This window comes from Neoarius graeffei, chromosome 15 (genome assembly GCF_027579695.1).
Source record: "Neoarius graeffei isolate fNeoGra1 chromosome 15, fNeoGra1.pri, whole genome shotgun sequence".
Classification (NCBI taxonomy): Eukaryota; Metazoa; Chordata; class Actinopteri; order Siluriformes; family Ariidae; genus Neoarius; species Neoarius graeffei.
The window spans coordinates 3,124,542-3,267,873 of NC_083583.1; the positions used below are offsets into that span (position 1 = coordinate 3,124,542).

Consider the following 143,332-nt stretch of genomic DNA (forward strand, 5'->3'; position numbering starts at 1 on the left):
TCAACAAATTGAAATAAGGAATGTAAGGTGTGATAAACTAGTTTGTGTCTCTCACACACACCGTGTACTGCTATAGTTTATCATGCAAAACGGCAATGTGCTGGATCAAGTGCTATTCTATGGGCTGCACATGTGCTGGACTGCTGTCAGGTTTGAGTCTCTCCATCTTCTCATTCATATGTCATCATATTAATGTTTTTTTCATTACTATTATTTTAAATTCTCCTGCTTTTATTTTAATCTCCTACTTTAACAATACATCATCGTGAATTTGACAGCAAAAAAGTTTGTTTAAAAATGTTTGTGTTGGGAAAACCCCATCTCAGACACTTCTACTCAAGAACAATCTGATAACCTCAGTGGAATGCACTACACACATGATGTAGAACTCAGAATATCCACTTAAAGGGGCCACCTCAACCTTCCCAGAAGCCTCTGTGTCAAGTAGCAAGTCACCATTTTCACATCCCTAGATATTCCACGGTTCAAGAAACAATCTGCAACAATCTGGTGACATTGTAAGTCACAGATAATAAATGTGAAGTTGAAGAGATTTTGTCAAAGTAGTTATATTTTAAATTATCTTGACTGATTCATTCTGTTTTTGTTGGGTGGCACGGTGGTGTCGTGGTTCGCGCTGTCTTCTCACAGCAAGAAGGTTCTGGGTTTGAGCCCAGCAGCCAACAGGGGCCTTTCTGTGTGGAGTTTGCATGTTCTTCCCGTGTCCGTGTGGGTTTCCTACGGGTGCGCCGGTTTCCCCCACAGTTCAAAGACATGCGGTTAGGTTAACATGGAGCAGCCATGGCCTGAAGGTTGGGCTGAAGTGCCCTTGAGCATGGCACCTAACCCACAACTGCTCCCTGGGTGCTGTAGTATAGCTGCCCACTGTTGTGTGTGTGTGTGTGTGTGTGTGTGTGTGTGTGTGTGTGTGTGTGTGTTGACTGCTTACATATGTGTGTGTTCACTGCTTCAGATGGGTTAAATGCAGAGGAGGAATTTCACACTGTGCTTGAGTGTACGCGTGACAAATAAAGGCTTCTTGGCTTGGTTACTTCTTGGCTTTGGTTATTCCACTGTAATGAACCAGAACCGGACTCGGCCGTCTCAAGGACGTCCATGAAGGAAAATAAATATCCGGTGTATTCTATTCAAAACTTAAACATCTGACACGCAGATGAAGAAGTTGGATGGAGATGTATTTCGAAGAGCTCACTAACAGTGAACTTGCTGAGGTTTTATTGAGGTTTTGCTGCACAGAAAGCTATCAGAGTAGTGGTTACATGATTTCAAAACAAAAACAACAAACTGGATTCTGGGGTGAGTTGGCTCCTTGAAGCAGCTACGTAACCTGACTCTGAACACCAGGAACTTTCCCACATAAATACTGACTTGTATCACTGACTCTGAATACTGAAAGCAGTGGTGTGTGTGTGTGTGTGTGTGTGTGTGTGTAAGAGAGAGATTATTATGTGTATTATGATTGTATGTTTTGTGTGTGTATTAGGATTATCCATGAAGATGGTTTCAGTGGAGACGATGTAAAGCAGTTTAAACCCATCATCTACAGCAACACCATTCAGAGTCTGTTCTCCATTTTAAAAGCTATGGAGAACCTCGGAGTGGAGTATGAAGAACAGGACAGGGCTGTGAGACACACACCACACCACACCACACCACACACACGGATCTATGGGAGCATGAACAAACCTTTTTCCTCAGACATTCTCTCTCTCTCTCTCTCTCTCTCTCTCTCAAGCTGAATTTTAAAATTAAACACATTCTCTCCTAGTGCATAATTAAACACTTTTAATATCTAGTGTTCTATATAAATGAACTTGTTCCGAAGAGGGTGAATAAAAGTCGTCTGTGTGGCACTTATTATCCAAACCTATTAATAAACTTTTCAGCTGGACTCCAGCGACATCTAGTGGATGGAATAAATATTAGCTCAGCTAATGAACAGTGATTCATGTCACACCATCATTTTAACTTAAGTATAAAAAAATTCTATAACAGTGTTTAAAACAGCACCTCATATTCATCTCAGTATGTTTAATGGTTTAACACTGGATATCACTTTATTTTTTAATACTTTATACTACTGTATGCTGAGAGATTATTGGTTCATAAGGAAACGTGTGTATGTTAACATGCTTTTTATTTTACTGAACACACAATTTATGTAGCTTAACTCTTCAAACTGGGCTATAGGTAAATTGATACTGACCTGTTCCAATATTTAAATTTTAATATTACATTTTATTTATGACTGAGGTTATAATTAAACATTTGATCTTGCATTACACAAAGGCTATTTATTGATATCAAATTCTTAATTTATTTTAAGAAGGACTTTTAATGATGTAGAATTTGTATTAGGAAATCTGTAATTTAAATAATTGTGTGTGTGTGTGTGTGTCTTTAGGCCGATGGGAAGTTGGTCTGTGACATAATCACCCGTATGGAAGACACTGAGCCGTACACACCTGAGCTTCTGGCAGCTATGAAGCATTTGTGGAAAGATGGAGGAGTTCAGGCCTGCTTCAGTCGATCACGAGAATATCAGCTGAATGACTCTGCTCAATAGTAAGACACACACACACGTTGCACTTAAACTGTACTGATCACACATCTCATCTCGTTATCTCTAGCCGCTTTATCCTTCTACAGGGTCGCAGGCGAGCTGGAGCCTATCCCAGCTGACTACGGGTGAAAGGCGGGGTTCACCCTGGACAAGTCGCCAGGTCATCACAGGGCTGACACATAGACACAGACAACCATTCACACTCACATTCACACCTACGCTCAATTTAGAGTCACCAGTTAACCTAACCTGCATGTCTTTGGACTGTGGGGGAAACCGGAGCACCCGGAGGAAACCCACGCAGACACGGGGAGAACATGCAAACTCCACACAGAAGGGCCCTCGCCGGCCACGGGGCTCGAACCCAGGACCTTCTTGCTGTGAGGCGACAGCGCTAACCACTACACCACCGTGCCGCCCCTCTGATCACACTTATTACATTAAAGTATTTAAGCAGCATAATATTCATCACTCATTCTGGAGAAGAACCTCTCGACTTAAAGGTGCATTAGGGAGGGTTAGTTGGGTTCAGTGTTTGAATGAATGCCGCCCATATTCATGAAGCTCCACCCCCAGGGTCTAAAGTGTCTATAATGGGTTTTCTCAGCATCTTATTACACCTTCAAGTCCATAAGCTATATGAGTATTTATTTGAGGAAAGTTCCTGGTATTTACAGTCAGGTTACACAGCTGCTTTAGTGGAGTTTGAGCTCCTTAAAATCACCTGTGTGTAGGTCACACCACTGAGGTTGCCAGATTTATCTTGCATAGAAGTGTCTGAGACCGGGGATTTTCAGCAGCATCTAGACGAGCACTTTTAAACACAAACATTCTCCTTTAAACCTGAAAAAATGCAGACTGAAGGAGGAAAGAGTTTTTCTTTGCTGTCAAATGCAATACAGTGCAATATAAAAGCAAAAGACAAATTAAAAATGAAAAATAAAAAGACTAATAGGATATGAGTTAGAAGATGGTGAGTGTTTTAATAAATCTAACAGGGGTCGAGAATATCACCAATATATCATTGCATAAATTAAGCTTGTCAGGGGTGTAGCTTGGGGGGGGGGGGGGGGTGTCCTGGGGTGCCCGTGACCCGTCTAGTTTTTTTTTTTTTTTTTTTAACTAGATTGTCACCTCAGCCTCATTAGGGTTTCTATAACCTTGTATGGACTTTGTGTGGTTTGGGTGCGAAAACCCAGTTCTGCGCAAGCGCAACACGATCGCACTAGAAAGCATGGTCAAGCTGCCAGTGTAGCTGCAGTCTTTTTAATTGCGAATTATGAGTATTTCCTCTTGTGTTAATTATTTGCCATGCCAAAACAAGCAAAACTTTTCTTCTCCTTTCGATGTGAAGAGAGGTAAGCAATTTATTATATATATTTTCTTCCATCAAAGTTGCATTTTGTGGCTTCGAAGCTAAGTTTCAGTGTGCCGCTTCTAGAACACATCAAGAAAACGTGGAAGAATACACTATGGCAGAGCGATCGACATTGACAAGATCGTTGACCTCTTTGCCATTCGTCATCCACGATGCCTTTTACTTAGCAACATTTTGGCCGATGAGCAGTAAGACAACAAGAATAGAGAGATCTGCATTGGTTGATGAGGGTAAGATGTCGAGCCGCTATCCATACACTGCCGGATAAAGCTGATTTGGCCTAATCATTGTCCGACATTTCAACAGCTCACAACATGAGATGAAAGAATGATGCAAAGACTGCGTTATTTTCTCAAATGTATTAAATGTATTTTTTCATTTACAAACCTGCGGGTCTGTACTCAGGCTGCCAGTCAGTGTGTGAAACCCCCACCACCACCACCTTTGAAAAATCGTAGCTACACCCCTGCTTGTTGTAATCACTGGTTTAAAGGGGACGGGTTATGAAAATCTGCGCTGCATGTTTCAGAAAATGTGATTCAACAGGACTTTCTGTGTCACAAGTGGAGCTCATTAGAATATTGCCGCCCCCCCATCTGAGTATCTCCACCCACAGTATGAGACATGGTATGCCTTTGTAAATGAATATTCATGAGGAAAGTGTTATCTGATTGGGTGGCAGAAGAGAGGGGTGGAGTGAGCAGTGGCTCATTATCATTTAAAAGGAACAGGTGCTCAAATCGTGGGATGTGAGCAGGGCTGTTTAAACAGGGTGAGCTGTGGGGCTTCATCCTTGTGTTATTTTGACCAAAACATGTCTCAGACATTTCATTAAGACCTCAGGAAACTGTCTCAACTTGGGGGAAAGGGGTACAATACATCACCTTTAATATAATAACTTCCACCCGATGTCCTTTGCGTGGAGAAAAAACCAAACACGTTTTCATGGACTTTTAAAGGACAACATTATGAATTAATTTATATTGTTCTGTTTATGTATTTAACACGGGCGATTGCTCTAAGACAACGAGGGAGGCTCAGCCTCCTCTAAAAATGACGAACATCGTGTAGGATGAATTGCGCTAGGCTTATGTTATAGCCGACCTTATAACATTGCTATTTCAGATCCAGAATCATAGAAATATATGTGCTCAACCCACTACAGTGCGAAATCATTCTGTTATAACTTTCCCCAGTTCACCTCATGTGTGTGCGAGTTTTTCCCCCTCGTGACAGCGCGATGCAGCCCAGCCTCAGTGCACTTCAATGGCATTTGGGAGCTCTGCGCTTTTCAGTCTCAAAATGCAAGACGATTATTGGACAAATACTGCGAAAACGCCCGCCCACGGACTCCCAGCCTCAGTGGACTTCAATGGCATTTGGGAGCTCTGCGCTTTCAATATCAAAATGCAAGATGGTTATTGGACAAATACTGCGAAAATGCCCGCCTACGGACTCCCAGCCTCACATGGGAGGGACATGGCAGTTTCCGCGAGGAGACTGGTGATTGTTGAAAGCGGCCGGATATTTTCTTTGATTGACAGCTCGTTTCAACTATAGACAGGCAGCGGTGAATTTCAGTTCAGTCCCATGCGGATTCGCAAGTGCTGTGGTGTATTGTAAGAGATCAGCTTACATTTCGATTTCATTCATTACATACGGTTTCTACCAGCTTTTTTAGTTTGTATATATTTTCATTGTAAATAAAGTGTAAATATAGTGTTGTCAAGTTTGCTATCTTAGTTCCAGAAATGTCATTTATTTGAGTGACTGAACTTGAACTTGAGGGGGCTAGTCAGCTAGCAAGAAAGCTGCGCACGGATGCCAAGCATTGTTGATTTAATTTTGGCGAAGCCATTTGCCAGTCTTCCTTTCGAGGAAAAAATTAAAATTAAAGAGCAGGGTAGACCAACGCCTCAAACTGACTTGGTGAAAAAGGTAGGGAATAATACTCGTTCCTTTCAGCTCTCCTGGTACGAGAAAGTGAATTGGCTAACAGCAAGTGACCCACATCAACAACAGTAAATAGGCTACTTTAGTAATATGTCATGGATGGACCAAAAATATAGAATCTATTTAAAATGTTTATGCTGAGTATATAATATTGGAATATTTCTCTGGATATGAATTAAACACAGCTACAATTTGGAAAACATTTTTAAACAAAAACGCAGCCGAGAACATTTCACACTACAGACCTGGATTAAAAGTGAAGGGTTATCAAAATTGTCAATAAAACATTTCTCAGTCAAAATAAGTAAAATATAGGGAAAGTGTCATTGAATGAAATGTTTGGCACCCAGCTCTATGTTTGGCTCCCCAAGGTCAGTGCTTGTGCCTATTCCAGAACACTCTGCTGTTACTGCTGAGGTTCCTGACAAAGAGCTGCTTTCAATAATGATCAATTTTTAAACAACATGCCACAATTTTAAAATATAAAATGTTTAAAACACCACCATCATGTATATTGGACAGTAGGCTAATGGGCCAAAAGAACCTGTTATTTCACAGTTTGTGACCCTGCCAACAATCAGCCAGATCAGAGGCAAGAGTATGGGCAAAATTGATGTGTTTTTTCTTTTTTCTTTTAAAATCTGGAAATATCGTAACCGACCAGCCTCCCCTGTTTGAAAGACTACCAGCTGCCACTGGTATTTAATATTGGCCCAAAATATTGTTTTTGCACAAGTTCAGCATGATGTCAGACAGTGGAGCAGGACTTAATACTGCTCCTCACTCAAGCTGATATCATGTAAGAAAAAATTTAAGTTCAAGGTTCAATTTGTGTGTTCCTGAGACATGCCCATGTTTTAGACAAACTCCGCCCCCTTGTGCATATCTCACACGCTTCTGAATAGCGTTTAAGCCAGTAGTTGCATCTGAGGTCTGAATACTGATGTGTGTAATTATGAAATCCCCACTTTGTGTGTGTGTGTGTGTGTGTGTGTGTCTAAAACCCAACTCTGAATACGACCCTGAGTGTGTATCTGCTGTACTTTAAAGCTGTTTGTCTTGTAGTTACCTGGACAGTTTGGACCGAATCGGATCACCTGATTATCTGCCCAGTGAGCAGGACATTCTGAGGTCGCGGGTTAAAACCACTGGTATTGTGGAGACACACTTCAGCTTCAAGAACCTGACCTTCAGGTGATGATTTTTTTTTTTTCTTTAGAACCTATACTGTTCAGCAGATAGAGCATTACTCTACACTCTGAACAGCCTGTAGGGGGCGCCTTAGCTCAGATTTTACTCCGTGTCTTCAATTATTATGCAATAAAAATTAATTTTCTTCCAGGTTTCTCATTTTATTATTATTTTTTAAAACCAAGTCTCAAATTTGTAATATTTCCTGCTAACTTAGGAAATTTACATTTGCCTTAATAATTCTCACAAATTTTGCACAGAATCACTCTGAAAACAAACAAACAAACAAACAAACAAAAAAGATACTCACCTACTACTATGGATGATATTGCTCCATTCAAAATCAAAAGAGTCAATGATAAGCATAAAGCACCATGGAAGCAGTACCCGGCTGTTAAACTGCTAAAGAGAGAATGTAGAAAGACTGAAAGAAAATGGCGCAAATCTAAACTTCACATCCATTATCAAATCCATAAAGAGATGCTTTGTAATTATAATTATGAAATTCGTAAAGTAAGACAGTCTTTCTTCTCCAACATCATCAACAGGAATATGAACAATGCCCATGTGCTATTTTCAACAGTAGAGAAGCTAACTAATCCCCCACCACAATTAGCACCTGAACTTCTCTCAGTTAATAAATGCAATGAGTTTGCATCCTTTTTCAAAGGTAAAATCGATAAAATACGGCAGAATATTGCTCATAATATATCTCAGTTGCAAAAAATTGAAAAACTGCAATCACCAGTGACACAGACAGATAACTTCAACACAATGTCAGAATTTTGTTTAATTGATTGAGACTCTTGAAAAAACTGTACAAAATCTCAGTTCCTCAACATCTGAACTGGACATTCTGCCCACCAACTTTTTTTAAGTCTGTTCTTCATCTTATAATTACAGATGTGCTTCAAATTATAAATACGTCCCTGGAGACTGGCATTGTTCCTGTGTCCCTAAAAAAAGCCGTTGTAAAGCCCCTACTTAAAAGAAATAATCTGGATCCTGGTGCACTGAGGTCCTGGTGTTACTGGACCTCAGTGCAGCTTTTGATACTGTTGATCACAACATACTGCTATATCGACTTGAACACTGGGTTGGGTTGACTGGTAAAGTTATCAATTGGTTAAAATCATACTTAAAAGATAGAAGCTTCTTTGTTACCATGGGAAATTGTTCCTCAACGTCAATGTCCTTGACCTGTGGTGTCCCCCAGGGGTCGATTCTTGGACCATTACTTTTCAACCTTTATATGCTCCCACTTGGGCAAATTATCAATAACAATTCAATTTTGTATCACTGCTATGCAGATGACACCCAAATTTATTTTGCTCTATCACCTAATGATTATGCCCCCCTTGAATGTCTCTACCAGTGTATCGATCAAATCAACAACTGGATGTCACAAAATTTTCTTCAGCTGAACACAGATAAAACAGAAGTAATTCTATTTGGAAAAAAAGATGAAAGACTCAGGATTACCACTATTCTTGACACAAAGGGGATTAAAACTAAAGAAATGGTTAAAAATCTTGGTGTTTTCATTGACAGCGAGCTAAACTTTGACAAGCACATGAAAGCACTCACTAAAACGGCATTTTATCACCTAAAAAACATTTCCAAACTAAGAGGACTTATGTCAAAAAATGATGTGGAAAAACTTATACATGCCTTCATCTCTAGTAGGGTTGATTACTGCAATGGCCTTTTCACAGGCCTGCCAAAAAAGACCATCAAACGACTTCAGCTGGTTCAAAATGCAGCGACTAGGGTTCTCACACGAACAAAAAGAACAGAGCACATTACTCCAATTCTAAGGTCCCTTCACTGGCTTCCAGTAAGCTACAGAATTGACTTTAAAACATTGCTGCTGGTGTACAAATCTCTAAATGGTACAGGGCCCAATTACCTCTCTGATATGTTGCAGCGGCCTAACCCAATCAGATCTACCAGATCGCAGCAGAAAAATTTACTGTTAAAACCTGTTGTTAAAACAAAGTGTGGTGAAGCAGCTTTTAGCTACTATGCAGTACAGCTATGGAACCAACTGCCAGAGGACATCAAAAATGCTCCTGCTGTTGGCAGCTTCAAATCTAGACTAAAGACCAAGCTGTTCTCAGATGCTTTCTGTTAAATAATTAATATTGTCTTCTTTACATTTTTTATAATTTTTACTTTCACTGCATGTTTCAAAATTTACTTTAACTTTATTCTATTTTATTCTGCTGGTTTCTTTTTTTTTCTTTTTCCCCTCCTATTTGAACTACTACTTCATTTTATTATTTTATTTCTACTATTGTTTAATTCTTATTATTTTCTTTTAATTCTTTTAATTAATTGTTTAATTCTTTTAATATTATATATTAGAATAAAAATAAAATTATTTTATGTAATTTTATTCTCTATTGTTTACTGTTTTGTTTTTACTTCTGTAAAGCACATTGAACTGCCATTGTGTATGAAATGTGCTATATAAATAAACTTGCCTTGCCTTACTTTTTCGAATTTGGCAATTTGGTGAAATTTGGCAGTTGTGCTCTCTTACTGTGGTGTCCTTCACAAATGAGTCGACTCCTTTGAACTGGTTCTTTTAGATAAAGGTAAATGGAAATGAACCTTTAATTTCTGAAACTGAACCATTCCTATACGAACATTCACAGTGCTGCTGATTTTAAATTTATTAAATAGATTTTTTTTCAATGCTATGTTATTTTAATAATTAGAAGATGGAGTAATATTTCATGAAACAGTTACAGCCATAATTATTCAAAGAACAACCACCTTAGGTCAAAATATTGCAAACTTTATCCAGTTCAGTGATTTTAAAATATGTAATGAATCATTTGGAAATCGAAAAAGAGTCGACTCTTATTCGTGAACAGTCAAATGATTTGACTCACTGAAAAGAGGCAGAATTCCCATCACTTTATAATGGATGATGGAGAAACTGTACCGTTTAATGGACTGAATGGTGTGTGTATGTGTGTGTGTGTGTTCTGTCCTCTCCAGGCTGTTCGACGTAGGAGGTCAGAGATCAGAGAGGAAAAAATGGATCCACTGCTTTGAAGGTGTGACGGCTATAATCTTCTGTGTAGCAATGAGTGCCTACGACCAAATGCTACATGAAGATGAGACGACGGTAAAGAACTAAACACACACACACAGAGAAATGGTGCTGATATAGTAAACTAATAAGCGATGGCATGGTGTGATGAAGCAGAGTTACTACCACCAACCTGAACTTGATTATTTTCCTGTAACAGCACATCCTGAAGTGTTTTATTCCTCTTATACCACAATTATTCACCAATTACAATTTTTTATTTATTAAAGCATGGCTTTTTATATTTTTTTTTATCCGTTTACAATTACCTGTAATGTTGCGGAACCAGTCCTCACGTTATAGCAGCTATAAACAGTTGTTCCCTTACAAGCCTATTTATTTATTTATTTTATTTTTTGGTCAGTAAGACACAAAAACACAGCTTGTTACACGTTACCAAGAAACCGCAAAGAAGCGTAAACTTCTCCTCTGTTCTGAAGATGCCGAAAAACTTAACATCTGACTGTTACGAAGCCCCGACACTGGAGACTCCTTCCCTAAATATTAAATCTCAACATTTCATTTATCAGTTACACCGTTGTGTTTTTCTTTTTAATCTGTTTATCATCAGTGGAGCGTCTGATGTACATCGCTCAGATAAGAGAAACTTTATTCATCCCTCGATGGGGAAATTTACATCTTACAGCAGCTCACAAATAGAAAAAGTATCAGGAATAAACAATAACAATAAATAGAGTGCAAAAAAAGTATTTGAAAAAAGAAAACCTATAGGAAGATATATGTATTTATGTATAACAATTAAAAAAAAAGTGAAAACATGGGCTATGTACGTAATATACACAACCAAATGGAGAAGAATGGAGCTTAAATAAGAATAGTACTTCAACTGAAATAGAAATAGAATATTGCCCCAGGTAGTGAATGTTATTACACAGCATAACATAAATAATGAGGATGGAATATATGTATAAAGTAACCAAAAAAATGGCAAAAAAACACCGGCTATGAACATAATTGTACTCGACAATATAATAGTGAGACTTCGTAATGCTTGCAAATGAAAAGGATAGATGCATGTCCCTGTGAATGAGCTGTTACTATAGAAACGGTGATGTATTAGAACGAGTGCATTAATGTATATAAACATGTGGTTTCTCCTTCCTGTAGAATCGTATGCACGAGTCCCTCATGCTCTTTGACTCCATCTGTAATAATAAGTTCTTTGTCGACACGTCCATCATCCTCTTCCTCAACAAGAAGGATCTTTTTGAGGTGAAGATAAAGAAATCTCCACTGACAATGTGCTTCCCGGAGTATACAGGTGTGTGTGTGTGTGTGTGTGTGTGTGTGTGTGTGTGTGTGTGAGAAGGTGTATTAAAAATTTATAACCCTTTGACACTGAGTCCTGTACATATGAGTACGGATAGTGTGTGTTTGGTGTTCCTTTACTTCAGTGATCAGCTTTGTGATTTCTCTCGCAGGTCCGAACACATATGAAGATGCGTCTGCGTATATTCAGGTTCAATTTGAGGGTAAAAATCGTTCTCCTAATAAGGAAGTTTACTGCCACCAGACGTGTGCGACTGACACAGGAAATATTCAGGTGGTGTTTGACGCTGTCACTGACATCATCATCGCTAACAACCTGCGTGGCTGTGGCCTGTACTGAGCTGTAACGAGCTTATTGTTGTCAGTCATTGGTTCTCGTCATGGTAACGAGCGGCTGAACTGAAACTCCGCCCCTTTGACCAACATTTTCTCATTCTGTTTTTGTAGTTTGTCTGATTTTCTTTATAATCCTGAGTTAAAATGTGTGTGTGTGTGTGTGAGAGAGAGAGATTAGCGTGTTGCTAAGTCTTTAAAATTTGTAGGATGCAGAGCGCAGAAAAAAGTGAAATGAGCCTAAATACAACCCAGAACTCTTCTCAGGATCGTAGAGAGATCAGTTTCTGCTCTAAACTGTTTTCTATTTATTTATTTATTTATTTATTAATAAGTATCTATCTGGTAATGAAATATTGTTTGGAGTTTTAATGTAATTTTCAAAACGAAGCAGCTCTCAGGCCAAAGTTGTGAGAAATGAACGAGCGTTCGACAGAACTCTCGCTCTCAAAGCACAAGTAGTTCAGATGAATTTGTTGGATAACGCTTTACATGAAGGTTCGCTTAACTGACATCGTTTAATGCATTAATTAACGTAAACAAACCCTGAACTTTAGCATTAATGCACCATCCAAAGGAAACTAATTAACACTTAACCCGAACATCTGCATTAACAAACATTTCATTTCATCAGCGAATAAATGTCATCCTTGATCTAATATTTCCACCTGGAGATCAGTGTTGAAGTTCTCAACATGTAACACCATGCTTTCATTTAATTTGTGTTAATTGCATAAATGTTAATCAATGCAGGTGTATTTCATTAACATTTAAACAAACGTCAATTAAAACGTATTAAATTAGGAGTAAAATCATGTTACATGTCATCATGTCAGAAAAGTTTCACCTTCACCTCTGACTGTTAAAGTGCTGAGACTGGAGACTCCTTCCAGAAACGTTACATCATAAATGTCTCTAACATATCGTTTACACACAATAATGTATTAGAACAAGCGCATTCATCTAAACCTGTGATGTGCAGCTGCACTACTCTCAGAGCTGCTGTAATGGAGAATTAATCAACACCTTCCCTTCTGACCAATCAGTCCAGAACTCGACAGTGCCGTGGCATAATTGATGTTTATGCAGAACATAATTCTTGTTCAGGGAAGCTTCATGTAAAATGTTACCATTTGTTGAATTTTTTTGTAAATTATATTTATTGAGTTGTGTATAAAATATGAAGGCTTGTGTGTACAGATTTTGTATCTCCTGCACATACTTGTTAGATCTATAAACGGAGCAAACCAATTCGGTGCACTGACGGTTATATAATACGATTTAAAGGGGAAATGTAGCACATATAAAAGAGAAGCACAGTCATAAATCATATTTAGTGAAATTAATAACCAAACAAACTACTAAACTCACTTTCTTCATCTGTGTGTGCATGCATGTGTGTGAACACAGGAGATTAATCCTTTCTTTCCTCTCACTGAACCCTCATTTCTTTCCTGTCCTCTTTAGTTTTTTTTTTCTTTTTAAACTTTAAAATCTCAGCCTTTCCCTGTATCATTGTACTGATGGTTTAATTTGGTCACCTGATGAAATGTTTTCAATAAAATCACAGTTCGGAACCATTTTATAGTTTCTTTTTTTTAAATCTCAATTTTAATGTGTTTCAAGAATGAAGCACAGCCTAGAACTATGGCCACTACAGACTACAACACCCAGCCATGCCACACATTGTCATGTTCACCTGATTACTGATGCAACACACACTCTGTCTAAAGAAACTAAACATTAATTCAGTTCAAAGTAACACTCAGTGTGCATTTTCCTGAACTTACTACCCCCCCCTATTTATTTTTATTTATTGCTACTTCAATTTTGATCTTGTTCTAGTTCCTGGTTTTTGGCTCAGCCTTTTGGCTGAAGCCTATAGAGGTACCTGTCTGTATATGTATGTTTAACTGAGCTTGAGCATGTTTAAGAATGGAATTGGTGTGCCAGCCTCAGGTAACAATTCTGCAGTTGTGGTGTGGTGCCACTGCGTACTGACTATGTAAGTGCCACATTACATACCCTCAGTTTACAATGTAATCCTCTGTGGCTGAGTGGTTTAGCATGCTGTCTAGCAAAGGAACAGATTTCGCAATGTTGGTTTGAATCCTGGCATTGACAAAAAAGGCTGAGTACAGGTCTTGAGTGGTGTTTTGGAATTTGCCCTGATATTGCCATTTGCTGATTGCCTGACCTTTGCCTGTTTCCAACTACAAATTTCTCTTGTTTTGGACTTTAAAAAGCTCAACTGCATTTGCATCCATCTACAGCCTGTTTTGTAACTGGTTACTTTGCCGTCTCACATGGATACAGTAGGGGACGCTCATGGGACAACAGCAGCAACAAGAACAACATCTGAGTGAGTTGGACAAGTCAAATCAACTCACCAGTGCAGTTTCCCAAGCATTCCTATCACACCATGCACCATCCCAATCTGGACAAGTTTGCAGAGAAAACCTCTCAATGTAAGAGGTTCCTGCTACAATCTTCCCTGGACTTCACAGATCAGCAAAAGAGTGCTCAATTCCTGAACTTAGTCACCAATAAAGCACTCGGATAGACTATGGCCTTTATAGGAACAAGATTTGTTGAAATGTTTTGCAGGGTGTTTGATCATGCTCCCAAAGGAAAGGAATGGGAGAGCAGCTGCTTGCTGTTTAAACAGGGATGGAGGCATGAAGTGGATTATGGTCTTCAGTTTTGCACACTCGCTGCTGGGAGTGGTGGGAATGAACTGGCTCTCAAGGATGCCTTTTGTCAGGGACTGAATACGGAAGTGCTGACAGAATTGGCATGTTGGGATGATCAAGTGACCCTTTATTCATTCCTAGACCTTGCAATCTGTCTGGATAACCATGCTGGGCATCAAGCATCAGGCAATAGCCCAGGACAAATTAACCTTTGCTGAAAGTGAGAAGCAAAGGAGGAACTGAGTTTTTACAGTGGTATCCCCAGTCACTTTGTGGCACAATGTGCAAGTCGTGGAAAAGCTCCAACTTCTAACCTGGTTGAGAGAACCAGCACCTCCCCAAGCAAGACAGCAAGTCTCATCTCATTATCTGTAGCCGCTTTATCCTGTTCTACAGGGTCGCAGGCAAGCTGGAGCCTATCCCAGCTGACTACGGGCGAAAGGCGGGGTACACCCTGGACAAGTCGCCAGGTCATCACAGGGCTGACACATAGACACAGACAACCATTCACACTCACATTCACACCTACGGTCAATTTAGAGTCATCAGTTAACCTAACCTGCATGTCTTTGGACTGTGGGGGAAACCGGAGCACCCGGAGGAAACCCACGCGGACACGGGGAGAACATGCAAACTCCGCACAGAAAGGCCCTCGCCGGCCATGGGGCTCGAACCCAGGATCTTCTTGCAGACAGCAAGTCTATCCGAGATTTTATCTCGACAGTCCTTTTTGCTGAAAGTTCAAATAAAGTACTCAGGTTTTGATTCTGTTCTCTCAGCTGCCCTGGTCAACTCCGGAGCAGCTGGAAACTTCACTGACCATAACCCTGTCATGAAACTTCACTTCCCCACACAACTACTACGATGCCCATTCAGTATCAATGCTATCAACGGAAGACCAAGCGGAGACAGCGGTCAGTCTGTGCAACAAAACCCCACCCGCTCCAAGTTGGCGCCCTACACCAGGAATCTCCATCCTTGTCACTGTCACTGGTAAACAGTTGATAATTCTTGGACTCTCTTGAAAGTATCTCCATGACCTTCAAATTTCTTGGCAAGGCAAGGAAATCACCAAATGGTCTGAACGATGTTTTCACTATTGTCTACACCTTCCACAACTCCATTGCATCCACAACCAGAGATAGTCATAAAGTGGCTGCCACGACCTAGATCCCTGAAGTCCATCACAATCTTCTGGAGGTTTTTAGCAAAACCAAGACCAGCAGCCTACTACCCCACAGACCTTATGACTGTGTCATCGATCTTCTTCCTGGTACCACACCCCCAAGCAATTGGATCTCCCCACTGTCCCTGACTGAACAACAAGCCGTCACTGACTATGTCCAGGAAGCACTCCAGCAGGGGTATATCTGCCCATCAAACTCCTCCACTTCAGCAGTCATCATCTTTGTGGAGATCAAAGAAGGGCTCCACCCCTTCAGTAACTATTGAGGTTTGAATCAAATCACAGTAAGTATCTTATTCTCTTCCATTGGTTCCCTGAATGCTGTAACAACTCCGCTCAGACAAGGTATTCACAAAACTAAATCTATGCAATGCCTACAATCTTGTACACATCAGATAGGGTGATGAGGGAAAGATGGTCTTTAGCACTACATCTGGCCACTATAAGTACTGCATCATGCCATATGGGTTCTCTTGCGCCCCCTGGGTATTTCAGTGTCTCATTAATGATGTGCTGTGTAGCCCTGGTCACTGCATCCTAGTCATTAAATTAGTTGACCATAGGTTATTTGCAAAATAAATAAATTCATACAGTTCACGACACATGGATAAATAGGATTTATGACAAAATATATTAAATATAGCTATAAATCCAAAAAGAAATAAACACACACAGGTTTATTCATATGCACTTCATTTTATCTCAAAGTGACGAATGTGCTCTTCTTTCATGGGATAAAGACATGGGTGACATGTGGAGTTCACATGCGCAAAGACATGGGTGACATGTGGCGTTCACATGCTCAAGCTGAGCCAATCAGACGTCGCCGATGACTTTATGCTGTTAGTTTTCCTCTCTGGAGGCGGCTGCTTGCCGATATTCATGGCAGATTCTGCTCACTGAGCACTTGAAACTTTGACATTTTACCTTCCTCTTGCTGTCATTGTAAGAGTCAACAGCATAAAAATTGTTTTGCTGCTGGCTGAGCGAGGATTTTGTTTTTTTGTGTGTTTTTTTTTGCGATGGAAACTAGAAGAAATGTAAGTAAATTGCTGGCTATGCTGCTAGTTAGTGTGCTTGTCAAAGGCAAGTACACTATTATTGTTGTTCTTAAGTTTACTTATTCTGCCTTATTCCGACATGTTTTTTGGATCCACTACTCCTCCTAGGGCGTTCGAGATCGAGACACCGTTCCAACTCTGAGACGTCTGGCCCGAAGTGGTGTAGTGTGCTTGTATGCAGCTTTTGGATCACCGCGCCCGTTCTCTTGTTCTTGTCGTTTTTCTTTTGGTTTTTTTCCCATAGAGAATGAATAGGGCTCATGAATCAAATCGTCCTATTCGGACACGCTCCATCGCAGATGCACCAAACCTCATGTGATCCTTCAGGCCAACTCCCCCGACACATACATGCAATCGGTTCTGACCCACACTCATATTTTTCCTTTCTTTTTGCTCATCCCTTTTTCCTCCATAGGCTTGCATTGATTTCTGGCCCCATTGAAAATGAATGGTGTTTCAGGAAAAAAACTTTCACTCTCCATCAATTTTTTTTAACCAAGTGACCAAACCTCAAGAAACTTCACTTGATGCCTCAGGCCAAGTCCCCGCACAGATCCATCCCCTCATCGGAGACCTGCACTCGTCTTAGTTTTCACGCATCTCTTTTTACCTCCATAGGCTTCAATTGATTTTTGGCCCCATTCTAATGAATGGAGTTTTGCTCAGTAACACTTCACCACACATCCACCAAACTTCATACGGCACCTCAGGCCAAATCACCATCACACACATGATATCGGTTCTGACCCGCACTCGGCTTTCTCTCGCCTTTCATCCGTCCAGTTTTTCTCCATTTTGCCGCTAATAAATGGAAGCTTGACTGAGTCATTCCTCCCTTCCCCCATAGGTGATGATGCATTTGGCAAGGATCTGCTCATCTGAGACTTTGACAGCAAATCAACTCCAACTCAATGGCCACTTTATTAGGAATACTTACACACGATAGCAATTAGCATATAAGCATTCACGTGTTACCATGCTAGCTGTTAGCATGTTGCCCATTACGATATGTCTGTTGTTAGCATGTTCACCATTAGCATGTTATCATGAGAGCTGTTAACATGTTAGGCTTAGCATGGTAGCATGCAGAGTTCGCATGTTTGCTGTTAGCGAGTTCGCCTGAGCATGTTAGCATGCTAACTGTTAGCATGTTAGCTGTTATCATGTCACCCTCAGCGTGTTAGCATGCTAAAAGTTAATATACTAGCCATTAGCATGTTAGCTGTTAGCATGATAGCTGTCAGCATATTAGCCTTAAAGTGTTAGAATTTTAACAAAGAGCATGTTAATCATTAGCATGTTAGAATGCTAGCTGTTAGCATGTTATCTATTAGCATATTATCTATTAGCATGTTAGCATTAACATGTTAACATGCTAGCTGTTAGCATGTTAGTATGCTGTTAGCATGTTAGTATGTTTGCTGTTAGCATGCTAGTTGTTAGCATGTTATCTATTAGCATGTTATCTATTAGCATGTTAGCATTAACATGTTAACATGCTAGCTGTTAGCATGTTAGTATGCTGTTAGCATGCTAGTATGCTGTTAGCATGTTAGTATGCTTGCTGTTAGCATGTTAGTTGTTAGCATGCTGGTATTAGCATGTTGGCATGCTAGCTTTTAGCATGATAGCATGATAGCTGTTCTGCTACAGCTCAGCAAGCACACTTTTTGCATTTTCTCTGCGGAAATGCAGTCTAGTTTAAACTGTTAGAATACGAACGATGGAAAGTTCCATTTACGAAATTGCACGTTGCTGAACTCCCATGTCCCCTGTGTTTTTGAAAGCGGTTGGAAACTGGATTGGCGTGAGCTGTGATCATAGTGCCACTGTATGTGTGTACAGGATTTTGATCTCTGGCCGGGTTTTTTTGGTGTGTCTCTTCTTTTTTATGGTTTTCTTTCTTCTGTGAAACCTGGGAGCGGTGCATGGACTCTTCTGCTGTGATCACTTCCGTACTGTAGAGGTGGAGGTAGCTTCCAGCAGTTGTGGCGAGCCAACGAAATTGGAGATAAGAACTGTGATTTTGTTATCCACCCGGTTGATCTATATATTTCATTTCTGGCTTGATATTGTGACATTTCATGCACTGAAGGACATTCTAATTTTATTATTATTGTTGTTGTTGTTGTTTGTTTATGCGTTAATACAATACACATAAAACTTACCTGTGAGTTGTGTGCATTTTTGCTCTTCTATGCAACGCAATTTCCGATACCCCTTTCTCCAGTAGCGAGCCTAATCTTTTGATGTGCTGGTCCAAAAGGTAAACATATAGTGGTATAGGCATCTGTAACCTCCAGCGGTTACTCTTAATAGTGTGAGCTGAAGTAGGTTACAGCTGCATGAGCTGTTGGGCAAAATTGTCATAACCTTCTTCATTGATGATTATCTTGATTGATTCACATTCCCATGCCAACCATGTTACTCACGTCAGGCAAATTTTGTCCCGACTCCTTGATGAAAGTCAGCTTTATATGAAAGGTGAGAAGTGAGCTTAATGTTTCCTCTGTTTCATTTCTGGGGTACATCATCAGTTAGGAGGACATGGCTACGGACGCGGCCAAGGTGGCTGCCGTAAACTGAGTGGACCACTCCAAAAACCGTTAAGGAATTTTTAGCACTTTTTCATTAACTTTGTGGATTCACTACCCTTCTCACGACCCTCCTAAAAAGGGCCCCAAACAGGCTGGGAATGAAACCACTGATGATGTTTAGGCCAAGCTCAAGGCAGCATGCACCAAAGATCCCATTCTCATGCACCTGGAGCCATCCAAGAGATTGAAGCCTCAGGGTCGGGTGTAGGAGCTGTATTGGCACAATGCTTCAGGGAGAGGTCCAAACTCCACCCGGTAGCGTTCTTCTCCAATAAATTTTCACCTGCAGGGCAGAATTATGACATTGAGAAATGTGAGCAGGAACGCTTGGTCTGGAAGAGTGGTACTGCTTATCCCTTCATGACCTTTACTGACCACAAAAAGCTAGAGTACTTAAGTACAGCCAAGTGTTTAAACCTGATAACGTAGAAGTCATAAAATAGACATCTAGAGTAACATTTGTAATAAAATATAAGGTACCTAAGACTTTTGCACAGTCCTGTACAAAGTCATTAATAGAGTCATTGGATTTGACCTGCACACCTGTGAAGTCTGAATACACCCCTGAATCAAATATCCTCAAAGTATCAATGGGCTTTATTTAACAATCTTGCAATAAAATTTGCATAAATTGTGTAAATGAAACTTTCTGGAACCAACACAGCTCATTTGCATGTAGCAACGCCCACAAAACTCCACAAAAGTTAAAGTACATAGCCAGCTGGGAGCATGAAATGAATGATAAGGGTAAAGGCTGAAAAACAGAAGTGGAAGTTATTTTGACTTCTCTGCCAATAAAAATATGTATGTATGTATTATTATGATTATTATTATTATTATAAAATGAGCACTAAATCTTGTGTAAGAGTGGTTAGCATGTCCACCTCTCAATCGGGAGATCATGAGTTTTACTCGCAGTAGGGTCATACCAAAGACCATCATAAAAATGGTACCTACTACTGTCTGGCAAGACACACTGCAATCCAGATGTGAGTGGGGAGTCAAACTCTTGAGGTTACCAGAGGACCCACCCACTGTAACCCCCAGCTGTATAGGCGAGAGGCTGAAGGCTACGGAAACTGAGATTGGCACCACCCAATACGTCTTAACAGCCTGGTTAGTACTGGAGCAGGAGACTGCCTGGGAGGACCAGGGCATGGCACGGGAAGGACTTTAGACTTTAGAATTCTGGCCTAAGCTGAGACGACTGCTTACGGCTCTGTGCAGATGGACTGAGCCACCTGTTCATATCCAGCTTGATAAATGAGGCTTGTTGATCCCTCATTGTATCACTCAGTGTGTTTGAGGGGCCTTCTATGTATTCTTTTTTTTTTAAAACCAAACATGCTGAAAGAAAAAAAAAGTAAATTCCATTTCATCCTTGTCCAGTGAGCATAACATCCCACAGAAACAAGTAAGTTTAGTTAACTCGGGAGGTGGTTGCGATGGTATACCAGCTGGTTGTCATGAAGCTGAGAGATGGTTCCCATGACTTTCCAGGGGGATGTTTTGGTGTATAAACACTGGTCTAATTTTGGTCAAATCTCCAGCTGTTCCAGTTTTTGTACAATTGCAACTTTGGTCATGATTGTGTTTTTATGCACTCCCCCCCCCCATATCCATTATATGACTCATCTCATTATCTCTAGCCGCTTTATCCTTCTACAGGGTCGCAGGCAAGCTGGATCCTATCCCAGCTGACTACGGGCGAAAGGCGGGGTTCACCCTGGACAAGTCGCCAGGTCATCACAGGGCTGACACATAGACACAGACAACCATTCACACTCACATTCACACCTACGCTCAATTTAGAGTCACCAGTTAACCTAACCTGCATGTCTTTGGACTGTGGGGGAAACCGGAGCACCCAGAGGAAACCCACGCAGGCACGGGGAGAACATGCAAACTCCACACAGAAAGGCCCTCGCCAGCCACGGGGCTCGAACCCGGACCTTCTTATTGTGAGGCGACAGCGCTAACCACTACACCACCGTGCCGCCCATTATATGACTTGTGCAGGTTAATGATCACCTCAATCACAGAGTTCTCCACAAGAGGGCCTTCTCTGATGAGAGAAAACTCAGTTATACGGTTCCATTGGACCAGACATAAAAAGGTTAGGGTTATTTTTCATATTCATTTTTTAAAAATCTAAAACACTCAGTAAAGTAGATTCTCTTAAAAGATTTTTCAGGAACGTGCGCTGCTTTATTGTTCAGTAAAAATAATTAGTAATTTATCTACAATTCCAAAAAATATTTGCTCTTAAACCTGTGAGTGGATTTAGATTTAGATTTAAAGTGAAAATCCCCCTGAACGTTGACAGTAGATCTGAACATGTCCATGATCCCGGGTCTGTGGAAGTGGATTAGTGTGGAGCTGTAGTGGTAATGTGAGGCAGGAACGTTATCCGGTGAGCTGGAACGTGTGAGAATGTGTGAGTCAGCAGAACCGTGCAGTTATATCAGGCACAGGCCGAGTCAGGAGGCGGCTAATTTCAGCCTTCTGCAAAGGACTCTCCACTTTCTAACCTTCACGCTGTGGTGATTGTGTTCAGTTCCTTATTGTTTCAGATCCCAGTCCTGTATGATGTTAGTGTTGGTTTTTAGAAGAATGTTACAGACTTGTTCAGTTTTTATACTGAAGTTGAAACAATTATGTAAATTATATTTAAAGCAAGAACAGCTGAAACTTTCCATCTTCAGGATCAGTCCAGAGTTTAACACGGAGATTAAAGTGTCACTGATGCATTGATTTGGATAATCATTGAATTTACAGCAGCAGGAGATTCCATAGTTAAAGACTGATATTTGCAAAACAATTAACATTTCCCCTTCATTTTAACTTTATTACATAAAATTCTGAAAATAATTAAAGCTTCTAATTAATTTAATTGCATAATTAAAGTAGCTTTTATACCCCTCCCCTTGTATTCAATTTTTTTGGTTCACCTTCAAAAGAATGGATTTCATTTCAACATTCTGGAATGAGAAAATTAAATAAGAAATTGCTCTAAGTGAAATTAGTTATTTTTTTATTATGGAGTAAAAAAAAAAATATATATATAATAGATCTAAATGTAGAAGGCTGATCTGATTCACACTCCCCAGCCACTTTAATAGGAACATGTTGTTGATTCTAAGATCCCTGTTCTTGGCTGCAGGAGTGGAGCCCAGTGTGTTCTTCTGCTGTTGCATGCTGAGATGCTTTTCTGCTCACCACGGTTGTAAAGAGTGATTATATGAGTTACTATATCCTTCCTGACAGTTTGTTTAATAATCTGATGAATTGTGTGTTGGTGTGGATGGATGTGTGCTGGGTTTGTAGTAATGTTGTAGAAAACTACAGTTAAGCCAGTATCTCACTGGTCTGCGACAGCCTGCGACTAGTTGGAGACACAACAATTGCAATAAAATATGCAAATTATCGACAATTTTCACTTGGAATCACACTGAATTGATATTCGCACCCCAATTGTTGTGTCTCCAACTAGTCGCAGGCTGTCGCAGCCCGGCTTTCCCTCGGCATTCAGGGAAGTAGAGGAAGACTCACAGAAACTGACTTGAGAAGGGTTCGCGACGGCTTTGCGACACCAGCGATGCATTTGCGGCTATTTTGAGAGAAATTTTGTCGCACAAATTTTTTGAACATGTTCAAAATTTCAGGGACGAAGGAGCGATACTTTGCAACTCATGCGAGGAAATTGAGAAGCCCCACGAATGTTTCAAGACACTTTTGAAACTCTCTCGCAAATGATGTTCGTAATTTGTCGCAAGCTGTCGCAGCCCAGTGAGATACTACCCTTACACCCAAGTTTTAACCTCTTGGCAGAGGCAACAGGTTTTGAGCTAAAATGCACCCTGATACTTGGCAGAAGAACATATAGACAAAACAAATTGAGGTCTTTAATTAACCCATTTGAACATAACGTTGTGAAAAGTAAATGTATGAATTTATTTTATTTTATTTTTTGTCTAATTATTGTGTTATTGTTATTCCCAGTGTGTTTATAGTATCTTAATATGACTAACATTAATAAATCTTCCTTTCATCATTACGGCCTTGGCTATATTTGAAAATCAGCAGATGTGCATTATTTTTGTGATCGTTTTAAACATGGGCGGCACGGTGGTGTAGTGGTTAGCGCTGTCGCCTCACAGCAAGAAGGCCCAGCTTCGAGCCCCGTGGCCGACGAGGGCCTTTCTGTGTGGAGTTTGCATGTTCTCCCCGTGTCTGCGTGGGTTTCCTCTGGGTGCTCCGGTTTCCCCCACAGTCCAAAGACATGCAGGTTAGGTTAACTGGTGACTCTAAATTGACCGTAGGTGTGAATGTGAGTGTGAATGGTTGTCTGTGTCTATGTGTCAGCCCTGTGATGACCTGGCGACTTGTCCAGGGTGAACCCCGCCTTTCGCCCGTAGTCAGCTGGGATTTTAAACATATTAACATTATTCAGTAGATGAGATACATGTATGAGATTGTGCTGGTGTTAATTTATTATTGTGTTGACGTGAGTCTGTGGATTTGAGTGAAAGCTGAATGTCACTTGATGTCATTTATAAAGCCAAAGTGACAGAAGGGCTTTTCTAGGATTAGCAGGACTCCATGTTAGAGTTTGGAGAAGTGTGTGTGTGTGTGTGTGTGTGTGTGTGTGTGTGTGTGTGTTTTTGCACTGGGATGAAGTGCAGTAACTTGGTGACTGTGTTTACATTATTCGCACAATTCCAAAATCATGACACAGAACTCAAAACACAAAAATATGAGATATGAGCGAGGGTCAAAATCAGGAAATACAGAAACAGGAAATAAGTCATGAGAAATAAAACCTGGGTCGGACTTAATGAGGCGAGAGTGCAGGAATATTCTTCCATCGCAACGAGGGACAGAAACAAGAGGATGTAAATAATGTCTTTAGTCAAGGCTTAACACAGAACAGGTGAACACATCAGGATCATCAGCCAGTCAAAGGACGGGGCAAAGACAGAAACAAAAGGATGGGAAGTGAACTCAAAACAAAATCATTATTCAAATCAAATGATATCAAATAAAAAATATTAATCATTAATAATCTACTTTTTGGGTTGTTGTTTAACTGCTGATTAAAGCTACATCATGGATGTTGATGCACAGTTCAGAAATATTGACACAGATCTGAATATTTAAAGTCAAGTTTATTTGTATAGCGCTTTTAACAATAAACATTGGCGCAAAGCAGCTTTACAGAATTTGAACGACTTAAAATCCTTAACGATTTTAAGTTAAGGGACAGAAACAAGAGGACTTAAAATGACTTAAAACCCTAATCTATCCCCAATGATGAAGCCTGTGGCGACGGTGGCAAGGAAAAACTCCCTCAGACGGCATGAGGAAGAAACCTCGAGAGGAACCAGACTCAAAAGGGAACCCATCCTCATTTGGGCAACAACAGACAGCCTGACTATAACATTAACAGTCCTAACATAAAGTCAGCTTCATTGATGCTATAAACCCCCCACCCACAGAAACCCGAGCGCAAAACTGTTCACGACAACCATAGTCCCAAAGTCAGCAAGTCAACTGCAGTCCCCAGCCACAAAAGCACCATTGCAAGAGTCCAGAGGGTCCTCCAGGCTTGACCCCCAACTGTCCACATGGGGCCGCCCTCTACAGGAGCAATGCGATGAGACTCCTACCAGACACAGGGCACCAGGATGGATCAGGCAGGTCCGAGGAGCAGAAGAGGTTCAGCATCTCGATCCCAGGACCGACATGTAACTCAGAGGGACAGATGGGGGGGGGGGAGAGAGAGAGAGAGAAAACACAGGTTGTTAGGTATGCCCAATGTCACCTGAATAAGTAGGAACAGTATACATATTGCACTGAGTACAAGCAGGGACTCCGGCAACTAACTATGACAGCATAACTAAAAGGGGAGAGCCAGAAGGTAACACAGGCATGAGGGGCCCCGGGACATAAAGCAGCCAGCCACTACACCGTCAACAAACTCGAGTGAGCAAGCGAGTGGGGACTGACAGCATTCATACATCCCAGTTTACCAAAACACTCTGTCTGAGGACCCTCCAGATCTACACCTTTACCTCATAAACACCATTAACAAAAGGCTTGACTAAACAGATATGTTTTCAGCCGAGACTTAAACGCTGAGACTGTGTCTGATTCCCAAACACTACTTGGAAGGCTGTTCCATAACAGTGGGGCTTTGTAAGAAAAGGCTCTGCCCCCTGATGTAGCCTTCACTATCTGAGGTACCAGCAGATAGCCTGCACCTTTTGATCTAAGTATGTGTGGCGGGTCATAGAGGAGCAGAAGTTCACTCAGGTACTGTGGTGCGAGACCATTCAGTGCTTTAAAGGTCAATAGTAGTATTTTATAATCAATACGAAATTTGATTGGGAGCCAATGCAGTGTGGATAAGACAGGCGTGAAGGGGTCATATTTTCTAGTTCTAGTAAGGACTCATGCTGCTGCATTTTGAATTAACTGGAGCTTGTTTATGCACTTATTGGAACATCCAGACAGTAAGGCATTACAATAATCCAACCTGGAGGTAACGAAAGCATGAACTAGTTTTTCCGAGTCATGCAATGACATTAAATTTCTTATCTTAGCAATATTTCTGAGATGAAAGAAAACTATCCGGGTAATGGTATCAATGTGAGTTTTGAATGAAAGACTGGGGTCAATAATCACTCCGAGGTCTTTTACTGCTGCACGTGAAGAAACAGAAAGGCCATCCAGAGTTACTGTGGAATCAGAAAACTTACTTCTAGCTGCATGTGGTCCGAGTACAAGTACTTCAGTCTCGTCAGAGTTAAGCAGAAGGAAGTTAATAAGCATCCAGTGTCTAATGTCCTTCACACATTCCTCAATTCTATTAAGCTGGTGTCTCTCATCAGGTTTTGCAGAAACATACAACTGTGTATCATCAGCATAACAGTGGAAACTAATACAATGTTTACGAATAATATCACCCAGAGGTAACAGATATAAAGAAAAAAGCAGTGGACCCAAGATAGAACCTTGTGGAACACCAAACTTTACCTCAGTACATCTAGAAATATCACCATTTATATCAACATACTGATAGCGATCAGTTAAATAAGAGCTGAGCCAGGAGAGGGCCGTTCCCTTAACTCCCACAACATTTTCTAGTCTATCCAGAAGAATGGAATGATCAATGGTATCAAATGCTGCACTGAGGTCAAGCAACACAAGCAGCGAGACACAGCCCTGATCAGACGCCAACAGTAGGTCGTTTACTACTTTAACCAGAGCTGTCTCTGTGCTATGATGAGGTCTAAATCCTGACTGATACATTTCATGGATGTTATTCCTATGTAAATATGAGCATAACTGCTGTGCCACAGCTTTTTCAAGGATCTTGGAGATAAAGGGAAGGTTTGATTTTGGCTGATAATTGGACAGCTGACAGGGATCAAGGTTAGGTTTTTTAATCAGGGGTTTGATAACTGCTAGTTTAAAGGATTTGGGTACATAGCCGATCCTAAGAGAAGAATTTATTATTTTTAGAAGCGGTTCAATTACTTCAGGTATTATCTGTTTGAATAGACGTGTAGGTAAGGGATCTAGTACGCAAGTTGAGGATTTTGATGCCGAGATTAATGAAAGTAATTCAGTTTCTTTTAGGGAAGTAAAACATTCTAATTGCTGATCTGATACTGTTATATTGTTAACTACAGGGTCACTTTCATTGTCTGACCTTAAATTATTAGTTTGAATTTTTTGTCGGATATTCTCAATTTTGTCATTAAAAAAATTCATGAAGTCGTTGCTACTACATACTGCAGGTGTGCATGTGTCTATAGTGGACTTATTCCTGGTTAATTTTGCTACAGTATTAAATAGGAATCTAGGATTATTTTTGTTATCTTCTATTAGGGAGGAGAGATATGTTGATCTCGCAGCACTAAGAGCTTTTCTATACTTCAGGAAGCTCTCCTTCCACACTAATTTGAACACTATCAATTTTGTTTGACGCCATTTACGTTCCAGTTTTCGAGTGGTCTGTTTTAAAGTGTGAGTGTCATCATATACCAGGGTGCTAATTTTTTGTCTCTGACCATTTTCCTTTTAAGAGGAGCTACATTATCTAAAGTATGGTGGAATGTTGACTCTAAGCATTCAGTTGCCTGATCAAGTTCTGCAGGGGCTGACAGTGACCCAATCAAAGTTGATAACTCTGGGAGATCATTTATAAAGCTCTGTGCAGTAGTTGACGTGAATGTACGTTTAATACAGTAGCATGGTGAGGTGCATATATTATTACTCAGACATATCTTGAATGAGATGAGATAATGATCTGAGATAACTTCAGACTGTGGAAGTGTGACTATATTGTCTACGTTTAATCTGAATGTTAGTATTAGATCGAGGGTGTGACCACCATTATAGGTCGGTCCTATGACATTCTGATTAATCCCTACTGAATCTAAAATGGACACAAACGCTGTTTTTAAAGGGTCTTCTGGGTTATCGAAGTGAATATTAAAATCTCCAACAACTAAAGCTTTGTCTCAGGAAATAACCAGATCTGAGATAAAATCTGCAAATTCAGAAAGAAACTCAGAATATGGCCCCGGGGGCCTGTAAATAATAAGCAATGGAATTAACTGGGTAGACTTATTTTTCGAGGCTACATACATTATATGAGTATGAAGAACTTCAAATGTATTAAATTTATAACCAGGTTTGTGTGTTACACCTAGGTAATCATTATAAATAATTGCAACGCCTCCTCCTCTGCCCATTAGACGAGGCTGGTGTATATAACTGTATCCAGGTTAATATTTTTGTCTTGTCTGTTTATATACACTCACCAGCCACTTTATTAAGAACACCCATCCACCTGCTATTTTGTTTGATTCAGTTCTCTAATCAGCTGATCCCTTGACAGCAGCACAGTGCATCAAATCCAGAGCTTCAGTTAATGTTCACAATGTTCAAACATCATCGTGGGAAAAATTGTGATCTCAAAGTGAAGTGTGACTTTCTCTCACTGTGGTATGAGTGTTGGTTTGGTCCAGATGGACTGGTTTGAGTATTTCAGAAACTGCTGATCTCCTGGGGTTTTCACACACAACAGTCTCTAGAGTTTACACAGAATGGTGCGGAAAACAAAAAACACTGAGTGAGTGAGTGACAGTTCTGTGGGTGGGGGACTCCCTAAAGTGAATGACGCATGAAATGGAATGACGAATGACAGCTAGTGATTTGAACAATAAATGGTCCCTTGTCATTCAGATTCTTATAAATGGAATAACGATTGAAATGTAGGTGGAATGACATGCTTTCAGCTCATGAAATGGAATGACATTGTTTCTAAGTGGAATGACATACTTTTAGGTTATGTTATCAGTGATATCACCTTTTACAAATGGAATGACAGTGGTTTTAGGTGGAATGACATACTTTGAGGCAATGTTATCAGTGATATCACCTATAACCTAACCCTAACCCTAGAAACAATGTCATTCCATTTGTTAATTTGATATCACTGATAACATTGCCTCAAAGTATGTCATTCCACCTAGAAACCTTATCATTCCATTTGTAAAAGGTGATATCACTGACAACATTAGCTCAAAGTAAGTCAATACATATAGAAACCCTGTCATTCCATTTGTAAAAGCTGATATCCCACCAAGCACCCACTTATCTTATCCTAGGGAGGTCTAAAACTAAAGATTTCAATCGTTATTCCATTTGTAAGAATCTGAATGACAAGGGACCATTTATTGTTCAAATTTACTACCTGTCATTCGTCATTCCATTTCATGCGTCATTCACTTTAGGGAGTCCTGTGTGTGTGTGTGTGGGGGGGAACAAACGCCTTGTTGATAAGAGAGGGTCAGAGGGAAATGGACAGATTGGTTCAAGCTTTCTTTTTTTCCAGGAAGGATATAGTAACTCATATCATCACTCTTTACAACCGTGGTGACCAGAAAAGCATCTCAGCATGCAACAGCAGAAGAACACATTGGGCTCCACTCCTGCAGCCAAGAACAGGGATCTTAGACTCAACAACAGGTTCCTATTAAAGTGGCCGGTGAGTGTGTGTTAGACCTGATCCATGTCTGATTGCCATGTTTACATTATTCAGTGGCTAAAATGACAAAATAATGAAAACAGTAACAATCGCATCGGTTGTACAAAAGGAGTGACTTTTTTTCACTTTGACTTTTTGTGATCTTTAACCTGTTTGTATTTTGTCTGTACAGTTTTAAATTTTACATTGACATAAGTTTTATGGGTTCTGCTCGACATACTGAAGCCACTTTATGTCATCTGTTCTCCTCGGACTCGCGTGTGTGTCGTTTAAGTGCCAAAGGATGTGTTAGGGTTTTGCTGGGATTCGAACCTGGTTCGTTGGTGTGATGATCCAGCAAACCCCCACTAGGCCACCAGGGGAATGACTCAAATGCAGAGGCGTGAGGCAGAAGTAGAAAAGGTAACAAAAGGTTTATTTATACTATGTACACTATATACAATCCAGGGCAAAAAAAAAAAAACAAAAACAAAGAGTATAATTCAAAAAGAAAAAGGCAAAAATGCAAAAGCTCAGAAGATCCACAAAACACAGTACAAAGGAAACTGGAGATAAACATAACAGCACAAAGACTCCGTGACAAGAGGACTGAACTCAGGGGTATAAATACACAAACTAATTAAGGACACAGGTGAAGATAATTAGGACTAACAGGCAATTAACAAAAACACAAAACACAGGAACAGTGGCGGCCTCTAGAGGCCAAAATAAACAAGACACGAAAAGGAAATAACAGCGGCCTCTAGAGGCCAAAACAGTCCAAGTCCTAACAGGATGATTTTTTAAAAAACCTCATTTATGACAAGAACTAACAGGAGAATCAGATGTAAGAGTTCAGATGTGACTCAACTGACCAGACATCAGATACGTTCTGTATTTCAAGATTCCTTTATTGTGACTGCACCGTACAGTACAGTGAAATTGAAGCACGCAATCCAGTCGGTGTATTCATACAAACAGTATTAAGGGGAAAGAAAGGAAAAAAGTCAGATCTGTACAAGATAAACATTCAAGTAAAAAGATAAACAAATCTATACAAGATAGATAAGTCAATTAAAAAAAAAGTTTCTACGTATCTAGATTGTGACCCATGATACAGCGGGTATCATGAGTAATGAGTACACAGTAATGAGTGAATGTATTGCACATTTGCCCATGTTGACAGAGTGCAGTTGAACAGGAGCAATATAAATAAAGGTGATCGAGAGAATAAGGTGCATGTGGTTGTAAGAACATTTACTATCTAGGTAAGAGGTAGGCATGTAGAGGTGAAGACAGTTTGTGTTACAGTTCAGTCCTGTTTCTGTCCGTACCGCTGGCATCTGTGTAGCTGACTGGCTTTGTTCAGTTCACGTATGACACTCAGGTAATGGCTGTTCTTTAGTCTATTTGTCCGTGATGCAATGGACCTGAACAGTCTACCAGAGGGCAGTGGTTCAAGAAGGTGGTGTCCAGGGTGGGAAGGGTCTTTTAAGATGTTGGTGGCTCTGCTGAGGCAACAGGTGGCGTAGAGTTGCTCTAGAGAGGGCAGTGGGCAGCCAATGATCTTCTGTGCAGAGTCGATGACTCTTTGAAGGGCTTTCTTGTCTGCCACAGAGCTTCTGGTGTACCACATAGTGATGCAGTATGTCAGCACACTCTCAATCGAGCAACAGTAGAAGGTCACTAGCAGCTGCTCATGGAGGTTGTTGTTCTTGAGGATCCTCAGGAAGTACAGTCGCTGCTGTGCCTTTTTCACTGCCACTGTGGAGTTTGTGGTTCAGGTGAGGTCCTTTGCAATGTGTATGCCCAGGACCTTGAAAGTGGGAACTCTTGTTTAGAAGAATGTTTAGAAGAATGTTTAGATTAGAGAGGTTTATTGTTGTTCTTGTCAGATACAGTGTCTTGCAAAAGTATGCATCCCCCTTGGTGTTTGTCCTGTTTTGTCACATTACAAGCAGGAATTAAAATGGATTTTTGGAGGGTTAGCACCATTTGAATAACACAACATGCCTACCACTTTAAAGGTGTACATTGTTTTGTTTTTTATTGTGGCACAAACACTAATTAAGATGAAAAAACAGAACTCTGGAGTGTGCAAAGGTATTCCCCCCCCCCCCCCCCAAAAAAAAGGCAATACTTTGTAGAGCCACCTTTTGATGCAATTCCAGCTGCAAGTCTCTTGGGGTATGTCTCTATTAGCTTAGCACATCTAGCCACTGGGATTTTTGCCCATTCCTCAAAGCAAAACTGCTCTAACTCCTTCAAGTTAGACAGGTTGTGTTGGTGGACAGCAATCTTCAAGTTATGCCACAGAGTCTCAATTGGATTGAGGTCTGGGCTTTGGCTTGGCCATTCAAAGATATTTAAATGTTTCCCTTTAAACCACTCCAGTGTAGCTTTAGCGGTATGTTTAGGGTCATTGTCCTGCTGGAACATGAACCTTCATCCCAGTCTCAAACCTCTGACCGACTCAAACAGGTTTTCCTCCAGAATTGCCCTGTATTTAGTGCCATCCATCTTTCCTTCAGTCCTGACCAGCTTTCCTGTCCCTGCAGATGAAAAACATCCCCACAGCATGATGCTGCCACCACCATGCTTCACTGTAGGAATGGTGTTCTCAGGGTGTTGGGTTTGCATCACACATGGCATTTCCCATGATGGCCAAAAGATCAGTTTTAGTCTCATTTGACCAGAGAATCTTCTTCCATGTGTTTGGGGAGTCTGCCACATGCTGTTGGGCAAACTCCAAATGTGTTTCCTTTAAGCAATGGCTTTTTTCTGGCCACTCTTCCATAAAGCCCCGCCCTGTGGAGTGTACGGCTTAAAGTGGTCCTATGGACAGATACTCCCATCTCCACTGTGGATCTTTGCAGCTCCTTCAGTGTTATCTTTGGCGTCTTTGTTGCATCTCTGATTAATGCCCTCCTTGCCTGGTCTGTGAGTTTTGGTGGGCGGGGCCTTCTCTTGTCAGGTTTGTAGTGGTGCCATATTCTTTCCATTTTGCTATAATGGATTTAATGGAGCTCCGTGGGATATTCAAAGTTTGGGATTTTTTTTTATAACCCAACCCTGATCTATACTTCTCCACAACTTTGTCTTTGACCTGTTTGGAGGCTCCTTGGTTTTCATGTTGCTTGCTTAGTCGTGTTGCAGAGTCAGGGTCCTTCCAGAACAGGGTGAGTTATACAGACATCATGTGACAGATCATGTGACACTTTGACTGCACACAGGTGGATCTTAATCAACTAATTATGTGACTTATGAAGTGAATTGGTTGGAGCAGCTCTTATTTAGGGGTTTCATATGAAACGGGGTGAATACTTATGCACACTCCAGATTTCTGTTTTTTCAACTTAATTATTGTTTGTGTCACAATAAAACAACAATGTGCACCTTTAAAGTGGTCGGCATGTTGTGTAAATCAAATGGTGCTAACCCAAACAGGACAAGCACCAAGGGGGATGAATACTTTTGCAAGGCACTGTAGAAGTATCCAACAAAATGAAGTGGCCTTCTCCAAGGACTTGGTGTGGCATTACAGATAGACACACAGAGTGTACTAGTACACACTCAGAAACAATAAATACAATGCAAGACATTGAATATAATCCAGAACTCAGTGGTGTAGTGTGTGTTGAACATGGTGTTATCATGACTAACAGCACAGACGTCCGAGTTCTAGAAATAAAGTGACTGATAAAGATGTTTTATTGCTCTAATAATCATGAATTAAAGTTATTCTATTCATTCAGAGCGATGTGAAGAATATTGTAATGTACGTATAATCATGTAACTGCTACAAGCAATAAGCAAAACAATAACTACAAGAATAACTTCAACTTTAAAATCTGGCTGAGAGGCAAAAGAGGGAAAGAAGTGAAATGCATGAAGGCCGTGGCTTAGTTCATGATCTGGCTCTGAAACGACTGGAGCAGAGGGGCAGGTGGTCGGGGTTAAGAGGGTTCGAGTAAAAATAACTCCCTTGGGTAACATAAGAACTCACGATTGAACACGAAAAAAAAGAGCAAAGAAGAAGAGGCACGAAATTAAAGCCAGTTTCTTTCATCCTCCTTCAGTCCAAACACTTTTCTCTCTGTTCGACAACATTTTTAGTGATGATAAATTTTTTAGGAATAAATTTAATGAAACTGATCATGTCCTCCTCATTAAATGTAAAGATAAACCTGTAAGTGAAATTACATTACAGCATTTTATTGTTGGCTTTATTTTGTTTAGAAATTGGATCCTAATTGTATAAATCTTGACGGCAGTGTGATAATCCTGAGTAACGTTCAGTGTTTTAGAGAAGGACAGCTGCAGAGATTGAATTTCTGGCTGTGTTTCTGCACGTTAGCTTTAATTAAAGTCTGCTGTAAACTCACTGTCATGGCGACTGACTGCTTCTGTGCAGATTTGTTGTGTGTTTGGGGTTCGGGTCTCAGACGAATGACGTACAACGACACGTCGTGCACAATTTACATCTTAACAGCGTCACAGTCAGTGAAGTCTGGACAACGTCGAGATGTTTACATCTTTCATTTTAATCATCTGCTTTTTTCAGTCTTCAGTGTATGGTAGAATGTAGAAGGTGTGATTTAAATCAGGAATCGAATTCAGGAAAAAGTTAACAAGACAAAAGTACAGGTGATGAGAGTTTGTAATGAAGGACAGAAATGAGAAGATGTAAATCAACAAAATAATCAAAGAACATGAGGATATTCAACCAATTACAGCAAAGGGGTGGAGACAGGATAAAAACTAACACATCAATACAAAATGGAAATCTTTACATAATCGTTATAACGTATTACATCATTAATCAATCATTTAATTAATCATTAATAACTTGCCTTTCTGTGGAACTGGTTTAGCTGTTAATTAAAGTAACAAAAGGGAAATATTATCCAACATCCATTCACATTATTATTATTATTATTATTATTATTATTTACACTTACAGTAAAACATTAAATTACAGGTATTTAGCAGACACTTATCCAGAGTGATGTACAACACACCTGGAGCAGCCTGGGGAGCAGGTGGGGGTTCGGTGCCTTGCTCAAGGGTACTTCAGCCATTCCTGCTGGTCCAGGGAATCAAACCAGCAACCTTTTGGTCCTAAAGCTGCTTCTCTAACCATTAAGCCATAACTTCACCATTGCTTAAGGATGTAAAATAATAAACATGGCATTTGTTGCTTATGTTTTGATCTTATTGAGGAGCAAAATTTTATGGCTTGATATTTTAAAATTGTAGAATTGTGATCATTCCAAAGTCTTGAGCTGTATTTTCCTGTGAACCCTAACTTCACACATTTTTAGACACTTCACGTTACTAGTAGTTTTTATTTTCTTGAGTTTACATGCACCATTTTATACGGTACAGAGTTCCCTGTTTGATCCTGAGCTCAGGTTCCTGTCTGTATGGAGTTTCGTATGTTCTCCTGATGTCCATGTGGCTTTTCTCTGTGTTGTCCGGTTTCCTCCCACATTGTAGAGACATGCCGGGAGGTCTTCTTCTTCTTGTATGTCAGCCGTAGTTGATTGTTTACTGTAGAGTAGCCAGTTAACCTAACCACATGTCTTTGGACTTTGGAGGACCTGGAGGACACCCACACAGACACTGCGAGAACATGCAAACTCCACACAGAAAGGCCTCCGTCATCTATGAGGTTTGAACCCGTAACCTTTTTGCTGTGAGACGACAGTGCTAACCACTACACCACCATGCCAGGAGGTGGATTGATGACACTAAATTGCCCCCTGTAGGTGTGAATGAGTGTGTGAATGTGTGTCTAATCCAAGGTGTATTCCCACTTTGTGTCCAATCTTCCTGGAACAGACTCCGGATCTGCAGTGATCAGGATAAAGCACTGACTCAAGATGAATTCATGAACATGTTGACATGCAACATGATGTGTTTCTTATGTATGATCACATTTTACTCACATAGTGACATGAAAAACATGTGATCACCTGTGAAATGTAAAGCAGAAGTGGTGGCTCTGTGTTCAAGACTGATCAGAATGTTGTGATTTCAAATCCCAGCTCCATCGAACTGAAACCTTTCGGTGCTTGAGCAGGAGTGTTGATCGTTAACAGTTTGGACTGGATAAAGGTATGAGTGAAATGTGGATAATATACATACAGTACCAGTCAAATTTTGTACACCCCTACTCTACTCATTCATAGGTTTTTCTGTTTTTTGACTATTTTCTACATTATAGAACAAAACTGAAGACACTGAAAACATGAAATAACATATGGAATTATGTGGTAAATAAAAATGTTTGATAGTTTAGATTCTTCAGCGTATCCAGAATTTCCCTTGATGATGCTTTGCACCCTGTTGGCATTATCTTAACCAGCTTCATGCGGGGCAGCACGGTGGTGTAGTGGTTAGCGCTGTCGCCTCACAGCAAGAAGGTCCGGGTTCGAGCCCCGTGGCCGGCGAGGACCTTTCTGTGCGGAGTTTGCATGTTCTCCCCGTGTCCGCGTGGGTTTCCTCCGGGTGCTCCGGTTTCCCCCACAGTCCAAAGACATGCAGGTTAGGTTAACTGGTGACTCTAAATTGAGCGTAGGTGTGAATGTGAGTGTGAATGGTTGTCTGTGTCTATGTGTCAGCCCTGTGATGACCTGGCGACTTGTCCAGGGTGAACCCCGCCTTTCGCCCGTAGTCAGCTGGGATAGGCTCCAGCTTGCCTGCGACCCTGTAGAACAGGATAAAGCGGCTACAGATAATGAGATGAGATGAGCTTCATGCGGTAGTCACCTGGAGCACTTTTCAATTAACAGGTGTGCCTCGTTAGAAAGTTAATTAGTGGACGAGTTTCTTGCCTTCTTAATGTGTTTGAAATCATCAAACAGTAAATAGTAAATGATAAAAATACAAATAATAAAATAGCCCTATTCAGCACCACCACTGTAGTAATCCATACAGTATTGTTTCAAGAACTGAACAACTAAGGAAAGAGAAATGACATCCATCATTACTTTAAGACATGAACTGACTTTTAATGAATAAAAATAAAGAAATAACATCAGATTGAATTAGAAGGAGTGTCCAAACTTTTGGTGCTGTATAAAAGGCAAGGAACGTGCTGCTGTGAATGCAGCTCCTCATTTCCTTTAAACTTTGATTATTTGCTTCCTTTTTTCCCACAAGGTGATTGAGAGATGTTTTATGGTTTTATATCTTGGTTAAGACCAAATGTCTCCATAAGGACAGGAATATCTCAAAGCTTTCATTTGGTAAGTCCTCATGATGAAATTTTTTTTTAATTTATTTTAAACAAAGATGCAGCTTTTATTTAAAGAACTAAAAGAGCTGAAAGTTTTCCTTTCAGTTCCTGAGTTTAGACATAGTGCTGATCAGTAATTAGCTGTGTTAATAATTATATCATATCAATGGAAAGTCCTCAGAAGGATACCAAGACAAACATGTGTGTGTTTTTATGGATAGAAAGTAGGAGCAAGATGTCTTGGGCCTGAGGGAATGTCCTGGGCGGTGAGTCCCAAATTTAGCCATATGGACGGTCAAATATCTGCACAGCGAATTGCAGATGAGCTCCTTAAAAAAAGGAGCGAGGCTCGGCATCAGCCAGTGGGCGTGGCGCTCAGGGGAGGTATCAGGTGTCCTTCAGAACTCGTAAGGCCAAAGCACATATTTGTCAGCTGCCTGAGACCCCGAGCTCGCACTCCAGGTCAGAGTTCAGTTCGGTGCAGACGCTCTTCACCTCCTCTCCAGTTTTCTTCTTTCTGTCAACCACCAGGACAATAAGCAGCCATGGATGCCATCAAGAAGAAGATGCAGATGCTGAAGCTCGACAAGGAGAATGCCTTGGACAGAGCAGAGCAGTCTGAGGGAGACAAGAAGGTAGCGGAGGACAAAACCAAGGAGGTCGGTTTCCATTCGGGCATTAAAATGTGGGGGTGGGGGGGGAGCTTTAGAAGTGTTTCATTGACGTGTGATTGATTAGAGATGAAGTTAATGATGGTGAATTTTTGTTTCCTAGCAAACAGAACTACATTTAGGTATGATTTCTTTTAAATAAACCATAGAATGTTTTGGGTTTTATGTAGAGATTAAAAGAAAGGCCAGTAGCGCCATGTGAGAATGATGGAACCATGAAGAATCCTTCAAAAAAGACAAGCCAAAGTGACAATTTATTACAAAATCATTAATCATTAGTTACTCATTAATAAGTTACTTGTTTTGGGGAAATGTTGTTCAGTTGATAATTAAAGCTATAAAAAAGCTAAAAACTGAAATATGACTCATTAACATTATTCCAAAGTGTCGAGATGAAAAGAAAAGCCTGTAAAGCAACATTAGAAAACTAGAACCATGAAGAAAAATTCTACAAGTTTTCTACGATGCTTCCTTTCATAGTCACTAGAATCTCTGAAGAACTGAACAATGTTCTCAGGAAAGAAAAAGGTTCTAAATCGTCCTGTTCCTCGTAGAACCCTTAATTGTTTATCTCTGACCTGGAAAAGTGAATAGAGTTTACCTTTAAATACAATCTAATTATAAATCTTCTGTAAATGTGACTTCACCCAGGTGAGAGATGTGTATTAAAGGTGCACAACGTAAAGGTACTGTACTCACCCCACCCCACCCCTCCGAAAGAGAACCTTAGTACCTTTTTTCCCTGATAGTGCACCTTTAATAAACCTGATAAAGCATTTGATATGATAACATTCGCTTCACACAGACTCTGAGAGATTTTCTAACCACTTTGTGTTTGTATTCTTGGATTCTAATTTCTCTAATTTCTTCCCTTTTCCTTTTCCTTCCTCTCTGTTTCTCTCTCTCCTGCAGCTGGATGATGATCTGGTTGCCATGCAGAAGAAACTCAAAGCTACTGAGGACGAGCTGGACAAGTACTGCGAATCCGTGAAGGATGCTCAGGAGAAACTGGAGCTGGCCGAGAAGAAAGCCGGTGATGTGAGTCATACCGCTGCGTGTGATGCTCTATTTAGGGCTGAGAAAAAGAAAAAGTGTGTATTTTCAGTGCATGCACACACAAATCTAATGCACAGGACTGAAATGTGTCTGAAACTCTGGTTTATACTTCTGAAAAATCCTGACAGGATTATGATGACTGAATTATTCCTCTCAGTGTGTAATGTAGCCCAAGCCAAATTTCACAGCGACATTAAATAGGTTTCTATATAAATAACATGCTTCAGCTCAAAGTACAGGTCAGTAAAGGTTAAATTTAGAGCAGAGCTTTATAAGGTCACAGCAGGTACGAGCCCCTAAAAGCCATGAGGTTGAAATAGGCCTGTGTGTGTCGGCCACGTATTGCGTTTCACCGATCTTCCCCTGGATAGAAATCAGAATCAGAAACACTTTTATTGCCAGGTATGTGGACACACACGAGGAATTTGACTCCGGTTTCACTTAGCTCTCATAGTACAAAACAGATAAAAAGCGTATACACAAAACAAACAAACACACAAAAATGGTGCAATAGGTGCATAGTGCAAAGTAAACCAGGTAAGTCAAGTATGAAATAGATAAATAACTATAAAGTATACAGTGTGCACAGAATGACGGTATGAGTGTGCAGATATTTTACAAGTGATATTACTGATATATGAATCTGGATTTTAGCTGTTCATCACAGAAAGGATTTTCCCTTTTGGTGCAATATGGTGCATAGTGCAAAGATGAAATAGTAAATATAAATAAGTATAAATATAATATAAGTAACAGTGAGCACAGAATGACAGTATGAGTGTGCAGATATTATGCAAGTGATATTACTGATATATGAATCTGGATTTTAGCTGTTCATCACAGCAGTGGCGATCCTAGAGTGATTTACTCCCCGGGCGAAACCCCCTGCTGGCCCCCCCCGGCCCAACCCGACAACCACCTCCCACCCACCACCTAAGAAAACACTAACTTCGTCCAGAACACACACGACCCCATACACAAACTCACAACAGCTATTTTCAAGAACAAATTTCCAGTTTTAATGACTAGTGCAATAAAAAATATAAAGATAAACAATAAAAGATAAACAATAAACAAAAAGACTCAATGACTTCGCATTACAGCTATCCACAGCTATTTAAGAAAGCACAACTGCACTACAGCACCACCCGATGGTCAAAATATTGCACAAGTCAGTCAGTTTTACCAACAGACTGCACAATGAATTATCATAGAGTACCATTCACCATTATTATTAACAAGAAGACTTAAACCTCCATTAAAGTCGCACCATATAAATAACAAAAGAAGCTAAACAGTTAAACAATCACAATTACAGAATAACATGAAGTGACAAAAGATCTAAAAATACTATACATTAAAGTGGCAAAAATGGTAAAACACAATCATGTATCATAAATAAATGAACTAACGACAGAGAAGAGGTAAATCCTATACATATTACTGTACACATAAGAAGAAATAACAAACAATATTGTGTATCATAAATAACAAGAAGTAACAAATGAAGAAGTTAACACTCTTTAAAGTGGCAAAAATGGCAAACCACTATAATTTGTCATAAATAACAAGACGTGCAAAAGAAGTAAGAGGAAAACAGTCTATATACATTTAAGTGGCAATTATATTCAGGATGCAAAAGTGAAAGCACAACCTAAAAGTTGGCTTTTCTGGCCTTCCTGGATGCAAATTCTTCCACAATGTCTTCATATGAGATTTGTTCCCCTAAGGCGTGGTTTATGCTGATCACAGCAAGGCCACTGAACCGTTCCTGTGACATTGTTGACCTTAGGTAAGTCTTGATCAGTTTTAGCTTCGAGAAGCTCCTCTCTGCCTGAGCCACAGTGACAGGCAGAGTGGCAGCAATTCTGAGTCCAGTCCAGAAATTGGGGTAGATCTCTGATAGCTCCGCGACGTACAACACACGACGAGAAATGTTTAAACGACCATGTAAAGCTGTTAACATTCTGTTGGCTAATACAGAGCCCAACGTTAACCCAAGGCAATGACAGCAATAACTTTAAACGTTTTGTTGCAAAGCCTAATCGTTATGCTGAAATTAATTTCATGTTGGGGGGCAGGCCAGGCCAGGTCGTCCGACTTAGCAAGCATCAATAATATAAGGCTAATTAGGGCACTAATTCATGTCACTCACTGAAATTGATTCATAAAGCATACCTTTTTCTTTTGCTCGTTTCTCCTCCTCTTCTTTCCTTTTCTTCCGGAATTGGGCACCTGATGGCTTTGACCTTTTCCTATCCATTAGATCTATCTCCGAGTACGACTCCGTTTATTTGTCATTCGACCTCCTCCTGAATGATTCCCCCTTCCCCCAACACAAACTCACCGTCAGTGTGTAGTGGTGAGCACCTAACACGAGAGGTGAGACTGAACCATTTCAACTTGACCAACTGACCACCACGACCACAATAATCTTGGGAATTCGTTCGGTTCATACACACAATCAAACGTACAGCCATTTTGAAGTTGTTTGGATTGTTCTGCTTTTCTGTTCTCTCCTCTTTCTCGCGCGCACACGCACACACAAAAGCGTTTGCTCAATGTAATGGAATGTGGTCTGCACATTTGAGAGGCGTCTTGAGTTTGTGTCCTATGCATTGCGGCACCATATTTGGTTTGTTATTTAAATTATATGGGGTTTTGTGCCCACAGCAAACGTGATGCATGATGGCTTTTGCTGCATGTTACACTTGTGTGTGTGTAACACTGCTGCAAACCCTTAATTACAATTGAGCTACAAGAACTGACCAACTTCAGGTATTGACGCCTCTTGTTATGATGACATCACCTGCGCAACTTTGGTATTGGGCTTCCCCATCCAAAATGTTCACACACACACACACACACACACACACACACACACACACACACACCCCGCCCGTCTTGTTTTTTTTTCAGGGGTTTTTTTTGGGGACCTTTTTTTGGGGGGGGGGACCGTTTTTTTTTCCGCACCCGCGCTCGTGCTGCCCCCCCCCCGCGATGCCGCCCCGGGTGGCTGCCCGGTCGGACCGCCCCCAGGACCGCCCCTGCATCACAGAGACAGCCTGAGGGAAGAAACTATCCTTGTGTCTGGTTGTTTTTGCGTACAGTGATCTATATCGCCTCCCTGAGGGGAGAAGATTAAACAGATTGTGACCAGGGTGTGATGGGTCCGCAGAGATGTTACCTGCCCGTTTCCTGACTCTGGACAAGTATAAGTCTTGGATGGAGGGAAGGTTGACACCAATAATTTTCTCTGCAGACCTTATTGTCCGTTGCAGTCTGTTCTTCTCCTGTTTGGTGACCGATCCAAACCAAACAGTGATGGAAGAGCAAAGAACAGACTGAATGATGGCAGAGTAGAATTGTGTCAGCAGCTCCTTAGGCAGGTTGAGCTTCCTGAGCTGGCGCAGAAAGTACAACCTCTGCTGAGCCTTTTTAATGATAGTGACTGTGTTGGTTTCCCACTTCAAGTCCCGGGAGATTGTGGAACCCAGAAACCTGAAGCTTTCAACAGCAGTCACAGTGTTGTTGGTGATGGTGATGGGCAGCAGAGTGGGGGGGATCCTCCTAAAGTTCACTGTCATCTCCACAGTTTTGAGCGTGTTCAGCTCCAGATTGTTCTGACCGCACCAACAGACCAGCTGTTCAACCTCCCGTCTATATTCAGACTCGTCACCATCTCGGATGAGGCAGATGACCATTGTATCATCCGCAAGTTTCAGGAGTTTAACAGACGGGTCTCTTGAGGTGCAGTATAAAGGGAGAAGAGCAGTGGGGAGTGCACACACCCTTGGGGGCGCCAGTGCTGATAGTCCGAGTGCTGGATATGATGCTCCCCATCCTCACCTGCTGCTTCCTGTCAGTCAGGAAGTTTGTAATCCACTGACAGGTGGAGGAGGGCACAGTGAGCTGGGTGAGCTTGGTGTGGAGGATGTCTGGAACAATGGTGTTGAATGCCGAACTGAAGTCCACGAACAGGATCCTGGCGTACGTCCCTGCAGAGTCAAGGTGTTGCAGGATGTAGTGTAGACATATTTATTGCATCATCCACTGACCTGTTTGCCTGGTAGGCAAACTGCAGGGGATCCAGCAGGGGGTCTGTGATGTCCTTCAGGTATGACAACATCAGTCTCTTGAAGGACTTCATGACTACAGATGTGAGGGCAACAGGCCTGTAGTCATTCAGTCCTGTGATGGTGGTTTTCTTAGGAACTGGGATTATTGTGGAGCGTTTGAAGCATGAGGGGACTTCACACAGCTCCAGGGATCTATTAAAGATCTGGGTGAAGATGGGAGCCAGCTGGTCAGCACAGACCTTCAGACAAGAGGGTGACACACCATCTGGGCCAGGTGCCTTCCTGATCTTCTGTCTGCGGAAAAGCTGACAGACATCCTCTTCACAGATCTTGAGTGCTGGTGGGAGGTCAGAGGCGGGAGGTGGCAGAATGGCAGGGGGTATAAATGGGTCTTTAATGACTGAAGGGGGGAGAGGTGAGAATGTGTTGAATCTGCAGTAAAACACATTCAGCTCGTCAGCCAGTTGATGGTTCACTGCAGTGTTGGGGGATGGTCTCCTATAATTCGTAATGTTCTGCAGGCCTCTCCACACTGACATCGGATCGTTTGCTGAAAGGCTGTTTTTAATCTTATCAGCATAGCTCCTCTTAGCTGCTTTCACCTCCATTGTCAGTGTGTTTCTGGTCTGATTATACAGAACTCTGTCTCCACTTTTGTAGGCCTCTTCTTTGTTCTGACGAAGTTGCCTGAGTTTTGCAGTGAACCAGGGTTTATTGTTGTTGTATATGCAGAAGGTTTTGGTAGGCACACACACATCCTCACAAAAACTGATGTAAGATGTCTCGGTATCAGTCAGTTCATGCCGGTCTGAGGCTGCAGCCTCAAAAACACTCCAATCAGTGAAGTCAAAGCAGGCTTGTAGTTCCACTTTGGCCTCATCGGACCATCTCCTCACCGTCTTAACTACAGGCTTAGCAGTTTTCAGCTTCTGCCTGTAGAACGGGATAAGATGACCCATACAGTGATCAGATAGTCCCAAGGCTGCACGGGGGACAGAGTGGTAGGAGTCCTTTAAAACAGTGTAACAATGGTCCAGAGTGTTAGAGTCCCTGGTGGGACACTTAATGCACTGTTTATCTTTTGGCAGTTCGTGGCTGAGGTTTGCTCTGTTAAAATCCCCCAAAACAATGAGCAAAGAGTCCAGGTGTTTTTTCTCCACGTTGTTTATCTGGTCAGCCAGGTGTTGTAACACCTCATTAACACACGCCTGAGGGGGGATGTAGACTCCAACCAGAATAAACGAGGAAAACTCTCGCGGAGCATAAAATGGTTTACAGTTTATGAATAATGACTCCAGATGAGGACTGCACGATTTGTTTAGAACCGTGACATTAGTACACCAACCTTCGTTAATGTAAAAGCAGACTCCGCCTCCCCTCGTTTTCCCCGTGAGCTCCGTTTCACGGTCCGCTTGGTGCAGGTGAAATCCAGGCAGGTGGAGAGAAGTGTCCGGGATGTGCTCACCGAGCCAGGTTTTGGTGAAGCACAAGGCAGCAGATCTGTTAAAATCCGTGTTGATTGAGTTGAGGAGCAGCAGTTCATCCATCTTATTGGCCAGAGAGCGGACGTTAGCCAGGTGAATAGACGGGAGCACAGTGTGAAAACCCCACTGCCTCAGTCTGACGAGCGCACCGGCTCGCTTCCCCCGGTGTCTCCGGCGTCTTCGGTGTAATCCATAGAGAGCTGCTGCTCCTCCAACAAGTAGCTCTGGAAAACTTTCCAGATCAATGAAAACCGATGAAAAAACTTTACTGGTGGTTATTCCAATGTTTTATAAGTTCTTCTCTGGAGTATGTGACCAGAGAAGCAGCACAAGAAACACAACAAATACACAAAAACATAGAAAGTACAAGAGAGCGAAGTACCGAGGCAACCGTCCGCAGCGCCATCTTGGAGAACAATAGAGGACAGAGATCTATTTCACACACAGATGAATTCAAGTAACACGTATTCAGTAAATATAGTTTAGCACATCTTAATAACATCATTTGATGAATGTGTCTGTAATAATTCAAATTGAGTTTAACAATGTTGACGTGAGCAGAGTGAGTGTGAAAGGACTAACCACTGGATGGCGCTAAAATTCATACATATATATATATATATATATATATATATATATATATATATATATGAAACAAACAAGCAAACAAACAAGAGGACACTACTTTCTGAGAGCAAGAGCACTGTCAGGGGTGCATCTTAGAAAATAAAAAAAATAGGAAAAAATGAACTAGTAAAATAATCACTAGAAATGTTCAAGATTATGATTAATTTTATGTGCATCATAAAGTGTTAGAATAATAATTAAAAAGTAATTAGAAATATTTTTCTGTTTGTGATGGAGCTGACATTTAACATCTGTTTCTTGAAATTAAATATAAATATCGCATACGTTTTAATAATTTGGCAACTCAAAACAGAAAGTTAATACCACAAGGCATGACCAAAATAAATCCTGAGCAGAATAAACATAAAAAGAAAAAAGCTTTAAAATACTACTACTACTACTACTACTACTACTACTACTAATAATAATAATAATAATAATAATAATACACAGATTATAATAATACATTAATTACTAAACATTAAATATGGAAAATTTTCCAAATGTATTTCAGTGATTGATTAATCAGTACTGTTGTGTTTGAAAGTAATTGAATTGACCATAATAATAATAATAATAATAATAATAATAATAATAATAATAAATCAGATCTTTGGAGTGCCACCTTTATTCACATCATAAAATTAACCTCCTGTGAACCTGCTGATCTTTTTTGTCTATACATTTGCATAAATTACATAAATTAACCAAAATCAAATAATTCAACTATTTATATCCATCTCAATGGTGGTGTAGTGGTTAGCGCTGTCGCCTCACAGCAAGAAGGTTCTGGGTTCGAACCCAGCGGCCAGCGAGGGCCTCTCTGTGTGGAGTTTGCATGTTCTCCCCGTGTCCGCGTGGGTTTCCTCCGGGTGCTCCAGTTTCCCCCACAGTCCAAAGACATGCAATTAGGTTGACGTGGGGCGGCCTTGGGCTGAAGTACCCTTGAGCGAGGTACCAAACCCCTTACTGCTCCCCGGGCGCTCTGGTGTGGCTGCCCACTGCTCTGAATGTGTGCGTGTGTTCACTGCTTCAGATGGGTTAAATGCAGAAGATGAATTTCACTGTGCTTGAAGTGTGCATGTAACGAATAAAGGCTTCTTCTTCTTTCTTAGCATGAGCTCTGTATATAACTGAATGTGTCAGTAAATTGTTCCACTCAGTTTCATTTTCCATGCACACTTTTCCTTTTTATGACAATAAACTATATAAAAATAAACGTTTCAATACAGCTTTGTTAAAAATGTAGATTTGTTTATTATTATTATTAAGATATAAGACACCACAGGTACATTTAAAAAAAAAATCAAACAATACATATCACAATCAGTATTCATCAAACAATTAGTGAAATTTTGATGTTCTTAATTTTTTTATTGAAATTTTCTTCAATGACATTTATTCATGCAAATGAAGCCTCATTAAAAATGCATAAATGTCCATATTTTATAAACAAACATAAAATCTTTTGATGTGAGGATTAAAATGGCAATTTCACCCCGAGACAGATATTATATATATATATACACACAGTACTGTGCAAAAGTCTTGGCCCCCCGATTTTTTTCACACAAACTTTGTTATAGATTTCTAGTTTATGACTTCTACATTCATTATCGAGTCACAACATGACAGAAACATATTAGAGTCCAAACGTTCATTTTTTTCAGCACAAAATTAAATGTTACAGAAAAAAATGCTTGTAATATATCTGAGCAGCATATTCCATAAGAGCGCACTTTTCAGATAAAAAAAGAAAACGTAATGAAGGGTTTTGGTGTAAAATGAAGAAGTGAGTGTGACAGTCAAAGTGTCCAGAAGAACTGTGGCTGGTTCTGTAAGATGCTCAGGAAAACCTACAGATCATTTCCACATAAAACTGACCTCACTGGACCTCAGACGGAGATTTTTTTTTTTCTTTTAAAGCAAAGGGTCGTCTCACACCAAATACTGGCTTTGTTTCATTGATTATGGCTCACTGATTACTCTTTATAGTATTTTTTAAATGTTGAAACATTTCATTTCATTATTTTTAAGTCATTTTAGTCAACAGCATTTCTTTACATGTGCCTCAGACTTTTGCACAGAACTGTGTATATTATTTGTTGGTATTAAAATATTTATGCCATTTCCAGTCTGATATCTATAATATACTGTAAATAAAATAATAATCAACATTTTTCTTAAATCTGACTGTGATATCAGTGTAATTAGGGATGGGATTGAACGTGCCAAATTTGACGAATGACTTTGTGAATATTTTTGGCTTTTAAGACAAAAAAAAACTGTATTTTTTTTATTTTGGGAAAAACTGTTTTAAAAATGCATCAAGGTTTAACTGTGTTTCCGTTCAAGCTGGTGTTGTTTATCAGGGAAGGTTTATTAAGGGTGTGTGTGTCTATATATATATATATAATGAGACACAAGATGTCTTGGAAAAAATGACAGAAATCTGTAAACAAGCGTTTCACGGACTTGTGACGTCATTATATCGAGTGGGCGGGGCCTACATCCTTCTTCATAGTTGGTAGGTTTCAGCTGATGGACAATTACAGTGAAATAAACAACTTCCTGTTGTGTTTCTCAGTAATCATTTTATCACTACAGTTTATAGTTTGAGATGAAATGTTCTAGATGTGGGTTTATTTTTCAACTTTAACTGTTACTGCAGGTGACATTTCACAAGTTGGACTACCAAAGGTTTAGAAATGTGGGTTTTTGGATGATTTCATGAAGAAGATCTGGCAACCCAGGTCTCAGTGGAGCCAGGGGGCGAATAACAGAGACAAACTGCGCACTAAATCACACACCATCACTTTAAAATAGTCGGGGTTTTAAACTCAGCCTGGAGTGTGTGGGTTTGGGTGTAGTCTAGGAGACGCCGGTGAACTTCCGGTTTTTTGGTGCGTCTCTGGGTGCGCGTGAAGCGCCAACACCCAAGCTGAGATCCTCCACCCATCAGCTCCATCCTGAAGCTCTGTGATCAGCATCATGAGCCTGGCCGGAGTCCCGCACCTCCAGGCCGTGAAAAAGAAAATCCGGTCTCTGCAAGAGCTCACCGACCACACGGAGAACGAGTGCGCGAGACTTCAGGCCGAGCTCGAGACGGAGAGAGCAGCGCGCGCGTCGGTAAGGCCGACAGCAAGCCGTTAATTCCGTTAAAGCGCGTCAGCTCTGAGTCTGCATGTAGGATAGTGTATAATAATAATAATAATACCTCACACACACAGGGAGCAGTGCAGTGATGCTGTAATGCACCGCAGCATGCACGGGTGTCGGGTCTGAGCATGAGGACCAAACAGGGGCGATTCTAGGATCTGACCTTTAGGGGTGCTCAGCCCCCAGTGCTGTCAGTGGCTCCTGGCTTCAACAACAGGCTTTCCATTTTTAGTCCAGATTTAAGATTTTTAGAATCGACACATTTTTAAACAAAAGCTCGCCCAACAAGCTACAATATCTACCCATCCACAAGCACTGTCATGCAGATTTAAATGTTTTCACTAGATAAGACCTAGAGCGTTTGGTAAAACTTGTATGATAGTAATGGTTAGGCTAATGGTAATGGCAGTGGCGGCTCCTGAATTTTTTTTCAGGGGGGGGGGGCAGTTTTCCCCCGTTATGTCTACACGGACCGTAAATGTCCACAGGACTGAAGTAAATTGACCTAGGTAGCAAATCAATTGGCCGAACTTGTTTTTGCCTGGTAAATTCAGATATCAATATAGACAATATCTGTCCTCTCCACTAGGTGGTAACACTAAACAAGTTCATCTCATCTCATTATCTCTAGCCGCTTTATCCTTCTACAGGGTCGCAGGCAAGCTGGAGCCTATCCCAGCTGACTACGGGCGAAAGGCGGGGTACACCCTGGACAAGTCGCCAGGTCATCACACGGCTGACACATAGACACAGACAACCATTCACACTCACATTCACACCTACGCTCAATTTAGAGTCACCAGTTAACCTAACCTGCATGTCTTTGGACTGTGGGGGAAACCGGAGCACCCGGAGGAAACCCACGCGGACACGGGGAGAACATGCAAACTCCACACAGAAAGGCCCTCGCCGGCCCCGGGGCTCGAACCCAGGACCTTCTTGCTGTGAGGCGACAGCGCTAACCACTACACCACCGTGCCGCCCTAAACAAGTTAAAGGTGGCAAACTAAGGTAGCCTAGTAAACTAGACCCACCCGCCTAGCGGCCAAAAATATTTTTGCCTACGAGTGGCAAATATTCACATTTAGTCTGGCTTGCCAGGCTAAAACTAAGGAAGATTAATTGTGAAGCCTTCAAAGCAAAACATTTGGCATCACAATCAGTTAATATTACATTACTCATTTATTTTCTCATATTATTCCAGTATTCTATAATAAGTAGACACAAATTCTTAATTATAAACATATTCTAATTTCTTCAATTCTAAAGAATGCAATTAAAGTGGCAGGATATAAATCCAAAAGTGTTTATTTAAGTTTTGAAAAAGATGAAGAAAAGCATAACCATCAAACAAACACGTGCAGCTTAATTATGTGGGGTTTTTTTATATGGAATTGCACCATTTTAACAACAAATAATTCTAAATAAATTCTGCATTTTTTTCCCCAAGAATTCCTCCAGAAAGCCATGCCTTAAAAGGAAATTTAAAGTATTACAAGCATGTCAATGAACACAAAAGGCTTTAGTTATTTAGCTATATACACACAAGGTTACACAAGGTTTTGTAGTCAGTGCAACTTGGCTTAACAAGTTGGAAAAAAGGTAAGGTGCTGCTGGCTCCAATGAACACATATACTGTACAATACATAAAAACTGAAAATATGCTTAATTTACACCAAGTCAGAGAGAACTTGAGGCTACTGAAATATTCCAAGCATGGCAATGTTAAACTGCCATTGGTAAAACAAAAACATGGCAATGTTAAACTGCCATTGGTAAAACACACACACACAAAAACAACTTTTGCCTAGTAAATTCAAATATCAGATATCACTGTACCTGTTAGGGTTTTGCTGGGATTCGAACCTGGTTCGTTGGTGTGATAATCCAGCAAACCCCCGCTAGGCCACCAGGGGGATGACTCAAATGCAGAGGCGTGAGGCGGAAGTAGAAAAAGAATCAAAAGGTTTATTTAAACTATATACACTATATACAGGGCAAAACAAAAGACAAAAAAAAACCAAAGAGTATAATCCAAAAGAAAAGCAAAGTGCAAAAATTCAAAAGCTAAGAAGATCAAAAAACACAGTACAAAGGAAACTGGAGATAAACATAACAGCACAAAGACTCCGTGACAAGAGGACTGAACTCAGGGGTATAAATAGACAAACTAATTAAGGACACAGGTGAAGATAATTAGGCAATTAACACAAACACAAAACACAGGAACAGTGGCGGCCTCTAGAGGCCAAAATAAACACGACATGAAAAGGAAATAACAGCGGCCTCTAGAGGCCAAAACAGTCCTAGTCCTAACAGGACCCCCCCCTCTAGGAGCGTCTCCTGACGTTCCCAGGGCGATCCGGATGGGCCGAATGGAAGTCCCGACATAGTTCTTTATCAAGGACATCCCGAGCAGGAACCCAGCAGCGCTCCTCAGGACCATAGCCCTCCCAGTCCACCAGATATTGCAACCCGCCGCGGACCCGGCGGGAGTCAAGCAGGCGATTCACAGTGAACACAGTCTGCCCCTGGAAGATGCGGGGGGGTGGGGGGTTCCTAGGGGCAGGGGCATACGTAGACGTCAGTACGGGCCGTAACAGGGAAACATGGAAAGTGGGGTTGATCCTCAGAGTCCGGGGCAACTGGAGCCGGTAGGAGACAGGGTTCACCCTGCGCACCACCTTGAAGGGGCCAGTGTAGCGAGGAGCAAGCTTGCGGTTCTCCACCCGCAGTGGAAGGTCCTTAGTGGACAGCCAAACACGCTGCCCAGGGCGGAAAGCGTGTGCAGGTCTTCTATGGCGGTTGGCCTGAGTCTGGTTGGTTCTGGAGGTCTGTATGAGGGTCTTCCTGACCTTGCTCCAGGTCTTGCGACACCGTCTCACATATTGGTTGACCGAGGGCACCCCCGCGTCCTCCTCCTGGTCCGGGAACAGAGGTGGCTGGAACCCGAATTGGCACTGGAATGGCGACAGCTTGGTGGCCGATGACTGCAGGGTGTTGTGGGCGTACTCCGCCCATGGCAGCCAGGTGCTCCACGATGTCGGGTTATCCATAGCCAGGCCTCGCAGGGTGGTTTCCAGGTCCTGGTTGAGCCTCTCCGTCTGACCATTGGACTGTGGGTGAAACCCAGAGGAGAGGCTGGCAGTGGCTCCGATGACCTTGCAGAACCCGTGCCACACTCGGGAGGAGAACTGGGGCCCTCGGTCTGAGACGATGTCCTGTGGAAGACCAAAGACTCGGAAGACATGATTAAACAAAAGTTTCGCAGTTTCAAGAGCAGAGGGGAGTTTGCACAGTGGTATGAAGCGGCAGGCCTTGGAGAATCTGTCAACTAAGACCAAAATGACCGTGTTACCTTGTGACTCAGGGAGACCCGTGATAAAGTCGACTGCCACGTGGGACCAGGGACGCCGGGGAATGGTCAGAGGATGCAGGAGACCCTGGGGACGCTGTCGTGGGTTCTTGGTTCTGGTGCAAACCTCACAGGACAGGACAAATGACCTTACTTCCTTCTCCATGTTAGGCCACCAGAAGCGTCTTTTCAGGAAGTCCAGGGTCCTCCGAGCTCCCGGGTGGGCGGTGAGAGGGGAAGAGTGACCCCACTGGAGAACCTTGGCCCGGGCTTGATGTGGGACGTACAAGAGGCCTGGTGGCCCCGTCCCAGGACCGGGGTCCTGGCGTTGGGCTCGTCGGACAGCCTCCTCAATACCCCAGCGGACAGGGGCCACAATCCGGGACACAGGGATAATAGGCCCGACTTCATTCTCCCTGTTAGTGGCAGAGAACAGTCTGGACAGTGCGTCAGGTTTGGTGTTCTTGGAGCCGGGGCGGTATGAGAGGGTGAAGTCAAACCGACTGAAAAACAGGGGCCACCTAGCCTGTCGAGGGTTCAGTCTCTTGGCTTGCTGGAGGTACTCCAGGTTCTTGTGGTCAGTCCAAACCAGGAATGGATGTTGTGCTCCCTCCAGCCAGTGCCTCCACTCCTCAAGGGCCAGTTTGACCGCTAGCAGTTCTCGATCCCCCACATCGTACCGGGACTCAGCAGGACTCAGGCGGTGGGAGAAGTAAGCGCAGGGGTGCAGCTTTCCTTCCGAACGTTGAGAGAGCACCGCGCCGACACCACTGTCCGAGGCGTCCACCTCCACGATGAATGGTTGGGAGGTGTCCGGGAGAACCAGAATGGGTGCCGTGCAGAAGCGGTCCTTGAGGTCTTTGAACGCCTTTTCTGCCTGAGGAGACCAGCCATAAGATCCACCTGTCCCTTTGGTGAGGTCAGACATGGGTGCTGCCACAGAACTGAAGTTCCTGATGAACTTGCGGTAGAAGTTAGCGAATCCTAAGAACCGCTGAACCTCCTTAACGGACTTGGGAGTAGGCCAATCCCGGACGGCCAGGGTCTTGGCAGGGTCCATTTGGAGTTGGCCTGTCCGTACAATAAATCCCAGAAAGGAGACCTCGGGAACATGAAATTCGCATTTCTGGGCCTTGGCGAACAGATTGTTCTGTAGCAGCCTCTGGAGAACCTGGCGGACATGGTGGCGGTGCTCCTGCACGGTCTTGGAAAAGATAAGGATGTCGTCGAGGTAGACAAAAACGTATAGGTTAATCATGTCCCTTAAGACGTCGTTGATTAGGGCCTGAAAAACAGCTGGTGCGTTGGTGAGTCCGAAGGGCATCACCTGGTATTCGTAGTGCCCAGACGGGGTGTTAAAGGCAGTCTTCCACTCGTCTCCCTGTCGGATACGGATGAGGTGGTATGCGTTCCGTAGGTCCAACTTGGTGAAGACGGTGGCGCCTTGGAGCAGGTCGAAAGCTGTGGACATCAGCGGAAGGGGATATCGGTTGCGCACAGTGATCTTATTCAGGCCCCTGTAATCAATACATGGTCGGAGCCCCCCATCCTTCTTGCCGACAAAGAAGAAGCCGGCTCCAGCAGGTGAAGTGGAGGGTCGAATAAACCCAGAGACCAGGGCATCTTTGAGGTATTCCTCCATGGCCTTGCGTTCTGGCTGAGAGAGTGAAAACAGTCTGCCACGAGGAGGGGTAGTCCCAGGGAGCAAGTCGATGGCACAGTCGTAGGCCCGGTGCGGAGGAAGAACGGCGGCCCTGCTCTTGCTGAATACCTCCTTGAGATCCCAGTACTCTGTGGGAACTTGAGATAACTCGGTGAGATCAGGGGGCTCGGCAGGAGACACAGGAGAGCTAGAGAGCAGACAAGAGGCATGGCATGCAGGGCCCCATTCCACAACCTGGCTTGTTACCCAGTCTATGCGAGGGTTGTGGCGAGTAAGCCAAGGAAGGCCTAGAATAACTGGGAACTCAGGTGAAGGAATCAGGTGCAGGGATATTTCTTCCTTGTGACCTTGAGACTGGAGGAAAACTGGAGAAGTAACTTGGGTGACTCTTCCATCACCTAACGCTTGGCCATCGAGGGCAGACACAGACAGTGGGACTTCAAGAGGTGCAGTCGGAATATTGATGCTTTGGGCGAAGTGAATATCCATAAAGTTCCCAGCCGCCCCTGAGTCTATCAAAGCTTGACAAGAGTGGACAGACTCACCCCAGGAGATGGAGACCGGGATGTAGATTCCTTGGCCAGGGAGTCCGGGAGAGAGGGTAGGCCCCGTCACAACCCTCCCTCGGCTGGACGGGGCAGTCCTTTTCCCAAGAGTTCGGGACATGATGCTCGGAAGTGACCAGGCTTGCCACAGTAGATGCAGCACTTGTCCCTCCTTCTGCGCTCCCTCTCAGATGCGGAGAGGCGAGTACGACCCACTTGCATGGGTTCTGGACAGTCACTGAAGGAGGTAGACGGTCTCCAGGTAGAGGTAGGGAGGCTGGGGGGGCTCAAGGCTTGGTGGCGTTCTCTCATCCTGTTGTCCAGACGAATAGCATGTGAGATGAGGGTTTCGAGGTCACTTGGGCATCCAATAGAGGCCAGACCGTCCTTGATGGGGTCAGACAGACCATGGTGGAAGGCTGACACCAGGGCAGTCTCGTTCCATCCACTTACTGCTGCGAGTGTTCGGAACGAGATGGCGTAATCTGCGATGCTTCCTCCTTGCCGGATGGACATGAGCTTTCGGGCTGCGTCGGTACTGATGTCTGCCTGATCGAAGACCCGAAGCATCTCTTCAGAAAACAGCTGGAAATCAAAGCACTCAGGTCCCTGTCTTTGCCAGATAGCAGTAGCCCAGGCTCGCGCCTTACCAGCTAATAAGGTGATCACAAAGGCAATCTTGCGGCGATCCGTAGTGTAGGTGGTAGGCTGAAGCTCAAAGGTGAGTTGACACTGGGTAAGGAACTCTCGGCACTCACTGTGCTTGCCGTCATACCTCTGTGGTGCAGGAAGGCTGGGTTCGCGAGGTGAAGAAGGCAGCATTGCAGGAGGCACTGGAGCAGGAGTGGGAGCTGGATCAGGAGCAGGAACTGGATCAGGAGCAGGAGATGCAGGCAGAGATGTCAGCTGTGCCAGGGTTTTCCCAATTTGCTGAAGCAGTTCCTCGTGGCGAGCGAGGGCCTCACGTTGGCTGGTGAGCGTACGTCCATGAGCGTCCATGGTCGCTCCGAAGCGTGTCAAAGCTGCCATAATTCCCTGAAGGTTGGCCGGGTAGACAGTTGAAGCAGCCTCTGCTGAGTCGGTCATGACGGAGTCTTTCTGTTAGGGTTTTGCTGGGATTCGAACCTGGTTCGTTGGTGTGATAATCCAGCAAACCCCCGCTAGGCCACCAGGGGGATGACTCAAATGCAGAGGCGTGAGGCGGAAGTAGAAAAAGAATCAAAAGGTTTATTTAAACTATATACACTATATACAGGGCAAAACAAAAGACAAAAAAAAACCAAAGAGTATAATCCAAAAGAAAAGCAAAGTGCAAAAATTCAAAAGCTAAGAAGATCAAAAAACACAGTACAAAGGAAACTGGAGATAAACATAACAGCACAAAGACTCCGTGACAAGAGGACTGAACTCAGGGGTATAAATAGACAAACTAATTAAGGACACAGGTGAAGATAATTAGGCAATTAACACAAACACAAAACACAGGAACAGTGGCGGCCTCTAGAGGCCAAAATAAACACGACATGAAAAGGAAATAACAGCGGCCTCTAGAGGCCAAAACAGTCCTAGTCCTAACAGTACCGTCTGCTGTGCTACTTCCAGGGTGGAAGAGAACGCAAGGGTAGCAAAAAAGAGCACTGACTACATCACAGCCAGCTAGCCAAGTTTTCCGGTGGTACCAGTTCTTGTTAAAACCTCTTGAGTAGGTCTTCTCCCCCTTCGTAGACACTTGCTTGATGTTTAAATTCGGTCTAGGAGGTCCTAGCTGTTTGATTGCCGTTTTCTCCTCATTGGTACAACGACTAAAGGGAACTTCTTTCAGAGACGCTATCGTATTGTTGCACTCAACACTCGCTGCCATCTTCTTCATAGAATGTTCACACATTTCCCGCGCAAGTTGCGTTTTCCAGCCCAAAATTATGTTCAAAACCCGCCAAAATGCACTTAAAACCAATCTGGCAACATTTGCGCGGCGCAACAGGCGTATGACGTAAGCACTCTGCTTGTGCGAGCACATAAAACCTAATAGAAAATGCATTGGGAGCATGATTTAAAAAAAAAAACGTACGTACCATTAGTGTCAATGGGAGATTTGGGGGCAAATCTGAACCTGACAGAAATCGCCCCAAAAGGGCGTGGCTACACCAGGCGCGACCTTAGCCTGATTGGACAATGACATTACTGTTGGTAGTAGGCGTAGATAAAAGAAAAAAATCTCCCTCCCTGTTTGGGAGTGCGTCGCCCAAATCGCCCCTATTAATGAGCCGCCAGTGGGTAATGGGTGTATGATAGTAATGGTTAGGCTAATGGTAATGGGTGTATGATAGTAATGGTTAGGCTAATGGTAATGGGTGTATGATAGTAATGGTTAGGCTAATGGTAATGGGTGTATGATAGTAATGGTTACGAAGGCATCATCATTCTCCAAAAGTGAATTAATAGGCTTATTATAAACTGACAAGGCTAGTCATGTCAAAGTAAGAGTAATAGGCCTACTGCATGAGAAAACATTGTGTCAGTTTCTGGGTGTTAATGCTCTGGTGAAATGTGGTGGTGGTAAAGTGGTAAGGAAAAACTTGACCCAAGGACCACTAGGCTCTTTGTCTTAGTTGTTAGTTGTAGTTGGTTCACTGTAAGTCAACCTATACTCATACAAAAACTCAAATGCAATAATTCCTCTGAAGCAGGTGGGGGAAATTTACCATTGCATATCCTCATTATTCAATTATATGACCAAAACACCTTTCGTCTAAGAGAACTACCTTTAATCATTAAAGCACCCCTAAAAAAAATAGCCTAAAATCGCCACTGCTTTAATGGTATGCCGAACTCACATAGCTTATACAATCACTTATATTTTTACAGTCATCTTATATTTTGCAAAACATGTAATAAAGCCAGACAGGTCAATGAATATATGCCTAATAAATGAGAAAGAAAGTCAAAAATACTGGTCCATCTCAAACCAAAATCTCCCCTATTCTTTTTGCATACAACTTACAACATCTTTAACTTTGGGAGAAAAAAAAAGTGAATTGTGTTGCCTCACCTTAAGGGTGGCATATCTATTAACCACTTATTCTTCACACTCTAAAACAGACACTGAATCATGATGTCAAAGATAATAATAATAATAATAATAATACAATATCTGTTTTTAACCTTGATTAATACCACACCAAAACCTAACCTCTCTTCTGGCTTACTAAGCAGATCATCCCCTCTACTTTGGGTGAACTAAGCTGTGTCGTCTCACTTTAAAGCTGGCAAATCTATCAGTCACATTTTCATAACTGATGCTGTCAAGTAGCTCCTTCTCAACTGACATCACAGCCAAATGATGGAGTCTGTTTTGCCCCATGGCTCTCCTGAGCCAGGTATGGAGACGACACAAGGCACTGAAAGACCTCTCACAGCTACAGCTGCTAACAGGAATGGTTAAATCAGCCTGAACAGTAGCTTTAAGAGAAGGGAACATGTCAGCATCCAGTAGGTTGTACACAGTCAGCATGTCCTCAACATCACTAGCCTCTCTCTTGCGCCTAAAAAAGTTCTTGGCTGCCATCACCTCCTCTGACTTAAGGTCAATGTGATCATGAAGTGCTAGTGCTGACAAATGTGGCTCAGACAAGAATTGGTCTGATTTTGGACTGCATGCATGAATTCCGTTGAGCAGTTCCTCACCAACATCAGAAAAACGCTTTTCCAGTTCTGCTACCATTGTATCCAAGCAAGGAAATAGTAACTGCTGTTTAAGGTCTTCTGACTTTGAAGAACCACTAGCCTCACTGCCTGCCCCACAAGCAGACTCAACAACATATTCCTCCATTCGCTTTGTCTTACGCCTCTGGTTAGACGATGGATCTGGGACTGATATCTCGTCAGCCTCACATAAGGCCATAGCTCTGGCATGAAGATCTGCAGCAGTGGCATCACTGCGTTTCTCCTTAAGGGAATCAGTCACTGCATTTTTGTATTCCACAGCTTGGGCAAGATCACTGGTCTCTTTCTGCAGATACATGTGTAAACATGCTGTTACAGGCAGGAGAGAGTGGAAAACAAACAGCAAATACACTGATGAGAAGTTAGAGAGTTTTGCTCTCAGTCCCACTGCTAAAGGTGTGTTGATGGCAAGTAGGCATTCAATGATGGCAGGGAAGTTGTCAAGTACTGCATTCACTGAATGAAGTTGGCATGCCCAACATGTGTTTGGCAACTGGACGAGTTGACTTGGCTGCAACCCTAGCTTTTTTTGTGTGTCTGCAAACTTGTGGTGGTTCACAAGTGAGACACTGAAAAAAGAGTGGACACTTTCCAGCACGTCAAAAAACTCTTTGGCCTCAGAAATGGCTCTGCATGTGTGACATAAGACAAGGTTTAATTCATGGGCATAACAATGCACATAAATTGCTTCAGGGTGCTTCTTTCGAAAATGGGCCTGGACACCCCCCACTGTCCCACTCATGACCGCCACCCCATCATAGGTTTGGGCCACACATTTCAAGTCATCAATGCCTTTTACTGTCAACTAATCCTCAATTGTGGCAGTTATGGATGCAGGACTGAAACTCGTCAACTCTGTAAGGGCTAGGAACCTTTTTCTCACTATACCCCCTGAAACATACCTAACACAGTGACCGCTGCTCCGCTTTTCCATCTCTGGCTTCATCAGCCATAATGGCATACATCTTTGACTCCTTCATCTCGCTTATAACAGCTGCAGTTACCTCCTCTGAACAACACCATCATTTCATTCTGACTAGCAGATGAAAGATAAGTAGTATTTGATGGAGGAGTGTAACTTTGCATGAAAGGGTCAAACTGTTTCAGAAGTTCTATGCATGCCAAGAAAATCCCTTTGTTGTGGCTTTCAGATGATTCATCGTGACCTCTGAATGGAATACCTTGTTTACCCAGCATGCAGGTCACTGCCACAACGCGTTTCAAGTACTCCCTTCTCTCATTTACCTCGGAGGAACTTGCGCTCTCCATTTGCTGCACAACACTGCCTTTTAACAGACTCGCTTGATAGCTTTGCCAGTGAACTACATTGTCTTTGTGAGACTGAGTGGTTTCATGTTTCTGAAACAAGTTCAGCGCCTTCCTCCAATTTTTGACCCCATCAGTCACAAATATATCCTTTTTCAAATTTCTACCAAACACCCTGCAACCATAGCAGAATGCAGCATTCCTTCTATAGGAGTATTCAAGCCAGTTGTAGCTCTGGAACCAGTTATATTGAAAGGCTCTCTTTTGTGTGCCAAACAGACCTTGTGGGTACTGGGGCAGCTTTACTTGTTTAGGACCACTCTCCCTGTCACCTAAATCTAAAGTGGTGTCTGTAGACTCTCCTGATACTCCAGCCTGCTCTTGTAGTTCTGTTTCTCCATGCACCTCTCTGGTCTGCTGCCTTTCACCTTCACTGTACTCTCCCTGTTCTTCTCTCTCTGCTTCCAGGTCTTGCTCCCTCTCCTCATCCTCTGTCTCTATTCTCCACCTGTGCTCTTTGCTTTCCCTCTCTTTCCATCCTCCTCTCTTCCTCTTTGCACACATACAAACATTTTGTGGTGAGCTACTAGTCATCTTCAAATAAATAAAACGTGAAGTAATGCAGCAAACGTAAGGGCTTGGTAAGAATCTACAGACAGCGTCAACAGCATGCCAGGTTCATAGTGCAAGTTCATTTTTTAGACACAAAACAAAAGTCAAGTCTGACCCAATAATTATGGGCAAAAGGCTATCTTAAATAGGCTACCATTATTTTTCTCACCTGGTTCATCGTGTTCTCTCTCCTTTCTCCCCTCTCTATCATCCTCTCCTCCTTGTGCTATCAAAAAAGTAGCCTAATGTTAGAATTCATCTACAGAGGCTATGGTAATCAACATTATCTTCACCATTCTTTTGACTATGGTAAAGTGCTCATCTCATCTCATTATCTCCAGCTGCTTTATCCTTCTACAGGGTCGCAGGCAAGCTGGAGCCTATCCCAGCTGACTACGGGCGAAAGGCAGGGTACACCTTGGACAAGTCGCCAGGTCATCACAGGGCTGACACATAGACACAGACAACCATTCACACTCACATTCACACCTACGCTCAATTTAGAGTCACCAGTTAACCTAACCTGCATGTCTTTGGACTGTGGGGGAAACCGGAGCACCCGGAGGAAACCCACGCTGACACGGGGAGAACATGCAAACTCCACACAGAAAGGCCCTTGCCGGCCCCGGGGCTCGAACCCAGGACCTTCTTGCTGTGAGGCGACAGCGCTAACCACTACACCACCGTGCCGCCCCGGTAAAGTGCTCAGTTGGATTAATTTATTTTCTCACCTGAACGTGACTGTACTATTCTCTTAAAAAAAGAACGTATGTCCATCTATGGAAAAGCAGACATTTATGGGTCAGATTTTCCCAGTGTTTCAGTTCACTATCCATGGGGTAGGTCTATATACATAACGAACCAGGCATTTCTTGAACAAGGTAGGCTATTTGCCTTCCAAATAATACCTGAGATACAAATTGGCCTGGATCATACTGTATTGACCTCTCCATCTGTGGGAAAATCTCCTGTATTTTCATTCTCCTGTGCTATAGATGGCTAGGAACATGGGCCTCAGAAGGCATTAGTTTAATCACCCTGGGCCATTAGAATGTTGTAGGCTATCACAGTGTTACAACGAATTCCCCTTCTATCCTTAGGCTAAGAAGGGTAACTTTTTTTTAAAATAGCCTACTGTATGAAGCTGTATCATAAAGTAGGCAAACTTTGACATCTGTCTGAAGCATATAAATACATGATAGCCCAACCACTGTCACCTAAATGACCTAGCTTACGTGAAACAATGATCATCCAGTGTGAACGCTAGATAAGCTAACGTTATCTACATAGTCTAACTTCTTAAAATTCGGTTGGTGAGCTAGGTGGCCAACTCTGTAATGATGTTAACAATGCCCAGTTCTGCACAAAAATGGTCTCGGTAATAAATGGGATTAAGTTTGTTTTTATAATTATCTACAGGGAACACTACTATTGCATCTGTATTTTAATGTAATGTAATCGCAACTCCTATAGCCATACCTTTACACCGCACTGTGTTGTTGACAACTACACACAGATGTGCTGACTAACGTCTGCACTCTGCAGTAGCCTCCATTTGAATAAACAATCAGGCAATCGCGCGGATGCCCAGACCAATCAGAAGAGGCTCCGAATCGTGCAAGGAGGAGGAATAGATTTTACTGGTCCATTTGGACCTATGATTTGGACCGTGCAGTTTCATCTGATATGCGTATGCTATCTGTGTGACAAAGATGCCACGAGTAATCTGACAGAGAAGAATGGGTGCAGCTGTCGGGAGACAAAATTTGAATCAGGCTACTTATTTTTAGGGGTGCTAAGAAAATGTTTAGGGGTGCTTAAGCACCCCTAAAAATAGCCTAAAATCGCCACTGGGACCAAATAAAGGTACCAAAGTGTACTTTTCCTTGGGCCTGTTATGGTATCACACTGTCAGGAAATAAAGTACAGTGGTGCTTGAAAGTTTGTGAACCCTTTAGAATTTTCTATATTTCTGCATAAATATGACCTAAAACATCATCAGATTTTCACACAAGTCCTAAAAGTAGATAAAGAGAACCCAGTTAAACAAATGAGACAAAAAATATTATACTTGGTCATTTATTTATTGAGGAAAATGATCCAATATTACATATCTGTGAGTGGCAAAAGTATGTGAACCTCTAGGATTAGCAGTTAATTTAAAGGTGAAATTAGAGTCAGGTGTTTTCAATCAATGGGATGACAATCAGGTGTGACTGGGCACCGTGTTTTATTTAAAGAACAGGGATCTATCAAAGTCTGATCTTCACAACACATGTTTGTGGAACTGTATCAGGGTACGAACAAAGGAGATTTCTGAGGACCTCAGAAAAAGCGTTGTTGATGCACATCAGGCTGGAAAAGGTTACAGAACCATCTCTAAAGAGTTTGGACTCCACCAATCCACAGTCAGACAGATTGTGTACAAATGGAGGAAATACAAGACCATTGTTACCCTCCCCAGGAGTGGTCGACCAGCAAAGATCACTCCAAGAGCAAGGTGTGTAATAGTCATCAAGGTCACAAAAGACCCCAGGGTAACTTCTAAGCAACTGAAGGCCTCTCTCACATTGGCTAATGTTAAGGTTCATGAGTCCACCATCAGGAGAACACTGAACAACAATGGTGTGCATGGCAGGGTTGCAAGGGGAAAGCCACTGCTCTCCAAAAAGAACATTGCTGCTCATCTGCAGTTTGCAAAAGATCACGTGGACAAGCCAGAAGGTTATTGGAAAAATGTTTTGTGGACGGATGAGACCAAAATAGAACTTTTTGGTTTAAATGAGAAGCGTTATGTTTGGAGAAAGGAAAGCACTGCATTCCAGCATCAGAACCTTATCCCATCTGTGAAACATGGTGGTGTCAGTATCATGGTTTGGGCCTGTTTTACTGCATCTGGGCCAGGACGGCTTGCCATCATTGATGGAACAATGAATTCTGAATTATACCAGTGAATTCTAAAGGAAAATGTCATGACATCTGTCCATGAAGTGAATCTCAAGAGAAGGTGGATCATGCAGCAAGACAGCAACCCTAAGCACACAAGTCGTTCTACCAAAGAATGGTTAAAGAGGGATAAAGTTAATGTTTTGGAATGGCCAAGTCAAAGTCCTGACCTTAATCCAATTGAAATGTTGTGGAAGAACCTGAAGCAAACAGTTCATGTGAGGAAACCCACCAACATCCCAGAGTTGAACGGAGGAATGGGCTAAAATTCCTCCAAGCCGGTGTGCAGGACTGATCAACAGTTACTGCAAACATTTAGTTGCAATTATTGCTGCACAAGGGGGTCACACCAGACACTGAAAGCAAAGGTTCACATACTTTTGCCACTCACAGATGTGTAATATTGGATCATTTTCCTCAATAAATAAATGACCAAGTATAATATTTTTGTCTCATTTGTTTAACTGGGTTCTCTTTATCAACTTTTAGGACTTGTGTGAAAATCTGATGATGTTTTAGGTCATATTTATGCAGAAATATAGAAAATTCTAAAGGGTTCACAAACTTTCAAGCACCACTGTACATTATTGTACCTTTAGGGTGACAGCGGCATGTCACTGGATCAGTACCCTCTAAAGTACTGATTTGTCCCTTTTATATACTGTTCAGGAACAAGTATGTAGCTTTTTAGCCCTAAAAAGCTCCACATAGCTACCTTGGGGTCCAATAATGAGCCGTAGGGGCACGTTAATGTAGATTGTACCTTGGGGGACAGAAATGGACTCCTACTGTAGCCCTGTTTCTGACAGTGCATTGAGCGTACTCCACCTTCAGTACCTGAGAAACCGCAACCTCATGTTCTGTAGATATTTAGAGATGTCAGATTTATTGGGACACTTTTTGAACTTCCACGTCACATCAGACATGTGAAGGAAAAAAATTTATTCTAATCAAGTCTTTAATCACAACGGAATGAAAGACATTTTTAATGATGTTTAGTACTTTGGAACATATTTTTATTCAGGTTTAGACTTTTACTTTCATCCCGAATTACACGTTTAACTGTATAAATCACACTTCAATAACATCTCCAAATTCATCAAATTCAAGTTTCAAGTCAAGTTTATTTTTAAACCACTTTTAACAATAGACATTGTCGCAAAGCCGCTTTACAGAATTTGAACGACTTAAAACATGAGCTAATTTTATCCCTAATCTATCCCCAATGAGCAAGCCTGTGGCGATGGTGGCAAGGAAAAACTCCCTCAGACGACATGAGGAAGAAACCTCGAGAGGAACTAGACTCAAAATGGAACCCATCCTCATTTGAGTGATAACAGACAACATGACTATAACATTAACAGTTTTAACATGAAGACAGTTTCGTTGATGTTATAAACTCTTCATTGATGGAAACTTGAGTGCAAAACTGTTCATGACAACTGCAGTCCTAAAGTTAGCAAGTCAACTGTAGTCCTCACCCATAAAAGTATTACTGTAAGTGTCCAGAGCGTCCTCCAGGTGTGACTTTCAACTGTCCACATGGGGCCGTCCTCCACAGGAGCGATGTGATGAGACTCCGACCAGACACAGGGCACCAGGATGGATCAGGCAGGTCCGAGGGGCAGAAGAGGTTCAGCATCTCGATCTCAGGATTGACATGTGTAGCAGTTCGTTATGAATGAGTGGAGCACAGAGGATGGCAGGACAGAGATCAGGTTGATACACATAATTTATTGTCACACTTTTCAGTCTAACAACTGTTTTACAGTCTACAGACACCCACACACTCAGCGTCTGGTTCCGGGAAGAGCCCCTCTGCTCTCGCTCTCCCTCCCTAAATAGGGCGCGGTCACTGGGAAGACACACACAAACACAGGTTAATTGCAGTCAGGTGTAGTGATTCTGCCACTTACCTTCCCTGACTCCGCCCTCCTGTCACAGACCGGCGCTTGACCACGCCCCCGCTGCCACATACCCCCACCGCCCAACTCAGGCCGGGCGGCCGTCTGGCCTGCAGCCGACTCCCCCCCCCCCCCCCCCCCCCGACGGGAGAGGAAGTCCGCCACGACCATCTGCGCCCCCGGCCTGTGGACCACCTTGAAATTGAAGGGTTGGAGTGTCAGATACCAACGGGTGATCCGCGCGTTGGCATCTTTCATGCGGTGGAGCCACTGGTGGGGCGCGTGGTCCGAACAGAGGCTGAAAGGGCGCCCCAGCAGGTAGTAACGGAGGGCGAGGACCGCCCACTTGATTGCCAGACACTCTTTCTCGATCGTGCTGTAGCGCCCCTCATGCACTGACAGCTTCCTGCTGATGTACAGGACGGGGCGGTCCTCCCCCTCCACTTCCTGGGACAAAACCACCCCCAGCCCTCTGTCGAATGCATTGGTCTGCAACACAAAAGGGAGAGAAAAGTCAGGGGAGTGTAGAAGTGGCCCCCCACACAGTGCAGCCTTTACCTCAGAAAAAGCCCGCTGGCATTGCTCCGTCCACTGGACTGGATCTGGTGCCCCCTTTTTAGTGAGATCAGTCAGCGGGCTGGTGACGTCCGAATAATCAGGTATAAACCTACGGTAATAGCCAGCCAGCCCCAGGAACTGTCTCACCCCCTTTTTGGTCTTGGGCCTCGGGCAGGCCGCAATTGCTGCCGTCTTATTAATTTGGGGACGCACCTGCCCGTTGCCCAAGTGGAAGCCCAGATACCGTACTTTCACCCGCCCAATCGCACACTTCTTTGGGTTGGCTGTGAGCCCCGCTCGTCTCAGCGACCTAAGGACGGCCCTTAGATGTTCGAGGTGCCTCTGCCAGTCGTTACTATAGATGATGATATCATCTAGATACGCGGCCGCGTAAGTGGCGTGCAGGCGGAGGACTCTGTCCATCAGCCGCTGAAACATCGCGGGCGCCCCAAACAGCCCAAACGGAAGGGTGACGAATTGGTGTAAACCAAACGGTGTGGAAAAGGCCGTTTTTTCTCGGGATAGTGGAGTCAAGGGGATCTGCCAATATCCCTTCGTCAAATCCAGCGTCGAATAAAAGCGAGCAGTGCCGAGTCGATCGAGCAACTCATCAATACGAGGCATCGGGTACACATCGAATTTAGACACCGCGTTGACTTTTCTATAGTCCACACAGAACCGGACCGACCCGTCGGCCTTGGGTACCAAGACCACCGGGCTGCTCCAGTCACTGTGGGACTCCTCGACGATGCCCATTTCGAGCATGGTCTCAAGTTCTTCCCGAACCACCTTTTTTTTTTTTGTGTTCGGGTAGCCTGTAAGGGCAGCTACGCACTACCACCCCCGGGAGTGTTTCTATGTGGTGCTCTATGAGGTTACTGCGACCGGGCAGGGGCGAGAACACATCCGAAAACTCGGTCTGCAACTGGGCAAACTCCGTGAGTTGGGTCGGGGAGAGGTGGGCTCCACAGGGGACTGGAGTGGTGGGTGATGCCGATTTTCCCTTTGGAACCTCTGGCCCCAGCTCCGCCTTCTCTGGAAACACCGACGCCACGGGGACCTCCTCACTCCAACGTTTTAACAGATTGAGGTGGTATACCTGTAACGCCCCGCCCCTGTCCATTCGCCTCACCTCATAGTTGACGTCCCTGACTCGCCGTGTGACCTCAAAGGGTCCTTGCCACCTGGCGATTAATTTAGAGCTCGATGTGGGCAATAACACGAGTACTTTGTCTCCCGGTGTGAATTTCCTAAGGCACGTGCCCCTGTTGTACAGGCGGACTTGACGTTCTTGAGCCTGTTGCAAATTCTCCTGGGTTAGGTGTGTGAGTGTGTGGAGTTTTGCGCGCAGGTCAATAACTTATTGGATTTCATTTTTGCTCGGGGAAGGTCCCTTGTCCCAATTTTCCTGCAGCACATCTAGGATGCCATGCGGCTTACGCCCATATAATAATTAGAACGGGGAGAACCCCGTGGAGGCTTGTGGGACCTCTCGCACTGAGAAAAGCAGGGGCTTGAGCCATTTATCCCAGTTACGTGCGTCCTCGCTTACAAATTTTTTAATTATATTTTTGAGGGTGCGATTAAACCATTCGACTAAACCGTCTGTTTGTGGGTGATAAACACTGGTGTGGATCGGCTTGATTCCCAATAACCCATACAGTTCATGCAGTGTGCGTGACATAAACGTAGTGCCTTGATCAGTCAGAATCTCTTTGGGGATTCCGACTCGGGAGATGATGCGGAAGAGCGCTTCCGCAATACTACGTGTGGAGATATTGCGGAGCGGCACTGCTTCCGGGTATCGCGTTGCATAGTCCACGAGAACTAAAATAAAGCGATACCCTCATGTTGACCGATCTAATGGCCCGACGAGATCCATCCCAATTCTTTCGAACGGGGTCTCGATTAATGGTAGAGGGCGCAAAGGTGCTTTTGGAATGGCCGCTGGTTTTACTAACTGGCATTCGCGGCATGCCGTACACCACCTACGGACATCGCCGCGAATCCCTGCCTAATAGAACCGGGCCATTATTCGGGCTAGCGTCTTATCCTGCCCTAAGTGTCCAGCCATGGGATTAAAGTGAGCCGCCTGGAATAACAATTCCCGGCGGCTCTTTGGGATCAAAATTTGGGTTACTTGTTCCTTAGTTTGAGTGTCCTGCGTCACTCGGTATAACCTATCCTTAATAATGGAAAAATAGGGGAAGGATGGGGTGGCATTTGGCTGGAGCGTTTGACCATTGATTACTCTCACTTGGTCAAACGCATGCCGCAGAGTGTCGTCTCACGATTGCTCTAACGGAAAATCCGCGAGGGATTCCCCGAGAGAGGGAGGAGGAGCCTGCTGCTCCTCACTCTGACGCAGTGATGACATAGATGGCTCTGTGACAGCTGCTCCCGCCAGTGCCACACTGGGACATCCCCCGCTGAACTATGGCAGGACCCACTCCTCACTAAATGTGTCATTAAATCCCGAAATCCCGGCCAATCAGTACCCAAAATTATAGAGTGGGTAAGGCAAGGATTAACTGCCACCTGTACTCTAAATTTCTCCCCTCGAAACAGAATGTGGACCGACACTAAAGGGTAGTTGTGAACATCCCCGTGCACACACAACACCTTCACCAACTGTGCTCTGCTCAATTCCTCGCGTTGCACCAGGCTTTGGTGGATTGAGGTCTGATTACAGCCGGAGTCCACCAAAGCCTGATACGTATCCCCTTGGATACTCACCGGTATGCATTACGCTCTGGCCCGATCGAGGGCGGTTCCTGGCGCATTGGGGATCTGGACCACCGCGCCCACCTCCATCGCCGAGCACTGATGCTGGAGGTGCCAAGGCTCCCCGCAGCGCCAGCACACCGGCCCAGGCTCTCTCTCTGCACCGGTGTTCCGGATATCACTCACCTGAGGAGGGGAAGACACAGACCCGGAAGTAGGAAACGGTAGGACACTGCGGGTGTGGTGGGCCAGCTGGGGTGGAGCCGGCCCCCGCCTCCTTGGTGGGGGAAGTGGGGGAATGGGGCGAGGGCGAGGAACAGGAGGGGAGAGAGAGGGGGAGACACGCTGTCCTGCCGTTGGAACGGCCGCCATATGGTCCTCCACCAGCTCAATGGCCTGATCCAGCGACGCCGGGTGATGGCACTGGACCCACTCCATGGTCCCTTCCGGAAGTCGAGCGACGAACTGCTCCAGCGCCACCAGATCGATGACTTCCTCGGCGTCGCAGTTGTCGGCCCTCAGCCACCGGCGGCAGGCATCCCGGAGTTGCTGGCCAAACGCAAACGGCCGGCCGACCTCCTCCAGGTGCAGCATGCGGAAGCGCTGCTGCCCGCTGCTCCGGAGTGCGACCCACGCGCTGGAGGACGGCCCTGCAGAGGTCCGCGTAGACCAGCCGGCTGTCGGCGGGGAGCTGTAGCGCGGCCAGCTGCGCCTTGCCCGTGAGCAGGGGAGGAGGCGCGCCGTTTCACCGGCCAACCCCACGCCTCTGCTGCCTGCTCCAAAAGGGCGAGGAAGGCCTCGGGGTCGTCGTGCTGGCCCATCTTCGTAAGGGTGAGGTGGGGCGGGCCCGTGGAGGTGGTGGACCCCGCCGACGCGAGTAGGTGCCGGAACGCCTGGCAGTCTTCCTGCTGCGCCAACACCAGGGCCTCGAACCTTTGCTCCTGTTCTTTCCGGAGGGCGACCAGCGCCTGGTGCTGGCTCTGTTGGGCCATGGCGAGGGCATGGATCAAGTCCCTGAAGGGGGAGGACTCCATGGGGCTGTTCACTCCTGCGCTCCTTCCCGGGTTTCGGCACCACTGTAACAAGTGTTCTAGGTGGGTGGAGCACAGAAGCACGGCAGGCCAGAACTGAGTTCTCAAAAACTCTTTATTTAGCTTTTCAGCTTAAATCACGCACACAAGTATCCATGTTGGGGAGAAGCTCCCTTCCTCTGCTCTCCCTCTCCTCTTTATAGGGCGCGGTCACTGGGGAAGACACACAAACGCAGGTTAATTCCCATCAGGTGCAGTCATTCCGCCACTTACCTTCCCTGACTCCGCCCTCCATTCACAGACCGACGCTTGACCACACCCCCACTGCCACACTGCACTTATCACAAATAAAGCTATCACTAGCAACAGAGGAAGAATGACTAAACATCCTGCCCTCAGCACACTGAACAAGCTGAAGGTGTGCCATGATGAAAGGATTCATTTACCTTAATCAAGGATCTGTTGGTATTAACACAGATCCGATGTGGAGGGCCTCTGCTTGTGGTCTTTATGCAGGAGGAGAAGAAAAAAGAAAAAAAAGCTTCCAGTCTTGGCCTTCTTCAGAAAAAAATAATTAAAATAATAAATTAATTAATAATTTTCAAATTATGGCCTACAAATCTTCCACTTTTTCCCCTCCAAAATTCATGACCAATCTATTCTAAAAATTCAGTATGGATATGTCAGGTAAGACTCCAGGGGCCTCATTTATAAACGATGCGTACGCACAAAAGAATGCGTATGCCACGTTCTATGCAAGCTTCAGTATTTATAAAAAGTGAACTTGACGGTAAAATGTGCACACCTCCACGCATGCTCTGACCCATGCGTACGCACAAAAAAAAGGGAAGCGCAGAAAGTGCAACCTCAGGAGGAAACGGGGAGAATGACCCGAAATTGGTTCAATAATCGAAGTTTAGCACAAACATAACATCGTGCATCAAAGACGTGACTGATTTAACATTTATAATCCTTAATTTTGTGCACTTGTCAAAAGTAACATCTTATTTAAGGCAATAAAGACAAATTGATAGGCTATACATTGTATGTTTTTGCACATAAGCAGTAGGCTAAGTTTTGTGAATTATCCACTTATGGCTTTCATGCATGTTGTGTCATTTTTCAATATTGATCATTAGGCTATCACACATGTTGCTTGTTAGGTTGCCTACTCTGTAAATAGTATATAAGAGGGATTTGCCGTGGTAGGTCTTATGATGCGCTATGGCGTATTTGGCATTGCTGGAGGATGTGGCAAATGGAAGAATTAGTAGAGAGCGAGTCTTCAGAGACCAACAAGATTTGTTGGCCAATGACGATGAGTGGCTCATGAGCCGATTCAGATTGCCACGAGCTGTCCTTTTACACCTGATAGCTGAGTTGGGCCCAGCGTTGGAGAGAGGTACCCACCAGAATCATGCCATCCCAGTCTTGCTGCAAGTGCTGACTTGCATCGGCTTTCTGGCCACTGGCACTTTTCAGTGAGAACTGGCTGACCGGTCTGGGATATCGCAGCCAACCTTCAGCCACATTTTGCCAGAAGTGTTAGGAGGTGTAATTGGTTTATCACCAAACTACATCAAGTTTCCTTACATGCTGGGTGAACAGGCAAATAAAAAAGCGCAATTTGCAGCAAAGTCCGATTTCCCAAATGTGATCGGTGCTATTGACTGCACTCATATTGCTATAAGGGCACCGAGTGAAAATGAATTTGCCTTTGTTAACAGGAAGCATTTTCATTCTCTCAGTGTCCAAGTTATATGTGACGCGGACATGGTCCTCACAAATGTTGTTGCCCAGTGGCCTGGTTCAACCCATGATTCATTTATATTGAGACATAGCAGCGTTGGGCGGAGACTGGATGCTGGAGCTGTGCGCGATGGTTGGCTTCTGGGTGCGGGTGATTAATGCGTAAATCCTGAAAGTATTTGTAACCATTCTTAGACCATTTCTAAATATTCAACCCTTTACTCATTCAGTTATGTTGTAGGTGACAGTGGGTATCCGCTGAAACGGTGGCTGCTCACGCCATTTATGAACCCCCAAATGCCTGAGGAGACCACTTACAACCTGCACCACAGCCAGGCGCGTGCTGTTGTGGAGCGCACCATTGGGCTCCTGAAGGGCAGATGGCGTTGTCTGGATGCCACGGGGGGAGCTCTATATTACAGACCCAAAAAGGTCTGTAGGATTGTTAGGGCCTGTGCTGTGCTGCACAATGTGGCACAGCTACAAAACGTGCCTTTGCAAGCTGAAGAGGTCAACCTTGATCTCGACCCCGATCCCTATCCCCAGGCATTCCACCCAAACGCAGAAGCCATGCGCCAGCACGAGGAGGTGATGTGCTGCTTGTAAATAATTAGGTATGGAAACAAATGATTACTTTTTAAGAAATTCTTTAATGCTGGCATTTAATGCAGACAACTCATTTTTTATTTCTTTTAACTCCCGGGCAACCTTGCGGACGGCATCCACATGTTCCCACTGCACCTGCAGCACTGAATCTGTTAGGATACAGGTGCTGGTGGCTGGTTTCGGCATGGATGCACATGCATCGGAGGCCATGGACGTCCTTGGGACCTCCGCTGCCGCAGCCGACACACTGCTGGCCTCACTGGGACACCCAGCAACTGCGAGGGAATTTTTTTGTTAATAAAATACTTTTTCTGGATGAAGACTCATTTCAATTAATTTCACACCCATTTCAAACAAGGGCGGCACACGTGCAATGTGAGGTGGTTCCTTGATACACAACCAAAAAAAAATTACATACCCAAGTCCTCGGCTGGTTCATGTGGCCCAGCATCGGTGTCACCCTCCTCCTCACGCACAACTCCACTCAGGAGGGTTTCCCCTATAATGCCAGCCAGTTTTTGATCCAGTGGGGTGAGCTCCGGCTCCCCCTTCCCCCCGCCCGTTGCATGGACACTTTGGCGGTGCGCCGCGATCCTCTTCTTGGCGTCCACCTTTATGTCGGACCATTTGTTTTTACCTTTGCCATAGTACGGCCTTGAGAAGCTACAGAATCGACCGCATCGGCCACATGCTGCCATTCAAACGTTTTTTTCGCATTTGTAACTCCTGTACTATGGCCTCCAAACAAAACAGCTCGACGCTGCTCCACTTCATCTACTAGCACTTCAACTTCACAGTCGGTGAAGTTGCGCTTCTTTGTCTTTCCTTCTGTTTTGGGCATGTTGTCCACAGATATCAATATTCATTAAGGGTGTTTCACTGAATATTTATAGGCAATTGTGGGTGTGTCTTGAGGTACGCACAGGTGCCGCAAATTTAGAGTGGATTGTGATTTATAAAGGGAAATTGGCGTGGAACGTGCGTGCACACGGTTTTATAAATCAGAATATTTCTGTGCGCACGCACATTCTGAGTTTCATGTGCACGCCATCTTCTGGCGTAAATCCTGCGCAAAGTTTTATAAATGAGGCCCCAGGTCACACTATAGAGGTTTTCAACGTGACGTCACAGGTGACGTGACGCCCCGGTGTCCGCCATTTTGAAGGTCAAGCTAGCTAATGTCAACAACAGTAGCTAGTATGTTACTGTAGCAATGTTTACGTTCAGTCATTTGGATGACTGTTAAAACCTTTCAGTCTCAAGTTTTTCCTTTACTGTATTTACTAGTTTACTGAGCTAGCGCGCTCGGGCAGGCTGGGAGCGAGCGCGCTAGCTCGGGCAGCCTGCCTGAGCGCGCTAGCTCAGTAAACTAGTAAATACAGTAAAGGAAAAACTTGAGACTGAAAGGTTTTAACAGTCATCCAAATGACTGAACGTAAACATTGCTACAGTAACATACCAGCTATAATGTTGTTGACATTAGCTAGTGCTAACAGCTAGCTGCTAGTGCACTGCTACAACACAGACACCGACCCTAATAATACAGTTCTTGGTCATTGCCTGGTAACAGCAAATTTATAACGGGCCATGTCTCAACAGACTAAGAAGTTATTTCAATGACATTTAATAACATTTTGTTTATCCTGAGGACCGAAAGTAAATGAAAATGTGAACAAACCTTAGCTGTAATAAGATGGCGACCACCGGCTCCAGGGACGACCCGCTGATGTAGGCATGTTACCCAGCCTGGTTTTTAATGACATAGGTATACAGATCATGTGGGCCGAAGTCAGGTAAAGACGAGGGCTTCGTGTACTTCCGTACGTCAGTGAACAATCCTGGTGGAAGCAGGTAAACGTCGTTCTCTAAGCCTGCTAACCTCAATTTTTGCAAATACCTCTCCCTCTGCTCGCCCTGTAAATGCTCTACGTCGCTGGATAGTGCAGGTGTTTTCTGCATCTTGCTCCTTTTTCTTTTATGTTTTTTCCCTGGTATTTCCCACATGCCTGACTGCAGGTCAGGAAGATCACCTGTGCTGCAGCGCTGCAAAGCCAGAAAAAGATAGCCTGGTAACGTGTACGGATCACGTACACCAGCATCATTGATTTTCTGGTGATATCGCTTCTTACTCGCGTCATCTAGGCCGGATAAAATACTCGACAATGAGACTTCGTCATGATCAACAGTGTATCGCTACCGGTAGTCGCCATATTTGTGACCGTCAAAATGGCGCCAGCTACTTGTTGACATGGCAACGGTCACGTGGGTCGAAAACCTCTATAGGTTATGATGCTTTGCGATGGATTATCGATGAAAATGAGGCGTTTTCGTGGCGACATGTGGCAATGTGTACTTCGTACAGGCGAGCGAAAAGTTGTGGTCACACAGCAGGTGAACACTTGGCCCTTTTCTTTTGAAGAAACATGGCATTTTTCCTATGAGATATACTCAAGGGTTTTGTACATTTCAGCATCTGGCAGGAGGATGATCACTGAGAATGATCACTCAATAGATTTCAGCAATGTGTGACATCAGTGCCAACCAATCAGTGACCATCACAAATGCGTCGTCTAACCGCTGCCAAACATTTTCTGAATATACATGAACCCTTCCCCCAAACAATTACGAATCTCAGCGAAGGATCACGGAATGTACCGTAAATACACTTGTCAAGTTTCAGTGAAGGTGAGGCTACACCTCACCGCTGTGTCACTGAGGCCCCCGCGAGCATCACGGGCATGGATTCCAGAAAATACATCTCAGTAGGCTCAAAGAAGGTTCCCCGAGCTTCAGAACAAATTCCCAAACCCATCTGTGAGTATTCGCTGCTTAGTTTGCCAATGAAAACATCACCACCAAATTTCACTGAAATTTATGACATTTTTGGCCACTCACGAGGCGGACACATCAAAAAACACCTTGTGAACCTTGGAGAACATTGGCCATGCATCAGACAATTGATGGAGATGCTACAATTTTTCATCGCCAAGTATTCACAAACCAGTTGTGAGCTGTAGTGTGACCAGAGCCTGACATCTGGAGCCTGATGCAAATGCTGTTAAAAGAGTTTATATGAAACACAGCAGACAAATCCAAAATGTGATTCAAAATCATCATCAAGAAACAGGAACAAAGTCAGAGGATCAACAAACAGCAGCATTTATACTTAATAGCGAGGCGAGATCAAACCCAGAGGAACAAGAACAATACACACAGCTTGGTAAAGTCAGGTTCATAACCCTGAGCATTTACTTTGCGATTTGGTTGTAGTTAGGAGTGTGTGTTTATGTGCTAGGTGTGTAATTGTGTGTCTGATCAGAGGTCTGGTGATTGTGAGCATGAATGTGTGCATGGGTGTTGGGAAATGTAGTTCATCATGGCCATGTTTGTAGGCCACAGAGTCTCCTGGGAAGTGAAGTCCAGAATGTGTTCTGAATGGATATTAATGTTATGATGAACTTTTTTTCTTTTTTAAGTAACAATCACAGTAGAAAACGTTAATCATGTGTTAAGTCCTGAATTTCACTTATCAGGCCAGTATAAGCATGCACATACTTTCCCTCAGATATGACTTTTAATTACTTCTATTTCAATTTTAATTACAGTTTTATTCCTATTTTATACGTATTACTTTTACTTTTTATAGCGTGATACTGTTAAACTCCTGTAGGGCTCCAGTGCTGAGAGACTTGTTTCTGTTTCTTCTCTTGTCCTACACATTTCATTGTAACGTTGACTCTGTGTTAACGTACATACGACAAATAAAACGGAATGGAACTGAAATAAATCAGTTCTCAGTGTGACTCTCGTAACGTACCTCAATTCTCACTTTTAGAGTAAAGCTTTAAAGGTGTCCTTAAAGCTGTGCTGCCTTTCAGATTTTTCAAGTGTAGGTCATAAAAAGAATTTTCCCAACACACAGTTATTTTTGTTTAGTGACCTAAAGCTACTGAATTCAAATCACAGACTTCCAATTTTATTAGTTTTTTAAAAATAGAACAATTAATGAATGTAGAATCACACGACCCTAAATTCTCCACTATTTTTTCCTGCTTCACCATGACCCAATTCAAGATACTACGTCATGCATCACGTGGTGGGCTTTCCCCGTTCACGCAAGGCATTGTGGGATGCAAATTTGAAACAGGAGAGAAAAATGGAGGACATGAGTGTGCGAATGAAACGTGAAAGACCGACTACAGTAACGGAAAGCGAGAAGAAAAGACATTATGTTATATACGAACGAAAGGAAACGCAGGACCAAACTAATAAATATGGGCGCTCAGCGAGCACCTCGGTGTGATCAGCTGTTCGTTTAGCGACAGAATGATGGAACTGTCAGTGCACGCTCAAAGGGAAACCTGTAGATGGCAGTAATGCAACACTGTGGATGCCAGCTGCCGTAAAACCCAAAAGAAGAAGAAGGTAAACCTGCGCATGCGCACACGGACTTCCTCTGTCTGCTTGACTGCGCCAAGAGAGCGATTTCATGCACATTATTTGCTTTAATCCCCTCAAATTAAATAACTTCCCAGCCACAGAATGGCCTGATATTTTGGGAGATATTACAGAAATAAACATATCACAATCACCACATTTCAGAGGGAACTATATTTCACCGATTTTATGAAATCGAAAGGCCGTCTCGCTTTAAGGTCCAATTATGTGCCATGAATTATTTTTAAAAAGAAAAAAATATACACTAAAGGAACAAATGATGTCCCATTGATGGAACTGTAACACCACCATGATGAGGAAAAGTGCACTTTCATTTCAGCGTGTGAACAATTTATTTAAATAATGAGACTGTTAGGGTTTTGCTGGGATTCGAACCTGGTTCGTTGGTGTGATAATCCAGCAAACCCCCACTAGGCCACCAGGGGGATGACTCAAATGCAGAGGCGTGAGGCGGAAGTAGAAAAAGAATCAAAAGGTTTATTTAAACTATATACACTATATACAGGGCAAAACAAAAGACAAAAAAAAACCAAAGAGTATAATCCAAAAGAAAAGCAAAGTGCAAAAATACAAAAGCTAAGAAGATCAAAAAACACAGTACAAAGGAAACTGGAGATAAACATAACAGCACAAAGACTCCGTGACAAGAGGACTGAACTCAGGGGTATAAATAGACAAACTAATTAAGGACACAGGTGAAGATAATTAGGCAATTAACACAAACTCAAAACACAGGAACAGTGGCGGCCTCTAGAGGCCAAAATGAACACGACATGAAAAGGAAATAACAGCGGCCTCTAGAGGCCAAAACAGTCCTAGTCCTAACAGGACCCCCCCCTCTAGGAGCGTCTCCTGACGTTCCCAGGGCGATCCGGATGGGCCGAATGGAAGTCCCGACATAGTTCTTTATCAAGGACATCCCGAGCAGGAACCCAGCAGCACTCCTCAGGACCATAGCCCTCCCAGTCCACCAGATATTGCAACCCGCCGCGGACCCGGCGGGAGTCAAGCAGGCGATTCACAGTGAACACAGTCTGCCCCTGGAAGATGCGGGGGGGTGGGGGGTTCCTAGGGGCAGGGGCATACGTAGACGTCAGTACGGGCCGTAACAGGGAAACATGGAAAGTGGGGTTGATCCTCAGAGTCCGGGGCAACTGGAGCCGGTAGGAGACAGGGTTCACCCTGCGCACCACCTTGAAGGGGCCAATGTAGCGAGGAGCAAGCTTGCGGTTCTCCACCCGCAGTGGAAGGTCCTTAGTGGACAGCCAAACACGCTGCCCAGGGCGGAAAGCGTGTGCAGGTCTTCTATGGCGGTTGGCCTGAGTCTGGTTGGTTCTGGAGGTCTGTATGAGGGTCTTCCTGACCTTGCTCCAGGTCTTGCGACACCGTCTCACATATTGGTTGACCGAGGGCACCCCCGCGTCCTCCTCCTGGTCCGGGAACAGAGGTGGCTGGAACCCGAATTGGCACTGGAATGGCGACAGCTTGGTGGCCGATGACTGCAGGGTGTTGTGGGCGTACTCCGCCCATGGCAGCCAGGTGCTCCACGATGTCGGGTTATCCATAGCCAGGCCTCGCAGGGTGGTTTCCAGGTCCTGGTTGAGCCTCTCCGTCTGACCATTGGACTGTGGGTGAAATCCAGAGGAGAGGCTGGCAGTGGCTCCGATGACCTTGCAGAACCCGTGCCACACTCGGGAGGAGAACTGGGGCCCTCGGTCTGAGACGATGTCCTGTGGAAGACCAAAGACTCGGAAGACATGATTAAACAAAAGTTTCGCAGTTTCAAGAGCAGAGGGGAGTTTGCACAGTGGTATGAAGCGGCAGGCCTTGGAGAATCTGTCAACTAAGACCAAAATGACCGTGTTACCTTGTGACTCAGGGAGACCCGTGATAAAGTCGACTGCCACGTGGGACCAGGGACGCCGGGGAATGGTCAGAGGATGCAGGAGACCCTGGGGACGCTGTCGTGGGTTCTTGGTTCTGGTGCAAACCTCACAGGACAGGACAAATGACCTTACTTCCTTCTCCATGTTAGGCCACCAGAAGCGTCTTTTCAGGAAGTCCAGGGTCCTCCGAGCTCCCGGGTGGGCGGTGAGAGGGGAAGAGTGACCCCACTGGAGAACCTTGGCCCGGGCTTGATGTGGGACGTACAAGAGGCCTGGTGGCCCCGTCCCAGGACCGGGGTCCTGGCGTTGGGCTCGTCGGACAGCCTCCTCAATACCCCAGCGGACAGGGGCCACAATCCGGGACACAGGGATAATAGGCCCGACTTCATTCTCCCTGTTAGTGGCAGAGAACAGTCTGGACAGTGCGTCAGGTTTGGTGTTCTTGGAGCCGGGGCGGTATGAGAGGGTGAAGTCAAACCGACTGAAAAACAGGGGCCACCTAGCCTGTCGAGGGTTCAGTCTCTTGGCTTGCTGGAGGTACTCCAGGTTCTTGTGGTCAGTCCAAACCAGGAATGGATGTTGTGCTCCCTCCAGCCAGTGCCTCCACTCCTCAAGGGCCAGTTTGACCGCTAGCAGTTCTCGATCCCCCACATCGTACCGGGACTCAGCAGGACTCAGGCGGTGGGAGAAGTAAGCGCAGGGGTGCAGCTTTCCTTCCGAACGTTGAGAGAGCACCGCGCCGACACCACTGTCCGAGGCGTCCACCTCCACGATGAATGGTTGGGAGGTGTCCGGGAGAACCAGAATGGGTGCCGTGCAGAAGCGGTCCTTGAGGTCTTTGAACGCCTTTTCTGCCTGAGGAGACCAGCCATAAGATCCACCTGTCCCTTTGGTGAGGTCTGACATGGGTGCTGCCACAGAACTGAAGTTCCTGATGAACTTGCGGTAGAAGTTAGCGAATCCTAAGAACCGCTGAACCTCCTTAACGGACTTGGGAGTAGGCCAATCCCGGACGGCCAGGGTCTTGGCAGGGTCCATTTGGAGTTGGCCTGTCCGTACAATAAATCCCAGAAAGGAGACCTCGGGAACATGAAATTCGCATTTCTGGGCCTTGGCGAACAGATTGTTCTGTAGCAGCCTCTGGAGAACCTGGCGGACATGGTGGCGGTGCTCCTGCACGGTCTTGGAAAAGATAAGGATGTCGTCGAGGTAGACAAAAACGTATAGGTTAATCATGTCCCTTAAGATGTCGTTGATTAGGGCCTGAAAAACAGCTGGTGCGTTGGTGAGTCCAAAGGGCATCACCTGGTATTCGTAGTGCCCAGACGGGGTGTTAAAGGCAGTCTTCCACTCGTCTCCCTGTCGGATACGGATGAGGTGGTATGCGTTCCGTAGGTCCAACTTGGTGAAGACGGTGGCGCCTTGGAGCAGGTTGAAAGCTGTGGACATCAGCGGAAGGGGATATCGGTTGCGCACAGTGATCTTATTCAGGCCCCTGTAATCAATACATGGTCGGAGCCCCCCATCCTTCTTGCCGACAAAGAAGAAGCCGGCTCCAGCAGGTGAAGTGGAGGGTCGAATAAACCCAGAGACCAGGGCATCTTTGAGGTATTCCTCCATGGCCTTGCGTTCTGGCTGAGAGAGTGAAAACAGTCTGCCACGAGGAGGGGTAGTCCCAGGGAGCAAGTCGATGGCACAGTCGTAGGCCCGGTGCGGAGGAAGAACGGCGGCCCTGCTCTTGCTGAATACCTCCTTGAGATCCCAGTACTCTGTGGGAACTTGAGATAACTCGGTGAGATCAGGGGGCTCGGCAGGAGACACAGGAGAGCTAGAGAGCAGACAAGAGGCATGGCATGCAGGGCCCCATTCCACAACCTGGCTTGTTACCCAGTCTATGCGAGGGTTGTGGCGAGTAAGCCAAGGAAGGCCTAGAATAACTGGGAACTCAGGTGAATGAATCAGGTGCAGGGATATTTCTTCCTTGTGACCTTGAGACTGGAGGAAAACTGGAGAAGTAACTTGGGTGACTCTTCCATCACCTAACGCTTGGCCATCGAGGGCAGACACAGACAGTGGGACTTCAAGAGGTGCAGTCGGAATATTGATGCTTTGGGCGAAGTGAATATCCATAAAGTTCCCAGCCGCCCCTGAGTCTATCAAAGCTTGACAAGAGTGGACAGACTCACCCCAGGAGATGGAGACCGGGATGTAGATTCCTTGGCCAGGGAGTCCGGGAGAGAGGGTAGGCCCCGTCACAACCCTCCCTCGGCTGGACGGGGCGGTCCTTTTCCCAAGAGTTCGGGACATGATGCTCGGAAGTGACCAGGCTTGCCACAGTAGATGCAGCACTTGTCCCTCCTTCTGCGCTCCCTCTCAGATGCGGAGAGGCGAGTACGACCCACTTGCATGGGTTCTGGACAGTCACTGAAGGAGGTAGACGGTCTCCAGGTAGAGGTAGGGAGGCTGGGGGGGCTCAAGGCTTGGTGGCGTTCTCTCATCCTGTTGTCCAGACGAATAGCATGTGAGATGAGGGTTTCGAGGTCACTTGGGCATCCAATAGAGGCCAGACCGTCCTTGATGGGGTCAGACAGACCATGGTGGAAGGCTGACACCAGGGCAGTCTCGTTCCATCCACTTACTGCTGCGAGTGTTCGGAACGAGATGGCGTAATCTGCGACGCTTCCTCCTTGCCGGATGGACATGAGCTTTCGGGCTGCGTCGGTACTGATGTCTGCCTGATCGAAGACCCGAAGCATCTCTTCAGAAAACAGCTGGAAATCAAAGCACTCAGGTCCCTGTCTTTGCCAGATAGCAGTAGCCCAGGCTCGCGCCTTACCAGCTAATAAGGTGATCACAAAGGCAATCTTGCGGCGATCCGTAGTGTAGGTGGTAGGCTGAAGCTCAAAGGTGAGTTGACACTGGGTAAGGAACTCTCGGCACTCACTGTGCTTGCCGTCATACCTCTGTGGTGCAGGAAGGCTGGGTTCGCGAGGTGAAGAAGGCAGCATTGCAGGAGGCACTGGAGCAGGAGTGGGAGCTGGATCAGGAGCAGGAACTGGATCAGGAGCAGGAGATGCAGGCAGAGATGTCAGCTGTGCCAGGGTTTTCCCAATTTGCTGAAGCAGCTCCTCGTGGCGAGCGAGGGCCTCACGTTGGCTGGTGAGCGTACGTCCATGAGCGTCCATGGTCGCTCCGAAGCGTGTCAAAGCTGCCATAATTCCCTGAAGGTTGGCCGGGTAGACAGTTGAAGCAGCCTCTGCTGAGTCGGTCATGACGGAGTCTTTCTGTTAGGGTTTTGCTGGGATTCGAACCTGGTTCGTTGGTGTGATAATCCAGCAAACCCCCACTAGGCCACCAGGGGGATGACTCAAATGCAGAGGCGTGAGGCGGAAGTAGAAAAAGAATCAAAAGGTTTATTTAAACTATATACACTATATACAGGGCAAAACAAAAGACAAAAAAAAACCAAAGAGTATAATCCAAAAGAAAAGCAAAGTGCAAAAATACAAAAGCTAAGAAGATCAAAAAACACAGTACAAAGGAAACTGGAGATAAACATAACAGCACAAAGACTCCGTGACAAGAGGACTGAACTCAGGGGTATAAATAGACAAACTAATTAAGGACACAGGTGAAGATAATTAGGCAATTAACACAAACTCAAAACACAGGAACAGTGGCGGCCTCTAGAGGCCAAAATGAACACGACATGAAAAGGAAATAACAGCGGCCTCTAGAGGCCAAAACAGTCCTAGTCCTAACAGAGACAAATGTTTATAATATTTTGTTCTAGTTTGACTTCTCGGTTAATTTGTTTGCATTTCTCCACAAAAATTATGGCAATGCAGGATTAGAAAAGGAATCAAAATAAAGTAGTGCTAGTTTATTGCCTGGTTATTTAAAAATATATTATCTTCCATCCGTTGGTTGTGTGACACGGTGTGCTGTCGCTGTTTTGTGGTGTCAGGATCGCGTCTCACTTCAGTTGTTGTTTCTGCCTTGTGTCTCACTTCTTCCCAGTGATTTCTTTCCTACAAGTCCTACAGAAATCCACAATTTTCTGTAAAATGTTCACTGCACAATTTGCTGCTTTTTCCAGGTGTAAAGTTTTCTCGCTTTACTTGATGAAGCCACTCGGTCAAACGTCTCTGATCCAGGACGGAATGAGGAAGACGTGCAAAATTAGATTAGATTAGATTAGATTAGATTAGATTAGATTAGATTAGATTAGATTAGATTCATTTTATTGATCCCACAACAGGGAAATTCACGTGTTACAGTAGCAAGAAAATGTCATACAGATAACAAATAAAACTGAAATAAAAATTAGACAAACGAAAGATAAATACAGAGGGCTATTTGCATTATCTACCGTGAAAAAGTATAGAAATATTGCCTTATTGAGAGGCTCAGAAAATAATTGCACGTTTCAGGTAGACTCTGTGTGTGTGTGTGTGTGTGTGTGTGTATATATATATATATATATATATATATATATATATATATATATATATATATATATATATATATATATATAAAGTATGTAAAAAATAATTTAAGACCTATATTATTGCACATAATAATTGCATTGATGAGATAGAGGTAGTAGTGGTGAAGTAGTGCAAATAAAACCGACAAACAGGTTATTGGTGCTACGTTACAAGTTGCGGGTGTTATGGACCCTTTTCACGTGACGTCACGACAAACGCAGCCGCCATTTTGGACGTGTACTACCAGTAGTTTACCACAGCCAACATTGAGGAACGGCAGCAAAGAAAGTGTTTATTTTCAGCAAGACTTCCATCATGCCACTATATTGTTGTGCACCTGGATGTAGTAACCATCAACAAACAAGGCAAGGGTTATCATTTTATCGGATCCCGGTAGATGCTGACCGACAGAGAAGATGGATAGCGGCATACCAACGCTTGTGTAGTGACCACTTTGTTGGAGGTAAGACGAATAAAATTAGCCAGAAAAGGCATTACATTGCTGTTAACATTCCATTCTAGTTTACTGTAAGTATGATCTGGCAGCTATTTACACCAGATCCAGTGTAAATAGCTGCCGGAGCCAACGTCCGAGGTTCCAGAGCACGCTAGCTCGCGGCTGGCCGGAGCATGCTCCGGCAAGCTCGGACGTTGGCTCCGGCAGCTATTTACACTGGATCCGGTGTAAATAGCTGCCAGATCATAATTACAGTAAACTAGTAAATACAGTTTTCTGCATCTCGCTCCTTTTTCCTTTATGTTTGTCGCCTTCCTCGCATTCAAACCGATTCGAGCCGAAGTCCACTACATGTCCAAAATGGCGGTCGCGTTTACGAAGGTCACGTGACTGAAAAGGGTCTATACAGTCTGACAGCAGTCGGTATGAATGACCTGCGGTATCTCTCCTTCTTACACCGTGGGTGTAGCAGTGTACTACTAAAAGAGCTGCTTAAAGCTCCAACAGCCTCATGTAGGGGGTGAGAGGGGTTATCCATGATTGATGTCAGCTTGGCTAACATCCTCCTCTCACCCACCTCCTCAATGGATTCCAGAGGACAGTCCAAGACTGAGCCAGCCCTTCTGACCAGTTTATTAAGTTTCTTCCTGTCCCTCTCTGAACTTCCACAGCCCCAGCAGACCACAGCGTAGAAAATCGCTGATGCTACCACAGAGTCATAAAAAGTCCTAAGCAGTGTCCTGCACACACCAAAAGACCTCAGTCTTCTCAACAGGTGGAGATGACTTTGGCCCTTCTTGTACAGGACATCTGCGTTGTTTGTCCAGTCCAGTTTGTTGTTGAAGTGAACACCCAGGTATTTGTACTCCTCCACGATCTCAATGTCTAAACCCTGTATGTTCACTGGTGCAATTTGAGGAGCCGTCCTTCTGAAATCAATCACCACCTCCTTTCAGGGATGTGATTTTTCCGCGAATTCGCGGAATTCCGCTTTTTTCACCTCAAAACTTGAAGAAAAATTTTTTTTCCGATTTTTCCCTCATCCACATTTGTATCCTATTCGTTCCAACTTTGTTTGAAAGATGGCAGTCTCGGATTTGCATCTTTACGCCTCGATCACAGAGGCTGCCATCTTTCAACTCTTTGTTTGAAGCGAGCTTACGTACAGTTATCTAACAAGCGCGTTCATTGGTTGTTACAGAGCGATGAGCCAATCACGTACCTCATTTCATCTCAATGACGTAATTGCGTAAATGACGTAATTACGTCAATGAGATGAAACGAGGTACGTGATTGGCTCATCGCTCTGTAACAACCAATGAACGCGCTTGTTAGATAGCTGTACGTAAGCTCGCTTCAAACAAAGAGTTGAAAGATGGCAGCCTCCGTGATCGAGGCGTAAAGATGCAAATCGAGTTAAAGAAATCGACAGAATAGTGAAAAAAGTTCCGCTGGGAATGGTTGGAGAAAAACCGCGGCTCGCCTCGGGGCGAATTACGTCACAAGGCGCGGGGCTAGCGGGCCCTGCTCGCGCTGGTTCTTTGGGGTGAGTGAGAGTGTGTGTGTGTGTGAGAGTGAGAGTGTGTGTGTGTGTGTGTGTGTGAGAGAGAGTGAGTGTGAGTGAGAGAGTGTGTGTGTGTGTGTGTGTGTGAGAGTGAGCGAGAGTGTGTGTGTCAGAGTTGCGTGTTGACCATTAAATTGGCTTGAATTTGTTAATCATGACAAGTTTTTTCTTGTGTGTTTGCTTGCCATTTTAGTACAATTTTTAAGTCAGAAAACCCCAGAACCCAGGAGCTTCGGGGGGCTTCCCCCCCTTGTCCCCCCACCAGGCCGCTGCCCTGGACCAGCTGGGGGCCTGTGGCCCCCAGACCCCCGGCTAAAATTTTCAGATAATTTCACCAGCCCCAAATCACATCCCTGTCCTTTGTCTTGCTGGCGTTGATGCGCAGGTGGTTCAGTTCGCACCAGGCAACAAAGTTGTTGATGACCTCTCTGTACTCCAGGTTGTCCCCCTCTGACACACGTCCAATGATGGCTGTATCATCTGAGAACTTCTGGAGGTGGCAGCTGTCCATGTTGTAGCTGAAGTCAGATGTGTAAAGAGGAAAGGAGAGAGCACTGTACCCTGTGGAGCCCCCGTGCTGCAGACTACCACATCAGACACACAGTCGCAGAGCCTCACATACTGTGGTCTGTTAATAAGGTAGTCGATGATCCATGCAGCCAGGTGGCAGTTGACGCCAGCTCCCTCCAGCTTCCCCCTAAGCAGTGATTGCTGGATTGTGTTGAAAGCACTGGAGAAGTCAAAGAACATGACTCTCACAGTGCTCCCAGTGCCCTCCAGGTGTAAAAGTGACCGGTGTAGCAGGTAGATGACAGTGTCATCTACACCAATGCCTGGTCGGTATGCGAACTGCAGGGGGTCCATCTCGCTGTTCACCAGGTGTCGGAGGTGGGAGAGAACAATCCTCTCCATGATCTTCATCAGGTGAGACGTTAAAGCTACTGGCCTAAAGTGGTTGAGCTCCCTGGGGTGCGCAGTCTTGGGAACTGGAACTACACATGATGTTTTCCACAGAAATGGAACTCTCTCCAAACTGAGGCTCAGGTTGAAGATGTACAGAAGTATCCCACAGAGCTGATCTGCATAGTCCTTAAGCAGTCTGCAGTTGATACCATCAGGGCCAGCAGCTTTCCTCATTTTGATCCTCCTCAGCTCCTTCAACACCTGATCAGCTGTTATGGAGAGGCGAGGGGTGTCGCCGAGGTGTGAGTCCTGTAGAGTGAGGGGGTGGAGTGTGTGGATTGGTCTGGCAGGGAGTGGAGGGGGGTGATGTGGTGTGGGGAGGGAGCTGTTGGTGTCAGAGGTATTATGAGGGGAGAGGGATGGTGGTGGAGTGATATCACAGACAGGTCAGGACTATGGTGAGTGGGGGAGGGTGGGGTGGCACAGTCAAATCTGTTGAAAAAGAGATTCAACTCATTTGCCCAGTCCTGGCCCCCAGATACAGGGCCCCTCCCACTGTCCTTTGTGTGGCCAGAGATGGTTTTCAGGCCTCTCCATACCTCTCTGGCGTTGCTCCCCTTGAGGCGCTCCTCCAGCTTTCTCCTGTAGCTGTCCTTGCCTCTCCTTATCCCCCTCTTCAGCTCCCTCTGCACTCTCCTCATCTCCTCCTTGCTGCCAGATTTAAAAACCCTCTTCTTCTTGTTTAATAGGGCTTTTAGTTCAGAGGTCACCCAGGGTTTATTGTTGGGAAAACACCATACCTTCCTGACTGGCACAGTGTTTTCAACACAGAAATTAATGTAATCCGTGATGCAGGTTGTCAGGCTATCAATGTCATCCCCGTGAGGTTCACACAACACATCCCAGTCCGTGGTGTCAAAGCAGTCCCTCAGTGCCATACTGGTCTCCTCAGACCAGCTCCTTACATACCTCTTGGTGGGTGGTTGTTTATTCACCATAGGTACTGTATGTATGTAGGGGACAAGTGAACCAGATTGTGGTGAGAACGGCCCAGCAGGGGGAGGGGTGATGAACTATATGTGTCCTTGGTGTTCTCGTCTCGTCTCGTCTTCTTCCGCTTTATCCGGGACCGGGTCGCGGAGGCAGCAGTCTAAGCAGGGAAGCCCAAACTTCCCTTTCCCCAGACACCTCGGCCAGCTCCTCGGGAAGAACACCGAGGCGTTCCCAGGCCAGCCGAGAGACATAGTCCCTCCAGCGTGTCCTGGGTCTTCCCCGGGGCCTCCTCCCGGGGGGACATGCCTGGAACACCTCCCCAGGGAGGCGTCCAGGAGGCATCCGAAAAAGATGCCCGAGCCACCTCAGCTGATTCCTCTCGATGTGGAGCAGCAGCGGCTCTACTCCGAGCTCCTCCCGAGTGACTGTGCTTCTCACCCTATCTCTAAGGGAGCGCCCAGCCACCCTGCGAAGGAAACTCATTTCGGCCGCTTGTATCCGCGATCTTGTCCTTTCGGTCATTACCCAAAGCTCATGACCATAGGTGAGAGTCGGAACGTAGATCGACCGGTAAATTGAGAGCTTCGCCTTTTGGCTCAGCTCCTTCTTCACCACAACGGACCGGTAAAGCGACCGCATCACTGCGGAGGCTGCACCGATCCGCCTGTCGATCTCACGCTCCATCCTTCCCTCACTCGTGAACAAGATCCCGAGATACTTAAACTCCTCCACTTGAGGCAGAACTTCTCCACCAACCTGGAGAGGGCAAGCCACCCTTTTCCGGTCGAGAACCATGGCCTCGGACTTGGAGGTGCTGATTCTCATCCCAGCCGCTTCACACTCGACTGCAAACCGCCCCAGTGCATGCTGAAGGTCCTGGTTTGAAGAAGCCAACAGGACAACATCATCCGCAAAAAGCAGAGATGAAATCCTGTGGTTCCCAAACAGGATTCCTTCTGGCCCCTGGCTGCGCCTAGAAATTCTGTCCATAAAAATTATGAACAGAACCGGTGACAAAGGGCAGCCCTGCCGGAGTCCAACATGCACTGGGAACAGGTCTGACTTACTGCCGGCAATGCGAACCAGACTCCTGCTCCGTTCGTACAGGGACCGGACAGCCCTTAGCAAAGAGCCCCGAACCCCATACTCCCGAAGCACCCCCCACAGAATACTACGGGGGACACGGTCGAATGCCTTCTCCAGATCCACAAAGCACATGTGGACTGGTTGGGCAAACTCCCATGAACCCTCGAGCACCCTATGAAGGGTATAGAGCTGGTCCAGTGTTCCGCGACCAGGACGAAAACCGCATTGTTCCTCCTGGATCCGAGGTTCGACTATTGGTCGAATTCTCCTCTCCAGTACCCTGGAGTAAACCTTCCCTGGGAGGCTGAGAAGTGTGATTCCCCTATAATTGGGGCACACTCTCCGGTCCCCTTTCTTAAAAAGAGGGACCACCACCCCAGTCTGCCACTCCAGAGGCACTGTCCCTGACCGCCACGCGATGTTGCAGAGGCGTGTCAACCAAGACAGCCCCACAACATCCAGAGACTTGAGATACTCAGGGCGGATCTCATCCACCCCCGGTGCCTTGCCACCGAGGAGCTTGCAAACCACCTCAGTGACTTCAGCTTGGGTAATGGACGAGTCCACCTCTGAGTCATCAGCCTCAGTCTCCTCAGTGGGAAGACATGACGGTGGGATTGAGGAGATCCTCAAAGTATTCCTTCCACCGCCCGACAATGTCCCCAGTCGAGGTCAACAGCTCCCCACCCGCACTGTAAACAGTGTTGGCAGAGTACTGCTTCCCCCTCCTGAGGCGCCGGACGGTTTGCCAGAATTTCTTCGAGGCCGACCGATAGTCCTTCTCCATGGCCTCCCCGAACTCCTCCCAGTTCCGAGTTTTTGCTTCCGCAACTGCCCGAGCTGCAGCACGCCTGGCCTGCCGATACCCGTCAGCTGCCTCGGGAGTCCTGGAGGTTAACATGGCCCGATAGGACTCCTTCTTCAGCTTGACGGCATCCCTTACTTCTGGTGTCCACCATCGGGTTCGGGGATTGCCGCCACGACAGGCACCGGAGACCTTGCGGCCACAGCTCCGAACAGCTGCGTCCACAATGGAGGTAGAGAACATGGTCCACTCAGACTCAATGTCCCCCGCCTCCCTCGGAAGCTGGGAAAAGCTCTCCCGGAGGTGGGAGTTAAAGACCTCCCCGACAGAGTGCTCGGCCAGACGTTCCCAGCAGACCCTCACCATACGTTTGGGCCTGCCAGGTCTGTCCAGCTTCCTCCTCCGCCAGCGGATCCAACTCACCACCAGGTGGTGATCAGTTGACAGCTCAGCCCCTCTCTTCACCCGAGTGTCCAAGACATAGGGCCGGAGATCAGATGAAACGACTACAAAGTCTATCATTGACCTCCGACCTAAGGTGTCCTGGTGCCACGTGCACTTATGGACACCCCTATGCTCGAACATGGTGTTCGTTATGGACAAACCGTGACTAGCACAGAAGTCCAATAACAAAACACCACTCGGGTTCAGATCGGGGAGGCCGTTCCTCCCAACCACGCCCCTCCAGGTGTCACTGTCATCTCCCACGTGAGCATTGAAGTCCCCCAGTAACACAATGGAGTCCCCAGTCTGAGCACTCCTCAGTACCTCTCCCAGGGACTCCAAGAAGGCCGGATACTCTATACTGCTATTTGGGCCATAGGCACAAACAACAGCAAGAGCCCTCTCCCCAATCCGAAGGCGCAGCGAGGCGACCCTCTCGTTCACTGGGGTAAACTCCAACACATGGCGGCTGAGCTGGGGAGCTATAAGCAAGCCCACACCAGCCCGCCGCCGCTCACCACGGGCGACTCCAGAGAAGTGGAGAGTCCAGCCCCTCTCGAGGAGCTGGGTTCCAGAGCCCAAGCTGTGCGTGGAGGTGAGCCCGACTATCTCTAGCCGGTACCTCTCAACCTCCCGCACAAGCTCAGGCTCTTTCCCCCCCAGCGAAGTGACATTCCATGTCCCAACAGCCAGCCGCTGTGTCCGGGGATCAGGTCGTCGAGGCCCCTGCCTTCGACTGCCACCCAATCCACATTGCACCAGTCCCCTACTGCTACCTCTGTGGGTGGTGAACCCACAGGAGGTCGGGCCCACGTCACCTCTTCGGGCTGAGCCCGGCCGGGCCCCATGGGCAAAGGCCCGGCCACCAAGCGCTCGCATACGAGCCCCAACCCCGGGCCTGGCTCCAGGGTGGGGCCCCGGCTGCGTCATCCCGGGCGACGTCACGGTCCTCGGATTTCTCTCCATAGGGGTTTTGGTGAACTGCTCTTAGTCTGGCCTGTCACCTAGGACCTGTCTGCCTTGGGAAACCCTGACAGGGGCATAATGCCCCCGACAACATAGCTCCTAGGATCATTCAAGCACACAAACCCCTCCACCACAATAAGGTGGCAGTTCAAGGAGGGGTCCTTGGTGTTCACATACATTAAATCCACAGTTCTATTGTCACTGGTGTGGCATTTCACATACTGAGTGAAGGTTGGGAGAGTGGAGGACAGGGAAGCATGATTGAAGTCACCAGAGATTAGTAGCAGGGACTGGGGGTGCGATGTCTGAAGCTTTAACACTGTAGTGTGTAAGAGCTCACAGGCTGCAGCAGCATCGGCCACCGGGGGGATATACACAGTTATCGCGATAACGTGCGAGAATTCCCTCGGGAGGTAATATGGCCGAATGCTAACCACTAGCAGTTCAATGTTTTTACTGAAGTACTGCTCCTTTATCCTGATGTGCCCCGGATTACACCATCTGTCATTCACAAACATCTCTATACCCCCTCCTTTCCTCTTACCGCTCTCCTTGGCTTTCCTGTCCGCTCTCACGAGTTGAAATCCGTCCAAAGTGACGTGTGAGTCCGGTGAGAGTTCATTCAGCCAAGTCTCTGTGAAGCACATAAGGCTACACTCCTGGTGCTCCCTCTGCAGCCTGGTTAGCACCGTTAGCTCATCCATCTTATTAGGGAGAAATCTTATGTTTCCCATGATGACAGACGGTATGCATGGTTTATACCGTCTTTTCTTCTCCCGGCACTTCATTCCAGCTCTGCATCCCCTTCTCCTTCTCCTTAATTCTGCGGGGATCACTGGTCTTTCCACGGGGAGTACCTTGGTGTTGCACAGTGCTAACAGCTGCTCCCAAGTGTAAACAATGGAGCCGTGGCTGAAAGGGTCCACTGATGCCGATTTAACTAGCCCCAGAAAGAAAAAGAGAAAAATACAAATGCACAGTCTCACGAGTAGTACATCCCTAGGTGCGCACTTCCGACTGAGACTAGTGCAGAAAGAAACACGAAAAAAGTACAAAAACATACCAAAACACATAAACACGCTCGGAGCTACTGTAACTAGCTGCCACTCTTGCAGTGCCATCTTGGATAAAAAAAAAAGAAATGAAATCCTACGTCACGCAGCGCCACCCTCGTTTTCATCTCCTCATACATCCGTGTATCTGGCTAATCCAGTACGGCCACGCCCGGGGAAATGGCCCAACGGACTGATGTTACAACTTCAACATGTTTTTTAAGCTAAAGTCCACTGAATTTTTTTCATCTAGAACATCTTATATTATTAATGTATAATGATGACATTTCATAACCCAGTAATTTCAAAATTTCCTGGTTAATCGCTTTAACTAAAGGAATATGCTGCTGAAGGAAGAGCAGTTAGTTTAAGAAACCTTCAGGACAGAGGAGTTTTCAGTTTCTCAGAAATAAAAAACTAAAAGCGGTGCTTTTTGTTTTATTAACTTCAAAAGAGAGAAAAAAAGACAGTGAGGGAAAGACTGTTTATAGCTGCTATAACATAAGGAACTTGTTTCGCTGATGTTCCACAAATTGCTGCGGTATAAGAGGAATAAAGCTGTTCTAGGAAAATAATCCTGTCATTCTGTTTATTCTATATAAAGTGTATGATTATAATCACTGTATGTTGTTCGTATGTAGGCTGTAAGTGTGTGAATTTGATCTCGTGTTCTGTTGCGCGCAGGCTGAGGGCGACGTGGCTTCCCTGAACAGACGTATCCAGCTGGTTGAGGAGGAGTTGGATCGCGCTCAGGAGCGTCTGGCCACAGCACTGCAGAAGCTGGAGGAGGCTGAGAAGGCTGCAGACGAGAGCGAGAGGTGTGTGTTTTCACGGGGTTCCATCTAGCTGATAAAGCGTTTCAATCACGTCATTTTTCTGTCATGGTCACTGGACAGAACTTCTGGCTTCAATACACAGCACCGATATACAACATGTGAAACATAAGTAGAATAAAATGGTACTTTGACAAAGTGGATAAAATGGACAGTGATTCGGTATGTTTCTCTGAGCTGCTAATTCCACTAAGCTAGCATTTGTACCGTTTTTTCTGATGTTTTTTTCTGATTGTACACAAACCCTGAAAGACGTAGAGAATTTAAGAACACAAAACCTGAGAATCTCTTTACATTAAAAACAAGACAAAACCTCTGCCGTTGGAGGGAAAGGCAACTAATGTCTGTGAACTTATTCACTTTTGCTAATGTTAGCAATACTTGCTTCCGAGATAAACTTGTCACGTAATGTAGCGTTGCTAGCCAGTTAACAGCAGGGTGTGTAAACTTGTCTGTCTAGAGATTTAAATCGAGACTTGAGGATTGAGAAGAGATCACTGTGAACATTTAAAAGTAGTTAAGAAAACGATGTTTTGTTCCAAGCTTCCTGCACAGTGGCTATAAAGCTAACGTTGGTGTTATTGATAAAGCTTACACAGGATAGATTATATTTTTACCTGAAATAAAGTGCTTATTAAAGAGAAATGCGTCTCATTAGCACATTCTGTGCTCAAAATGGCGGCGATTAAATCGTGTGATGTCGTGAAGCGTGAAGGAAGAGTACATTCTCTTAATGAGGAAAGAGTCTGATAACACTTATACAGTAATTTGTGTGTCTCTCAGAGGCATGAAGGTGATTGAGAATAGGGCTCTGAAGGATGAGGAGAAGATGGGGGTGCAGGAGGTCCAGCTGAAGGAGGCCAAAAACATCGCTGAGGACTCCGATCGCAAATACGAGGAGGTGAGCGAGCTTTCTGTTTCTACACTCTCTTTACTCCTTACTGTTCTGATTCTCCCTCATCCTATACTCTGTGTGTGTGTGCGCGCGTGCAGGTGGCTCGTAAGCTGGTGATCGTTGAGGGTGAGTTGGACCGTACAGAGGAGAGAGCTGAGCTAAACGAGGGGTAAGAACAAAACTGATACTGATCAGATGCTGATGTAATACTGATCTGATACTGATATTGATCTGATACCAATACTGATTGGATACTGATCTGATACTGATCGGATACTGATCTAATACTGATACTGATCTAATACTGGTCTGATACCGATACTGATCTGATACCAATACTGATTGGATACTGATCTAATTCTAATACCAATCTGATACTGATAGAATAGAATAGGAATCTTTATTGTCCACATTGTGGAAATTCATCTTTGGCCCCACAAAACATAAAAACATATCATACATATACACAAGACTTCACAGCAGTACAGCAGACACACAAGAGCTTCTCACCCCATGGGCTTACAGACCCCAAGATCAAGTGGCCCAATATAAATAACATTATAAATAGAAACACTATAATAAATACATAAGTCCCAGCAGTGTCATTATATCAATACTGATTGGATACTGATCTAATACTGATACTGATCTAATACCAATCTGATACTGATACTGATCTGATACCAATACTGATTGGATACTGATCTAATACTGATACCAATCTAATACCGATCTGATACTGATCTGATACTGATACCAATACTGCTCTGATACTGATCTAATACCGATCTGATACTGATCTGATACCAATACTGATCTGATACTGATACTGATCTGATACCAATACTGCTTGGATACTGATCTAATACTGATAGTGATTGGATACAGATCTAATACTGATCTGGTGCTAATCTAATATTGATCTGATATTAATCTAATACTGATACTGATGTTGATTCTTTAATCTTTTTACAGTAAATGTTCTGAACTGGAGGAGGAACTGAAGACAGTCACCAACCTCATGAAATCCCTGGAGGCCCAGGCAGAGAAGGTATGTGGTGTGTGCGCATGTGCGTGTATGTGTGTGCTTGCATATATATATATATATATATATATATATATATATATATATATATATATATATATATACACACACACACATACACATTATATATACATATGGGTCCGTCTCAGAAACTGCTCTCTCATTTGGGACATTATGGTCAAAAAATACATTTTCTAATTTTACTTTTTTTTTTTTTTTGCATTTACCTAATTATCAATGTTTCTTTTGTCATGTTTAATAAGAATAAAGATAGCATCTTGCTTTATCTGGCCTCCACTGTGGAAAATTTTTTTGATTACAATTCAAATGCTTTTGTAAAATTGATTTACATATAAAATAACTACATCATGAAGAATTAAAGCCCCTCCTTCACAGATGAGTACAAATATTGAATAAATTTCCTCTTTTTGATTGCTTGGGTTAAAAATGCCAAGTTATGATGACTGAATTGATTATTCACTTAAATATGAATAATATGATACATTTTGGGTATTTGATATGGCGAAATAGGACACAATGGGAAAATCAAGAACACACCGGAAAGATGAGAATAACGGCGGTGGTAAAAGAACAGCGACTGTACCGGCTGAAGGTCGCGCGGGTCTCTGCTGCGACGCACGAGCAACGGGACATCACTACCGCACCGGACGGAGCGCGAGGCGGGGGCGGGGCAAAATGACTGGCTGTAGATTCTATCAAAAGTTCGATCTAAATTGACCATGGTTGCAAAATATTGGCCAAAAATACGCAAACACTACGAAATATGAAAGTAAGATGAAAAAGAAACATTCTATTGCCTTATACTACAAGACTAAAACAAAATAAAACTGTCAAAACTCACCTTTTCAGTGATAACGTCCGAACAGATCACCCACGTAACAGAGAGACCGCAAATGGAAGCACGATCAACTTCTAACTGCTGGAGTGGAAAATTCCATTCTACACATGCAAATTGTTAATGTGTGTCCTTCCCCGCACACAAATAACACGCTACGGTAAAAAATAGACCACAACTCATTTTATAGCTCAGAAATTCATACAAGACCAGCTACCATCGGAACATATTCTCTAAGAAACATATTCTATACCTAACTTTCAGCTTTCGTTTTAAAAAACAAAATCGCAGATTTATAACTTAAAATACAATTAGTGATAACTGTAGACTTTTCAGTAGACTACAACCTTTTTTTTTCATTGTTTTTTTTGCAGTTTTGTTTCCATTCAACAAACAAACAGTGTCTACAAAACTAGACACAAAACAAACACAAAACATACACAACAGCTCTTAAGGCCCGGTCCCACTGCACTTACGGATGCAAAGAGGATGTAAAACGTAAAAAAATCTTTGCCATCCGTTGGAAAACGCTATGCATCCGTTGTGTACTCATTGCATACGTGCTTCATACGCTCTATCCATCGAGCATCCGTCCACTGTGATTTCATCCGCGCAAAAAGTTTTGAGCTCCACAAAACTTTTAGAACGGATGAACTTTCCGCCGTGTACGATGTAAATCCGCGACATATATGAGCAACAAACGTTCTATGTCCGTTATCATCCGTTAAACGTCTGCTGTATCCTCTCTGCATCCTCTGGGCATCCTCGCAACTCACATCCGCTGCAGCTGAAAACGGAAAGAGGGAGGAAAGATAAGGTACATGAAACGTCTATTCATCGTTAGTAGCACGGAAATAGAAAGGATGTAAGCGTATGCATCTCGTATATAAAGTATTCAAAACAGACAAAGCGTTTATATCTGGGATGTATCTCGTATATTTAGGATGTCTGGAGTATGTCTAGAGTATGTAGAAGGACACCTAGCGGACAATCGATATTTTGTATAAAAAGGGGGAGAAAATCATCTGGATCTCAGTAGAGATGTATCGATGTAGCCGCCAGCACGTCTTTCCGCTTTATGCTGACGGCGTGCGTGCTGCATCCTTTTATATCCGCGGAGCAGACGCAATTCATACCCCCCGCATGCGCAGTGAACGGTCTGCATCCGATATACATCCGCGCAACATCCCCTTTGTTTCCGTTAGGTGTACGTGATGCATCCCCTTCATCCGCTATGCATCCGCTCTTTCTGCTATGCATCCGCTTCTCAGTTATCACCGGTAACCCCTTCGGAGCTGTCATCCACTTCCATCCACTTTCATCCGCTAGGTTTCCTATGAACATGCGTTTAACATCCCCGCTATATACTACCCACGTCCGTTCTTTTCCGTTCTGTTTTTGCAAATTTTCGCCAATTTTGTCCATTTCTGGAGCGGATGAAAACGGATAGAGCCACCCCCGAAATTTTGCTCGTCTGCTGTGTCCTTTTTGCATACGTTTTGTGTCCATTGGCCAGTGGGACCGGGCCTTTACATGAGAGATAAACATCTGGCATGATACAAGATGTGGTGAGTCAGTCTTACAGTACACGAATGTCGTTCAAGTCCGCAGCAGTCCTTTTAATAGGGTGGAGGAAAGGTCTGGACCAATATAGTCCAAAAATGGGCGCCATACTCTGTAGAACTGATCTACACTGTGATGTATGACGTTGGTAAGGTATTCTAAAGGTATCAGCTCAAAAATTATTTTGCGCCAACCACAGACAGAAGGAACCTGCAAAAGAATATTTTTCCTAGCTGCGAACGTTAGAATATTATACAATCTTTTGTTGACTGCTGTTTTCAAATAGTCACTTGGAAGACCTAGAATCAGGGACACAGGGTCCATTTCTATATTAATATGAAAATTTCTCTCCATTTCACTTATAATTTCAACCCAATATCTTTGACATTTATGACAAGACCAGAAACAATGTGTTAAAGTTCCCACATCCGTTTTACACTTGAGACACAAAGGGGAAAGAGAGCAGTTGAAGAAATGCCTGCGGTGAGGGGAAATATGTAATCTGTGTAAAATGTTAAGTTGTATTGCTCTTGTCCGAGCACAAATTGAAATCTTTTTTGCAAGAGACCAAATGGTATCCCACTTTTCTTCATCTATGGTCACAGACAACTCCTTCTCCCACACACCTCTGATCCCCTGCGCATCAGTAGTAGAAAAAACATTAAGTACATGGTAAAATGAGCTCAGAGACACTTTCAATTGTTGATGAAAGAGAATTTTCTCAACAACAGATATTTCAGGGTGATCAATAAGGGTTGTACTATGAATGATATAATGCCTTATTTGCAAAAAGCAAAAGAAATCTTTTTTGGACAATTTGTAATTGTTAGTAAGCTGTTCAGATGACATAAACTTATCATCTGAGAATAGGTCACTGAGGGATTTAATATTCTTCTTAGACCATTGTCGAAAACCAGGGTCCGAAGAACCTGGGGGAAAAGTAGGATTATTTATTATTGGGGTGAAAATAGATGTTATATTTGATCTTCCCTCAAGACGGCGGACAAGCCGCCATGCTTTTAGAGTATTGATTGTTACAGGATTTGCACAAAAAGCTTTGATATCTTTAAAATTATTTTAAAAAATAGGTCACTTAGTCTGCACTGTGATAATGCTGTTTCAATATCCATCCAGATTGAAGTTTTACCCTTAACCCAGTCGTTTACAAATCTTAAATGGGCACAAAGTTGGTAAATTTTAATATTAGGTAAGTCCAGGCCACCCATCGAACTTGGTAGATGTAATACTGCCATCTTAAGCCTGCGTCTACGCTTGTTCCAAATAAAAGCGCTAAGCCATCCATTTATATCCTTCAACACCCTTTTAGAAAACAAAGCAGGAATAATTTGGATAGGATACAATAACCTAGGCAAAACATTCATTTTGACCAGGGCAATGCGTCCTAACCAGGAAACAGGAAGTGACATCCATCGCTCTAGGTCCTGCTTAATTTTACAAAATAAGGGTGCAAAGTTGGCTTTATATAGTTGATCAAAGGATGGGGTGATGAAGATTCCTAAGTACACAAACCCATTGGGAGACCATTTGAAAGGAAAGGAAGGTACAGTAGTTGGTATTGTTGAAAGAATACCAAGGGGCATAGCCTCTGATTTATCCAGGTTGATCTTATAACCAGAGAAACAACTAAATCTGTCCATCACATCAATAAGACCTGGTACAGATGTTTCAGGGTCGGTCAGAAGGATTAGAACATCATCCACGTATAAGGTTATTTTATGACACAACTGTCCAATCTCTAAACCACGTATTGTGGGTGTCACCCTTATGGTCTCAGCAAGTGGCTCTATGGCCAAAGCGAATAGGAGGGGCGATAAAGGGCAGCCCTGCATCACCCCTCTGTGAGTATTGAAGAATTCAGACCTGAGTCCATTAGTCAAGACTGCTGCCTGTGGTCTAGTATATATAATTTTGACCCATTTTATAAAGTCCTCCCCCAACCCAAATTTACCCAGTGTATACAGTAAGAAAGACCATTCAATTCGGTCGAATGCTTTCTCTGCGTCGAGAGAAAGCACCAGACCATTAATAGACTTTTGCTTAAAAGCTAGGATAGCATTCAACAAATGTCTAACATTGGTAGCTGAATTCCGACCCCTTACAAAACCTGTCTGGTCTTCCTTCACCAGTTTTGGTAAGAAATTTTCTAAACAAGAGGCCAAGATTTTAGAAAGCAGCTTCCTATCCACATTTAGGAGGGCTATGGGCCTGTAGGATCCGCAAGAGTCAGAGCACTTCCCTTTCTTTAAAATTAAGGATATATTGGCCTCCTTCAGTGTTTGTGGGAATTCTCCTGTAGTGAAGGAGTGATTGAACATATCAAGAAGAGGATCTACAAGAATATTTTGGAACTGTTTATAAAATTCACAACAGACGCCGTCAGGTCCTGGTGACTTTCCATTTTGTAATCTTTTAATAGCTTTGATCTCTTCAGTTTTAGTTATGGGACTATTAAGGGCAGTCTTATGCTCTTCTGACAAATTTGGCAAATCCAGTTGAGCAAAGAAATTGTCCATTAGTTGCTCTCCCTCTGGAGCTTGTTCAGAAGAGTACAGGTTTTTGTAAAAATTCTTAAAACAGTTATTTATCAGTTTATTTTCATATACCTTGTGGCCATCTTTATCAGATACAGCTGCAATAGTTTGGGATTCTGCACACTTCTTAACATAATAGGCCAGACATTTGCCTGCTTTATCTCCATGCTCATAAAACCTCTGTCTAGTATATTTCATTTTCTTCTCTGCATCCCTGGTAAGAAGGCAATTTAGAGCTGTTCTGATTCCCGTGATTTCTTGCCACAATGGTGGTGATGGAGCAGCAATATATGCTTTTTCTTTATCCATCAGTTCACTCTCTAAAGATTTTTGTTTCTCCTGTCTTTGGTACTTCTTTGTTGAAGAGTACAAAATAATTAATCCTGTGGCATAAGCTTTGCATGTTTCCCATAAGACGGAGGCGTTGCTGGCCGATGAAGTACAACCCCGATTCCAAAAAAGCTGGGCCAAACTACAAATTGTCAATAAAAACGGAATGCAATGATGTGGAAGTTTCAAAATTCCATATTTTATTCAGAATAGAACATAGATGACATATCAAATGTTTAAACTGAGAAAATGTATCATTTAAAGAGAAAAATTAGGTGATTTTAAATTTCATGACAACAACACATCTCAAAAAAGTTGGGACAAGGCCATGTTTACCACTGTGAGACATCCCCTTTTCTCTTTACAACCGTCTGTAAACGTCTGGGGACTGAGGAGACAAGTTGCTCAAGTTTAGGGATAGGAATGTTAACCCATTCTTGTCTAATGTAGGATTCTAGTTGCTCAACTGTCTTAGGTCTTTTTTGTCGTATCTTCCATTTTATGATGCGCCAAATGTTTTCTATGGGTGAAAGATCTGGACTGCAGGCTGGCCAGTTCAGTACCCGGACCCTTCTTCTACGCAGCCATGATGCTGTAATTGATGAAGTATGTGGTTTGGCATTGTCATGTTGGAAAATGCAAGGTCTTCCCTGAAAGAGACGTCATCTGGATGGGAGCATATGTTGCTCTAGAACCTGGATATACCTTTCAACATTGATGATGTCTTTCCAGATGTGTAAGCTGCCCATGCCACATGCACTAATGCAACCCATACCATCAGAGATGCAGGCTTCTGAACTGAGCACTGATAACAACTTGGGTCGTCCTTCTCCTCTTTAGTCCGAATGACACGGCGTCCCTGATTTCCATAAAGAACTTCAAATTTTGATTCGTCTGACCACAGAACAGTTTTCCACTTTGCCACAGTCCATTTTAAATGAGCCTTGGCCCAGAGAAGACGTCTGCGCTTCTGGATCGTGTTTAGATACGGCTTCTTCTTTGAACTATAGAGTTTTAGCTGGCAACAGCGGATGGCACGGTGAATTGTGTTCACAGATAATGTTCTCTGGAAATATTCCTGAGCCCAGTTTGTGATTTCCAATACAGAAGCATGCCTGTATGTGATGCAGTGCCGTCTAAGGGCCCGAAGATCACGGGCACCCAGTATGGTTTTCCGGCCTTGACCTTTACGCACAGAGATTCTTCCAGATTCTCTGAATCTTTTGATGATATTATGCACTGTAGATGATGATACGTTCAAACTCTTTGCAATTTTACACTGTCGAACTCCTTTCTGATATTGCTCCACTATTTGTCGGCGCAGAATTAGGGGGACTGGTGATCCTCTTCCCATCTTTACTTCTGAGAGCCGCTGCCACTCCAAGATGCTCTTTTTATACCCAGTCATGTTAATGACCTATTGCCAATTGACCTAATGAGTTGCAATTTGGTCCTCCAGCTGTTCCTTTTTTGTACCTTTAACTTTTCCAGCCTCTTATTGCCCCTGTCCCAACTTTTTTGAGATGTGTTGCTGTCATGAAATTTCAAATGAGCCAATATTTGGCATGAAATTTCAAAATGTCTCACAGGGTGTCAGATAGAGTGATAGGCATGAAGTTGGAGATTCAAGGAGTGGTAATCAATGTTGTGTGTGCGTACGCCCTACAGGTTGGATGTGAGAATGAAGAGAAAGAGTCTTTCTGGGAAAAGATGGATGAAGTGGTAGAAAGTATACAGAGGGAGGAGCGCGTGCTGATAGGAGCATATTTCAATGGACATGTTGGCGAGGGAAACAGAGGAGATGAGGGCGTGATGGGCAGATATGGTATAAGAGAGAGAAATGTGGAAGGGCAAATGGTGGTTGATTTTTCAAAGAGAGTGAATTTGGCAATCGTCAATACATACTTTGAGAAGAAAGAGCAGCACAGGGTGACGTTTAAGAGTGGAGGAAGATCTACACAGGTGGCCTACATACTCTGCAGAAGGGGTAACCTGAAGGAGATTGGAGACTGTAAAGTGATGGCAGGGGAGAGAGTAGCTAAACAACATCAAGTGGTCGTATGCAGGATGAGCTTGAAAGTGAAAAAGAGGAAGCGTGAAATAGTGGAGCTGAAGATTAAGTGGTGGAAACTAAAAGAGGTTGAACATCAGAAGGAGTTTAGGGAAGAAATGAGATGAACATTGAGTGGTCATGGAAGTCTGCCAGAAGATTGGAATACTACTGCTGTACTAGTAAGAGAGGCAGCAAGGAAGGTGCTAGGGTGGTCATCGGGAAGGAGGAAGGAAGACAAGGAGACATGGTGGTGGAACAAAGAAGTGCAGGAAATTATAAAAGAGAAGAAGCTAGCAAAGAAGAATTGGGACGATCAGAGAGACGAGGAAAGCAGGCGGTTATACAGAGAGACGAGACAGAAGGCAAAAAGAGCGGTAGCGAAGGTGAAAGCAGATGCATACCAGGAGTTGTATGAAAGACTGGAGACCAAAGAAGGAGAGAAAGACCTGTACAGACTAGCTAGGCAGAGAAACAGGGAAGCGAGGGATGTACAGCAGGTAAGATTGATGAAAGATGTAAATGGAAATGTGCTGACAAACAAAGAGAGTGTATTAAGAAGGTGGAAAGAGTACTTTGAGGATTTATTAAATGAGGAGAATCCAAGAGAGAAAAGGTCAGATTCACTGGAGACAGCAAATCAGGAAGCAGAGTTGGTTAGTAAGGATGAGGTGAGGGCAGCCATGAAAAGAATGAAGACTGGGAAAGCAGTCGGACCAGATGGTATCCCGATTGAGGCTTGGAGATGTTTGGGTGAGACGGCTGTGGAGTTCCTAACGAGATTGTTTAATAAGATCCTAGAGAATGAGAAAATGCCAAATGAATGGAGAAAGAGTGTGCTCGTCCCAATATACAAGAATAAGGGAGATGTACAGAGCTGCAGTAATTACAGAGGGATAAAATTGATGAGCCACACCATGAAGCTATGGGAAAGGGTATTGGAGGCGAGATTGAGAAGAGAGGTAGCAATCTGTGAAGAGCAGTACGGGTTTATGCCAAGGAAGAGCATGTCGAATGCAATTTTTGCTTTAAGAACGTTAATGGAGAAGTACAGGGAAGGCCAGAGAAAGCTACATTGTGTGCTGTAGACCTGGAGAAGGCATACGATAGAGTGCCGAGAGATGAGTTATGGTATTGTATGAGAAAGAGTGGAGTGAATGAGAAGTATATCAGAGTGGAGCAAGACATGTATGAGAACAGTGAAACAGCAGTGAGGTGTGCAGTTGGAACGACTGAATGGTTGAAGGTGAAGGTGGGACTTCATCAAGGATCTGCTTTGAGTCCTTTTTTTGTTTGCCATAGTGATGGATAGCTTGACGGACAAAGTGAGGCAAGAGTCACCATGGAACATGATGTGCGCGGATGATATTGTGATATGTGGTGAAAGTAGAAAGGAGGTTGAGTTGGGTTTGGAGAGATGGAGGTATGCATTGGAACGAAGAGGAATGAAGGTGAGCAGTAGCAAAACGGAATACATGTGCATCAATGAGAATGGGGATGAGAGTGTAGTGAAGATGCAAGGAGTAGACGTAAAGAAAGTTGGTGAATTCAAGTACCTGGGGTCAAACTGTGCAGGAAAATGGGGGCTGCGATAGTGAGGTGAGAGAGAGAGTGCAGGCAGGGTGGAGCAGTTGGAGAAGGATTTCGGGAGTCATTTGTGATAGGAAAGTCCCAGCAGAAGTGAAAGGTAAGATGTATAAGACAGTAGTGAGACCAGCTGTGATGGATGGATTGGAGACCGTACCCTTAACGAAGAGACAGGAGGCAAAGTTGGAGGTGACGGAGTTGAGGATGTTAAGGTTTGCGATGAGAGTGACGAGGTTGGACAGGATAAGGAACGAGCACATCAGAGGGACAGCACATGTGGAGAGCTTGGGAATGAAGCTAAGAGAGATGAGACTGAGATGGTATGGGCACATCCTGAGAAGAGATGCAGAGCATGTGGGAAGGAGAATGTTGAGGATGGAGCTGCCAGGCACACGAAAACGAGGAAGGCCAAAGAGGAGATACATGGATGTGGTGAGAGAGGACATGAAAGTGACAGGTGCGGTAAAGAAGGATGCGGAAGACAGGGAGCAATGGAGACAAAAGATCCGCTGTGGCGACCCCAATCAGGAGCAGCCAAAAGAAAAAGAAGATTTCTTTCATCATTTTATTTCAAATTAAAACCAACATCACCATTCAAAACCGTATAGTTTATTGACTGCGAGTATATTTAGTGGGGAACCCCCACAGTACCCAGTTTCTGAGACAGACCCATGTGTGTGTGTGTGTGTGTGTGTGTGTGTGTGTGTGTGTGTGTGGAGTCTAACTGACTTCTTCTCTTTATGTCTACAGTACACTCAGAAGGAGGACAAATTTGAGGACGAGATCAAGGTTCTGACTGACAAGCTGAAGGAGGTGCAGTTGCTGCTTTAGCTGCATCACAAATGAACACATTATTATTATTATTATTATTATTATTATTATTAGCTATTTCAGTACAACAAAATATTACATTTCTAAGACTGGTCATGATTAATCGACTGAAGTCTTCCATAATTGATCAGTATTGTCTTCTGGCATATTAATTTGCAGGACAATCTATCCTGCAAAATTAATATTTTTCCTTTTTAATTAATCGTTTGTTGTCACAAATTTTAACAAATTAAATAAACAAATAATTAAAAAATAATTAAATAATTGAGTAAATAATTAAATAAATGGGATAATTAAATAAACAAATTACATAAATATAGTAAAAAGAATGAAAATATTGGTATTCATCTCATTCTCTCTAGCCGCTTTATTAATAATAAAAAATAAATAATGAAATAATTATTTAATTAAATAATTAGAAAATTAAAAAATAATTGAATTTAACAAATGAAATCAAATTAAATAATTTTGTGCAAATCACTCTTGAGTTACACAAAATTAAATGTGCTGCAGAACGACGTGTCCGCATTTGAGCAAATGTTTTAGTGTTGGTTGTGTTTTAATATCTGCCATATTTACTTTTATATTTAAACAATCTAAAAAGAACATTTTCCATCCTGGTGGGATTAAAAATACCTGAAAAGAGCACGAGTCCATCTTTATTTAACAAAACTGCAGTCTGACTATCACTCATTAAGATTCCCAAGTGAGTTTAAACATGTTGCATGTTGGAGTTCATGTGTAAACTTTGTGTGTGTGTGTGTGTGTGTGTGTGTGTGTGTGTGTGTGTGTGTGTGTGTGTGTGTGTGTTTTCCTCCCAGGCTGAGACTCGTGCTGAGTTTGCTGAGAAATCAGTCGCCAAGCTGGAGAAGACCATTGATGATCTGGAGGGTAGGTCACGTTCCACAAACCTCTCTCATGTCTCACGTCGCAGGATAAATTACATTTATTTTCCTATAAAATCCTTATTTATTGTTTCTCATTTCTAGTTTTAGTTTCTCTTCATCTTTTTTTGCTTCAACCTCTTTTTATTTCTCTCCATTTCCACTCGTTTTGTCTGTCTGTTTATCCGCCTGTTTTTGCACTCATCATTCCCATCACCCATAATCCTTTGCTCCATTTCCTGATTGGCTCGTGTAGATGAGTTGTATTCTCAGAAACTCAGGCTCAAAGCCATCACCGAGGAGCTCGACCACGCCCTGAACGACATGACCTCCATGTAAATATTTTGATAAGGATAAAATTGAAGCATGAATACTTTTTTCACCTTTAATTTAATGTATATTATAATGAAACGTTCCCTTTGCATGCTGCTTTGTTTGCATGCTGTTCTCTTGTTTCTTCATCATTTTTTTTTTTGTTTCTCTCATCCACATAGATAAACGATCTCATCCCTGGTCCCTGCGTCGGCCGAGTCGCTTCACTTCACACTTCTGTTCTTCTCCATTTCTCTTTCCTTTCTTACTTTCTGTCACTGCTTTCCTCTGTCTATGGCGATCGGTTTTCCATCCGCTGTACAGAACTTTTGAGTGGTTTTACTTTCTGTAAAATAATAAAACTTCATTTAATTTCATCCATGTAAAGCTCCCCACTCACTCAGTCTCTTTTAGTTTGTCTTAGTCTTTTCTTATGTCTTTAATTTATTCTTGAGAAGCTTGAATAAAATCTGGAAAAGCTCTTCTCACTACGTCCTGCTCTGTTTCTTTTTTGTTTCTTTGTTTGTTTTTGCTTTGACATTTTATCTGCATGCATTTTAATAAACATTTCCAGTTCACGCTGTAACTGAAGGGAAAGATAACTTTGTGTATCTGCTAACATCTGTCTTTTTCTCTTTCACTCCGTCTCTCTCTCTCTGTCTTTCCTGATCAGACCGACTCCATCATCAGCTTCAGGGAAACCAAGTGCTTTCACACGAGCTCAGTTTAGCACTGAATGCTGATTAGAATGTGGAACTTTACAGTACACGGATTTAAAACTGTGCTTTTAAAGCTTATGCTCTGTAGCCCTGTTTGGACGGGATTTTGTTTACATTAGGAAGTGGATTAATTCCACAATTTCCAGATGATTTGATCAGCCGTATTGGTGAGAACATTACAGACCAAATCACCTTTTGTTTCTTCTTGTGTTGGTAAAAAAAATATTTTTTTGTTCGACCACTGCTACTCACTGTATTTAATCCTCTCACATGTGTATCCATATTAACACTTCCCAAAAAAACGCTGTGATCCTGAAAGCTGATTAAAGGGGCTCTGATACTCATGACAGCTACAGGTATAAAAGCACTTTATATTTATCAACCATAATATCATGCAGCTTAGTTTTCTAGAAATAAACGCATGAGCACTTATATCTCTGTCCTGAATCATTTAACATTAACATAACTACCGAATAAATAAAAATCTTTATTAACATGCAATTATTGATGAAAAGCAAGTGTGTAAACTCAGTGTGATATTTTCAGTGGACAGTCCGTCAGAGAAATCATCATTATCGGTGATTGTCAGGGAACAGACCTGCAACGGGAACAGAATAAACAGGAAAAACAAAACACAGAAAAGGACCAACAAAGAAAAAACACCAGCAAGAGTCAAATCCAGGAAACACTGGAGCAAAAAACAAGGCTCAAGGCTGAATGATACAGAGGAACCGCACAAAAAAGACTTAAATAAATAGACAGGTTAATGAAGGGCTTTACTTGGAACAGGTGCACACATTAGGGAACAGAGCCACAACAGGACAGGGGCGGAAATAAAACTATAATAATTTTTAATTTTTGAAAACATTTGGCGCATTATGAAGCATCAAATATGACAAATTGAGCAGCTGAAATTGTATATCATGTAAGAATGAGACAAGATTTCTCTTTCAAAACTACAGCAGTAGGTCTCCTCAGTTCCCAAACGTTTACAGAGTGTTAGTAAAAGTAGAAGTGATGGAACACAGCAGTAAACACGCCCCTGTCCCAACTTTTCTGAAACGTGTTGCTGACATCAAATTCAAAATGAGCATATATTTGTTCAAAAAACAATAAAAATTTCTCAGTTTCAACATTTAATATGTTGTCTTTATACTATTTTCAATGAAATATAGAGTCTCTATGATTTACAAATTATCACATTCTGTTTTTATGGATGTTTTACACAGTGTCCCAACTTTTTTGGAATTGGGGTTGCGTTTGTATATACTTATTTTTTTCATGGTCCGGTTTCCATCAAATCGTGCGCTCTGACTGATTGGCTCGTGAACGATCCAGAATCCTACAATCTGGACCCTGGTTACGGACCTTTGGCGATTCGCTCGTTCAGGCCTCGGTCAGTATTTTCAAGACCAAGGTCATGGTATTTCACAATACAGACCTCCCAGCTGGTAAATAATATATATTTTTTTCGCAGTCCAGTTTCCATCAAATCCTGCGCTCTGATTGGCTGGCGAGCGGGTTCGTATCCTACGATATGGACCCCGGTTACGGACCTCGGTTATGGACCTCTGGCAACTCGCTCGTTCACAACAACAAACATAGTAGCATTTTTTGTCAACATTTATCTTTTTTTATAAGATTTATTTATAATATTATCAAAAATATTATAAATTTTTGCCAGCATTTCTCAGGAGAATAGCATTAATTTTACATCATGGATAGCGATAACGACAGTGTTCACAGCGAAAGCGAGTTTTACTCCCCTGAGGAAGAAGAAATAAAAGAAAACATTTCAGGAGAAAGCTAAAAACCTCTAACTTGCTAACACCGAGCAAAAACATGGCTGAATCCTGAATGACTCAATTTTGTATAAATAGGGGACTACATAGGCGGCAAAATGTAGTTTTTTTCCTGCCATGGAAGTGCACTTGTATACCGAGGAGGAATCCATTTGCATTACAGCCGTGAATGAAGATTCAAAATGGCGGCGCGGCTCGGTTTTCCCTTTCGGGCGCTCTCGTTTTCTGTTAGAATTTGGTAAAGAAAAAAAAAAATTATTTACCAGCTTAAGGTCAGTCCGTATGGTGAAATACCGTGACCTCGGCTTTGAATACTGACCTCGGCCCAGAGGGCCTCGCTCAGTACTTTCAAGACCTCGGTCATGGTATTTCACCATACGGACCTCCCAGCTGATAAATAACATATATATATATATTACACAGACATGAGTGTTTTAGTGGGAAATGCACAACTGGTATTTTTCATCTGAGCTCCAACTGGGACATGGAGAACCGAAACCTGACATAAATCTCTGTCTGTCACTCGTGAGGAAATCGATGAATTGTTTTGATAAATGTGGGGACTTTTTGTTTGTGAATGTGTCGATATAATAAAAAGAAAATCACACATTGGCTTGAATATATGAAGTTTATCTTCTCATGTTGAAAAACTACACATTTTTCATACGAAATACATCACGGATTTGAGTGACATATTTAAATAATATTGTCTGGTGTTGAGTGGTCTATCAGATATATTCTGTTCAGCAAGCATGATACTGAACAAGTCGAAGACGAGTAGCTAAATGGAATATATCTGATAGACCACGAAAAAAGCCATTATTATTATTATTATTATTATAATATATACACATTCCTTTCGGGTGTTCAACACGTCTTTCTCTTTCAAAATTCTCTCAAAATCTTCCGTATTTAATGATGCAAACCTTGCAGCCATGTTTGTTTACAAATTGTCCCAGTCGCATGGAAGTTTTACGTCTCTGACGTGTGACGTCATGTTGTCTTGACAGCCATGCAATATCGTAAACCATATTCAACACTCATTCTCCATTGGGTAGAGTGACATAATACACGTAGGATAAGCGATCTGCTAACAATATTACATGCTATCAAACCAAATGAATGAAACCCGCTAGAAGGGAATAGAACACGTTTTTATTCCATGGAAAAAGTGTCCTGTATGGATAATAATTCCTGATATTTCACTCTGATGATGTCACTCCCAGTGTTTTCCTGCTGACTAGATGCGCGTTGTCAAAATGGTGAACTGATTCAAAATTAAAATTCTTTTGATTAACTTGCGTATTTTTTGTGTGGATATGTCCATATAATATAAAGAACATCACACGGTGGTGCGAAGATATGAAGTTTATCTTCGTGTTGAAGATCATCTTTGGTCACTCCTGAATATGTTCATCACTCAAAGATAAACTTCATATCTTTATACCACCATGTAATATCCTCTATATACAACCCTGTTTCCAAAAAAGTTGAGATGCTGTGGAAAATGTCAATAAAAACAGAACATGAAGATTTGCAAATCATGGAAACTCTATATTTCATTGAAAATAGTACAAAGACAACATATCACATGTTGAAACTGAGAAATTTGATTGATTGAAAACATATGTTAATTTTGAATTAACAGACTGGAAAAGTGGTGTAATGCGACAAAAAAAAACCACCTGATGGAATATCTCACAACGAATTAGGTTAATTGGGAACAGGTCAGTAAGATGATTGGGTATAAAAAGAGCATCCCAGAGAGGCGGAGTCTCTCAGAAGTAAAGATGGGGTGGGGTTCACCGCTCTGTGAAAGACTGTGTGGGCAAACAGTGCAACAATTTAAGAATAACGTTCTTCAATGTAAAACTGCAAAGAATTTGTAGATCACATCACCTATGGTCCATAATATCATTAAAAGATTCAGAGAATCTGGAGTAATCTCTGTATGCAAGAGACAAGGCTGAAAACTGACACTGGATGCCTGTGATCTTCAGGCCCTCAGGAGACACTGCATTAAAAGCAGACATGTGTCTGTAGCGGAAATCACTGTATGGGCTCAGGAACACTTCAGAAAACCGACTAAACTGTCTGTTTGTGGGTGATAAACGCTGGTGCGGATCGGCTTAATTCCCAGTAACCCATACAGTTCGCGCAGTGTGCGTGACATAAACGAAGTGCCCTTGATCAGTCAGAATCTCTTTGGGGATTCCAACTCGGGAGATGATGTGGAAGAACGCTTCCGCAATACTACGTGCTGAGATATTGCGAAGAGGCACTGCTTCTGGGTATCCCATTGCATAGTCCACCAGAACTAAAATAAAGCGATACCCTCGTGTTGACCGATCTAATGGCCCGACGAGATCCATCCCAATTCTTTCAAACGGGGTCTCGATTAATGGTAGAGGGCGCAAAGGCGCTTTTGGAATGGCCGCTGGATTTACTAATTGGCATTCGCGGCATGCCGTACACCACCGACAGACATCGCCGCGAATCCCTGGCCAATAGAACCGGGCCATTATTCGGGCTAGTGTCTTATCCTGCCCCAAGTGTCCAGCCATGAGATTAAAGTGAGCCACCTGGAATACCAATTCCCGGCGGCTCTTTGGAATCAAAAGCTGCGTGATCTGCTCTTTAGTCTGAGTGTCCTGCGTCACTTGGTATAATCTATCCTTCATAATAGAGAAATAGGGGAAGGACGGGGTGGCGTTTGGCTGGAGCATTTGACCATCGATTACTCTCACTTGGTCAAACGCATTCCACAGAGTCTCGTCCCGCGCCTGTTCTAACCGGAAATCCGCGAGGGATTCCCCGAGAGAGGGAGGAAGAGCCTGCTGCTCCTCACTCTGACGCGGAGATGATGTAGACGGCTCTGTGACAGCTGCTCCCGCCACTGCCACACTGGGACCTCCCCCTGCTGAACTACAGCAGGACCCACTCTTCACTAAATGAGTCATTAACTCCCGAAATCCCGGCCAATCAGTCCCCAAAATTATCGAGTGGGTAAGGCGAGGATTAACCGCCGCCGTTACACTAAATTTTTCCCCTCGAAATAGAATGTGGACCGACACTAAAGGGTAGTTGTGAACATCCCCGTGCACACACAACACTTTCACCAATTGTGCGCCCCCCAATGCCTCATCTTGCACCAGGCTTTGGTGGATTGAGGTCTGATTACAGCCAGAGTCCACCAAAGCCTGATACTTATCCCCTTGGATACTCACCGGTATGTGATACGCTCTGGCCCGATCGAGGGCAGTTCCTGGCGCGTCGGGGATCTGGACCACTGCCCCCACCTCCATTACCGAGCACTGATGCTGGAGGTGCCCCGGCTCCCCGCAGCGCCAGCAAACCGGCCTGGGCTCTCTCTCTGCACCGGCGCTCTGGGGCTCAATCACCTGAGGGGGGGGGAGAGACAGACACGCAAGCGGGAAACGGGAGGGCACCATGGGTGCGGCGGGCCGGCTGGGGTGGAGCCGGCCCCCGCCTCCGCGGTGGGGGAACGGGGCAAAGACGAGACACAGAAGGGGAGGGGGAGAGAGAGAGAGGAGAAGAGGAGATCTGCGATCCTGCTGCGGGAACAGCCGCCAAATGATCCTCCGCCAACTCGATGGCCTGATCCAGCGACGCCGGGTGATGGCACTGGACCCACTCCGTGGTCCCTTCGGGAAGTTGTGCAATGAACTGCTCCAGTGCCACCAGATCGATGATTCCCTCGGCGTCACCGTTGTCAGCCCTCAGCCACCGCCGGCAGGCATCCCGGAGTTGCTGCCCAAACGCGAACGGGTGGCCGACCTCCTCTAGGCGTAGAGCGTGGAAGCGCTGGCGTTGTTGTTCTGAGGTGTGCCCCACACGCTGGAGGACGGCCCGGCGCAGGTCTGCGTAGACCAGCCGGCTGTCGGCGGGGAGCTGTAGCGCGGCCAGCTGCGCCTCGCCCATTAGCAGGGGGAGGAGGCGCACCGCGCGCTGTTCCACCGGCTAGCCCCAGGCCTCTGCTGCTTGCTTGAAGAGCGCTAGGAAGGCCTCGGGGTCGTCATGCGGGCCCATCTTCATGAGGGTCAGGTGGAGTGGGCCCACGGCGGTGGAGGTGGTGGACCCCGTCGACGCGAAGAGGTGCTGGAACGCCTGATGATCTTCCTGTTGCGCCAGCACCAGGGCCTCGAACCTTTGTGCTTGCTCCTTTCAGAGGTCGACCAGCGCCTGGTGCTGGGTCCACGAAGGGGGAGGACTCCATGGGGCTGTTCTCCTCTGTGCTCCTTCCCGGGTTTCAGCACCACTGTAAAACTTTGCACGGGTGGGTGGAGCACAGAAGTACAGCAGGACAGAACTGAGTTAAAAAACCTCTTTGTTATACCACTTTTCAGCGTTCACTCTTCCCAGACACTCAGAGACAGACAGACAGACAGACACACACACACACACACACACACACACACACACACACACACACACACACACACACATCAGTCGTCTGGTTGGGGAGAGAGCTCTCTTCCACTGCTCTCTCTCTCTTTTTATATAGGGCGTGGTCATTGGGGAAGACACACAAACACCGGTTAATTGACATCAGGTGTAGTGATTCTGTCACTTACCTTCCCTGACTCCGCCCTCCGGTCACAGACCGACGCTTGACCACGCCCTCGCTGCCACACCATTGATCACCCTAACGACTCTCGAGGCCGTTCACACCCAGCCTCCAGTGACCTACACCAACAGGATGACTCAACGACACCTTAGATGAGCTTTTCATCCATGAGAGGATAAATACCTGATGCTCCCTACCAGTCAGACAGAACTGAAGAAGCCTTTCGGATGAGAGGTGCAACGTCTTCAAGAACCTTCAGGCAAGTCCAGTTGCTCTCTTTTACCACCCACAGTTTACTATGATCTGGATGGCTAAGAATCTTCACAGACAAACCAATCTGTCCATTTCCCTCTGACCCTCTCTTATCAACAAGGTATTTGTTTCCACCCACAGAACTGTCGCTCACTCACTCAGTGATGTTTTTTTTTTGTTTTCTGCACCATTCTGTGTAAACTCTAGAGATTGTTGTGTGTGAAAACCCCAGGAGGAGATCAGCAGCTTCTGAAATACTCAAACCTCATACTCATCTGGCTCAAACCAACACCCATACCACAGTGAAAGAAAGTCACACTTCACTGTGAGATCACAATGTTTCCCATTCTGATGTTTGAACATTGCAAACATTAACTGAAGCTCTTGATTTGTATCTGCGTGATTTGATGCATCGTGCTGCTGTCGAGGGATCGGCTGATTACAGAACTGCAGAAAACAAAAGAGCAGGTGGATGTAGGGGTGTTCCTAATAAAGTGGCTGGTGAGTGTATTTTAATCACTTTAAATAAAAAAATTAATTCGGAATTATTTCATGATGAGCATGAGTGAATTTTTACAAACTCTGTTTGATATTACAGCCATGAGTTGTTTTTAATAACTGTTTGCAAAGCATTACATAGTGCAAGGAAAACTAAAATAGCAATGGCAGGAAACGAGCTAAAAATAAATCAATGAATAAATAGTTTTAGGCAGATAAACAAAACAAACAAATAAACAGACGTGAGAAATGCTGTTTCAGTCCATATTTACATGGATGTTTACATGGGATTCACTCTGGGTTCTACTTTATTCTCTCATATTGCGACTTTTTTTTGCTATTAATACTTCATCTCATCTCATCTCATTATCTGTAGCCGCTTTATCCTGTTCTACAGGGTCGCAGGCGAGCTGGAGCCTATCCCAGCTGACTACGGGCGAAAGGCGGGGTACACCCTGGACAAGTCGCCAGGTCATCACAGGGCTGACACATAGACACAGACAACCATTCACACTCACATTCACACCTACGCTCAATTTAGAGTCACCAGTTAACCTAACCTGCATGTCTTTGGACTGTGGGGGAAACCGGAGCACCCAGAGGAAACCCACGGGGAGAACATGCAAACTCCGCACAGAAAGGCCTTCGCCGGCCACGGGGCTCGAACCCGGACCTTCTTGCTGTGAGGCGACAGCGCTAACCACTACACCACCGTGCCGCCCCCATTATTATTATTATTATTATTATTATAGGTGCAGCTATTTTTCTTCTTGTGATATGAAACATCTCTACAGCAGGGTTCTCCCTCGTTTGTCTTAGCAATACAATGATATAATATGAAAATCATGATAAATTATGTCACTATGTTTTTTCTGCAATATTATGATCTTTAAGTTCATTATTTATTTATTTTTATTACAAACTGACAAAGCAGGTGTTTTGTTTTGTTCACTTGTTTTTGCACTTAATCTTTAAAATGTAAAAAAAAATTAACAGCTTTTTTTCTCTCTTTTCAATTTTATTTTAAATACATGATAAAATTAATTTATTTTCATGGACATTAAATAAAGTATCATCAAACAAGTTTTTTTTAAGCATTTTGTTGGAGTTTTCTTTCTTTCTTTCTTTCTTTCTTTCTTTCTTTCTGATAGCATTAGAATGGGTTGAGAAAGCAAGCAGATTGCAGCACCATAGTGATGTGTAGTGACTCTGTGTCAGCTCTTGAAAGCATCGAGTCAGGTACAGAGAGAAACATGAGGATCTGCTGTAGGAACTCTTGATCACTAAGTCAAGAATAATGAGACAAGGGAGGAATATGACGTTCCCGTGGCCGTGGATCCCAGCACACACAGGTATCCTGGGAAATGAAAGAGCAGATAAACTATCTAAAGAAGCAATCAAGAAAGAAAATGTTGAATCATTATTAAACTATCAAAATCAGAGGAGAAAGGTATAGCGTAGAGAACAGCGGATCAGGAGAGATAACAGAACTGGGCCAATGCAATAAAAGGGAGACTCTTACACTCAACCCACAACACAGTGGGTATGATGGGGAACAGGGGAACAAAACAGAAGGAGCAAGTAATAATAAGGAGGATGAGAACTGGCCACAGCAACATTAACAACACACTATAGGTCATGAGAAATGGAGGATATTACATGGTGGTGTGAAGATATGAAGTTTATCTTTGAGTGGTGAATGGATATATCATGAGTGAGCGACGTGAACGAGTAAAAATATTTTTCAACCCAAGAAGATAAACTTCATATCTTCACACATCTGTGTAATGTTCTTTATATTACATGGATGCATCCACACACACACACACACACACACACACACACACACAAAATCCCAAGTTAATCAAAAGAATTTTAATTTTGAACCGTTTCACCATTTTGACAACGCGCGTCTCGTCAGCAGGAAAACACTGTGAGTGACATCATCGGAGTGAAATATCAGGAATTATTATTCCATACAGGACACTTTTTCCATGGAGGCTAGAGATAATGAGATGAGATAAAAACGTGTTCTATTCCCTTCTAGCGGGTTTCATTCATTTGGTTTGATAGCATGCAATATTGTTAGCATATCACTTATCCTACGTGTATTATGTCACTCTACCCAATGGAGAATTAGCACTGTGTATGGTTTACAATATTGCATGGTTATCAAGACAACATGACGTCACACATCGGAGATGCAAGACTTCCATGCTAGCGAGCAACTGTGACAATTTGTAAACAAACATGGCTGCCAGGTTTGCTTCGTTAAACACAGAAGATTTTGAGAGAATTTTAATAATAAATAATAATCAGTTGAATTTATATAGCACCTTTCTTATACCCAAGGTTGCTTTACAATTAAAAAAAAAAGTCCACCAAAAGAAGGTTCATTCCAATGGTGTAGCAGCCACAGTCCCACCAAAAGGCACACGAAGATAAGTCCCACACCGCCTGCACAGCTGCCGTGACGTCGCTGGGCAACATCGCTCAGAACACCACACCATGCATCCACAAAGCGAGCACAGAAGCACCGCCATGCAGAGTGCTGGTACATCCCAAACCACCTGCACAGCCACCGCAACACCACTGAGCAACATCGCTCGGAACACTGCGCCAATCACAGAAGCACCGCTGCACAAAGCGCTGAACAACCACGAAAGAGCAACGAGCTCACTGCAGTCCACATCCAGGAGCACAGGCATCACCCATGGTGAACCAAGGCCTGGAGGGAACCGACGCCCAAAACTGGGTCCGAAGCTACACCCCAACCGGCGAACAAAACACTCAAACAAAAAACAAACATCAAACTACACAAACACAAAAAAAGAAAAACAAAAGGGAAAATAAAATAAAACCTCCGGTGAGAAATGGCAGCCAGAATGCGCACAGCGTACTCTCAACCAGAAACGGAGAAAAGAGAAAGACGCGTTGAACACCCGAAAGGAATGTGTATGTGTAATAATAATAATATTAGCTGGCTTTTTTTCGTGGTCTATCAGATATATTCCATTCAGCTACTTGTCTTCGACTCGTTCAGTATCATGTTAACTGAACGGAATATATCTGATCGACCACTCAACACCAGACAATATTATTTAAATATGTCATTCAGATCCGTGATAGATTTCGTATGGACAGTGTGAGTTTTTCAACATGAGAAGATAAACTTCATATCTTCAAGCCAACGTGTGATTTTCTTTTTATTATATTGACACATTCACAAACAAAAAGTCCCCAAATTTATCAAAACAATTCATCGATTTCCTCATGAGTGACAGACAGAGATTTATCTCCTGGTTTTGGTTCTCCATGTCCCGGATGGGGCTCGGATGAAAAATACCAGTGGTGCATTTCACACTAAAACACTCGTGTCCATGGACTATAACACCATACTGATGTTTATGATCAGTGCCATGAAGCTCAGACAGTGGAAATGATCTTTATGTCATACAGGAAATTTATAAAAGACAAGAAATGATGAAAGTTATGGGAAATAGGGCAGGTAGAGGACAACCTTAAAAGTACAGTATATCAGAATGTGGAGACAGTGGTGAAGGGAGGGAAGACTTGTTTAGACGACTGGACTGGAAAACGGCTTTAAAGGGCACATCACGGGTAAATTCAGGAGCAAGATCACTGTAATTCTCCTATTTTATATTAAACTTTGGTCAAATATCCGTCACATTTTGTGCAATTTTTTTTACCTTGCGCAATACCAGAAAAATTCAGTTGAAATCAAGCCATTTGAGGCGAATTGGTCCGCCTCTGAAAAAACTTGCCATTTGGATTTCCCGGCAATCATTGATTTTCATGACGTCGCGTGCGGGACGCCTCCTTCTGAATCCTACGCCAGTGTTGATTTGTTTATGAGAAAATGACCTGGTGGTTTTCTGCAAATTTCTTCAACGTTATCACGTAATTATTAAAATGGTTAACAGATGTATCGTAGGAGGGTGTAGCAACACCAATCTTGATGGAATTAGTACTCATTGTTTCCCAAAAGACCAGAGTATTTTTTCTACTTGGAGCAGGCTTCACTCTTAAATAATTCCTAATATAAGGGTGCTGACCCAAATGTGCAACTCAATTTCCAAAGAAAAAGGCCGCACCTTGCATATAATGTCCTTTTATTGCACAAACGCGTTTCGGCGTGTACCTTCCTCAGTGTGGCAGCCTGCTGGCGCTTCCGCAGGTAACGTCACGAATCTGGCTCCAGACTTCCTTGGGATTTTTCCCTTGGGACGCGTTTTTTTTTTTTTTTTTGCTGTAGACAGATGGCCTTGTGCAAAATTACCCTTCTGGATGAGTGTGTAAAGGGACATTCTTTCATATAAAACTAGATAGAACTCGACACCAACGGTGTTGATGGCGATGCCTCCACCCGGTAGACTACACACCTTATTCAGTTGTGATTTGGGGATGGACATTTGACCTCACAGTAATCTTGACCTGGTGAAATTACTTGTATCAGCCTTGGAGACATTGTGTTCACAAGGTTTTTGGACAGACATTTGACCTCAGAGTGACCTTGACCTTAGACCTTTTGATCTCAAAATCTAATCAGTTCATGTTTGTCCGAAAGTGCACAAATGGTGAAAGTTTGGTGAAATTCCTTTCATTAGCCTTTGAGATATCGCGTTCACAAGGTTTCAGGACAGACAGACAACCCGAAAACATAATGCCTCCTGCACCTTACGGTGGCTGAGGAATAAAAAACGAAATTGATCCAGAATATGCACTTTAAAATGGATGAACACTGAGAAGGAATAAAACCTCAAGGTGCAAGATTGTGGATAAAACCCGCTGAAACCAAAAATCCCAAAGAGGAAGCGGAAGTTGGAACTCTTATTTTGAATTATGCCGGAACAGGAAGTATCTGAGGCCAGTTTCACAGCGTTAAAGGAAAGGTGAAAACGAAAGAAAAAGGGGAAGGTGTTGTGGAGCTCCGGAACGGGTTCAGACAGAAGATGGAGGTTGATGAATGTTCTAGCGGCGCTGCTGTGGAGAGTAAAGCCGGCTTTGTGCTCGGGAATGTGGCGGAAGTGGTGGAGAAGATCCTGACTTTTGTGCCGACTAAATCCGTGTTCCGGATCGCGAGGTACTGGTTGAGCTCGGCTCGCGCTAGTCAGAGAGTTAGCATCGGAGATCTGTTAGCACAGCGAGTTTCAGTTCGGAGTAACGTCATTAAAGTTCACTCATTAAAGTTCACTCATTAAAACACCTCGAAATCCTTCAGATCGCTCTCTCTCTCTCTCTGCCCCCATCCCTCCATCCCTCCCTCTCTCTCAGTTCTGCGGTTCGGTTCTGTGTGTGAATAAACACTGACTTTAGCACAGTTAGCTCAGGGCTTTTATTCACCATCACTGTAACACAAACACACAGGAAATAAATAAATACCAAATAAATACAGATTTAAATAACCGAAATTACAATAAGGGATATTTTTAAACAGAAGAAACAAGTTTGCGCAACCTGAAACATTATTATTATTATTATTATTATTATTATTATTATTATTAAAATATTATCGTTAATTTTATTTATTATTAAAATATTATTGATTGTATTTATTATTAAATATTAAAATTTTATTATTATTATTATTATTATTATTATTATTAGTGTTTCCGTTTGAGCAAACTTGTATTATTATTATTACTATTATTATTATTAGTAGTAGTAGTAGTGGTAATAGCAACACCGTTTTAGAAACTTTTATCAGTGTTTTCCCCAGAAAAAAATGAAAGCCCTAAATTCTGGCCTGATAATACACAGACAATTGAGCGGTGAAGGTGCGAAGCGAAACTGGGGGGTCCAGGGGATCTCTTAAAGGAAAACTCCGGACTGAAATGCTTTTTAGGTCTATTTTCGCATTATTGGGAGTCAGGGGCGCCGCCAGAAATTTTGGGCCCCATGAAAGATTAGAATTTTGGGCCCCCAACTTTGCCCACCCTCGTCACAATTGCACTATTGTCATTATTTGACTTTTGATAGCCCATGGACCTTGAGTTTGTGACTTTATTACATTTTATGTATTAACCTACCAGGGACTAGATGAAAACTGGTCAGTGACTAATTCTGGTGCATTTACAATCACAAATGAAAATTCAAGATTTTGCCACATGCCTTCTTGTGCTAGGACAATTGGTAGTGAAATGTGTGATGTGACTGCTAATAAATCATAGAAAAAGTTTTCTACCCAGCATCAAAATACCTATGGAAATCCCATGGATTGTTATGTGTTAGGTAGAAAGCTGTGTGTACTGTTCTGCAAAAAGGGAATGTTTGATCAATTACGTACGTATTTCTTCATATGTTGTAACCTCTACCCCTCTTTTGTGTGTGCTGCGCTTTCTCCAACCAATGGTTTAGAACGTGTGAACATTCCACACACGTAACCATGTCAAACACTTGACTGGTGTCCGTTATTAGCAACACTTTAATCTAGCAAACTGTATATGGCGCTCGCTCATTAAAAACTTCAATCCTAAAGCATTTATGGGTTGTATTGCTGCTTACCTCCTTCTCCAAAGGGGGGTTCAGTGGTTTGGTAGGGCGGAGGTCCCCCTGAGGCTGAATCTGTGCATATTTAGGGCACCCCATTAGTTATGAAACTGGTTATTAGCACTAGTTATTAGCACCAGCATAACGTAATATTTCATCTTGTTTATCACACAAGTCAGTTCAGTTATTAAAATGGAAAAAATGTCACTGTACAAACTGTAAAAGTGTTCTCTTGATAGGCTAATCCAACCACGTTCATACTGTTCATTTACCATTCGCTAATATTTTGAACACACATGTGAGCGATAGCTACCTTTCTTTGGGAAAAACTGAGTGACCAGTTGCCTGCCTCTCCGGTCCCTCTCAGCTTTCAGCTGCCTTTCTTTACGTCTTTGACAGCCACGCTTCATATTTAGTGATCATAGACTGTACGCACTCCACTGCTGGCTGGCTGGCTGCTGCACCGTGACACAGCAGCAAGTAGCGTTGCACTGATCAGCACACAGATTTAACGCATCGCGCTTCTACCAGAACTGGACCGTACCATTTCGCAAAAGGGGGAGGGTTAAATGACAATATGTTGAAGAACTCAAGAAATAGACAACCTTGTTCAATTAGCTCATTTTACCAGATGGAATATTGCATTGTTGTTATTTCAAAAGTCTTATTAAAATCATTAAAAGCATATTATCAGCCCCTTAAAGGGCCCCATGGCAGTGCTGGGCCCCTAGAATTGTTCTAACCTTTCCCCCCCGGCGGCGCCCATGTTGGGAGTACATACGTTGAGTTGCTATCACAATCACGTCAATCGGATGTGTTTTGAGAAAATTAGTTTTTTGTGATTTCAACCGGAAAGCGCTAACACGGCAGTGCGCGGGGCGTGTCTTTTTGCCGATACAAAACGCTAGTTTAAAAACCGTTGCAAAGCTCAAAACAACATGACAGTTCTGTGGAAGTGAGTAGAGGGTTCCTACAAACAAAAGGAGGTGTCTCTAGCTCTGCAAGTGCACGGATAGTGTGTAGAAGAGTAAATATAAAGCCAGTGACCTTAGCTGCAGTTGGGCTTCCTCAGACGCCATCTTCAGTGGACAATCCGTAAAAGTCGAGTGCAGAGCCCATTGTGCATTTCCAGCGGGATGGGCTCTGCACTCGGCACTCGACTTTTACGGACTGTCCACTGAAGATGGCGTCTGAGGCTTTATATTTACTCTTCTACACACACTATCCGTGCACTTGCAGAGCTAGAGGCACCTCCTTTTGTTTGTAGGAACCCTCTACTCACTTCCACAGAACTGTCATGTTGTTTTGAGCTTTGCAATGGTTTTAAAACTAGCATTTTGTATCGGCAAAAAGACACGCCCCGCGCACTGCCGTGTTAGCGCTTTCCGGTTGAAATCACAAAAAAACTAATTTTCTCAAAACACATCCGATTGACGTGATTGTGATAGCAACTCAACGTATGTACTCCCAATAATGCGAAAATAGACCTAAAAAGCATTTCACTCCGGAGTTTTCCTTTAATTCTCTATGATCAAGTCATGCTGTAACAAAAATGTGCATGAAAATATGACCAGTAGTTTGCTCCATCTTCTGCAATCCAATGAAGAGAATCGATCATCATGACCTCCTGTTGATCACAAAGGGATCTGAACCTAAGACCTGCCACCGTAAAATAAGTTGCTGTATTACTATAACTGTAATGATTTAGAATGTTTCTGATGCAATTACCGTAATACATGTATAACTAAGATACACTGAAAAGAAAAGTAAAGGAGCTGCATATTATAAAGTTTACATTTTGGCACTTTATTAAATGGACTAGATTAAGATTAAAACGTATTTAAAGGAAAAGAAAACTTAATTCATACATTTAAGTTTGCGGAAAGATTATGTATTTATAAACACATTCATGAAGAGAATTTGTTAATAAGTGTCAAATGCAGCATATTTTGGAATAATAATGATGAGCGTATTTGGCAGTGTGATGTCACGGTGAGCCTTTAACAAAAGAATAATCCGGAGCCGCCTTTTGTTAAATGGATCCCAGTGACATCACACTGCCAAAACTGCTTATGATTATTATTTGAAATTATGCTATATTTGACACATTTGGACAACTTCACTTGGTGAGAGTGTTTATAAGTACAGAATCTTTCTGCAAACCCAAACTAATGGATTAAGTTTTCGACTCCTTTAAAGCAGATTAATTCTCCTTGGCGTTTGCTTGGCCTGATGTTGGGCAGCCCTCTCATAGTCCATCTCGCTGCCATCCATGCTGATGTGGCTCAAATTGTCCAGCGAGTGCTTTTTGAGCCAGTCGCTGTGATCAGAATTGACGACGTTTTTGTTGTCATGACAGCTGACTGGTTTTGTGCGCCATCACTCATGTGGGTTTGTTGACATTTAGTCAACCAATCTTTGATCGAAGCCATAATCATAATGGACTAGGTCAGACTTTTGTGATTAAAATCAGTCGGCTTTGTCCATCTGGCGGGGGACGACATCGGCAGCCAATGAGATCGCTTATGATGAATCGGAAAATTCCAGGATGTCTGACGTTTTCTTTCAATGTTTTTACTGGACGGTTTGAACACGTGATCTTGACACAGGCAACAGATAACAGTTTGTTTACATCATACCACGCGGACATATTCAACACAAACATTGGAAAAAAAAAGAGCGCTTGTTTAACACAAATATCAGTCGATATGTAAATGGATCTGTTATTTGCTCTCCTATGTATCTAGTTACTTGTGGGTAGGAAATTTAACGTATCGGTATAAATCTAAGCGTATCGGATTTTAACTAAAACGACTAAGCGTATCGGCAGGCAGAGCGAGCAGATCGGGCTCGATACGCTAAAACGCTTTGGGGAAAACCATGTTTTATCTATTTAGTTATTTATGGAAATACAAAGAATGCAATTGTATTTTTTTTATTATAATATTTATTGTTGACTAGGATATTTTTCCTCTTAGTGTAATATTATTAGTAGTAGTAGTAGTAGTAGTCGTATTGCAATAACAAACAATTCAGGTTTGTACTTTTTTTTAAAATGTTTATTGTACGATTTTTTTGGGCAATAATAATAATAGCAATATGCACCATGCATTCAGTTGTGCGTTAATAAGTAAGATTTTTTTTTCCGTCTTAGAATGAAATGTAATTATTGGAAAATAACAATAAAAATTTGCATATAAATTAGAGAAAAAAATTTGCTTTCCCGTGTAAACTGTGATTAATGGATGATGATGATTCTATTTAATAATCAGGATTAATGATAAGGGCGGCACGGTGGTGTAGTGGTTAGCGCTGTCACCTCACAGCAAGAAGGTCCGGGTTCGAGCCCCGTGGCCGGCGAGGGTCTTTCTGTGCGGAGTTTGCATGTTCTCCCCGTGTCCGCGTGGGTTTCCTCCGGGTGCTCCGGTTTCCCCCACAGTCCAAAGACATGCAGGTTAGGTTAACTGGTGACTCTAAATTGAGCGTAGGTGTGAATGTGAGTGTGAATGGTTGTCTGTGTCTATGTGTCAGCCCTGTGATGACCTGGCGACTTGTCCAGGGTGAACCCCGCCTTTCACCCATAGTCAGCTGGGATAGGCTCCAGCTCGCCTGCGACCCTGTAGAAGGATAAAGCGGCTAGAGATAATGAGATGAGATGAGATTAATGATAAATGTCAAAGACACTAATTTACAGAACGTCGTCCAAGTTCTTCGTAATACTGAAATGGACCCACGTGTCGCACCAGGCACTCACAATTTGTGTGAAATTTGAGGCACGTTCTCCTGATTCTGAATGTCTCCTTCTGAGTCACTGTCACAGTTCACTGACTGAGTTAAAGGATCACGAACGGAGACGATGATTTCTTCGTCTCTTATGGAAATGATGGAGGTTACAGCTGTATGAAAGCACAACTTTATTCATCACACACTTGTGAAATTCCTCTCTACATTTAACCCATTTGAAGCAGTGAACACACACACACACACACACACACACACACACACACACACACACACACTCACTCTTACCCAGAGCAGTGGGAAGCCGTGCTAACAGCACCCGGGGAGCAGTTGGGAGTTCGGTGCCTCGCTCAAGGGCACCTCAGCCCGAGGCCGTCCCACATTAACCTAACCTGCATGTGTTTGGACTGTGGGGGAAACCAGAGCACCCGGAGGAAACCCACAGGGAGAACATGCAAACTCCACACAGAAAGGCCCTCGCCGGCCACGGGGCTCGAACCCAGAACCTTCTTGCTGTGAGTCGACAGCGCAAACCACTACACCACTTTGTCAGTGTCCACCCACTGATTCGCTCTGTTTCCTAAATCATCTTCATTCAGTTCATTCATGTGTTCAAATCACCGATGTCGTTTATGTTGCGCTGCAGGGCTGGGTGAAGCGGGGGGTATTAAACTACCACCGGTGCTCTTTAACTACACTTAGACTTGGCCAACCTTTATTGTCATTCAGTACGCAACAAGTGTACACCAAACGAAATTTTGTTGCAGTTTTGCTCAGCACAGAAATAAATATGAAGTGTATTAAATTAAATTATGCAGCAGCAAAAATATTATAAAGTGCAATCGTATAAAGTGACCTGTGGAATTAGGAATTGTTCAAGTTATAAATAGAAGTTCAGAGTTTGGGTTTGGTGTTCAGCAGTCTGGTGACCTGGGGGAAGAAGCTGTTACAGAACCTGGTGGTCCTGCACCGAATGCTGCGGAACCTCTTTCCAGAGGCCAGAGGGGAGAACAGTCCATAGTGAGGGTGTGACGGGTCACTGATGATGTTTCTGGCTCGAGACATGCAGCGCCTTGGTGCAATGTCCTGAATGGAGGGAAGAGAACTCCCAATGATTTTCTCCGCAGTCCTCAGCGCTCTCCTCACAGTCTTCCAGTCAGAGGCACTGCAGTCTCCACACCGCACAGAGATGCAGCTGGTCAGAACGCGCTCTATGGTGCTTCTGTAGAATGTAGTGAGGATGGGCGGGGGCAGGTGGGCTCTCCTCATCCTACACAGGAAGTGCAGACACTGCTGTGCCTTCTTGACCAGTGACACGGTGTTCACAGACCAGGTGAAGTTGTCTGCGATTGCACCCCCAGGAACTTGGTGCTATTGACCACCTCCACGGCCGTGTTGTTGATGTGAAGTGGAGCGTGGCTGGGTTGGTTTTTCCTGAAGTCAACAATGATCTCTTTAGTTTTGTCCACATTCAGGATCAGGTTGTTTTCCCTGCACCAGCCCACCAGCTGCTCCACCTCCTCTCTGTAGGCCAGGTCGTTATCGTCCTTGATGAGGCCCACCACTGTTGTGTTGTCCGCAAACTTCACAGTGTGGTTGCTGGTAGCCCTGGGGACACAGTCGTGTGTCATCAGGGTGAACAGCAAAGGTCTCAGGACACAGCCCTGAGGGGAGCCTCTGCTGAGGGTGAGGACACTGGAGGTGTTCTGTCCGACCCGCACTAACTGTGGTCTTTCAGTGAGGAAGTCCAGCAGCCAGTTGCACAGGGGGGTGCTGAAGCCCAGGGGACCCAGTTTGTTCACCAGATGCTGTGGAATCACTAGGTGTTAAGTTTAGCGGTACCAGTGATCATGCATCATTTTGTTCAGGGCTCGAAATTCATATATTTTTCCAACCAGCCAGCCGGACTAGTTCCCTTCCAAAGTAACTCGCCAAACAGAAAATCAACTCTCCAAAATTTGTTCGTGTATTAATTTTACTTCTGTCAAAAATATCACAAAAGTGAGTAGTTACCATTGTTCATGACTAATGTGCATTTATTTCAAGACCCGAGTATTTTGGTACTGCTTTTTTTTTGCACACTTTACAAACTGGCATTTGCTGTTCCACGTCCTCCTCGCGATATCCAAAAAAATGCCAGATGACTGACCCCTTACTAGTTCTTTTAGGAACCAATTCGTCCGCTTCCATTTTTAATTTGTCGCTGAAATTGACATAGCTTACACGGTAGCCTATTGTTCACCTCAACAACAAACTGGACTGGACTAACACCACAGGTGTCCTGTACAAGAAAGGCCAAAGTCGTCTCCACCTCTTGAGAAGACTGAGGTCTTTTGGTGTGTGCAGGACACTGCTTAGGACTTTTTATGACTCTGTGGTAGCATCAGCGATTTTCTACGCTGTGGTCTGCTGGGGCTGTGGAAGTTCAGAGAGGGACAGGAAGAAACTTAATTAAAGCCGCAAGCGGCCTCGACGGGCCCTCGCGCCAGTGGCCAAGGGGGGCGGGGGCATGCGTCCCTGCAAAAAACCTTCCACAGCGTCTTCGGCAAGAGACATTACTCCCACAATGGCGACAAAGCACAGAATTGGACACAGAGTACACGGTGCGCTGAGATGTTGTCATGGACAGAACATTTTATGCCATGGCTTCCCAACCAAATTAATGTATTGACCTCATCAGTCACCAAGCTATAGCTACATAGGATTGTCTTCTGTTAGACATCTATTAGTCTGTATGTAACGCTACAACACTTGCTCCCGACTGCCTACCCATTCCCCACAAGTCATGTGTGTTTAAGGCAACCAAAACAACATACTCCTGGTGCCTCATGATTGTAAACACCTCTCCTGCAACTGCTACAGCACAATGAGCGCCCCCAGTGGTGAAAGTTCACCAAATTTGGTATACATGTCAAGGGACCTATGAAGAGTTGTTGTGTCAAGTTTGATCAAGTTTGACCAATCAGAAGCCAAGATATAAATTGTTGCCTGAAAAACAGCGCCCCCAGTGGCAAAAGGTCACAAAATTTGGGAGATATGTCAGGTGACCTGTTAAGAGTGTGCGTATCAAGTTTGATCAAGATTGAGTAAATAGAAGATGAGATATTGATTTTTGAAGAATAAATGTTTAGGTTTTTCCCATGTCAGTAGGTGGCGCAATGCTGTACATGAGCGATTATGAGTTGGAAAAATAAGTGTCTACAACAGCAACGTACTATCACAAGGTAGTGGTGTGAAGGAAAAGCATTATGGAATTATTTACCAAAAACCTGTTTTGGAGCAATTGCGTCGGCCAAAAACAGCGCCCCCCATGGACGAAAATTCCCAAAATGTGGTATACATGACATGGGAGGTAGTAAGAGGGTGGCCGTGAAGTTTGACCAAATTTGAGGAAAGATTGGAATTTTTGCCCAAAAATAGCGCCCCCAGTGGCGCAATATCACAGAAATTGGGTAGCATGTCAGAAGCCCAATGAGTGATTTGCGTGTGAAGTATGAGCAGTTTTGAGCAATTAGAAGATTTGTTATGAATTTTTAAGCATGTAAAATTTTGCATTGAAAATTGATTGACGTATAACTTCTGAACGGCTTATCCTACGTGAAACGTATTTAGGAACTTTTGTCAGCCATGTCTGTAGATGATGTCTATCAATTTTGGTGACATTCCTATGAACGGCCTAGGAGGAGTTGCGCCGTCTTCGTGGCCATGCATTTCGCACAAAAGTGAAATTACCTCACTTCCTGTTGGGCGTGGCTAATGCATTGGCATTACATTTTTGTCCGGCTTAGTGTGATACATATGCGTCCCAAATGGCATGCCACTACTACAAACTACATGGCAACCAGGCACCTTTATGCGGGAGGCCAAAATCACAACGACTTAGGGGGCGCTATAGAGGCCCTGAGGCCCGCCTGGATCTGGGCTTCTGGTTCTCAGTAGCGGTGGCAGTCTAAGAAAAAGGAGCCAAATTTCGTGCATTGTCGACCATGGCAAGCGCCCCAATAAGGGTCTTGTAAAGAGTTTGCTTGCCAAGTTTGACAAATCAGAAGCTGCAATATCATTTCTGCCATAACCAGCACCCCCAGGGGCGAAAGTGCACAAAATTTGGCGTATATGTCAGGAGAGGTATGAAGAGTTTGTGTATGAAGTTTGATGACAATCGAGTAAATAGAAGATGAGATATAGATTGTTGAAGAATACATTTTTTGGTTTTTCCCATGTCAGTAGGTGGCGCTATGCTGTACATGAGCGATTATGAGTTGGAAAAATAAGTGTCTACAACAGCAACGTACTATCACAAGGTAGTGGTGGGAAGGGAAAGCATTATGGAATTATTTACCAAAAACCCGTTTTGGAGCAATTGCGTCGGCCAAAAACAGCACCCCCCATGGACGAAAATTCCCAAAATGTGGTATACATGACATGGGAGGTAGTAAGAGGGTGGCCGTGAAGTTTGACCAAATTTGAGGAAAGATTGGATTTTTTGCCCCAAAATAGCGCCCCCAGTGGCGAAATATCACAGAAATTGGGTAACCTGTCAGAAGCCCAATGAGTGATTTGCGTGTGAAGTATGAGCAGTTTTGAGCAATCAGAAGATTTGTTATGAATTTTTAAGCATGTAAAATTTTGCATCGAAAATTGATTGACGTATAACTTCTGAACGGTTTATCCTACGTGAAACGTATTTAGTAACTTTTGTCAGCCATGTCTGTAGATGTGTATCAATTTTGGTGACATTCCTATGAACGGTCTAGGAGGAGTTGCGCCGTCTTCGTGGCCATACATTTCGCACAAAAGTGAAATTACCTCACTTCCTGTTGGGCGTGGCTAATGCATTGGCATTACATTTTTGTCCGGCTTCGTGAGATACACATGCGTACCAAATGGCATGCCACTACTACAAACTACACGGCACCCAGGCACCGTAATGCGGGAGGCCAAAATCACAACGACTTAGGGGGCGCTATAGAGGCCCTGAGCCCCGGCCAAGTTTGGGCTTTTGGTTCTGAGTAGCGGTGGCAATTCTCGGAACTGGTGCCAAATTTGGTGCGTTTTCGCCAATGGCAAGCGCCCCAAAAATGGCCCAACAGCGGAGAAAAATAAAGAAGAAGAAGAAGAAGACGGAAGAATAATAATAGTGAACTCTTACAAGAACAATAGGGCCTTTGCCCTATAGGGCTCGGGCCCTAATAAACTGGTCAGAAGGGTTGGCTCAGTCTTGGACTGTCCTCTGGACTCCATTGAGGTGGTGGGTGAGAGGAGGATGTTAGCCAAGCTGACCTCTATCATGGAGAACCCCTCTCACCCCCTACATGAGGCTGTGGGGGCTTTAAGCAGCTCGTTTAGTAGTAGACTGCTACACCTACGGTGTAAGAAGGAGAGATACCGCAGGTCATTCATACCTGCTGCTGTCAGACTGTAGAACACCCACAACTTGTAACGTAGCACCAATAACCTGTTTGTCGTTTAATTTGCACTACTTCACCACTACTACCTCTGCCATCTCTCATCGATGCAATTATTATGTGCAATAATATAGGCCTTAAACTATTTTTATGCATACTTATATATAATTTATGTATATATGTGTGTATATATACAGAGTCTACCTGTAATGTGCAATTTTTCTGAGCCTCTCAATAAGGCAATTTTTCTATACTTTTTCATGGTAGATAATGTAAATAGCCCTCTGTATTTAATCCTTCGTTTGTCTAATTTTTATTTCAGTTTTATTTATCTGTTTGACATTTTCTTGCTACTGTAACACGTGAATTTCCCCGATGTGGGATGAATAAAGTGAATCTAATCTAATCTATGCAACACCAGCGATTGCACGAACTGAATCAGCGCTGTGTTGCCAGATACTGCTGACGTTTTCCAGCCCAAAATATGTTCAAAACCCGCCAAAATGCACTTAAAACCGCCCAATCTGGCAACATGTTCCTTTCAGCACCGAGATGTCGCCCGGGATTGGTTGGCGAGTGCGTGGCGTTTTTTTTTTTTTTTTTTTTTTCACCCTTAGGCAGCCTCTCACATTACTGCCTGAGGGACAGGGAGAAAACCACCGGAAAAGATTTTAAACAAACGCAACAAACACGAAACAAACGCAAGTCGGCAGATGACCATAAAATACTCAATAGTTACGATATAATAATTATATGTATCTCACACAGAATTTTCGGAGATATATCGAGTATATTCAATATATCGCACAGCCCTAGTCAGAATCTTCGCTTCATATATTTTTTTTTATTTTCAACTAGCCAGCCGGGCTGCCTAGTGACAGGAATTACCCGCCAAATGACAAATTAAGTCGCCTCGGGCGACCGGACCACCGCGAATTTCGAGCCCTGCTGTTGATCCTTTGATCGCCTTTCTTAATAATTGTTAGTGATCGATATCTAAGGCTCATTAAGCGTTTATTTTATGGCATCAAAGCGTATTGTTGACTCGACTGTGGATTGGATCACTGGTTGGTTGATTGTCTCTGGGGGAAGAGGAGCGCGTGGCTCAGTGTGTGTAAGCAGGCGAATGACGGCTGTAATTGCAGTGTGTTTATTTACAAACAGTTCAAAACCGTAAGACAAAGGCAGGGTTGTGAAACAGGTAATGATCACAAACAGAACAGCAGAGGCGAAAGGCGGAGTCCAAATACACAAAACAAAGTCAGAACCAGAACGGCGATACACAGATCCAAGGCTTGGTAATGTGAGACACTCAGTACAGAGCATGTACTTCACCGAGTGTGAAGCTCAGTGATGAGTCTCTGCAGCGGTCTACTCCAATTTTATTGCTTGTGACATCACACATTTATTTTCCTCTCTGTTAGAGTCTGTCGTCTGTGGAGGAACTGCGCACGGCGAGTCCTGAGAACGCGACAGAAAGCGACGTGGCTCTCGGCTTCTGGCTCATCCCGATACGAAGAACACGTTCTCCTCAGAACCCTGGAGGAAGGACTGGAGGTCTGAGAGTTCAAGAGAGTTTCGTTTAGTTGCTGTTATCTTTTTTAAAAATGTCCTTAGTGCAAGCGCTCATGTTTTATTTCAGATAAAATACTGACCGAAGCGGATTTACTCCAACCATCCCGAAGTGATTGTTTTCTGATAACAGCATGACCCCAAGTGTTTTATTCCTCTCACACCACAGCAACTTACCACCCGTTACAATTCAGTCTCTTTCTTTGTTCTCTCTCTGTTCTTTCTATCTTCTCTTTCTATTTCTCCCTTTCTCTGCACTCGCTCTCTGTTCTTTCTTTCTCTTTGTTCTCTTTCTATTTGTCCCTTTCTCTGCACTCGCTCTCTGTTCTCTTTCTTTCTCTTTGTTCTCTTTCTATTTCTCTCTCTGTTCTCTTTCTCTGCACTCTCTCACTCTGTTCTATTTTGCTCGCTACACTCTGTTCTCTTTCTATTTCTCTCTCTTTCTTGGTGTTCTCTTGCTATTCTCGCTCGATGTTCTCTTTCTATTTCTCTCTCTGTTTTTCTCTCTCTCTGTTCTCTTTGTTTTTTTCTCTCTCTGTTCTGTTTCTTTCTCTTTCTCTGTTCTCTTTCTGTTTTTCTCTCTCTCTTTCTGTCTGTAGAATGTCTTCCTGCTGCCCCAGACGGTTTTGTTAATGATGGATAATGAGAACTTTTCTGGATATCACAGTTCTTTCAGACATAAAAAAGGTGAGAGGACGTCACTGTTACTCTGATAAACCTTATGGATCTGGCTGTAATCCTGAGTGTAATCTCGAGTGTGATCCCGTGTCGTAGCCAGGCGGTGTCAGTCGGAGGACGAGTTGGACATCGTGGACAGACTGAAGCGCTTGCTGCCCAGCAACTGTGACATTTTATGCGTCCTCACTCCAGGAATCGTGTGTAAGTCCCTCACTGCATCTTCTCTGTGCTGCAGCTTGTGTAGACGGAAATATCATCTGAATTTTAGACGCATCCTGTAAGAGCACTGAAGTCTTCCTGAAATAATAAACATCCTCCTGTGCTTTTTATTATTATTATTTATAGTTCACATGAACCCTCACGTGTTCTGTCCCTGGTGATGAAACATTTCTTAATGTTTGCTTGGATGTCTGATAAAGACTTGCGATTGTGTAAATGTGTTTAATGGTATACAGGTTTTCACAAACTACCAAACACTCGCGCTGCCTTTAAAACACATGTTTAAAGGTGTCTACAGAAATGTTTTTACATTTTAAAATTAAAAACATTGAAAAATGTTAAAAGTAAAGCTGCGATATGGAAGAATTTGTAACAATAAGTTGAAAACATCCAAAAATTAACCAAAACTGTCAACACAATGTGAAGAAATAACAGCTCTGACATGTCAAAGACGTGTGTGTGTGTGTGGTGTTGCAGAGAGATCTCCTGAAATTCAACTGTTAACGACCTAAACATGAGACGAGACGCACAGCACTGTCTGGTAATCTCGTGCACAATGCCACTTTGTACCTCAAGAGGCGACAGTGAGTCACTGTAGTGTCCGGCCTGCTCTCAGACCAAAATGAGAGAAGTCACGCTGAGCGGCAGAGTTAGCGCTGAGACGCAAATGCACGCAAATCCTTCAAAAATCCCATGTCTAAACTGGGTCAGAGGTGTTTTGCGATTGACCGTACAAATAGATTCAATAAAAAAAAATCTGAGCTATTGTTCTACAGACTACAGGAAGCTAAAGTGAAGAGCAGAGTTATTGCTGAAATTTGCAGAAACACCTGGAATCCAGGCACCGAAACATGGATTTGCGGTTAGCATTTGATGTCGGACATGTTGGATTTTTAGAGAAATGAAAGAAAAGGGACGCTACTGTGAGAAACTGAATCATGATGCTGAGCAATGCTGTTTGGACAAAATAAAGGGAGCCGACCGGAAATACAGTCCTGTACAGAAGTCTTAGGCATGTGTAAAGAAATGCTGTTGACTAAAAACAGCTTTAAAAACTATGAAATGAAATGTTTCAACATTTAAAAAAAAAATACTATACTATAAGCAGTGAGCCATAATAAATCAATATAACAAAGTCAATATTTGGTGTGAGACGACCCTTTGCTTTTAAAAAAAAAAAAATCCGTCTGAGGTCCAGTGAATGCAGTTTTATAAGGAAAACTGGTGGGCGGCACGGTGGTGTAGTGGTTAGCGCTGTCGCCTCACAGCAAGAAGGTTCTGGGTTCGAGCCCCGGGGCCGGCGAGGGCCTTTCTGTGCGGAGTTTGCATGTTCTCCCCGTGTCCGCGTGGGTTTCCTCCGGGTGCTCCGGTTTCCCCCACAGTCCAAAGACATGCAGGTTAGGATAATATGGGACGGGCTCGGGCTGAGGTGCCCTTGAGCAAGGCACCCAACTCCCGGGCGCTGTTAGCATGGCTGCCCACTGCTCTGTGTGTGTGTGTGCTCATTGCTCACATGTGTGTGTTCACTGCTTCAGATGGGTTAAATGCAGAGAGGAAATTCACAAGTGGGTGATGAATAAAGTTGTGCTTTCTTTCTTTCTAAATGATCTGTAGGTTTTACTGAGCATCTTACAGAACCAGCCGCAGTTCTTCTGGACTCTTTCACTGTCACACTCACGTCTTCATTTTACACCAAAACCCAGCAGCCTTCATTACGTTTTCTTTTTTCATCTGAAAAGTGCTCTCTTATGGAATATGCTGCTCAGATACATTACAAACATTTTTTTCCTCATCTCATCTCATTATCTGTAGCCGCTTTATCCTGTTCTACAGGGTCGCAGGCGAGCTGGACCCTATCCCAGCTGACTACGGGCGAAAGGCGGGGTTCACCCTGGACAAGTCGCCAGGTCATCACAGGGCTGACACATAGACACAGACAACCATTCACACTCACATTCACACCTACGCTCAATTTAGAGTCACCAGTTAACCTAACCTGCATGTCTTTGGACTGTGGGGGAAACCGGAGCACCCGGAGGAAACCCACGCGGACACGGGGAGAACATGCAAACTCCACACAGAAAGGCCCTCGCCGGCCCCGGGGCTCGAACCCGGACCTTCTTGCTGTGAGGCGGCAGCGCTAACCACTACACCACCGTGCCGCCCTGCTGTAAATGTCATTATTTAATTTGCTGTGAATTTAAAACCGCACAGAGAAACGTCTCGTAACGCTGGAAAGAGTAAGCACTCTCACTCGGAGATCTGGAGCATGTCGGCGCCCCGAAGTCCAGTTTGTTTGAGGAGTGTGATTGCTCCGTACTGCACTCGGGCGTGGCTCATTTAGGCTCGTGTACAGCGTGATTGCTAACTGCACGGAACTTGAACGCTGCTTTTCAATTCTGTGGAGAACATTCGGGTTAGTAACAGGGTCAGTTCTCACTTTACTGATGAATGTGGATTGTAGTCGATGAGTAAAGCTGCATCGTGACCGGGGGGCGGAGTCCTTAGTGAAGGAGCGTGAGAACGGGTGAAGAAATGAAAAGATGTGACTTTGCAGAAGTTTGATCTGTCTTAATAGCATGACTGCTTTGGTCTGTAGATATGCGGTGCACATGTGACTCAGATCATTATAAAGCTCCGGTTCTGTTCTTTCTCGCGACGTGCGTTTGGTATCTATACGGTGACAAGTTCACGAGGAATTCAAACGACAGTAATGTGTGTGGAGACGGACGCAGAGCTGTGTGCAGATTGTAACTGATGTAAATCCAGTCGTTGGGAAGCTCGAGTCGTGCCGTGTCATGAGATACGAGCTACATACAGCTCGCTCCAGTGAACACTTTGTGAGCAGTTCAGCTGAGAAGCAGAAGGAATGTTAATTCAGACGCAGTTTGCGTCAGTCAGGTTTGGTTGCATATCTGCTGTGCAGTGAGCCGTGGTGGTCTCATGCACCACTGATGCATGAGGTGCTGTGGATGTTTTTCTTCCTAAAAACCTGAGCTAAGTGAGCTCTACAGGCTGACGGCACACGTGAACATTATAAGATAAGATTTTTTTTTTTCCTTTCTTTTTTCTGGGGACTATAAAGTTGGATCGTATGAACCCAGTAGTGGATCACCTAAAATATCTTGACACTATATTCAGTGAGTGAGTATGTTTATGAGCGTGGTGTTGATGCATTCGGGAGGAGGAGGGGAGGGGAAGACGAGGGACTGTGCATTTCCTTTCTTAGGCCAGTATCTCACTGGGCTGCGACAGCCTGTGACTAGTTGGAGACACAACAACTGCGATTAAAATATGCAAATTAGTGACAATTTTCACTTGGAATCACACTGAATTGATATTCGCATATTTTACCGCAATTGTTGTGTCTCCAACTAGTTGCAGGCTGTCGCAGCCCGGCTTTCCCTCGGCAGGCAGGGAAGTAGAGGAAGCCTCACAGAAACTGACTTGAGAAGAGTTCACGACAGTTTTGCGACACCAGCGACGCATTTGTGGCTATTTTGAGAGAAATTTTGTCACACTAATTTTTTGAACATGTTCAAAATTTCAGCGACGAAGGAGCGACACTTTGAGACTCATGCAAGGAAATTGAGAAGCCCCATGAACGTTTCAAGACACTTTTGAAACTCTCTCGCGAATCATCATCATCTTCTGTCTGCTCCCAATTAGGGGTCGTCACAGCGGACCTTTCGTCTCCATTGCTCCCCGTCTTCCACATCCTTCTTTACCGCACCTGCCACTTTCATGTCCTCTCTCACCACATCCATGTATCTCCTCTTTGGCCTTCCTTGTTTTCGTGTGCCTGGCAGCTCCATCCTCAACATTCTCCTTCCAACATGCTCTGCATCTCTTCTCAGGATGTGCCCATACCATCTCAGTCTCATCTCTCTTAGCTTCATTCCCAAGCTCTCCACATGTGCTGTCCCTCTGATGTGCTCGTTCCTTATCCTGTCCAACCTCCCATCGCAAACCTTAACACCCTCAACTCCGTCACCTCCAACTTTGCCTCCTGTCTCTTCGTTAAGGGTACGGTCTCCAATCCATCCATCACAGCTGGTCTCACTGCTGTCTTATACATCTTACCTTTCACTTCTGCTGGGACTTTCCTATCACAAATGACTCCCGAAATCCTTCTCCACCTGCTCCACCCTGCCTGCACTCTCTTTCTCACCTCACTATCGCAGCCCCCATTTTCCTGCACAGTTTGACCCCAGGGACTTGAATTCACCAACTTTCTTTACGTCTACTCCTTGCATCTTCACTACACTCTCATCCCCATTCTCATTGATGCACATGTATTCTGTTTTGCTACTGCTCACCTTCATTCCTCTTCGTTCCAATGCATCCCTCCATCTCTCCAAACCCAACTCAACCTCCTTTCTACTTTCACCACATATCACAATATCATCCGCAAACATCATGTTCCATGGTGACTCTTGCCTCACTTCGTCCGTCAAGCTATCCATCACTATGGCAAACAAGAAAGGACTCAAAGCAGATCCTTGATGAAGTCCCACCTTCACCTTCAACCATTCAGTCGTTCCAACTGCACACCTCACTGCTGTTTCACTGTTCTCATACATGTCTTGCTCCACTCTGATATACAGTACTTCTCATTCACTCCACTCTTTCTCATACAATACCATAACTCATTTCTCGGCACTCTATCGTATGCCTTCTCCAGGTCTACAAACACACAATGTAGCTTTCTCTGGCCTTCCCTGTACTTCTCCATTAACGTTCTTAAAGCAAAAATTGCATCCGACGTGCTCTTCCTTGGCATAAACCCGCACTGCTGTTCACAGATTGCTACCTCTCTTCTCAATCTCGCCTCCAATACCCTTTCCCATAGCTTCATGGTGTGGCTCATCAGTTTTATTCCTCTGTAATTACTGCAGCTCTGTACATCTCCCTTATTCTTGTATATTGTGCAAATGACCGTCGCAATTTGTCCCAAGCTGTCGCAGCCCAGTGAGATACTAGCCTTATGATCTATCTTTCTGGTGATATACTGCTCCCTGTTGATTAGTTTGAATTGTGGAACATGAATTTTGGCAGGCGGCCAATTCTTACACTGATATTTAAAAAATATATATACAGTACTGTGCAAAATTCTTAGCCCCCCCCCCCCATTTTTTAATCCAAACTTTGTTATAGATTTCTTTGTTATGACTTATACATTCATTATCGAGTCACAACATTACAAAAATATTTTAGAGTTCCAAACGGGTTTTTTTTTTTTTTCCCAGCACAAAATTAAATGTTACAGAAAAAAATGTTCGTAATATATCTGAGCAGCATATTCCATAAGAGAAAGCATAATGAAGGCTGCTGGGTTTTGGTGTAAAATGAAGAAGTGAGTGTGACAGTGAAAGTGTCCAGAAGAACTGCGGCTGGTTCTGGAAGATGCTCAGGAAAACCTACAGATCATTTCCACATAAAACTGCACTCACTGGACCTGAGACGGATTTTTTTTTTTTTTTTTTTAAAGCAAAGGGTCGTCTCACACCTACGGAAGCGTATTAGGGCCACTTGGAGAAAATATTTTTTTCTAAATTCCGAGATTAAAAGTCGGAAATTTCAAGAAAAAACTCGAAATTCCGAGATTAAAAGTCGAAACTTTCGAGAAAAAAAGTCGAAATTTTCGAGATTAAAAGTCGAAATTATGACATACAAAGAACGCATGCTCTAACTGCTGCCATGGCAATGAATGGCCACCGGAAAGGGAAGTCGTGGAAAGTGGCTGCCAACCGGCCTGGCCCTGAACTTAGCGACGTTGACTCTGAATGCAAGACACAAGGGATGCAGTTGAAAGGTAAGATTATCATTCTGTTCAGTTTGATGTTACATTGCATTGCGGATATGGTTAAGGGTACGCAATATCAATTAGGATCAGAAGTGACACTTACTACCATGCAGGCTGCATGCTACAACCACAAGGCGTACTGCTAGTTGTTCTTCTTTATTTTTCTCCGCTGTTGGGCCATTTTCGGGGCGCTTGCCATGGGCGAAAATGCACGAAATTTGGCACCAGTTCCGAGAATTGCCACCGCTACTCAGAACCAAAAGCCCAAACTTGGCCGGGGCTCAGGGCCTCTATAGCGCCCCCTAAGTCGTTGTGATTTTGGCCTCCCGCATTAAGGTGCCTGGTTGCCATGTAGTTTGTAGTAGTGGCATGCCATTTGGTACGCATATGTATCTCACTAAGCCGGACAAAAATGTAATGCCAATGCATTAGCCACGCCCAACAGGAAGTGAGGTAATTTCACTTTTGTGCGAAATGCATGGCCACGAAGACGGCGCAACTCCTCCTAGACCGTTCATAGGAATGTCACCAAAATTGATACACATCATCTACAGACATGGCTGACAAAAGTTACTAAATACGTTTCACGTAGGATAAACCGTTCAGAACTTATACGTCAATCAATTTTCAATGCAAAATTTTACATGCTTAAAAATTCATAACAAATCTTCTAATTGCTCAAAACTGCTCATACTTCACACGCAAATGACTCCTTGGGCTTCTGACATGTTACCCAATTTCTGTGATATTTCGCCACTGGGGGCGCTATTTTTGGGCAAAAAATCCAATCTTTCCTCAAATTTGGTCAAACTTCACGGCCACCCTCTTACTACCTCCCATGTCATGTATACCACATTTTGGGAATTTTCGTCCATGGGGGGCGCTGTTTTTGGCCGACGCAATTGCTCCAAAACGGGTTTTTGGTAAATAATTCCATAATGCTTTTCCTTCACACCACTACCTTGTGATAGTACGTTGCTGTTGTAGACACTTATTTTTCCAACTCATAATCGCTCATGTACAGCATAGCGCCACCTACTGACATGGGAAAAACCAAAAAATTTATTCTTCAAAAATCTATATCTCATCTTCTATTTACTCAATTGTCATCAAACTTCTTACGCAAACTCTTCATAGCTCACCTGACATATACGCCAAATTTTGTGCACTTTCGCCCCTGGGGGTGCTGGTTATGGCAAAAATGATATTGCAGCTTCTGATTTGTCAAACTTGGCAAGCAAACTCTTTACAAGACCCTTATTGGGGCGCTTGCCATGGTCGACAACGCACGAAATTTGGCTCCTTTTTCTTAGACTGCCACCGCTACTGAGAACCAAAAGCCCAGATCCAGGCGGGCCTCAGGGCCTCTATAGCGCCCTCTAACGTGTTGTGATTTTTGCCTCTCGCATTAAGGTGCCTGCTTGGCATATAGTTTCTAGTTATTATTATTATTATTATTAGGGCCCGAGCACCGTACAGTGCGAGACCCTATTGTTGCCATGTGTCCAATTCTGTGCTTTGTCGCCATTGTGGGAGTAATGTCTCTTGCCGAAGAAGCTGTGGAAGGTATTTCGCGGGGACGCATGCCCCCGCCCCCCTTGGCCGCTGGCACGAGGGCCCGTCAAGGCCGCTTGCGGCTTTAATTTAGTTTTTTCTCGAAGATTTCGACTTTTTTTTCTCGAAAATTTCGACTTTTAATCTCGCAATTTCGAGTTTTTTCTTGAAATTTCCGACTTTTAATCTCGGAATTTAGAAAAAAATATTTTCTCCAAGTGGCCCTAATACGCTTCCGTACACACCAAATATCGACTTTGTTATATTGATTTATTATGGTTTACTGCTGTTTATAATGGGGGGGGGGGGGGGTTGTTTGTTTTTTTAAATGTTGAAACACCTATTTTTTAATCCATTTTCGGTTGACAGCATTTCTTTACATGTGCCTAAAACTTTTGCACAGGACTGTGTGTATGTATGTATAGAAATGAAAAAATAAATCTTTGTACCTACAGTATCTGGGAAAAGTGTACTGTGTGATAATTTATCACGATATCAGTATTATAATTGTCATATTGCCTCTCTCATACAGTCTGATTTCAGTTAAATAGACACAAGGGTAAAAATCCAGAGTCACAAAATGGCATGACAGACGTCAGAGAATACTCTTTGTTTTCAGGAGAGCGGAATTTCTGCTTTTTGATTTTGATGGGTTTTAAAGATTAAATATCATGTGAATGTTTGTTTATTTCTGTAGTCTATTTTTAGTCATTTTAGATAATGTGTGTGGTTTAAAACACAATTGTTATGCTGTGATGTTTGTAATCATTTTACTGCATGGGCTGGTGTGTGGTTTATTATTATTATTTTTTTCTTTTGTTTTTTTTAATATTTGAGCAATCACATGTTAATAAATGAATAAAAAGTAAACGTACATTATTATTTATGACTGGAATTAATAAATGAGTGGAACAAAATTACAAATGCATGACATATCTGTAAATGTAACATGAAGTAAAATATTAGCAGGTGAAAATACAATATTTAAGGAACATTGTTTGATTCATACTTTTTTTTTTTTTTTTTTTTTTTAATTCTCTGCATACAGATAAATTACTTTTTTTTAAAAAGATAATGAATGACTGCTGTTTTGCTGTGAGTTCTGTTGTTTTGTTGGAAATGTTTTCTGAGGGTTTGTTTTGTGCGCAGTGACCCCCAGTGACCCGACCTGCCACACCCCTCAGGAGTTCATGGAGGGTGAAGCCGGTTTCAGTCTGCTCTTCCCTGCGATGGAGGGAGTTCACATCCGACCGTTCCACTTCTGTAAAAAGATCCTCAGTGACAACGCTTTAGAGAAAGCAGGTAAACGAGCTCTTTTCCTGATCACTTTATTAATTTGAAGAATTTGAATGTATGAATATGTAAATTAGAATGGCGATGATGAGAACTGGGGTGTGGTTGACTTGATGCTGGGAGTTGTGTTGTTTTATAAAGGCTTGGCTGGGAATCCTGACCTGAAGGTGGTGCTGCTGTTCGGATACGACGCCTACAAAACCGGAGCCGCGCGCTTCCTTAACCAGCTGCTGGAACCTCTGGGGCGGAGTAACGTCCTTATCGCCGGTGGTCACGTAGAGAGCGTGTTCCCGCAGAAGAGGGACTGGTGCGTTATACACAGATTGTGTTTTTCTACGTGTATTCACAAGTCCAAAAGTTCCTGGTGTTCAGAGTCGAGTTACGCGGCTGTTTGAGTGGATTTTCTGAGTTTGCCAAAGTTTTCTTGAGTACTGGTGTGCCTCAAACAATTAGAAAATAGTGAAAAAGTTCATTTATTTTCATGAATTAATTCAAAAAGGGAAGCTTTCATATATTGTATATTCATTACATGTAAAGTGAAATATTTCAAGCCTTTTTTTTTTTTAATTTTGATGATTATGGATTATAGCTCATGAAAATCAGAAATCCAGTATCTCAAATTATTAGAATATTTCCTAAGAGCAATCCAAAAAGGATTTACAATACAGAAATGTTCAACTTATGAAAAGTATATTCATTTATACACTCAATACTTGGTTGGTGCTCCTTTACCATGAATTACCGCATCGATGGGGCGTGGCATGGCGCCGCTCAGCCTGTGGCCCTGCTGAGGTGTTATTGAAGCCCAGGGTGCTTTGATCGCGGCCTTCAGCTCGTCTGTACTTTTGGGCCGGGTGTTTCTCATCTTCGACCATTTGGCAGTAGTTTTGTCACTGTGGGCAGGTGCTCAGTAGGGTGTGGCTGGTCCCCACCAAAATCTAAAATTTTATTATATCTTACCTGACTTTTTTTTTTTTTTGGTAATGAGGTTACACATGTAGAGTATAATTGTGAAATTTCATCAATTTTGAAGAAGTTTTAGGGGTGGCTGATTGCAATTTTATTTTTCATGCATTTAAAAATCAGACGAAAAATATCAGTGAAGGAAAATAAATTTATTTTGTACTCAGATTGTACTGCTATATATAACACATTCAGTAACTCGCTTAGATTATTAATTATTAAACACAAGACTTAATATCAAAAATGACAAGATGATAATTTAGTCATTTAATCTAGTATTAAGCCCCAAGTTTCCGGATCTAGGCACTTTTGTCGTTTACGCTGGTCTGGAACATTCTTCCTGTCATTTTCAACCACTTGCAAAATCTGTTGGTATTTGTCCTCATTCTTTGAAGACTGCAGAAAGTCTGCTGCAAGCTTGACTCCTCTCTCAGCACTGTCATCTGACACTCTTAATGCATCTACTATCTCTTTACCTTTCACATAGCTATCATTTTCGGCCCACTCTTCAACAGGCCTGTCCAAAAAGGAGCCATCAATATGAAGCAGAGTGAAGAATTGCCATGAGTCAGTTCCAGCTAGGGAACTTCCAGTTCCATCTTACTGCAGTCACCCAAGGATCTCTCTTCATTACACTTAATACAAGAAAGTCTTGACCATTACAGTGAGCCACCAGTTGGCTTACTGAACTAAACATGAGAAAGAAACTGTCAAGACAGGTTAAATCTCATTACTTTTACCAAAGGAACAATTTACAAACCTTCTTTTCAATATGTATTTATATTTATAATTAGGCGACATACGGATTTAATGAAAATTTAGCACAAATATTGACATACAATCAGTCACCCCTAGACCTTCATGAAATTACATTAAATTTTGTACTTTTTAATATTGATACCAAACCTCACACAGGAAAAAAAAAAAAAAAAGTTAGGCTTTATCAGAGAAAGTTGGGGAATCAGCCACACCCTAGTGCTTGGTCCTGCTGGAAAAGGAAATCGGCATCTCCATAAAGCTTGTCAGCAGATGGAAGCATGAAGTGCTCTAAAATCTCTTGGTAGACGCTGCATTGACTTTGGACTTGATAAAACCCAGTGGACCAACACCAGCAGATGACATGGCAACCCAAGTCATCACAGACTTCAGAAATTTCACACTGGACTTCAAACCCCTTGGATTCTGTTCCTCTCCACTCTTCCTCCAGACTCTAGGACCTTGATTTTGAAATGAAATGCAAATCTACTTTCATCTGAAAAGAGGACTTTGGACCACTGAGTAACAGTCCAGTTCTTTCTCTCCTTAGCCCAGGTAAGACGCTTCTGATGTTGTCTCTGGTTCAGGAGGGGCTTGATATTAGGAATGTGACCGTTGTAGCCCCTTTCCTGAAGGTGTCTGTGCGTGGCGGCTCTTGATGTACTGACCCCAGCCTCAGTCCACTCCTTGTGAAGCTCTCCCAAGATCTTGAATCGACTTTTCTTGACGATCTTCTCAAGGCTGCGCTCATCCCTGCTGCTTGTGCACCTTTTCCAGCCACCCTTTTCAGCAATGACCTTCTGTGGCTTACTCTCCTTGTGGAGGGAGTCGATGATCGTCTTCTGAACAACTGTCGAGTCAGCAGTCTTCCTTATGACTGTGGTTGCATTGATTGTACTGAACTAGACTGAGAGATGCACTGTTTTATACTATTTTACTCAAAATTAAATATTCTAATAATTTGATTTTTTTTTGCACTGTAGGCCATAATTATCAAAATTAAAAATAGAAAAATGCTATAAACATTTTAGTTTAACTCTAGAATATTTTCATTTTCTTAAATAAAGGAAAATTTGAACTTTTTCACAATAATTCTAATTGTTTGAAATGCACTAATAGAAGTGTCCAAGTCAGGGATTTTCAACTCAGCTGCCGCCTTTAAACACAAACACTCCCCTTTAAACCTGAAAAAAATCACGGATAGAAAATAACGGACTCAAGAAGGAAATTGTCTTTTCTACGCTTTCAAATGTTATATGATCTAAAATAAAAGCAAGAGACAATTTATAGAATGAAAAATAAAAATTCTATATGAAATGAGAATAGTGTTGAAATAAACCTAACGGGAGTTTAGCATATTGCTAATGTTTTACTGCTGAATGAGTGGTGCGAGTTGTAATGATCACATTAATCACTGGTTTAAATTAAAACAGCTTCCAGACTCCTTATTCAGCAGCACAGAGAATAACACCTGATCCAGCACATGGCATTTTATTTATATTTTTATATCGCACACTGACGGGCTACAAAGCCATGAGTTACTAAACAGAGGTCGTGTGTGTGTGAGAGAGAGAGAGAGAGAGAGAGAGAGAGCGCGAGAGTGATGCAGTTGATTTTGTCAAGGAAATAAAATAATGCTGGCATTTTTGTTAAAATGATTTGATCTTGTGTAAGGAAAACACGCTGAAGTTCAAAATCAGAATCGTGAAGGATTGAGACACACCTCTGTTTCAGAAAAACCCCGCCCCTTTTGTGTAACTTTCATGTGACTTCTGAATAGTTCTGTAGTTTTACCTGAAGTCTGAACACTGATGTGCACAAATCTCAACTCTCAACATACGGTTCAAAATGTTCACGACGTAAAGTGTGTGTGTGTTTGATGATTCCAGCTGTTCTCCAGGTTCCTTCGGCGTGGTGGGTCTCACTCTGAGCGGTCCCAGGATTCAGGGCACCTCGGTGCTTCTGGATCAGGATGTGACCACACCCGCAGCGGCTGAAGTCACCATCCGCCGCTTAAAAGCTGCCAACATTCCCGAGTCCAACACCGTCGGCTTCATGTTTGCCTGCGTGGCACGTGGACACAACCACTACAACGGGCAGCACAACGTGGAGGCCGACGTCTTCCACAAGCTCTTCCCCGGAGTGCCTCTGTTCGGGTTCTTCGGGAACGGCGAGATTGGCTGTGACCACATCGTTAAAGAGAACTACACGCTGAGCCAGACGGACGCTAACGGACTGCAGCACGGCTACACCACCGTCATGAGTCTGGTGCATTTGGGATGACGCGTACACACAAACGCACACACACGTTCTCTCAGGACTCCACGTCACAGTTATTGCTGTCGCGTTCACTTTCTTTTCTTTTCATAACTAAAAGATGTAAAATTCTCGTCTGCAGAGAGACGTGGGTAGTTTTTTTTTTTTTTGGTTACGCCAGTTTCTCTGAACATTTAGCATTTAATCTTGGAACGTTTTAAAATCAGTGCACTTTTAAATCATAAACCTATTCAAGAAATCGCTTCACAGAAATCTATCATATAGAAAATGTGTTCTTTACTTTACATGAGAACTTTTTACTCTTTTTGAAATGACATGCAATGAAGATTCACTTCTGTTGATTTTTTTTTTCCCTCTTGATTTGTCGTACATGTGTTAAAAAAAAAAACCTGTTGTGTATTTGACTAAATCCTGTTTTTAACTCCACGTGTGAGATTTTCTAACGAGTTGTATCTGGTTCTGTTTACTGAACGTCCCCATCCTGATGCCCACCTCCAGACTAAAGAAGAATAATTTTTCTTAGAGGTGCAGTGACCTCCGTTTTTCTCTCCGAATCTGAACACACACTTTATCAGGTTGGAATTGTGTTGTGGGTTGTTTTTTGGCTGCTCAGTGGAGCGTGAATTGTGGAGTCAGTGTAATTTCTTCCCACAAAACACAACTGACTGGTTTTCAATCCTGACCATAGACACGTTCCTGTTTATCCATTTAATAATAAAATAATCCTGCTTTATCTGTAGACTGTTGTGATTTCACGCGTCTCTCTTCTCGTGTTTATATCGGTATTAAAATAAAAAGCAGTTATTTTCTTTACTTTATATTTCCTCCTCATTATAGTAATAAATCTGAAATCTGTTCCCCTGAAATAAGACAATCTAAGTTTTTATTTTTTATTCCCCCCGTTAAGGCTATTAGACTGGGTTTAATTCTTTAAATGCTTGATTAACTCCTGAAATCAGCATCGTTAAGTGTAAATAAGTTGCACAATCCATCCAGTATTTTTCAGTGGAATAAAAAATTAGTTTAGATAAATTCATGTAAATAAATTACAATAACTTTTCGTTTAAAAAAAGAAATTGTACTTTTATAATATTTTATTACAGTGTTATTTATTATTGAGTTCTGATTATTAACTCATTATATTCTTAAATTAACAATTGTTCACTGAAGGTAAAGTGAATATCGGTGAATAATAACCTTGTCTCAGTTATTAGAGTCGGGATCGAGGTTATTATTCGCCGATATTCACTGAGCCTGAGGCAGATAATTGTTTTAGTACAAATACACAGGAGCTTATTTTTCAATAATCATTTTTAAAAAATTATTTAAATCTTCAAACTCTTCATGTAAATGTAATAACTTTGCGGCGCAGACTCATGTCACTGGTCTACGCCAAGTCACAGAAAATACTTGTTCTGAAATCGATAGAATAAATCCCAACCCCA

At 43.6% G+C, this 143,332-nt stretch overlaps 3 protein-coding genes across 3 annotated transcripts in view; all 3 read left to right on the plus strand.

The window, feature by feature from the left end:
• Positions 1-13,360, plus strand: part of gnao1b (guanine nucleotide binding protein (G protein), alpha activating activity polypeptide O, b) — a 24,306-nt gene extending 10,946 nt beyond the window's left edge. Inside the window, exons 3-8 of the mRNA XM_060940757.1 lie at positions 1,505-1,646; positions 2,426-2,586; positions 6,981-7,109; positions 10,116-10,245; positions 11,338-11,491; positions 11,652-13,360. Of these exons, the coding sequence (XP_060796740.1) occupies positions 1,505-1,646; positions 2,426-2,586; positions 6,981-7,109; positions 10,116-10,245; positions 11,338-11,491; positions 11,652-11,839 (904 nt within the window). The 3' untranslated portion in view covers positions 11,840-13,360. The remainder of the gene's footprint in view (positions 1-1,504; positions 1,647-2,425; positions 2,587-6,980; positions 7,110-10,115; positions 10,246-11,337; positions 11,492-11,651) is intronic.
• Positions 13,361-37,084: 23,724 nt separating this feature from the next.
• tpma (alpha-tropomyosin) lies at positions 37,085-103,738 on the plus strand. The gene is made up of 10 exons (XM_060940399.1): positions 37,085-37,313; positions 38,238-38,363; positions 90,201-90,334; positions 91,133-91,250; positions 91,343-91,413; positions 92,220-92,295; positions 101,978-102,040; positions 102,880-102,949; positions 103,199-103,277; positions 103,437-103,738. Exons 1-10 carry the CDS (start codon positions 37,200-37,202, stop codon positions 103,438-103,440), a joined length of 855 nt encoding a protein of 284 aa, XP_060796382.1. The 5' UTR covers positions 37,085-37,199; the 3' UTR covers positions 103,441-103,738.
• Positions 103,739-116,009: 12,271 nt separating this feature from the next.
• Positions 116,010-142,626, plus strand: fbxo22 (F-box protein 22). Its single transcript, XM_060940758.1, has 7 exons — positions 116,010-116,217; positions 128,194-128,326; positions 128,941-129,028; positions 129,116-129,220; positions 137,748-137,900; positions 138,033-138,198; positions 141,500-142,626. Exons 1-7 carry the CDS (start codon positions 116,087-116,089, stop codon positions 141,891-141,893), a joined length of 1,170 nt encoding a protein of 389 aa, XP_060796741.1. The 5' UTR covers positions 116,010-116,086; the 3' UTR covers positions 141,894-142,626.
• Positions 142,627-143,332: the final 706 nt, after the last annotated feature.

Bases quoted from the DNA above. Each gene is read 5' to 3' on its own strand.
- tpma (XM_060940399.1), top strand. From the start codon at position 37,200: ATGGATGCCATCAAGAAGAAGATGCAGATGCTGAAGCTCGACAAGGAG. The intron at 92,296-101,977 runs GTATGTGGTGTG...TTATGTCTACAG, and splicing joins TGGAGGCCCAGGCAGAGAAG to TACACTCAGAAGGAGGACAA. The intron at 102,950-103,198 runs GTAGGTCACGTT...TGGCTCGTGTAG, and splicing joins GACCATTGATGATCTGGAGG to ATGAGTTGTATTCTCAGAAA.
- fbxo22 (XM_060940758.1), top strand. From the start codon at position 116,087: ATGGAGGTTGATGAATGTTCTAGCGGCGCTGCTGTGGAGAGTAAAGCC. The intron at 116,218-128,193 runs GTACTGGTTGAG...CCTCTCTGTTAG, and splicing joins TCCGTGTTCCGGATCGCGAG to AGTCTGTCGTCTGTGGAGGA. The intron at 129,029-129,115 runs GTGAGAGGACGT...CCCGTGTCGTAG, and splicing joins TTCTTTCAGACATAAAAAAG to CCAGGCGGTGTCAGTCGGAG.